This window comes from Vanellus vanellus (genome assembly GCF_965231255.1).
Source record: "Vanellus vanellus genome assembly, chromosome: 1".
Lineage (NCBI taxonomy): Eukaryota > Metazoa > Chordata > Aves > Charadriiformes > Charadriidae > Vanellus > Vanellus vanellus.
The window spans coordinates 58,941,251-59,084,372 of NC_138905.1; the positions used below are offsets into that span (position 1 = coordinate 58,941,251).

The 143,122-nt window shown below is 44.6% G+C and overlaps 1 protein-coding gene across 1 annotated transcript; it reads left to right on the plus strand.

The window, feature by feature from the left end:
• The first annotated feature begins 21,339 nt into the window (after positions 1-21,339).
• Positions 21,340-93,249, plus strand: MYH9 (myosin heavy chain 9). The gene is made up of 41 exons (XM_082480931.1): positions 21,340-21,437; positions 37,180-37,532; positions 43,112-43,268; positions 53,613-53,640; positions 54,438-54,531; positions 59,618-59,710; positions 60,404-60,467; positions 61,069-61,167; positions 62,031-62,174; positions 64,398-64,493; positions 65,570-65,688; positions 66,736-66,888; positions 68,719-68,892; positions 69,680-69,853; positions 70,432-70,546; positions 72,962-73,155; positions 73,490-73,611; positions 73,994-74,063; positions 75,012-75,172; positions 75,932-76,040; positions 77,007-77,138; positions 77,796-78,002; positions 78,506-78,643; positions 79,142-79,265; positions 80,097-80,268; positions 80,851-81,063; positions 81,524-81,668; positions 82,201-82,407; positions 83,368-83,472; positions 84,686-84,838; positions 85,200-85,448; positions 85,945-86,157; positions 86,839-87,051; positions 87,407-87,568; positions 88,256-88,384; positions 88,729-88,817; positions 89,020-89,143; positions 90,290-90,498; positions 90,928-91,036; positions 91,358-91,530; positions 91,716-93,249. The coding sequence occupies exons 2-41, from the start codon at positions 37,200-37,202 to the stop codon at positions 91,831-91,833; spliced, it is 5,883 nt and encodes a 1,960-aa protein (XP_082337057.1). The 5' UTR covers positions 21,340-21,437; positions 37,180-37,199; the 3' UTR covers positions 91,834-93,249.
• Positions 93,250-143,122: the final 49,873 nt, after the last annotated feature.

Here is a 143,122-nt window from a genome sequence, read left to right on the forward strand (position 1 = left end):
ACTGTGACTTTGCATTGTGTAATTAAGGGGCAGTATAAATTAGCTATTTTATCACTTCCTTCTAAGGAAAAGTGGAGCTAAGGTGCCATTCAGCTATTAAAGCGCCAGCACGCTTTAGGGTGCATTATGTGAAAGCCACAACTGTTCCTTTGAGATAAATGCTGAAGACCCACATACATGGTGCCCTGTGGAAAGCCTTCAGAAACAGCGTAATGAGTGGAGAGAAGGAGGGGTCTGGGGGCTCCTTGAGACTCCCCAAGCACTTTGCACAGTTTTCACCACAGGACACGGCTCAAAGCACAAGGATATTTTCTGTGGCAGGATCTTAATTCAGCTCCCTGCTTGCCGACTGCTGGGAGAGGCTTCAGGGATTCCCACAGCTGCTGTTAATAACAGAGGAGGTGCAAGCGGGAGGCACTACCAGCAGTGTATTTATGTAGTGGTTAAAAGAGGGGTTGCACAGTATTTTTCATGCCACCTGAATGTGATGTTGGTCTTTCCCGAGCGACGACAGCTGAAGCAGTAGGTAATTCCTCAGCAGTAGCTGCTTTTTCCATGTCAGCTGGGAAAATGTTTCCTCTCTGCTCACTTTGGTAAGGATGCAGTTGGTCTTCCCTTTCGGAGTTAATCACACCGAATGCGCCTCTGATCTGTTAAGCATTTGCTCTCTCCCACCCAAACCTGCCCACATTACAGCAACTTCCTCAGCTTCTAATGTTCCTGGTTGCTCTTTTAAGAGGACACATCAGTCAGTGCCTTCCCAAGAGGAGCTAAACCCACTTCTCCCTCCCTAGGTACATTCGGAACCCAACACCAAGGTCCCCCCCAAAAGTTAGGTGCGGTGCTCTGTCCTCATGTTTTGTCCAAGGCACCCTGATCTGAAGCAAGTGGAGCTTTTTCCATTTGTTTCTGTTGGCTTTACACTTGCATCGAGCCCTGCTCCTTTTCCCGAGATGTTTGTGTCTGCTCACTAAACTCCATCTTAACTTCCACTTGCTCCGGGCTATGGCAAATGCCTGCAAGGAGGGAGAGTTGCGCTACCTTCTCTGCTGGGGGTGCAGCTTCAAGTGCTGGTAGAGGATGGAAATTCAGGTTGCCTGGTTTGCGGCACACAGCAGGGGTTGTGTATATGTGGTCTCCTATACAGCTCTGAAGGGGACAGTTTTGGCCACGTTTGGCTGCAATCAGGTCTGGCCTCAGCAGCCCTGCCACCCAGCACTGACAGTAAATTATTTGTTTTATCAACATACTATATGATTCCTCCTGTCCAAAGAACAAAACAAAGACTAGCTCCATGTCAACAGGGAAATGGACGCCACTAATGCTGCCCTAGGCAGGGCCCTTTGCCCTAACAGTTTGTTCATCACTTTGAGCTTCCTCCCTACACCCCCCAGTTTTTTTCAACTAAGTAATTATAGGATTCAGACAGAATCGGCAATTAAATTCTCCAACCCTGCAAGGCTGTTAGCAGCAATGTTAAGCTCAGCGTTGTTCAAAAGCGTCGCTGAATTGTGTTAAGTGCTCGCTGGGAGTTTCTGCTTCCTGCAAGTTAAAGAACAGCTTGCACAGCTGCGATATCCTAAGCAATAAAAAGATAAGATAAAAGTACGATAGGCTTCACTTCCAGAGCAAAACAAAACTAGATCACCTGTTACACAGTCCTGTCCTCGTTACCTGCCCCTGCAACCCACCCAGGCTCAAGTCCATCACCACACACAGGTGCCTTCCTGCCGCTCTTCTCAAGGACACGGGGTTCACTTGTGAGCTGTGTGGTTTCTCTGCCTCTGCAGCTTTGTGACTTCAGCAACACTTTCCCTCTTAAAACCTTTCTCAGGCAAAAAGCAGAGGCTGCAACTCACGGCAAGAGTGGTAGCCACAGGCCAGACTGCTGTGCTGAGCTGGGCCTGGTTGCTTTATTCCTCAACGTGCATTCTACCATCCAGGGAAGGATGGAGGCAGGAGCAGCAGGGGAAACCCCAGATTTCTTACACCCAGAGAAGCCAAATGGCTGAAAACTGGAAACCTCCAAGGAGAGCTTGAAAATGTGGCACCCTGCATCCCAGTGGAGATAGAGCGAGGAGAAACCCTATGGCTGCCTTCCTTGTGGCAAGATGTCCCCACTGGGCAGTGAGATGGGGAGATTGGTCCTGCAAGGAGAGGCCAGAAGGGTACGCTAGAGCCCCTTGTGCCCTGTGGGCACAAGGAGAGCTGGCAGCTGCAGGCAACAGGGCAGCACCCAACCTCCCACCTGCCCACGTCAACTTCCTAGGCCCTCAGAGTCCAAATAGTCGCAATAAAAATGCATTAAAATTGACTGGGTTTTTTCCATGGTCTGCAGCTTCTGTGAAATAATGTCCCTGCACATATATATATGTGTTTACTCACTCGTGTACTCTTGTTTTCTGTTGTGGAGAGTGCCAGGAGCTTCTGGGGCTCACAGATGTCCCCAGCAGCTGTAGCTGCTGACGGAAGAGGACAGGAGCCAGCCCGCTTGCTCTCCCACTCAGGGGAAGGCTGAGCTCCCTGTACCCTTCTCGGCACACTCTGCTCATCCCTCTGCTGCTGAAGGCACCCTGGCTCCATCACACCTAGGAACGGAGGAGTGGTTGAGCAATACTGAAAAACAGGAAATTTTTGCAGCAAGCGTCCTCAGAAACATCCACTTCAAGTTGACCAGAGGGTTCAAAATACACCAGAGATTTTGGTGCTTTCCAAAGATGATGGTGACCTCCACGGCCACCCACGTGACTGCATCTCCTCCATGCCAGTCCCACACAGCTGGCAGCGAGAGGGTGTTTGTCCCGGCCAGTTCTGCACGCTCAGCTTCGCTGCCTCAGGGATGGAGCGGAGCTGCATCCCCTGAGGTTGCTTTCTTGCTCCACCATGAGGCAATAAAGCTTCCCCGTGGGGCCAATAGCCGTGGGTGCAGGGACTGCCCGGCTTCTGTCCTTGCAGGTGGCTTTAACCACAGCACCGTGCCACACTGCAGCCAGCAGGTAGCGAACGCCCTGGGTCTGGCTAGCACAGCGGCTGTGATGGAGATGGAGCACCGCACCGCGTACAAGCTCCAGCACGCCCGCCAGTATTTATATAACATCATTTTGCTTTAATCTGGCTTTCTAAGTAAATTGTCAAAGCCCTTTCTGTTCACTAGGAACCTTTTTCTTTTTTCTTTTTTTTTTTTTTTTTGACTGCAAGTTTCGTGTTTCAAAGCTTGGCTAGTTTTGAGTGATGCTGAAAAACCCCATTTGCAATGGCTTTTTGTTCTGTGCCGGTATTGTTCAGGCAAAAGTGGTTGTTTTCTTTTCGTCCTGGCATAGCTCAGGAGTGACTGCATAGCCTGAGCTCAAACTTTCTAAAAATACTCACCCGTGAGGAGAGATCCAGCATGGCAGTGTTCAGACCCAGAGATTAACGCCTTGGACAGGCACGGTGGTGGTCTGAAAAAGAAGCCACTGGCAGCGTTGTGCCAGCTCTTTGGGCACTGTAAGCCTTGGAGCTGCAACGTGTGGCAGGCAGAGAGGACCTGCAGAGCTCTGCGGGTCTCTCTGGTTCCCCTGGACCCAGGTATGGAGGGAGTCCACGCAGCACCTGCAGAACCAGCCTAGGGGAACTACTGTTTGTGGGGAGGCTGTTGGGTGACTCAGAAGTCATAAAGAAAAGAACTTCATGCTGCTTGGAGAAGCAAGGCTGAGCGATGAGCCTGCTCTTCACCAGAGGTTGGTCTTCGTACCGCATCCTCTTGGAGCGTGAGACAGGCGGCTCTGGGGGAAGGGAGGATGGCAGGGACTGAGCAGAGATCAGGCATATGACAAATTGCAGGAAGGCATGTGGCAGCTCCTTTTTGTCCTTCCACTGGCTGATTGCAGGAAGCTCCCCAGGTGACGGCTTTAGCAGCTGCTGGGACAGGAGACCTTATTGTTCTATGCTCGTGTTTACAGCTGTGCCAGTTTTTGGCAGGAAGCTACAAGACAAAACCCTTGCTTTCTTCTTTCTTGCTCTCCGGGTTTGCTCTCAAGGGGCTGATATTTCAGCTTAGCTTTCAGCTTAGCTGGCCACCTGAGGAGGTCCAGCTTCCCCTTCCTAGCCAGGCCAGGTCAGGTCCCATAGGCTTTGCCCTAAGATCCTGGCAGGAGCATGGAGACTTTTCATGGAGTTTGGACAATATTAAGGGTTGCTGCTAAACTATGCGGCTGCCCAGCACATCAACCCCCTTGTACCTGTCTGGGTCCTGTTTAGTTCCCGTTCCCCTTTCCCTGGCCTTGGGCTCAAGTTCTGTTCTCCGTTTGGGTTTTCTTGGTGACACTCAGAGGAAGCATGTTTGGGGTTTTCTTAATCTGTCTGGCATTGCACAGGAAGGCAGAAGCTGGCAGCACCCTTGAGATGAAAGGATGTGGGAGCATGAGGGACCCGTCGCTGCTGGTCTCACTGGAGCCTGCAGCACAGAAACTGGCAGCATGTGGCCATGTCCACAAGCAATCTCCTTAGGTTGCTGTCATCTCCCTGTTCTGCTGCTCCCTGCTATGCCATGCCACCCCGTGACACTGTGCCCAGCCCATGGCAGCTGGCGGCATGTAGCCAAGCCAAGGGGATGGTTTCCAGCCTCGTCCTCTTCAGCCTGCAGCCAGGGACACGGCGCCCGGGCTCTACCAGTGTTAAAACCTGAGCCTTGGTTCCCCTGTCTCCTTTTCCTTCACTCCGTGCATGGGGTTTTATACCAAGGTCAGGAATGAAGGTCACGTCCCCTCCGAGGAATCAACAGGCTGCGGCATTTCCGGCAAGGGCGGCCGCACGTCGGAGGCTGCCGGCGGCAAAATCCCCCCTGCCACAGGGCTGACGGGGCAGGCAGGCAGGCTGGTGTGTCACCGGCTCTGCTCAGGGGTGTCAGCCAGGGTTTTGCATGGATCAGATGTGCCTGGTGTTGTAATCTCACCTGGAGAGCGCCTGGCCACGGTTCAGCCCCTGCCACGCTTGGCTGCGCCCGTGATCTCATGGGGTTTTGCAAGCGCTGGCGGGGCACAGCCAGCCCACGGCGCGGGAGCTGCAGGGAAGGCACAGAGTCCAGGGTGATTCAGCCAGGGAGCCTCTCTCCCAGCTGAGTCAGGCTTTATTCCAGCGTCTCCATGCCCTACTGGGGGGGTGGGGGGTGGGAATATATCTACAAACTGCCAGAGTCCCCACAAACCGAGTCCCCCCAGCACTGATGTCCCTTTGCCCCCCCCCACCCCCACCCCAGCCCAGCCCAGCGTCCCAGCCAAAGCCGGCTCCTGCCCATGGCTGCTTCCTCTTTGCGGTGCTGCTGCGCGCAAACAGCTGTGTCGTGTCAGCCCGGCGGGCTGTGCCGCCCTGATAAATGACCCGATTTCCGAGAGCGGGGACGGAGCTGCCGATGTACGGCTCCCCAGGCTGAGGGGAGGGCAGTGGATGGCCCAGCCCCGCCGGGGGGGACCCCACTGCGCATCTCGTCTGTGTCTGCCACCAACATCACGTCTCCTGGTGTCTTCTCGTGCCGCACATACACAGTACGGGTAGTGCCCAGGGTCTTTAAATACATAACCTTTGTGTTGCAGAAAGGGTGACCGGGTTCTCCGCGGGCAATAGGCTCTAGGGGTGACTGGCACTACTGTTGACAATTTGGAAAGCCGTGGCCAAATGCTTGGAAAAAGGGGCCACAGAGGTTGGGTGCCTGCAAACGGTGCCCATGTGGAGATGAAGGAGGGGCAGCCTCCATCTGTCACCCATGTCAGCCTCTTAGCAGCCCCTCGAGCTTGGTCTGGGGGTACTAGGAAACAAAATGCCACCTAACTGGGGCTCAGCTGGCTCTGCCCTCACCCACGCCAGGACAGGGGGATGGGACAGGAAGGCCCTCGTTATTCAGGGCTCACTAATTAGACGGGAATGTTATCACCAGCCCAGATGTCAGCTCTGACCTCCCTCTAACCTTCTTCTGGAAATCAAAACAGGCGCAGCTCTGTTTGTTTTAAAATAATAAAAATAAGCATTTGGGGTGAAGCAGGAAAACCTGGCCTTTGGGGTATGGCTGGGGAGGGAGGAGGGCACGCGACCAGATAAGCCTGGTGAGATACACCAGGCTGCAGAGCTGGGAGGGACAGGCCACGCGGGACAGAGAACAAAGTCCCATGGCTGATGGTGTCTGTGCACTTATTTTAGGCCCTCTAACCTATATCTAGCAGCGGTGGTGGTGCAGACATGGCTTCCCATCACACTCCAGCTGGGTACCATTGGTCCAGAGATGGAACTGATGGGGAAGATGAGCTGAGTGTGTATTTACCTCCCTGCTTTGCTTTGGGATTCACCAAAGGGTCTCAAAAGAAGATATTGATCCCTGGAACGAGCTCTGTGTTTCAAACTTGACCTGACCGGCTTTTGCTCACGCCACCTAAGGCAGTCCCCAAATTGTTTCAGACTAAAGGGAGCTGGGTGACATGAACAGCTGGCGACTCCTGTCCTTGGTTTGTAGTAATAACATGTTTTATTGCATTTCTGTAATAATTTTCTATAGCTGGGGAGCAAACTTTGCCCAGCTCTGAACTAGGCCAGGCCTTTGAGCGCCTCACCTTACGTTAACCCAGGTTCACATCTCTGTTCCCTGTAACAGACTGCAAACTTTGCTTCCTCTTCTTTGTAGCCCACAGCTCTGGCCTGGAGCTGAACACCAAAAAGGTCTTCACCCGGCACCCCTTGTCCTGTGTCAGACATCCAGGCACCCTGCGTTGCGGCACCAGAGATCCTTATGACAGACGTTCGATGGCAGTTCTTGCTGCAAAATGAGGAGTGGATGTGACCAGCTGAGAACCGGCACTCTCGGGCTTTCTCATTCTGCTGCAGCCCCTGTAGCTTGGGGCCACCACTGGTCTGGCCTTGGCCCTACCTTGTCCAGTCCACCTACACCGCAGGAACCGGAGTGTGACCTGCACTAAACTGCCCCAAGCCCTCTCTCCAGGGACTCCTCCTGATGGGGCTTTCAGCTGTGTAAGGTGGACCCAGGGGAGCTGAGCTGCACGCTCAGCCGGCAGTGCGGAGATGCCCTGTCCCTCCCTTCTGCCTCCCTCCCTGCCTGCACATCATGTCCATGACCTATTTGTCAGCCTCATACCTGACATCTCATATCCTTGTGGTGCATTTCTCCCATCCACAGCCTGGAGCTCATCTAAGCATTCCCCTTTTCCCATCTTTTATGAAGACTTAAGAGGGATCACTCATCACGCCGCAATCCTGATGTTGCAAAAGGCATCGCTGATTTGCAGTTACACGTCATTTTGCTTACCATTATCCCCAAGACAGCAAGCAGGTAAAAGTTTTGAGGTCTTCCTTCTTGCTTGCCTCCTTTTATATCACCTGCTGGCCCACTGAGTAATGGGTGTTCTTTTTTACACTCTGAAGGTTGTGCCTCACAGTTATGACATCATGGCAGCGATGCACTGCCCTCGGGCAACATCACCAGAGCAGAACATGATTTCTGTTGTCTTCCAGTCTTAACTACCGCCTGGTACACCCTGTCTCCTCGAGCTTCAGGGTTACTGAAGCAGAGTAATAACTGAGAAATGAGTAATCGAGAAGCTACCTGACCAGATTTATACTTGACTGTCAACATTGATAACAAGGGGAAGGAGGATCTGTGCCTGCTAAGGTGCAGAGCCACTGAAGGAGAAGGACAGTGCACAGACATCTCTGGGTACACATACGGACAGCACTCACACGGTGTACCTGCAGTACAGCTCCGCTCACACAAACCAGCACAGCTCCCCAGACCTTCGTGAATTTGCACCCATTTTTATGACCTAAACTTCTGAGCCAATATTTACACGCTAGGCAGATACACCAACTCCCTGTGTGACACTGTACATGCACTAACGCAGGCTGGCGATGCACATGCACACCCCAACAAACACACTCACAAAGACTTGTCCTTTTACAAATAAATAGGCAGAGACACTCGCTCTCCTCCAGGAGATAAAATGGACATTTCTCAGGCTGCTTCGCAATGGTCCTTTGCATTTGCAAAAGGGACATTAATGAAGTGGAGCGACTCCAGTGCATCTGACATCTGATCAGGGTCTGAGGGAACTGGGTTGGTTTGCAAGGACAGGAGATGGCTTGTGAGGGGTGTTAACTAACCACTGTCTTCTACTTCCCAAATGGAGGTTATGCAGAAGGTAGAGTCAGATAGTCAGAGGTGCTCAGTGAAAGGACAAGAGGCAAGACCAGAGACTGTGGATTTGCCATCCTCAGAGGTTTTCGAAACCCAGCTAGATATGGCCCTGAGCACCTTGATCTAACCTTAAGGCTGGTCCTGCTCCGAGCAGGTGGTTGGACTGGAGACCTCCAAAGTTACCTCCTACACTACACGATGCTGAGATTTTGGTAATCCTACATATTTGGCAATAGGTGTTCCTTAATTCAGATACTGATTGCAACCACTTGCATGTGGGATGCTATAACAACCCCTGTGACCAGCCATGCAGCTGGAGTAAATTCCTTCATGATGTCACTGGGAAGGAGGCTTTCTGGCCTCTCCTGTGCTGCAATTCCCTCACAGTTTCTGATCAGCTTATGTATGGCTGCCCATGACCGTGCATTTCCAGCACTCTCTAGCACCCAGGTAGTCAAATGGACCAAGAATATGATCAAGCTGGAAACACCTCTCTTTCTTTTGGTTCAAGTTTATTTCCAGCTGGATCAGCTGGCTGTGTCACCTGGAACTGGCAGTGCGAGTGTGAAGATCACAGGAGGGAGGGGAACAGGACTTCTTCCTTCAGGGGGCTGCTCAGACTTGGGTTGCCTTTGCACAGTCATCAAGCCCCAACCCTGACCCTTCTGAGGCTGATGTTCCACCCTTGTAGGTTAACCTAACCTATGTCACTCATCCCAGCAGAAAGGGTGCACAACTTCTCTTTCTTGAGCCACAGCCAGCCTGCAAGCAGTTAAAGGGTGGCTGTTGTGGTAAGCTCAGGAGAGGGGGGATCACCTGAAATCACTCCCACCTGTGAACCACTCCCACAGCTCCTGCTTTCCTTGGCTCTTAAAATATGTGGCCTGAGAACTATAAAAACTCAGTATGTGGTAGGGAAGGTCATTATATCTGGATGCTCTGTGCAAACCTGGGTGTCTGAGAACCGGTAAGCTTCTGTGGTAGCATCTAGCCTATTCAACCCTGCATTTCTGCGACTTGAACACAGCCATGACTACAAGAAGTGTATTATAGAGGAAGCTCTCAGCGCCTGTTTCCTCTCTTATAAACCAGAGATAACTGCCTCCTCGAGTGCTAAATGTAACTGTTTTTGGAAAAGATTGCTGAGAGCTGGCGGTCAGCGCGTGCCTTGTCCTCTGGAAGGCCAGCCTTTCGCAGCTCACAAATGGCATGGCTAATCCCTGCCTGCTGCTCCTTCCCGAAACACACCAGTGCTAGCAGGAGGAGGTGGGTGCTGTGATATCTTTTTTTTTTCTTTTTTTTTCTTTTCTTCTCCCTCCCATTGGGAGAAATTGAGTCACACTGGGGTGATGTCCTATGGGCTGGCACCAGGCCCAAAACCAGGGTTACAGCCTGAATCCCTGCTCACTGTACCCCCCCCTCCCCATCCCAGCCACTGTATGCATGTGGCTTAACTTTTCGTGTCCTTGGTTTAATGAACTCGTGTCAGGAATTTTATGTGCATAGCAACCTTATCTGATGACAGTGACATTTTTAGCATGTTTATGTTCAGTTTTATTTGTAACCAGTTTCCAGCGTAGTTCAGCTGGGTGGATTGGATAGGGTTGAAATGTGTAAGAACCCAATGTACACACTGGTAGCTGAGCCAGAGATATTGGGGGGGGGGGCTTTGAAGCACATCCAGAGGCAAAAGGATCTGCAATGGAGTTTGTACACCAGATTTGCCAGCTGCAGCCTTTCACACAGTCGATAGTGTCCAACAAGCAACACTGGGGGGGGGGGGAGTTGTTTGTTTTTTCCTTTCTTTTTTTTTTCTTCTGGTTCTCAGTACTATCGCAACCAGATGGGAATAGGTTTCCCACGTTAGATGCCGGGGGACTCTCCAACCCACTGCTCCCAGATACCCACAACATTACAAATTCAGATGTTTCTTGCTTCACCACAGCTCCAGCTAGTAGGAGGTATGGGGGAGAAGGGGAGGGGAGCTGGGTCATTTTCTAGTTTGAAATTTAAACAGCTGGATTCAGCGAGGGTTCCCAGGGTTTTTCCCAGGAAGGAGGTCAGTGGCTTGTGCAGGCAGATAGCCTGGGAGCAAGCATCAGGAGTGCCCCTTGAGGCTCCACCTCCGCAGCTCTGCCTCGAGTGGAGCGCTCTTGCCCATATAAGGCTGCGGTTGTCGCAACGAAAAAGAGCCATAAATAGTTGTATGATCATTACCTGCCTCACTCTGTGCAAGATTGGGCACCTTCCCAAGTAAGACTCTTCCTGCCTGCAGCTTCCAAGGCTCCCCTCCCCACTCCAGCTCCAGGAAGGCAGTGTTTCCCATGTCTCTGCTCACGGATGTGCAAGCCCAGGCTACAAGGTCCAGTTTCTCCAGGTGCTCTGTCCTGAACAACTTCTTGCCTTGGACTGTTCAAAGTGTAGAAAGTCTCCTGCCTGAGACTATTCACTTGCTTTACAAAGTGCTGTGGGAGGGAGGCTGCGGCTCACATGTCTATGTGCCTTTCTTCAGCAGCTCGGGAGCCAAAAGTTTCCTTAGTCTGAAGCGTAGCGCTTTCATTCCTCAATTGAAAGTGTATGTACAGGGGAAGGTGTAGGAGGAGAAAGAAAAACAGTACAGCGGGGCAAAACAAGGCACTAGCTGAGACAGTAAGCAGCCTGATGCAAGATGTTTCTGCTTGCTGCTTTTCCAGGGTGTTGGACCCCACAAGAAAGGATGCACCCAGGCAGGGGACTACATCACAGGGAAGGAGCTGTGCTGACCAGTGTATAGGCAGGGATCGCACCACCCTGCCGAGCTTGGTTCTAATCCCATAGCATGGCTGTGGCACTTCTGTTGCAGGGTCCCCTGCACTCTACACAGCCCCTGGGGGACTTGGGGCACAGGGGGGCACACAGTGGGGGACACTTAGCTGTGCCGTGCAGAACCTGGTGGTGGTGTTGAGGGAGGATGCTATCCTCAGGGTCTTATGCTTAGCATGTGAGCCTCCAAATGGCCACCTTCCTGCATCTTTTCTCCCTAGGAATATGATCTTCTGAGGGCGTATTTCCCTCTCTGAGATGCAGCGTGTCCCCATGGGGAATACCTAAATGCAGAGGAGGCCTTGGTGTCTCCTGGAAAGAGAAGCTTATGATGAGGAAGACACTGCAGGCTGAGCAACAGCAAAGTCCTAGACCAGCAGTCAGGAGACCTGGTGTATCCATCAGACAATTATTTGCCTGTTTCCTGGTGTGGCTGAGTTTTACTCTTTCCCCCTTCTCAATTTTTCTCTAAGTAATGAAGCAATTCATTGTCAGTGCGTACGTTAAACACTGACTCTCTTGGTTCCTGTCTTAGACCCAGCACACACTTCCCAAAAGTTTCCTGTGGGCCCCAACTACAGCAGTTTAAACATTTTCCATCATATGTGAAGCTGCTCTGTGCTGCCACGGGGTCCTTGGTTCCCTGACTTGCCTGGTCAGTCGGGGTAGTATCCTGCACTGAGCTTCTGCATGAGTCCTCCTGCAGGCATTGGGGCCAGTCTCAGCCTTTCTTCACTTCCGATTGCGCTCTCACACTGAGTTTGTCTGGTCTGTCTGAGCTTGAAAGCTCTTTAGGCAAAGCAACGGGAGCTGATCTTGGCTTGAGACTCAGTCTGTGCTACTGCAATGCAGGAGGACTGTGATTTGATGTGAAGCATTAAAGAGGGGAATGCCTATCTTCACTAGACTATCCTCACTCTCTTCCAGAGAGGAGAGGCAAGGTTGTTCCCAATGAGAACAGCTGTGCTTGGGAAGCTGCCATTGAGAATTATGAGTTTTCCCCTAGACAGTCTTTTTCAGGTCTGCTGGCAGGCCAGGAGACACAGACCCTTTTTGGTCCTTGGATGCAAAGGCAACCTTCAGGGAACACAGATGTAGCCCCTCATCTGTGCTTGAACATCTGGGTGCCTTCTACATCGTAAAGGTCTTGGGCAAACACTATCATGGGCAACGAGAAGCGTGACACTGATGGGAGACTGAATCATAATGTGCTTCTCCTGATACTGTGGGTTAAAGTGCTTTGCTCCACCTTTCTCCAGAAATTCAACAGAGAACAAGATTAGAGAGCAGCAGTGTGAAAGATTTCATGCCAATGCAGGGCGGCAAACCTTTAGCATTAAGATAGCAGTTGTCCTTATAGTTCAGTTTTCCATCATTGGGATTGCCTTTTAGAGGCAGAAGGAGTGCCCCAAGCCTCTGGGTTTCTTTCTTCCCTTGCCGGGAGGAGGAGGGGTACCAGTGCCAGGGTGGCTGGCGCTCTGCTGCGGGACAGCTCGGTGCCAAGAGGTGAGGTCATTGCCATCAGGATGAAGCGCAGCCTTGGCAGGGAGGAGGGCAGAGGCCTCTCCCTTTCCAGCTGTTGTGTGTCTCTGGGTCTGAGTGCACGCTGAGTGGCCAGCCAGGACTCCGGCAGACAAAGAGATGTCCTGAGGGCCAAGCAGGGCCCTCATTTTTTTAAAGCAAACTCTGCTTTCCAAATGGAATTAATGGAAAGGGTCTGGAGGAATTACAGCTCCCAGCCCCTCTCACTTTCCTCTGTTTCCTCCTCCTGCGGGGGTTAGGGTAGCGCTCATTCCAGGGCACACAAACCCAGATCAGATTCTTTACCATTCCCAGGCATTTACAGCCAGAGTCACTTCCAGGAGACCATAATCTAGATTTTCAGTTTCAAAGAAGACTTTACAGTGATCTGAAAAGACCTCGCGCTCCTGTATCCAGAAGAGGCACAAAAAAGGCATCTTTAAGTGCTTCTAATTATATCTTTTTTTTTTTTCTCTCCTGCTTTACATATTTTCCTGCTTGGAGGTTTTTTTTCTTTTCTTTTCTTTGCTAATTAGAAGACTAATTTTAGAAATTAGTCTTGTCCACTATGGAAAACCAATAGAAAATTAGTAAAATCATGGTAGCATGAAAATGAAAGTAAGCCTGGGGAAAGGTAATTGTTTATAACTGAGGGGTTTTGTTAACTCCTGTGCCTAATTAACACACTACAAAGGGGAGCCTTTGTTGAAACTTCCACACCCTGCTTTCTCAATTAAGGTATAAGAGAGATCATAATAAAACGAGCTTGGAGACAGCTGGTATGTCCCCTAGCAAAGCCAAAACTGATTTAGCATTCCTTAAATAATAAAAAAAATCCTAACACACACATACCTTCTTTTCCTGCATATAATTCTTTTTTCTCCATGTAATGCAAAGCTCTTTCTCATGGATTCCTAGTGGGAACAAAAAAACTTAAATTATGATCCTCATTGCTGATGTGTTTTTAGCCCACAGGAAAAAGGGGCTGGGATGATTATTTTCAGGGTTATGATGGCTGCTAGAAGAAACGTTGCAGGAAAGCTGAATCATTGGGTGAGCATCTTGTTTTCATCTTTTTGTGTTTTGCTATCCCACATCTAAGGGACGGCTTACAAAAATTCAAAAGGTTTTTATACATGTACATTCCTCTATAAAGAGTCAAAGAATTATAGGCCTCTGTGCTGTCTTGCAATTAGCCGCCAATTTATGTACAGGTGTGTGTTTCAAGTTCAGTGTCAGATGCAGCTGTAATCAAGAGAATGGTAGAGTAGCAAGAGGTTTAAGGATGCTGTTACTCCATGTGTAAACAGCCAAGACAAGGAAAGAGTGGACAGGATTTACCATGGGTTGAATTCCTTGACCCACTTGGTAGAAGAAAGCAGAGCTGTCTTCTTATTTTGTGCTTTAGATCTGTATCACACTTGGGTTTGTAACTCAAAGTCCAAATATTCTCTTCCATAAAAAGCCTTGTAGCCTCTTCTTTTTTCTTTTTTTTTTCTTTTTTCTACACCAGTGCAGAAGGCAGCAGTTCTTTCAGGACTCCTTCCATCCCAGCCTAACACAAGCTGCTACCTCACTTAGAGGAATTTCACAAGAAGCCCCTGAGCACCTCTGTCCTGTGGGTTTGATTCCTGTAACACTTCTCTCTCGGTAGCTGAGAAATATTGCAGAGCAAGTGCTAGTCTGCAGCTGGGCAGCTCAATAGCCTGCTACTCCTCAGTGAGGTATTGATTTTTGTCATGAATTTTGCATTATGCAAACATGCAGGACGCCAAGTGAGTTGCTTTCTTTATTCCAGAATAATCCTGGAAAACGATGCTCTGATAAATGGGAAAGAAGGTGACTGTGTTAAATGGAGCTTGTCTGCACCTCGGCTAAAAGGTGGTTTCCCACAGTGATGGCACCTCGTGTGTATCTGTTGGTATTTCCTCACATCCTACAAAGCTAACACCTCAGTAAGTCCCAGCTAACTTTCTGCCTTCTGTGCCAGCGCTCTCAGTTCAGTCTTTTAGTCCATCCACCTGATCCAAACAGGGGGCTGAGAACAAGGGCATCGTGTGGATCTTCTTTGTGCTCAGCTTCCTGCACCGGCCCATGTTTTTCTGAAGGCAAAGCAGACTGGCAAAGCTGTACAGAACAGCCCAGGCTGACAGTGGGAGGCCGGAGGGGCTGGGAGAATTGAGGAGGCTCTCAAGGGAGCAGGAAAAAAGTCCCAAATGTGGGAGGGAATCTTGGCAGAAATGAAAGGGGGGTTGTTGAGCAAAGCATGCACTGGCTCCAGACACACAGAGCTTGCAATATGTTACGCTGAGAATCTGTGGGTGTGTTTATAAGACCTGCCGCTGACTTGCAAGCACAAAGGATGTAGCCTCCTCTTATCAGAAAAATGTCTTGCAGAAGAGGGAGAACAAATGCTTGTGTAACTTCACATCGAGTCTCCTTTCTGGTTGTAGCCCAAAAGAATGGTTCCAAAGTTTGGCTTTGACCGGACTGGCTTTGGTTTCTGGCAGACAAAAGCGGTGTCTTTAATTGTGGCAGGCTATAAACGAGTTAGTTCCCCTGCAGTTCCCACAACAAAGCTACAATGAGACTCTGGATGACTTTCTACAGCACTGGAAAAATCCCTTGTTCCTATCATCTCTTGGGCATACTAGAATATTTCAAGCTAGTTTCATTTTGTCCTCAGCCAGCTCCCTGGAATGAGAACCACAGAGCCACTTCATTTGAACAAATATTTGGCCTTGATTACTATTGCAGGCTGAGCCCAAAACCAAACAGCAAACATGAGGTAAGCGGAGAGGCACCGTTAGCGGAGCAAAAGCTCACACAGTAACCTCTGGAAAGGCAGCAAGCTGAAAGTAGGAGGGCTGTCATGTTTTTCTAGGGAGGGAAAAAAAAATAAAGGGAGACTAAATTCCTGCTATAGGAAGATGCTTGGGGAGAAGAGGGAAGTGAACACCCAGTTAGATGCCTTTTGTTTAGAGGTCCATTAAAGGTACCTGATGCTGAAAAGCAATTAAAACAATGGGGGGGGGGGGGGGGGGGGGAGAGTGAACTAGCTAAACACTATCACCTTTATGTATTCTCTGATCTTAGTCCTTTTTTCCAAATAGCATAGTCACCCTGCTACTGAATTCTTGGTTCTGTGAAAACATGGCCCAACCTGAGACCTAGGGAAGGGAAAGAGAAGCAAAGGTGGCATAAAGTTCTCCACAGCCCTACCTCATCAGGATGAATTAAACAGCATTTAGATGGATTTGTCAATCTCTTTAAAGTATTTTTTCCTTATCAATATTTGACCCAAGCCTAGCAAGTATGTTTGCTACCTGAGAGTCACAAGCATGCCAGCTGCAGGGTGACAGAGGGGCTAGGGAGGGATGTTGTTCTCCTTTCAGCTCATCCTCTGCTGAGTAAGAAGAATGCCCCCAAGCCCTTCTAAACTCAGGAATTTGAAGTATTTCTTACCCCCTCTGAGAAAGTGAGAAGGAAAAAGAGGTATTTGATATGTTAATAAAGGATCCTTAGCGACTGTTGAACCAGGGAGCTGTGAGGCCAGGACAGACAAGCCTATAATTACATACATCGTACTGGCTGAATTATCACTGAAGGAGCTAAGCTGTAACAGATTGTGTGAAAATGTTTGTTTTCTTTGTCAGAGTTGCTGTGCTTATTTAAGGCAGGTAACAAGATGTGTTCTGCTGGAATTTTGGACAAGTCTGGGTAGGCCCAAGGCAGAAAACTCAGATTCTAAATCTCAGTTTTGGGGCAAAAATAGTTTTGCTGGATGACTTGTATTCCTGCTGGCCCTTTTGTAATGGTGTTGGATGCCGGCTTTCTCTAAATTTAAAACTGAATAGAAAATAGCAAAAGAAGAGAGCTAGAGAAGACAAGGTTAGGAAGGGGATATACTGAACTAAAAAACGCCTGTTGCTTAGCATTGTGCTTGCATTTACATGGTAGAGGTGATTATATCAGAATTCTTTGCAAGTAAAGAGCTCTGGGCCATTATTCTTGGTATTGCCAGATCAGGAATGTGGCATCTCTAACCATGCATAATACAGTTGTAATCCCATCTCAGGGTTTGGAGGAACTCACAAGCTCCAAGAAGAGTTTTCCTCTGCCTAAGACAGAAGTTTTCATTTAGGTGTGTTTCTGAGGATACTTCTATGACTTCAGTCAATGCACAGCTGTTTGATAACCTGCTTCCCCAATAAAGGCCTTTTCTACAAAATGGCGTCACTCCTGTTTTATTGAAAGGAGGGACTCTGGCACAAGATAAATATACTTACTGTGCTACATAACCAATGGGTAGAGATTTATGCCTGTGAATGGTATCCCAGATGAGCAAAGATGTTGTAAATGCTTTGTTTTCCAGCTGCAGATCTTGTCATTGATGTGTTAAGAAAGTAAAACCATGTTCCTCTTTTAGTAAAGCTGAAGCAAGAACCACAATGAGGGAGCAGGAGTTCAGCAGGTTGTTCACGTGGGACTGCGTGGGTGGAGGGTTGGGGAGAGGTGAAAAGTAGAATAACTGTTTTAACTGCTACAGTATGGCAGGTACAGCTTCTCCCCAGTCTTGGGGTGCAGGTAGAGTTCCCTCTTAAATTTTCTCCATCAGCAAAGTGAATTTGAAAGACTCCTGTCACAGTGCCTCAGTTTAATCCCTTCAGTTGTGTTGATGCATCTCTCTGTGGGCCTATAAACTAGATCAGTGAACTGATCTTTTTTCTTAACCTTCTTTTTTAACTCTACTTCAGTGATCCAGTTTACAGTAAGGCTTTTGAAACATCTGCATCAGCACCACTGGAGCAGCGGTAAGCTATGGCACAGCACTAGGAATGAATGGCTAGTTGGGGAACAAACAATATCTTAAACCACCTTCGCTGATGAAGAGGGTATCACACCCCAACTTATGAAAATGGGCCAGTTAAGCTGCACCATTTCCACGGACATGCCAGAAGTTGGGTAGTCATGCTAAGGGTAACATAATTCTATTAGAAAAGGGCTACTCTCCTCCTAACATCTGCGATGGGCTGCTTTTGAGACAGGTTACCGAGCCACATTTCCCTTACTGTGGTCCAGCGCAGCTCATTTATGTCAGCTGCTCCTGGTAGAATTTGGATGAAGAGAGCTAGAACTAGGACTTAAAAGGTTAGTCACTAAATTTGTAAGCTCTGACTCCCCAGTGGAAATATTGCTTGCTTTCACTCCTTCCGCATCTTAAGTTCATGGTTTTCTACTTTCTGTACTCTCCCAGTTTGGATTTGGCATTTGTTATGGGAGCAGAACAATAAAGAATTGCTATAAGGGGAAAAGGAAGTTATGTGCTAAGAGATGGTGCCTAAACTGCAGGCAAATTTCAGGTTGTTCAGGGGACATAGGCATGCAGTCCACAGCTGTGTGGTTTTCTTCTACAGACCCACCTCCAAAGAGCCATTTACTTCTGTTACAGTACATGAAAACCCTTGAAGTTCTCATCTGCATTTATAGCTGCTGCTTTGCATGGGTGTACATATTAAAGCTACTGCAGAGTTGCTTTTTTTGAGAAACTCTAATTATGAATCTGCACTGAAACTACCAATGTTTCAGGCTTTTGCAAAAGCAGAGCTCAGGCTTCTTAGCAATACCAGATTGTGACATTCTGCAGATCTGTACACGTGCGGTTCCTGTCTAAAGCCACTGTGGTTAGCATTTAGCAATGTGACTTCTCCAATGAAGTAAACACCTTTGGTCTCTGTCACTCTTCTTGTTTCACTCTCTCAAGCTTGTCAATAAGAAACTAGAGAGATTTCTTCTGCCTTGCAAAGCATTGGAAGTTATTCACCAAAATGAATTTAGCCACTTTACCTTTTTGTCAGATATAGAAATCAAACATCCCTGCGTTTATTGTTGATCACAGAAGTGCAGGCTTCTCCCAGGGACTGCTGTTTGCCAACAAACTTAAGCCCAATTGTCTTGGATTAGACCAGTGCATTTCAACATAGTGGGCATTTGTTTGGTCTGCTGTTGAGGCTGGCAAATTGAAGAGGCATCTCTGGGTGCTCACTGTGTAGTAGATTTTTTTTTCCTTCTAGAAATATTACAGTACCATTAATTTACTCCCACCAACCTGGTAAATCTGTCTGCTGTTGAATTGGTGTTTTCAGAATTGAATGACCATTATGGGTTTGTTCTTCCAAAGGATGCTGGCTTGCAAACATTGATGGAAGACGTGAGTGAAGTTGATCAGAAGGATCCAAATAAACATCCTGTAAATTTGTAGAAAGTAACAGATGTATAAAATTAATATGATAGCTTTTTTTAGTCATACTCGTTTCTCTCTGAGGCGTGTCTCCTTTCCTGGGCAACTTCCTGCCACCAACACAACAACCATTTGCACTTATTTTCAAAGTAATCAAGCTATGGAAAATACACATTTCAAATCTGACTTACCTCAACTACCACACATCTACAAATCTGACCATGAGGGAAATACATAGAGTTTTCAAAAGAAGTGGGATACACTTTTTGTTAAGGGAAAGGACAGTGTATTCTTGCAGCAATCTTTGCTCTGAACTCAGTTTTGATGCTTTACTGCTGAAGTTGTCAAGAAAGTTTTGCTATTGATTAAACAGATGTGGGGGCCAAGTTCTCAAATGAAAAAAAAAAAAAAAAAAAAAGCCAAACCTTAAAAAGACAGTTCAGCCTGACCCTAGACTTAAATCTTAGCATCAGGAAGAGTGGGGTACATATGAAAGTATGAGTCAGAAAAGAATCGAAGAATTTAAAATGCCCAGTATCATATGGTCTTCAAAAATGACTTTGTGGCAGCCTTTTTATGCCTGCATTTCATGCTTGCAGTCAGTATCTTTTATCTCCCACATTACTACTGCTGTCAGTTCATTCTGACTTTTGTATTTGCTTTCCCAGCTAAGATCTGTTATTTTTCTCCTTTAAAAGCTTTATTTAGACTTGATACTGACTGCTTTCCTTCGCTTTCCTTTCTCAGCCACTTGGCTGAAGAGACAGCCTCTTCTGTTCTTAAAAAACTTTTGATATATGTAGTTACCTCCACTATTTTCATTCTGCTTCATTTTTGTGGGAGAACTTCAAACCCTGTTGTTCAACAATACCCTTTCCATATGTTGGTCACATTTTTTCATGGATCAAAATGAGTCACTGGATACTCCAGATTGTTGCACCGTCTAAGAGTTCTGGTTATGTAGGTACCTTTGGTTGTCGCAATTCCAGTTTCCTTTCATTTTCTGCCTTGATGTACTACTGAAGACCTGTCCTCTATGTTCCCTTCTCACTGCCAAATTATATTCTCATTTTTATTTTGTACCTGTACTTACATTTCTCATCTCTGCTTTTAACAATGACACCTCTGTATCCCAGATACTCAACTGTATAAACCTTTCAGTAATTTCTCCCACTGCCTTTTGTGTCTTGAGACACAAAGGTCTAGCATTGTTTCTAGACTGCTGTAGTGAATCTTTCTAAGCCTGAAGTGTTTCACTTGGACAAGAGATGCTTACTCGAGACACTTCTTTGCTAACTTCTCTCTTTATTCAAGCCTCTTTAACTTCATTTGCCTCTTCCACTTTTGAGATTGCCATTGGTAAACTTCACCTTGCATTTTCTGTCACTGGCACCTACATCTGCAAATCTGCCCTCCTTGCAGAAAGTGGAAAGCCCCGAAGGGAGGGTGCCTTGTATTTCTGCATGCTTGTAAAGTGTGCAATAAGCCTCATCTGCATAGCTGGATCTGACATATGGCCTTCATATATGTTGTACTCTTTGTCTTGCATCTTGGCTACTACTTCCTCCTTTTACTCGTCCTGAAGTTCGTCCTTGAAGAATGCTGTAGTAAATGCGAAGAGGCAGAATTACATCACCTCTGCCTTTTCGCACCTCTACTGTTTTGGCATGCTTATTTTAATCCATTTTGAGCCTCCTTTAACATATGGACTGACTGTTCAAGCACTGCAACAGCATCAGGCGCTGCTTACGCGGATGCTTCTGCTTGGCTCAGTTCTGTTCCTTTATCAGATAAAACGAAATTCTGACTTGTATCTTCTTATAGCCGTTATTTTGCACTGTAAGACCACAGGGTTGGGTGGGGACTCCTTGACCCGGTGGGGTTGTGTTCCCCCCCCCGCCCCCCCATTTCCGAGGACTTCTTATACAGCCTCTGGGAGACAGGGCCGCAGCCCATCACCCTACTACTGGAGGCTGACCCCAAGTTCCCTTCTCCCGGCCCCGGCGACACGCTGGGACCGGGCGTTTAACGCCGGCAAACCCGAGGCCCTCCCAAGTGCCAGCGAGGCCGCCGGTGCCCGCCCGGCGCGGGGCATTGTGGGGTGGGGCTGGCCTGGCACGGCCTGGCGCGGTGGGTTGTGGGAGCGGCTTGGCACGGCTCGAACCGGGTGGAAGGCAACGGCGAGGGGGGAGCTCGGCCCGGCCCCGCGGCCGGGCGGGGAGGCCGGGGCGCGCCGCCCGCCCCTCCCGAGCCCCTCGGCGGCCGCTGCCGGCCTGCCCTGCGCCCCACCCGAGCGGCCGTGGGGCTGGGTTGGGCTGAGCCCGGCCCGTCGAGGGGCTGAGCTCCGCGCGCGCCCGGGCGTTACTAAAGGCACCGCCCCCTTCCTCAACGGCTCAGCCGCTTCCTCAAACGGCTCGCCTCCGCCCTGCGGCCGGCTCCTATTGGCGGCTGCGACTGTCAGCTCTCCGGAGCCGGCGTCGCCAATTGGCTGGCGGTGCGGCGAGGGGGCGGTGGGGGCGGGCCGGTGGCGTTGCTGGGCCGCGGAGGCTCCTCCCGGCCGGGCTCCTCGCAGTGCCGGTGAGCGAGAGGCGGTCGCGGTGCCTGCGGGAGGAGCCGGCAGCCTGAGGACGCCACTCTCTCGCCGCGAGGAGCGCAGCCGCCGCCGCGGCGTTTCCCTCCCTCCGCCGTAGCTGGGCTCAGGTGAAGCTGGTCGGGTGGGGCGGTGGGTGCGGGTGACCCCGGTTTGTGTTCCGTCCCGTCCCCCCCCTTGGCGCCGCGCTTCTCCCTTTCGCGGGTTTCGCGCCTCTTTGTCCGGCCGGGCGAGAGGGTGCCGTTCTCCCGCCGCCCTCCTCCGCCTTCCTCGTGGAGCTGGGCGGGAGGCAGCCCGGCTGGGCACCGACCTGCCGTGCCCGGAGTGTTCCCCGTCCGTCCGTCCCTGTCCCCGTCGTCCCGTTCCCCTCCCCCCCCCCCGTCTTTCGGGGGTGTGTGTGCCGCTGTGCCGTACGGTTGCATTATGCCCAGGGAGTTGCCTCTCTTCTCCCTTCACGCCCTGCTAACTGGCCGCCTCGGAGGTGGGGTGGCGTTATTCGCGCTCTTTTTCAGCGGACCGTCCTCTCTCCCCTTCCTCCCGTGCGGCTCCCTCCTTTCCATCCCCCCTCGCGTTCAAGTGTCCGTCCTTTGGAAGTAACGGGTAGGGGAAAATAGGACCGTTTGGCAGCTGTCAGGGCTGTAGCCTGAGTCACAGGCTGACAGTCCTCCTGCAGACATTGCAATGGGCTTGGCTTCCGCCCTCAGATCTCAACTTCCTCGTTCGGTTTGGTCTGTACAGTGAAGCCAGGAGAGAGGGAGGAGGGAGTGACAGGGCAAGATGAAGCTTGCAGTGAAAACTCTTGCAGATAGCTTGTGCTTTCGGGCATCACCTCCAACCGAGTAGGAAAAGTTCTCCGGCTTTTAGTGATAGCGTTACCAGTCTGTCTCCAGTAGGTGTGGAAAGTAAGTTTCATAGCCCCCGAGGGTGGTGTGTACCCAGTGGGTTTAATAAGGATTGCTCCTAATTTGCCTAAACACAGGGTGAAAGGAGTTTTAAAGCAATATCATGCTTCTGGTAATAAAGTGGGAATTTTTAGAAGTAAACTGCATTGGTTGGGAAGTACTTAGTGCAGTGGCTGTTAAATTCCTTTTTTTCTCCTCTTTATGGTTTCTTTCCTTCTATTTTCTCTTGGCACACCATTTGTGCTCTTCATCTTTCTTCTTCCATAGGTTTTTCTTCTGTATCCTATGTCATGATGTCCTGAGCTGCACTCCATCAGAGTGGACTAAGAACCTAAGCATTTTTCTAAGTGAGCCTGTCCTAAACAGGCTAATCTTTTGAGTACTGCATAAGAAATTTGTGCTTCAAACTTGAAGAGAGTCTGCAGGACTTTGGCCTGCAGACTATGATTTCTGTGCCTCTGCCCTATGCTATAAAGAAATATAAGATAATTTGCATGGAGGCTGTTGAACCATGGCTTGAAAGATTAAATTACATGTTCTTAACTCATATACATCTCCTGTCCATAAGCCTAGATACGGTAAAGTTTTAACTCCAAAGTAACAGCGGTCTAATCAGTTACTGCTTGTGTAAAGATGCTTTTGAAATTAGTCACTAGGTAACAATGTGACTAAGTTCACTTATCCGCGGCGTTCCAGTAAAAATGGCAAATCAGGGTGCAGATATGTATTGACTCACAGATGCACTGTCTGCAACTGTAGTGCTTTCTCCCAAAGTTTAAATGAGATAAGCAAATATTTTTGTTAACTAGAAAGTTGTGATGAGGGGGAAGCAATTGATAAATGTAAGTGGAGCTGCCTTTAGCACAAAAGAGTTTTGAAGTTGTTAATCACAATTGTCAAAACTGTATAAACACAAGATTGTGCTGCTAATCTGACCTTGTAAAAATAACTAGAGTGAAATCACGCAACAGTTCTGTGAAGCTGTATGTCAGGTGGAACTGTTTAAATTGACGTGTTCTCATTCTTGATAGCTTTATTTGTTGCACTTATTCATAGTGCGTGCACTGTCTTTCTAGAGGTGGACAGGCAAAATTTTCAGTAACTAAGTAGTAGTGGATAGAAATGGGGGTCTGAACTTCTCATATTTACTGTCCTGGAACCTCAAAGTGAGTATTACCAGCACCAAGCTGGTGAGTTATGTAGTTCTCTTTGTAATATGATGTTATCTATTGGATGCTTGACTTGTATAGCCAAGATCTGATTTTTGAAGTTCTCCGGAGAAGACACTTCCACCTCAAAGTTTGCTCTGCTGGGTAGCGTGTGGCTGTTTCTCTATATACAGGAAGACTAAATAGTCAGGTCCTGTCTGAACTGGAAGAATGGATGTAGAAACTGGAGGCCTTTTATTGGTCTTTGTTTGCATAGATTGTTAGGATATTCCTACCATGGTTCTGGGATTTTTTTTTTTCTTTCAAGTTATTCTTGTAAGAAAAGAACTACCAGGATGATATTTTCATCTGAAGATAAAAAGACAGAATAAACTTTTTTTCATTATTTCCTCTAGGTGGAATTTGATATGCTTTAGAACATTTTAAGAAGACAAATAGGCTGAGAGCGCTACACCATAATCTTTTAAGTGAATCAATAGCGAATGAGTAATAATAATAAAAAATAAAATTAATTGTCCCATAAAGTTGTAGAAAAGAGATTCGAAGAATTTCTCACTTAGGAAGCTGAAATAATCTGTGTTGTCCAGCACATCATTTTGCTATTATGAAAAATGTTGGAGAGTGTTCAAACTGTGTAGTGGATGGTAGCTCTAATACTCGTATTTGAGTTGAAAACTGTCTGGTGGAGTCAGATGCCACAGGTGCTTAAATCCTTTTGTAACACTTCTTGGCACTGCAGATATTTCTACTACAAATGCTGAGGCTTAAATTTACCACTGCAAAAAAACATCTTGAAAACTTGAACCATTATTGTCTTGGCAGGTCTTTAAAAATAATGTACTAAGTGTTTATAATAACTAATAATTCACAGGTTAGTCCTCTGTCAGGCTATTCATGTGCGGGTACAAGGGAGCGTGTGTATATTGGTATGGCTACTAAATACATGAAAATATACTTCAGTTGTACTGGGAGATTAGTCTGTCTGCACCCAAAAATTCAGGTTTAGTTCTGTTAATCTCCAGGATACTGAACAGATGGGACAGGACACGTCATAGGTATTGTGATTTCTGAGCTGAATCTTCTGCTTCTACCTTCATCCCTAGGCCTAGGTCTTGCCCAGATTTATGTCACTTATGACTTGGTTTGACTATAATAGGGTGAGATTATATGTGGGCCCAATGGAGGTGCAACAACCCGTCTGGTTAATGCAAGGTTTACTGAAAGAGGAAGTCAAAGTTAAGGGTGTCTTATCCCCCGCCCCTGTGTACTACATCTGCTTTCTTGTGTGGTAACTTCAGATTACTGGGTAATGTGCTGAAGTTAACTGATGACTAAAGTGTATTTTAGAGGCCACGAGTTAGTGTGCACATCTACTAAAAGGTGTCCAAAACTTTAATCCTGAGTGTATGATTTAATATGGTTTTGTTTGTTTGATTTAGTAATGCACTCTGTGCCCTCTAACATCCATTTTTATCTTTGATTTCTCATATAAATATCTTATTAGTCTTTGTTTCCTTAGTTTATAATTGAGGCACAGCTGTTTGCATGTTAAGTAGAGAAACTGTGTGTCTGACATTAAGTCTTCTGTGGGTTGGAACAAAACTATAATAGCATAGGATTGCCTACAGCGGCATTGTTTTTGCTGGCAATTGCTCTAGCTTAATGGTGGCTTGGTGACCTTGTACCTTAAATTTCTTTTCAGTTTAAGCACACCATGGTTCTAATTGAGTTTCCTAGTGTAGAAAGAGATGGAAACTAGCAACCTGATTTAAATAGAGTATGATGAGACAAAAACACAAATGCAACTTCTGCCCTGGAAGCTAATGCAAATGGGTGTTGTCCAACTAAATAAAATGCATCCATTTACAAGTTTGTCTTAATTATCTTTTATCCGCTTCACTTTTTTCTTTAGTGGCTGTGAGAACTTGTTCTGAGTGCTTGAAGTAATAATCTCAACACCAATTCTTGCAATCCTAGGCTACTTCAGTGGCTTAAAATCTTCTGACCTCACTCTAACCCAGTCATGTTCAGCGTAATGGACTAGACCCTGTTTTCAGTTAATGGCCCTTCGGCCTGTTACTGTTTGGTACAATATGTTGCCTTTCTGAGCATCCGAAAAAGCCTAAAGAAATAGTAGTGTCTACACTTTTCCAGTGATGGAACTGGGATTGATTTCATTCTACGGTACTTGAGGAGTTAGTACTGCTAAGTCTTGTCCTTTTTAAACATGGCAAAGTGGAAACTGTAAAATTGATCTAGCATACTTGTCTGCTGCAAATTATTTCTTATATAAGTATTACAAATGTATTGCTGTTGGATGCAGAGAGGTATAATGAAATATAACTCTACATACTGTGGTTTGACTCCATGACCTCTTAATGAAATTTATGCCTCTAGAGTTTTTGTACATAGGGTTTGGATTCTGCTTGTCTTCATGACTAGAAATTTAAATTTCTTCTAATGCGTGTATGCTGACTCTACTGAGAGTAGTAAATAAAACCACATGGATGAGTGATTTCAGTAAACTCAAGCTAATAATTAATATATGTTGAGGGAAACTTAACTTGGAAATCTGTATCATAAAGTCTCCTTAACTGATGAATACTTCTATTCATCAAGAACTACCATGTTAATGAGTCTCAGCAGGAAATCCATTGTGATATATGCCTCAACACAGAACTGGAGTTCTGATTTGAATGAAAGCAAAGTAGGCATTCAAACTTGCAAGAAGAGAAGTTTAGAGAAATATTACAGCTCAACTTTGACAGTCCTGTGTAGTCAGATATATATTTTTTTTTTCTGTTGGGCAGCTTCCTGTTTAAAATGTAGGATTTCAAGCATACTCTTGTAATAGTTTACTTCCCTTTTTATTGTTTGTAGTGATGAGAGTACATTAGTCTGTGTTTTTCTTTTAAGGTCAAGACTTCACTAGTTCACTTGAATTTAGGCTCTTTTATCTACCTTGGAGGTGCAGATTTGACTTTGGTTAAAGTCACTTGTGGCCAACACTCAATCCAGTTAGTTTTACTGACGTACTTAGAGTTGATTTAAATATCCAAGAAAAAAAAATGGAAACACTGAATAGAACCTACAGCAAAATTTCAATAAAAAAAAATTATTTCAGTTCCTTCTGTCTTTTTCTCCAAATTTGACTTAAAAAACCTGTTGTATCAGTTTGTAGGTAAATTTTTAGTGAGTAGGCTCTTTTTGTAAGGGACTGCTTGCCATGTAGTGCAAGAGATTTCAGTCTTGCTGTGCTCCAAATCAATAAAATTAATTTGCACTCATGCTTTTTTCAAAATAATTTATTTTCATTGAGAGTGTTTCTTTTTCTTAAATTGATAGTCTGTCTTTGGACTTAGGCATATTCAAACAAGTACAAGATGCTTAAATGTAAGAAGTTGGCACCAAATACTGAATGTCGATCTGTAGTCAAATCAATGAACTGGATGAGAAAGTTCCTGGCTAAGCACTTGGAACTAGTTGATGAGGTAAATTGAGTTTTGACAGCTTTTTTTTTTTATGTAGATGAAGAAAAATACTCTTTGACTTCTGTTTTGGCCATGTCATTCATAGTTTGAAATGTAGAGAAATTTAGTGATATTTTTCTTTGGCCCTTTTTCTTCTGTTTTTTGAGAGGGTGGGTGGCTGTGTTTTTCGCTGTGTTCAATTAGTGGAATGGATCAGAAGGGGTGGATTTCAGATGAAGGTATCCAGAAACAGGCAATTTAATTCATAAATTGATTATTGCAGATAACTACCTAGAAAACAATTTTAGTTACGTTTTGCTTGTAAATGCATCTCAAGTAGTCCAAGAAAAACTTTTTTTTTGTATTATGGAATTTTATTTTTTAGCAGAATACCACTTAATACATTCTGTTGTTCATAGATGTTGTTCAGATGTCTTTATTTCTGTTGTTCAGAGATAGAGATGTTTTTCTCTGACATTAAGTAAAAATGTATTCAGACTTCACAGAATTGTTTAAATAAATGGATGTGGGAGTGTAGATACAGGTATATGGTAGACTACAATAATTAAGTAATTGAATACTTGAAACTGTCATGTTTCAAATGGACGTGTCTGCTTACTGACAAAGGGAATTTTCTTTTGTAGAGGAGCATAAGTACAAAATAATATTTCTCCACAGGCAAAAAAAACTCTTTAAAATGTGACTTAGGTTTTGTGACTTAAACCAGTTCACTTAGCTTTTATAGTCTGGGTTATATTGCGGTATGAATGTTTATAGCAGATACTAAAGTCTTTGACCTTTCATTATGCAGTAAATTATTCTGAATTGTTTTAATGGCCTTTCACAAGTCAAAGTTTCGTGTGGATGAACTTGAGCTTGCAGTTTAATGCAATATATGATGGGAAATATTCTCATTTTTGAGAACACACAAATGTGATGAGGAAGATGTATTAGTCATAATTTTTCTTTAAAAAAGGGATTGCCAATTTATTAGACAAACTGGTGTAACTTCTAAAAATTAAGTATCTACATATTGTCTGCATAGCACTGGCATATATGTGTGCAGTCAGTTTATCTTCTTCCTCCACAAAGCAGGAGTTAGAATTTGCCATGTAAAAAGATTGTTTTTCCCTATAGGGCAGAACTATTAGATTTTAGTAGGTTTTAGTTCTTTAGTGCTCTGAAAACGTGATGTAGATTTAACTGATAAATATAACCACACTGTATTATACCAATTCTGTCAGGAAAAAGTACAACTGGTTCAGCTCTTGCTTGTGTAGATAAGGAGAAGAATATCATAGAATGGCTTGGGTTGGAAGGGACCTTAAAGATCATCTAGTTCCACCCCCCCTGCCGTGGGCAGGGACATCTCCCACTAGACCAGGTTTCTCAAAGCCCCACCCAGCCTGGGCTTGAACACCTCCAGGGATGGGGCACCCACAACTTCTCTGGGCACCCTGTTCCAGTGTCTCACTGCCACAGCACCATAGTGTGTATAGTTGTGGAGAATGTTGTTAGTTATGGAGGAAATACATGAAGCAGTTCTGTTACTCTATGGTCAGTGCTTCCTCCTGTTGTTTTTTATGCTGTTATGCCATGAAACAAAACTTTGTTGGAAAATTACAAATTTTGCCACCTCTTATTGGGACCTTGGAATGTCATAGTATGTCGCTATCCTGTCAGAAGGGGATAATTTTCTTTTTTCCAAAAAAGTTCTTTCCTGTAATGACAGAATAGAGAACATTTATATGCCATATAGCCGTTACTGTAGGAGTTCAGACAAGGTTCCTACTTCAAGTGCCCTTGGTTTTACTCATTTGAAATTGAAAGGCAAGTCCTTTTTTCTCCTTTAATGCAAAAATCAGTGCTTCAGGAGATCCAGACAAGAGGGCAAGGTTGGCTGAATTCTAAAATAAGAGATGCCTAATGCTGTTCCTTTTTAGGGATTGATATATTTGACATTTAGGGAAGAAAGCACAGGTCAGAAAGGTACAAGCCAACCAGAAAATGAGCCTGAGGCTGAGCTATACAGACCAGGCAAGTGTTCCTTGTGCGCTCTGCTGCACCAGGGGCTTTCTTCAGACCGTTGGTTATAAGAGATAGCTGTGTAAGGAGCCATGAAGCTGTGAAAGACCTTGAACGCAATAGGGAAATGTTACGATTGGAATGTTTCAAAGTTTTTTAGACCATCTTGAACTTGATATTTATGCTCTGTGAGGCTGTTTTCAACCTCTTCATACATCCTGGAGCTTAAGACTGTGTAGCTTTTCCTTCAGTGTAGAAATTGCTGTTGGTCTCATGTCCAGAAAGAGTCAATCTCTCCCTGCCTCCCACCTCCAAGATCACTTTCATAAACAGAGGTGGGTCCACTTGATGAATCCCTATGTATAGTTAGAATAGCTGAGAATCAAACTTGGACCCTGTAAAGGTGGTAGATTTCTCTGCCAGGGTTTTTGCCTGGCATCCTGTAGCTGGTGTTAATGGTGGAGCAGAACTATTTGAAACAAGAATAAAAATAGGAGATAGAGCAGAAGGCTGTTTGTACACAGTCATAGTTTAGGCACAGTAGGTTGATCTGTAAGTGTCTAGAGAAACATGGTTCCCTGCTGCAATGTAAAAATAACCTTTTTAAAAAATGGTTTGCCAGATGTATTTGCACTGTTTCTTGGTTCTTTCCAATATGAGCTGGAAGAAAATGAGTATTATTGATGCTAAGATCAAAGCAAGTTTTCAGTTAATGTAAGCAAGAATAATTGCTCCTGTAAGATGACTTTGTTGGCCACATACATGTCTCTAAAAGACCAAACCAGAACCTTATTTTTATTCTCTGTATTTGGGTATAATTGTTTTATTCCTTGTTCCCTCTTGCAATGAAACGAAACCTGGAGTTGGCAAAGATGATAGGGAGTGCTAATTGATATAGAACTATGCATTGGAAGAGCTGTCTTACACTTCAGTGCCCCAGAGTTCTTGGCAGATACCTTTTTAGCCTTAAATCAGAATATTGGGAAAGGGATGAAAAGTGACCCTGAGATAACAAGGACAGGCTGAAATTTTCCAAGGTCATCTTCCCCCTCTCATGCAATGTCCCTAGGGAATTCTGCATGCCTGATCGGAACTTTTGCAGTCCATTATGCCTCCTGAAAACAAGTCTTCCAGCAAAACAGCTTGAACAGCAGGGATGGGCTGCAGTTTTCTGAGCTACAGCTGTCTCCTTAAGTGGGATTACTTTGCTGAGTGGTCACGAAGAATGTGTTCTCCCCCTGGAATGTTTTCCTTGTGGGCACACTGTCTCTGGAAGAGGAATTCTCTCCTCTGCTGAGAAGGCATGTACTGTACGCTCACTAATGAGAAACAACAGTTGCAGAAAGTATATTATGCAGGATTGTAAACTTTGAATATTTATTCAAAGTGAATGGGGTTGGGTGGCAGCCAGCCTAGCTTTGTCATGCTAAAGACTGGACTTGAAATCAACAGAAGGCTACCCTCCCCCTCCCTAAACCGATGTTTGGTGTGTTTAAACAATGTGCACAGGCTTCATAGAACTGATTAACTTTATTGGTGCCATGTACATGGTAATGGGTCTTTGTGTCTCACTGAACTGAAAAGGTGCAATTAAAAGAGGGGCAAGCATACCCTCCCTAGCATTAACTTAGGGAAGCTATGCCTGGCCGTATTTGCCCATAACCGACAGTGATTAATTTCTTTATGGTATGCAGTGTGGTTGCCCAAGATCGTTTCTGTGCTTGCATAGTCTGTGGTGAAGCCTGTGCTATCCCATTTTCACTACTCGTACCCAAAACTAGCCTCTTCAGTTGGTCATTAATTTGTTATATCTACACATACTGTGCTTGTAGCTTCTGTTCTCCTGATCTCACCATTCGTTTGAATCCAGTGGAGAGAAAAGGTGCCCAAGTGGCATGTAAGGACAATGTTTTACTTGTATATGGCTTTGTGGCCTTTGCAATTTGTAGTGGAAAGTCCTAGCTTCACAGAGCAAACCTCCTGTGTCAGCTGTTACAGGAGAATATGCAAGTGCTGCTTCACACATACCAGAAAGCGGTGCTTGACAGCTGATGAAGAGAGCTGGATATGCAGAGACTGAGAAACATTTATTCCGTGTTCGTTGTTCTAAGGATGCATGCCAGGTACCTTTAGGCCACCTGGAAGATACAGAATTCCATTCAACTTCTTTCTTCTGTCTTACATGTAGTCTGGTCAGAAGATCACTTTGTATAAATGATACCTGTATTACACCATTAGATAAGTAGATTTCTGCTTGATTCTTGGAGCCCTGTGCATACAGGGAAGGCACTTTAGTGCTCTACCTTGAGTTTATCTTACAGTAATAAACATGGTAGCTGGCAAGTCTGGGCAGCACTACAGTCAAACTGAATATGCAACAATAATTGCCAGCAATCTGCATTCCAGTTGTGAAATAAATCTTTCAACAATGTATTGTGTGCGTCAGACTGTGACTAGAGAGGAAAGCAGTGAACTACAATAAGCCTAATAGCAATCATTATGAATCCCAAATAAAGCCGAACTAGAAGAAATAAGTTTGCGTGGCAGTGCAAAATTCTGAACAAAAAGGGTAAGCGTAGTCGAATGCCTTCATCTCAGGGAGCTATCAGTGAGGGAGTATTAATTGCAAACTTGTGTACTTGCCTGATGTATTCTCTGAAATTTGTCATTCTTGAGTTTAGTCTGAAGCATCAGGTACTGGTATGTCACAATATACTGAACTTGAGAAACAAGCAGATATAACCAGTCCATCAGTTCAGCTTCCTGCCAGCTTTTTCCCTTCCCTTCCTTCCCCCTCCCCCTCTCCCCCCCGATTCATTTCTCAGCGTTAGTGATTCAAACTTCAGTTTTTGTGTAGGTGTTACTTACAAATTGGAGCAGTTTGTGCTAACAAGCTTCACGGTTTTCTTTCCGATAAACATCCTGGAACGTGGAGCTGTGAAGTGTCAGCCTAGTATGTCCTAAGTAGATGAGATCTGAACAGCTTCTTAGTGAATACGAGGGAATTATAGGGAATTTTTTTGGTGGGTTAGGTTTTGGTTTTTTAATGTTGTCAGTTCATGGTCGCTCTAGGCAGTCTGGCCACTAAAGTCTACTTACTGTGCTTTCTAGCTGCACTTAATGCAACTGTTTCTGTTGATTTGATGAACTGTATTCAGCTGGCTGGGGAAAATGAAATAGTTGAGTTTGCAAAAATAATGCAAGTATTAGCTGTTCAGATTGTATGCTTAACAAGGATTCCCATCATATGAATGCTACTGACCAAATTTAGTTTGAATCATTAGCTGCTTCTCAAAGTTGGATTATTTTTAAAATGCTGTGTATTAACAAAGAATCAAGTTTCTTCACTGAGGACAATTTAGTTGTAACTGAAATGGAACTGTATGTGACCAGTAGTGCTGTAATGTTCTAGTGTAAAAGTCTTGTCTTGCTGGTAGAAATGGTGTATGTTCCTTTTGCTCTGTGAAAGGGCCTTTTGTCTTACGTGCCATTCTCTCACAACCTGCTAAAGGTAAGCTGGTTTGGAACATGGCATGAGAATTGTGTTTCTGAAATACTTTAAAAATATGAACTGTATAAACAAAGGGAAATTAACTTGATATAGTTTAAATGCATTTGCTATTTCTGTTCATTCTTTTTGTCACCCTGATCTTTAGGGTAGTTCCTCTTGCACTGCTGGTGTAAAGGCCACTAGATAAACCGTACAGAGGGATTATTTAATGTGAAATCACAAAAAGTTTTTCACAGTGCCTTACTGGTGGATATGAAACAGAAGAAAACTTCTAGTAATTACCCAGATATGTCCCTTTTCATGCAGGCTCAGTCTTATAGGAAAGTTCTGAAATGGTGATCTGAATCAGCAAGTATACAGTACATGTATCTGGCTATTTTATGTTCTCTGTAGCCCAGTATCTCACAAACTTGTTTTAGTTCATTAAAGTAGGGAAATGGTTTGTGAAGAAAGCAGTCTGTTCCAATGTAGGAATACATCTTTGCTAATAACGAGACTGAAGCCTAAAAAGAGCAGTGTAGGGATCCCTACTTTAACAGAGGTTCGGATAACTCAAACTAGAAGTGCTTTCCTTGCCTAGCTAGTGCTCTAAGACTTGTTGGTAAGTGTTATGCTTTAACCGTTGCCATTAATGCTCTTCTGAATATATTAATTCTATTTCTACTTCAGCTGTTCCCTCGATAGTTTAGCATAACCCAAGCTCATCTTATTGAGCAGTGGCTCAGTCCCAGAAACAATTCTGTGGCTGCTGACAGAGTAAACATTGGGGGGGAATAATACAAATAGTTCTGGAAAATTAAATTGCAAACAGATAATGTTCTATGCTCTTAGTTGCAAAACACTGTAATTGAAAGGAAGGGACCTTATAGCAGAGGCAGCTTTTAGACCTTTCCAAGCCAGACAAGGTGCTTGTTTTTGGGAAGCACTTGATGCTTGAAGTAGGGAGAGGAGTGTGTGAAGTGTCTCATAATTCAAGCCTTAAGGCTATGAAATTGTAGGAGGATAAGGCAAAATTCTGTCCATATGATTATATTCAAATGAGGAGTTTGGATGAGGAGTTTGGGTAATTCTGCCTAGTTCAATGGGAATGCATGGCATCTTAAATTAAACACTGGCTTTAAGTTATTAATCTCAAAATAATCTGCAGGGAAATATATAAGGGGTTCTTGAATTTTTTTTTTTTTTTAAGGTTGGACTACATATTAATGTGTTGGTCCTGTCCTATTCATGACTGTAGAGATTGCTTTGCCTTTGTCTGTAACTATATGGTATCTTTGTGGCAGCTATGTAGTTAAGTGACAAAAGAATGTCTTTTGGCATCTGAAATAATTGAAAACAAGCAAAGTTTGACCAGCCTGTTCCTCAAACTGCTATGAACCACAATAAGAGAGCATACTGGGTTAACAGGGAAGTGACTGTAGTATTTCATTTTTAGAAACAATACTAGGAAGGAGGCATTTAAACTCAAAACAAGGATGGTCTGTCTTCATTCTGTATTTTTTGGTCGTCTTACATATAGACTGGTGTTGCATCAAAAAGAATATTGTTAATGGTATTCTCATCTGACAGTTGCACAATAGCCATGTAAAGATAAATGTCTTTGCCCCACATAATTATCTGCACCCAAAATGCAAAATACTAGGCAAACAAATTGCTTCCTAATTTGTTCCTAAAACGGTAATGACTTGCATTCGTTGTGAGTTGCTGTAAGGCTACCGGAGCTTACTGCACTTACTTCCTTGACTGCTTAAGGGTTTTTTAGAAATGCCCAGTAAAATACAGCAAAAGCTAGGAAGATAAGTTCCATCTCGCAGGCTCCAAAACTTGCTGAATCTGATTCCCCTGGTACTGTTCTTGTGGAGAAGGCAAATTAATGGTTGGTTTGTGGTATTGCTAGTTTAGAGGCCCTGTGGGTTAGAAGTCAGCCTTGAGAATAGCACTAATACTGTGTTATCTTAGCATGATCCTCCAGTTTTTTAGTTCTAGTACCTGACGGTTCTGTTCCAGAGCATACAAAAACTAGTTTGAGATGGTGATAAGAAGACTGTTTGCTGCTACCATGCAGTAAGGTAATTTTCAATTCTGTTTAAAGTTTGAGGTGCAGACCATCTTTGAATCTCCTCACTATTTGGTAGTACTAGCATAAAAAAGTTAGTGTTTGGTGAGATTTTAGAATAGCTGTGTTAGACTATTTATCTTCTTACTGTGAAAGTTGTTTTCAGTCCTGTGAATAAAAAGGGATAGATGCTATAGAATGATTCCTTACTGGCTGAAGAACGCAGTCTTGCTGTATGTGAGATAATTCGGGGCTCTCCTTCTGTAAGGAATTTGATTAACCTCTCTGTAGCTATCTTCTTTCCTTAGTTCTCTTCAGATCTAGAACTGGCTGGAGATACCCCTTAAAAGATTTCTTGTGGTCTTATGTGCTTCTTGTCCAGAAAGAATTACTCTTTATCCCAGAATAAATCTCCTAGGTATTGAATGCATGTACTCTAACAGGGAGTGAGGAATATATTTCAGTGTAATGTAGGACGACACTTCAGATGGCTGGTTACTTAGGATTCCTCAGGAAATGATGAAACTCAATTTAGCTGAAGTGTACTGCCTCTGTGTCCTGCCTGATTATAGCCAAAAAAGGCAAGTGGTTAGATTCTGGGAGTTGCATAGGCAGGAAACTGTGTAATGGAGGGTAGAGCACAGCTGTTGCTTTGCCAGACCTGATACAATGCTGAACACAATTGAATATTTATTTTTTTTTCTTTTCCCCTCCTTCCCTCCACTCCCTTTTTTAACCCTTTGACCACAACCTGCAGATGATACTCTGCAGTGTCACGGAATCTCAGTATCTTTTGTTGAATTGTTTGTCGTCTTTATTTTCTACATACTCTGTCAAGCTAGCTGTTGTAGGGTGGTCTTGGAGCTCTCTTGACAGCTGATATTTTTGATGGCAGCCTTCTTATCAATACATTTTATTTCTGCAAGAAATCTCTTCATTGTGTACCCATTAAAATCTGATTTTTCAATAAAAATATGAAAAGCCAGGGAGGAGGAGTTACTCTGAGAATCGCCATTGGTGACTAAAGCAGAAGTGTCAGTGACCCTGTGGGGAAGGAAAGATGAAGTAAAGTGTGGGATAACTGCTTGGCTTATCATGTAAGGCTTAAGACAAAGATTTTAAACTCAAGCTAAAGGAGACGATTATTTATAGAGTAATTTTCTCTTTGCTAAAGAATTTTTGACCGTGAATATACAGCTATCCATACAGTCTCTGGCACAAAGTTGCATACCACCTACAGTGATACATTTGTTGAAAGGAATTTCCCTACATGCTTACAAATGACTGGTTGTGGGCATTTGTGCCCATCGTTATTATAGCTGATGTTTTTCTGGCTTCATTCACTGCTTGCTAATGCTGGGACTCAACATCTATTGTTGCTGTCATGCATATTTTGGGAGTTGAACGGCTTCTGTACTGCTCTCAATACCTTTTTCTCTGCGGTATCTATAGTCAGACTTCACCTATTTGATTTGCAGGCTGGTTCGTAAATATGGGTACATTCTGTAGAAAAGTTATCCCTGTAGATCCTGACAGCCTTCTATGACATGAATATTGATTATTTTCACTTCCTGTTCTTTTGGTGGTAAAGACCTCTAGCTTCTATCCAAGTTATGAAAAACATATATTGAAGACACTGGTATCTTTGTGAGGAAGGATCCAAGAAGTAATGTTTATGGGATCTTGTAAAGAGCCGGCTGTTACATGGTTAATGAGCCTTGACGCATGCAGTTCGTTCTTCTGATTGAAAAGATTTCTGAATGGCACCAATAAAATTGCTGCCTTATAAACTAGAAAATCCCTGGCAGTAGTGTTCTGGTTTTGATGAAACACTAAATCTAGGATGCCATTTTCTGAGCATGCTGCTTAAATCTCCCTCTTGTAGGAGTGGTACTCTCTCCTCTACGTGACCACAGCTTCATAGAAGGAACCCAAAAGAGAATTTTTGGCTGTAAGATTTCTTACCACGGGTTTATTATTTTACTGTCTTGGAGATATTTTGCCACTGAACATTATATAGAAAAAAGATATGAACTGGTGGGCTGGGTGTTGCTGCTAAGCTGGTGATGAAAAGTATCTAATGTCGGTCTTAACTGGTGTCCTCAAATTATCAATGACATCTTTAAGAAGCAAGGTGTGTCTTATACATTGTCTAGACTGGTATATGGCATTTCTAAGAAGTTGTGGTATTTGATTCATAGCTTATCATAAGAACAAGGAAATATGAAGTAAAAGTGTTGAATAAACATTTATGATTATATTTCTGAGCTAATATCTCTGTCAAGTAGAGTAGTGAAGGGGTAATCTTGACCTGAACATTACTGACATAGTATCTGATGTTAAGAGTGTTGGCACATCTTACAAATTGTTTGATGCTTGCCACTTTAATGTGCTTTCTCTTTTCTTCTAAATAATGGCTTCCAAGTGCTTAACGGTCAGTGTTTTGTTGTAGGTTTGTTTTTTTTTTTTAACTGCTTGCTAGTTTGTTAATTTTCATTCTCTTGGCAAGCAAAACCTTGACCTTATTGGAAGTTTGACAACTTACCAGTGCTTGCTAACATGAAACTAAAGGAGGGGGAGGCATGCTCTGATGACCAGGGACTGAGAGTTACTTAGCATGTGCCTGTTTGCCTCTCAGAATTTGCAAGGCAACTTGAGACTTTAAAAATATCTTCTCTCTTCCTCCTCTCCCCCCCCCCCCCCCCCCCCGTTTTTACAGGTCCCTAATTCTAAAACACAATGTCGCAAAGAGATGCAGATAAGTACCTTTATGTGGACAAAAACATCATTAATAACCCCCTGACTCAGGCTGACTGGGCAGCTAAGAAGCTGGTATGGGTTCCCTCGGAGAAGAATGGGTTTGAGGCAGCTAGCCTGAAGGAAGAAGTAGGAGATGAGGCCATCGTGGAACTGGCAGAGAATGGGAAGAAAGTGAAAGTAAATAAGGATGACATCCAGAAGATGAACCCCCCCAAATTCTCTAAAGTGGAAGATATGGCAGAGCTGACATGCCTAAATGAGGCTTCTGTGCTTCACAACTTGAAGGAGAGATACTACTCGGGACTGATCTATGTAAGTAATCTTTTCTATTGGGGTAAGAGCTCTTTATTACATAGCATGTGAACTTACTGTAATCACTTTGCTTCTCAAATGCGTATGTTAACCTTTCATTGCCCCTATATGCAACTCGCATGTGACTTAGCTTCTTCCCTCTACTTAAAATTTTTTCACTAAACTATGCCAATCCTGCTCCAGTTCATGTTGAAGCTTTCAAGGAATGCTGTGGTAAATCTGTCTTTACATTTTAATGTCTTCATTTGCAGGATGTTTTGAATGCCATTTAACTTTCTTTTACCAAGAAATGAGAGCAGTTGGAAAGTGGTAAACAGGGAGTGTGATCTGAACTGAACCAAATAATAATAAAAACACAGTCCTAATATACCCAACATCTGAATTGCATTTTCCCACGTCTGGAGCTTCAGTGGGAAAGAATGCTAATGCCAAGCTTTTTGTGTTACAAAAATTGAGGTTCTTGGAGTGTCTTACTGAGAAGGCACATATGGGCCTGCTTACAGATAGGAAATACTTCCTTTTCTTTCTACCCCAAAACAGTCAAGAGCAGATATTGCTGTTTCTTATTGCTGTGGAAATGACAAAGATACCATTTATGGGACCAATGGTCATACCCAATGAAGTATGCAGCAGCTACTTCACTGAATAGCAAAAGCAATAAATAGGGAAGGTGGGGAAGGAGAACTTGGAACCTTGACCTGGTTCTTCAGTTCGCTTCTGATTTTCCTCTTTATGTGGCCTCTGTTTAGTCAGCAGATGTTGGTCTTGATAGCCTCTACATTAATAATAATGTAAAATCTGGGTGCAGTGACTGGTTAAAACAGGAATTAGTGTTTGACAGTTTGTTTATTCTCAGACTAGCCTCTGCTTACAGAACTAAAATGGGACTGCCTGAGATGGAATCCCGAGGGATGTAGAAATGCTGGATGTTCGGTATTTTTAGGCACTATGAAATCTTCTTCACAGTAGATTAGAATATTATCTTTCTATTAAAAGAAAATGTATTAAAGAATAAATTTCATATCTAAACATGTATATTAATACAGTCCTTGAAGAAAGTCTATCTGAATTTCCCCTCTTCCCCTTTTTTGTTCTGCCAAAACTCAAAAGCTGCCTCTCTTGTCATATGGAGAAGACAACGCAAGTAAAAACTCTCTGCAATATCTGTCTGTATGTTTTGGGTTTTTTTTTTTGAATGCTTGCTGTTTCTTCTTGCCCGAAGGGATATAGTCTTTTATGTAGTCATCTTATGTGGCAAGCTATAGATGATCTATTCTGCCCTAACAGGGACTGGTGGTATCTAAGACACCACATAGCAGGAATTCACCCTGGCTACCCATCTTGGGTAGAAACCTTTGTGAACTGTTGCCTTCTAAGTTAAGGAGTGTGAACACAAGCTAGAAACTCTGGCTAGTGCTGTGAGCACTGCTCTTCTGGAGTAGCACAAAGGCATATAAACAACTGTTGCAGAAATTATCAGAGAACATCTGAAGGATGCAAAGCTGATACAAATTTAGTGTGACTCCCACCATCTGATGTCAAAATTTTGAGACCTAATGTGGGTGGAGGTTGATGCAGTTAATTATTCTGTGTAGTCAATAACTGCTTTGACTACTGATCAAAATCTATTCTCAGAGGGAAGAATCTTGGTATTGAGATGAAATAGGATGTGTAAGATTATGTGTAAGGTTTTTAGAACAGGAAACATTGCTAGGTTATGTAGTAAGTTGTTGAAAATAATTCAACAGTATCTCAAAGGCTATTGCACACTATGCAATGGGTTGTTTCACATCTCTTGCAAGAAAGATATCCTCTGAAATTTCAGACATAATCTGTGACTGTAATAAATTGAGTTCTTCTAATTGGATTGTAAGAAGTATAAAAAAAAAATCCACACACCTTTCACCCAAGTAAACGTAGCATAGTAATGCTCTATTACAGAATCTTAGTCTTGCCAAAACCATGTTTCTGTGCACTTGTGAAATGGACTGATCTCACCTGTCAGCAGTTCTTAGCAAGTCAAAAGATTAATGCGAAGGCTTAAAATACTTTCATTGGAGTGGCTGTTAGTTGATCATTAATCCTCTTGAAGAAAGAGAATGCATGCAATGTATCTCAAGCACAAATGTCTCTGGAAAGATCATAACCATAATTTAGTTCTGCTGTTGTCCTTTCTTCTTTGCCAGCAGGGCTGCGTGTTTTTGTGGCTTTTTTCTTTTCCTTTTTTTTTTTTAACTTTATTTTTCTCTCTACGCATCCTATAAAAGGAAGGGGGAAGTCTTATGGCTGATGCAGACAAATTTTGAGCAGCGAGTGTCAAACATTTCAAGAACTAAGAGCTTGAGTCTGACACCAATTTGCTGTTTCCATGTGCTGATTGGTTCTACACTGAGGTGACTTGCTAATAGACTGGCTTTCATATTAACCTTTTCCATGTCAAATGGTTTATTAGAAGACCATTTCAGCTTCGATGTTCATTACCTGAACTGCCTTGTTTGTATTCAGTGTGAAACTCAAAACTCAACCTTACACATTCCAGTTATTTCATTGAAGTTAATTTGCTGATGCTGTCAGCTTTGTGCCATGCTGCAGACAGTCCTTTCAGCTCTTCAGAGCTAGTTTAGCAGTTAGAAAAATAAAACTAGTTCCAGTTTGGCCTATGTGTCAGTTAGTGAAAGGTAATGCCAGAATTCTATTTTGAGATAGTAATGTCTGAAACAAAGTACAGATTTCCAAGCCAGCTATGCTTATAATAGATTAGCCTTTCAATTGGAGCCTTGGGTTCAATTCAGGGATTTATGCATATATGTCTTTACTTGTACTTTAATAAGATGAAGATGACTGTTGTCGTCTTCTGCTCAATATAATTCAACTTGCTTCCTATGTACAACTCTGTGTGCTTGACCAGCAGTCGTGACATGGTGGTCTTGCTCAGTTGCCTATCCCAGCCATGATTAGTTGCCTGTCTTTATTAGACAAAAAATTCACCTCGCACATCTGTCTGAGATCATTATACTGCAAGGAAACTTTTCTTAAGTATTTCTCCTGGCAACCAGAATGCTGGAAGAAGGTGATGGCTTCTTCCTGCATACCTGCTTCATGGCTTCATCACTCTAATTGAAATTAATGTCTTCCGTTTTCTAGACTGCTGCTCTCATCTGTAAGACTAGTTCAGTCCAGCTTTCAGACCTTTACACTATTCTTACTTGAAAAGCAACAGTTCTAATTTGTCAGCAAATGTGGCCATAAAAAGTCACACAAATACAGATAAGAAAACTACATTCCTAGTGGAATATTACCACAGCACTCGCTGCCACTTTTCTTTTGCTCTCACTTCTAATCCCCAAAAGCAGCAAACAGGGATTTAGCTTTATTATCATCTTCAAAGGGGAGTTAGGTTTGGTCTGTGGCATGAGTTACAGTTTTGTTGCAGGAAGGAACAGGAGCTATAGAGGGCATCTTCTTTTGATTACTATGTGCATGTTGCTGCTGCCATGGGATTTGAGGCAAGATGGTTGCTAATGCAGACAGCTGGAACTGGCAGCCTAAAGGTTTTTTTTGTTTGTTTTCCAGAACTCTGATAAAATTACAGCTTTTCTTCTAACAGTTCAATTGACTCCAGTGTCAATTATTTCCATGCCAGAATAAGGAAAAGGTGTATTGCGTGTACCGTGAACGTGCTACTTTTGAGTCGACTCCTTTCTACCTTGATCTTTCTCTATCTTCCACTAGTGTTGTCAAAGGTCAGGAAGGCATGACCCAGTCTTTCAGCTGCTATTTTATGTTGTACAAGTACTGTCTGACATGATGGAGAGTTAAGGCTGAGGCAAAAGTAGCTAAAGGAACTAGCATTGCCAAGCTGGTTTCTGAAACTGCTTAAACTGTTTCTTTCAAGCACTACTTCAAGCCTAACCTGACTAGAATGTCACACTGAAGCTGAGCTTCCTGGAACTTTAGAAGTCCTACACTTAAAAGGCTTTTAGCCAACTTTCATAGTTTCCCACTTTGGAAAGAGTATTTTCTGTAAGCTATTCAAATATTCCTCAAATATTAAAAAAAAAAAAAAAGGTAGGAGGTCTGGAAACATTTGCTGATAGTTTATACTGGGTTATGGAAAAGGAACCTTAAATACCTATAAAAATTTTGCTTTCTGTGGGACATAGGGTGAAAGCTGTATCAGAATCTGCTGCATATAAGAGTGGGCTAATTACTTAATGTCAAGCCAGCATGTAGAAAATTTGGATATAAGACTGTAAACTGTGTAGCAGATGCTATTTTCACCCTTCTGATCACTGTAGGCTAATCCTTACCTTTATCTAGCTAAAGAGGCTAAATCTGATTAAGTACTCTCTGCGCTTATTGTGGAGAACTCTTTACCGCTCCAAAGCACTCTTCATTGAGCAAACAATAGAAGAGATAGTAGCAATAGAAATAAAGTGCCAAATGTAGTCTCTTCTGGTAGCACTGTAAGTTGCTGTGGAAAGCTGCTCCTCTCCAGATGTTTCAAACAGCTGCCTCTAAAATTGACAAGGAACTAGGGTAGCTCTAAACCCCAGGAGCAAGGCTTGGAATGCTATTCTTAGAATATCTAGGAAATATCTAAGTAGCTACTCCAATTCCCTTTGCAAATAAAATGTTTGTTATGGGTTTTCTTTAGGTATTCAGATCTTAAAGATTTTTTTTTTTCTCCTTTCAGAAGCTTGGTCTTTTCACTAGAAGTATTTTGACAGTTGTCTTCCATTAGAACTGTAGAATTAGAGCCAGTGGAAACCAAGTGAGAAATTTAGGTTTGTTGTCACAGATCAATGAATTAACTGTTTGAGATTAATTCCAAGTAAACTTTGGCAAATGTTGCTGACTCTTTGAGCATGGAATACTTTAGAATTGTTTTCTTTATTGACTAGTTCAGAACTATACTACACTAATGACCTTACAGTTTTGAATCTAGTTCTACTCATTATATTATAAATCATAGAATTGTCTAGTTTGAAAGGGATCAGGCTGGAAGGGTCTTTAGGAGGCCAGAGCAGGGTCAGCACGGAATTCAGCCGAGTCCAGTGATCTTGAAAACCTCTAAGGAGTACACTGGTCTTATTTTTCTTTCAGTAACTATTTTGGCTTGAAACTTACTATGTTGTAGTTGATCAATTACTGGATAAATCCATAGCAAACATAAGGCAGAATATAATAAAATGCACGTTTCTAGTAGCTGAGCACCTACCTTATATAATGAAATGGACACTTGATGAATATAGGAACTTTGAAACAAAGAAAAGCCAGTCTTAGTGGACTATTAATTAGCTAGGGAGCAGGCCAGTTTGCTATCAGTGTGACTAATGTGTCAGTGTGCTATTTGCGTACTTGGAAAAGTTGAGTACTAGTCAAATTGATATGGTTTTAGCTGTTGCTCAGATTCTAATACTGCTTAGTGGGAAGCATCCCACATGGCGTCACTGGAAGAAGCACTTAAAAAAGGACTGGTTTGTTTGTTTCTTTTCACAGGAAATATATTGTTAAAAGGTGCGAGCAGACAAAATTTTTAATTCCTGTCTTTATTTGCTGGGGCGTTTTCTTTCCAGACCTACTCAGGCCTCTTCTGTGTGGTAATCAATCCTTACAAGAACCTGCCTATATACTCAGAAGAAATAGTGGAGATGTACAAAGGCAAAAAGAGACATGAGATGCCCCCTCATATCTATGCCATCACAGACACAGCCTACAGGAGTATGATGCAAGGTGAGTGCTGACTGAGATAATGACTCTTGTTGAAATCACAAATCAAGGTTGCAGTCAAAACACTGTAGGAGAACAACTCACTGCTTTCAAAAGGCATTGTTGCCCTCCTTGTCCTTGCTTATAGACATCTGACACCTACTTGGTAAGAGTTTTTGTGTTCAGGTGAATAGCTTTCTCCTGCTCTAGTGGGTTGAAGAACCTTACAAATAGTTTGGCAAGAGCTAAACTTGACATAAAGAAAAGACTGATGTGAATGCACAAGATTCAGAGAAGCAGGCAAGGAGAACTGAAGTAGTGAACTTTCCCTGTCAGTGATGAGCCTATGGAACGATAGCTGTAGGTGGGCAAGTATCTGTATTGGTTGATGGAGGTTTTTAACAAGAGTATTTTAAATCCAGTCATACACTCTGGTTGGGTGAAACAAGCTTAATATAACCTGCATTTTGAAGTGTGATGGTCAGTGGTAGTTTTACTGATTGCAAGTTGTTTGGTTACATTCTTATTCTGTTAAGGATAAAACTTACTGTCAGGCAATATTAAATACAGCTGTTGCTTTTCATAGAATAAAAGAAAGCAAGCAGATTGACCTATTTTTTCCCTCCTGTGTATTCAAATGAGAAGTAAAGAACCACATATATTATCTGCTACTCGTTTGTCACTTGAGGATGTTTAAATATGGAGCTCTGAATATCCTGTGCGTATCCCCTCTTCTGAGAGGAGATTTTTCACAGAGTCAGTGTTTGTGTTTGGAATGCTTGGAGGATGTTCAGGTATGGAGGTATTTTGTGCTTTTCTTCCTGTTTGTAGCTGGGTTATATGAAGAGGCGTGCTTTGTAAGGTTTAAAGGCTATAATGGACAGTTTGATTTGGCATGGCTTGTATGAATTTGATTACTCCTTTATTTTTCTGATGACTAGCAATGATTAAGGTGTTTGTCTCTCCTAGGTGTTGTCATTAGCTGTGCTTTTTTGAACAAAAGCCAGGTATAATAAAACCATGCTTTAAAACATTCTAATTGGAATTGGTTTTAAAGAGTTCTGCTTTTCTCCTGCCCTTGCTACCACGTGCACCTCCAAGCACAGGAGGACTATAGCAATATGGTTGCCAAGAGTGGAGGGGAGCAAGAAAAACTCCTTCTGCTTATCTGCATTAGTGGCTTTAAACAAATTTTACACATGGAGAATGCTGAGAAAGGTTGCTGAAATGTGGTACCATGCAGAGCATGTGGGAGAGCTAACATGATGGATTGATTCAGCTGTATTTGTAAAAGCCTTGGGTGGGGAGGGGTGAGCCATGCAGAGGTGCTGCAGCGGACTGGTGGCAGGGTACTGCTAGCAATTTGTTGAAGATGTGGCAGCTCTTGAAGAAATAGCTATACTCTGTGTTACTCTGAAAGGAATGCTGTATCCAGAGGAAAAAAAATCTGTGAACCTGGACCACCATAGGACCTCAATTCCCTCAAAGACTGGATCTGCCATGAAGAACAAGGACAGATGCACTGTCTATACTGTACATGGCAGCATGGTTGTCCATAAACCTCTTATCACTGTTTCACTTCCTTTATTACTTCCTTCTCTCCCTTGCCCACTCCTTGTCAGATCAAGTACCAACATATATTTTTCTTGAACAGCTTATTGACTTAACCCTACTGGAGTTACTGTTCCCTAAAAAGAAACCTTTTCTACGTAGAATCAGGAACAGTTTCTTTGACACTGTTGTAAGGAGACTGAAGAAGTTCTTTTACCTCTACAGACAACACTTAAACCATTTGGAACTGCATGCGCATGCATCTTGTCCTTCATCCCTGCCAGAGGTATCAGTATGTGGCAGTGGATATCCAGACAGCTGCAATTCAGCAACAAGGTGCAGGTGACCTTCCCTAATCTGATGATTGTTCAGAAGTAGTGATTAAAAGGATATTTTCTTTCCTTTTGAAATAGAAGGTGTCTCTATGAGACCACTACTTGAGTGATGTCTAAAAGTCAGAAATCCCAAACTTGAATTGCTTTGCCATTGCTAAAGAATGGCAGCCCTACCTCTGTTTTCCTAGCACATGGAAGTTGCTATGAGCTCTGCTGGAGTGTTTATCTTTCCCAGAACAATTCTAGCTATGTAGTATTCTCAGCAGTATTGACAGTCTACAGGTTTACCCCAGCTCTTCTTTGCCTGGGTTGGGATACCTTATCGCTGACTTTTTCGAACACGTGCTGGATGTGAATATCATTCCCAGTTAGCTTTTGAACTAGCCTGCTTTGACCTGTTTAATTAGGAATGGAAAGATTTGTGTGTGTGTCTCCCTTCACATGTGCATGTGTGTGCTAGCAAGAACCCTAGAAATAATTTTCGGGTTATCTGCTTCCCTATTTCCTTATTGCAAAGGGTAACAGTAGCATTCTGATGTCTGCTACTGGGAGTGAAGGTGAGTAGGTTGCTGCAGTGTCTCTGGTCCTGACTAGCCTCTAGGGAAATGGAAAGCAACATTCCTATTCCACTTTCTCAGTTTTGCTTAGTGGTGGGGGAGGCTTGGTACAGCAGCCAGTGGTATGGCAGGAATCTGCACAGAGAATAGAAGATGAAAGGGTCCAGTGCTCCACATGAGCCAGAGGCATTTAGGATTAAGCTGCTTTCCCTAGGTTACTTTCAGAGCCCTGAAGACCGGGAATCCTTCTTGGTCTAGAGAAGGATAGCAAGCTGTCGACTCTGACTTCTGTCAGCACAGGGTGTAGTTATCTCTTAAGCTGACAGAGTGGAAAAGCCTTGCATGTTAATTGATTTGGACCCTGAATTTTTTCTGGTTTTCAGTCAATTTATGGTATTCTAATAAGCAGGCCATTCAAAGGAATGTTCATCAGGAGAGGAATTGGGGAGGGAGAGGAAGATGAGAGCTTTATTCCAACTTCTGCTAATCCAGAAACTATTTAACCCTTTTTGGGCCTCAGTGCTCATTCATTATGGGTGAGCTTGGTCCTCTTTTTGTGTCTACCCTGGTTACTCCATTCACAAAAGTGTCATGTGGCATTTATATATTTCAAGAGGTTAAATTGCTTTTTGTTAAATTTCACCAGAAGTAATTCCTTGAAGCAATAACACAATGGAGAACATGTTCAGTGTTTTGGGTTTTTTTGTTTTTTGTTTTTTGTTTTTTTTTTTTCTTTCTGCTTTCTCCAACCCAAGACATTAAGACTCAGAAATGAGATGAAAACATTATTTTGCTGTATGGTACTTGGAGAGACATCCTGTGCTTCAAGAGCAGAACTATGGAAAAATTATAACACTTTTGTTTTCCAAGAAAACAACCATTTGTCTTAATGTTTCTGTTTCCTGGGTAACCTGGATGCCAGAAGCCTCAGGTCTGACTGCTTTCAGAAGAATTAGTCTTCTGGTGCTGAAGATTGAAGCACAGTGCCTGCAAGTGGAGTGGTGTCTTGAGCAAACAAATCATTATTCTAATGCAGCAGATGTACACTGAGGGGGTACATTCTTTACCTCAATTCATAGTCTCCAGGGGATCTATTTAGAAAAACATATTTTAAAGCTTTTAAACAGCACCTGGTTTTCTATTTGGAACACATATAGGGAATTTTCTATGTCAAATACTGATAGAAGCTAGATTTCATTGGTGTCTGGAGCATGATGGCTGTTTTACTGCCAGTGTCTGAAACTTCTGTAATAGGCGAGATCAATATGGTTATTCTGATTTGCAAAGCTGAACCTGCTCAACTAAGAGGTAAGTAGGAGAGGTAATAGACAGCACATTGCTAATGAATGTACTCCATCTTCTTTCTCATCCTGTTTCTCCACATACTAGTGTAGGGCTCCTAACAGTTCACTGAGCAAAACTTTTAAAAATCGTTGTGCAGTGATTAAACCCTCCTTGACCTCGATGGATTAGTCTGCAAAGGAGCCTGTGCAGGCAGCACCTTGCTATTATTCAATTGGGAGTTGGGTATTCTCTGGGTTTGGTGTTTAAAAGAAAAAATTCTGAAGCACAGTGACTCGGTGATTTTTATTGGCCTTGTTACATTAAGGGAGGAAACAATATTAGCTATTGTAAGACATATCACTTGCTCTTGTAGATCTTCATCTGCCTCTCAGGCCCAGTTGTCATTTTCACAAGACACAATCCTCAATATCTGCTTCTATAGAACATGACCTTGAAGTATTTTATTTGTAATTCTTAGATGTTTACATATTTAAGTTTCCTAGCTAGTAGAACACTTCTGTTTCAACTTTCTTGGTGTCAAGTCATCTTTCTCGGCTTGCTTCTTAGCATTGGTCTGCTATGCTGCACTGTATATTGTGCTGTCCCAAAGTGCATCTTTATTTTCTATACAATATTCTGTGTGTGTTTACCCATTCAGGGGTACTTGATTGACAGGGCTGTTCAGATTATGCAGAGGCACACATGTCTCTTTCAAGTTGCATGTAAAGGTCAAGTTCTGTTTCCACTAAACCCAAAAGAATAGAGCTTGTGGTTTCACTAGTTTGTTTCCAAGATTTGTCCAAATTTCTGATGCAAAGGGCAATGTTAAGTTTGGATACTAATTGTGGAGGATGTTTGTTTTGATAGTGTTTGTATACAAATGGCAAGAAAAGATGTACATAGTTTCTGATTTTCTTAAGAAATGTTTTACATGCTCTGAATTGCTTGAGATTTCTAAATGCAGCTCTCAAAATCTGTGTCTTGAAATGTGGTTTTCAAGAGAACAAGGAGCTAAAAAAGACTCTCTTGCCCGCTTGTTTTTTAGTAGTTACCACACCCTTTTTGCTTCATTCCTGTAAACCAGAGCAGGAGCTCTCTGGCAGTCACTTCTGTAGTGGTTCAGCCCTTGCTGTCCGTCTCCCTGCAGTTCATTGGTTTACTATCATGAGCAGCCTGAGCTTTTGCAGGCTGTATACCAGTTTTTCTTTCCTGTCAGAACTTCATAAACATTTGTGTAACCTAAAATTACATCCTAACTTGTTTTTTCTGTTTTTGCTATCTCCAGATTCAGTTAAGGAATGCTAGAGAAAGAGGTATGGGCTGTAGTCCAAAAATGGCTTGGGGAAATAAATACTTTGCATTTGACCCAGCAGGATATATTTCATTTTTTTAAAATGAAACTTACTTTTCTCCTCATGATTGTCCTCAAACTTCAGATAATGCAAAGTTGAATCTTGGCACTGCAGTGTTCCTGCCAACTCAAGTGATTTTTCTCCTTTTTTACATCTTGAAGTTCTGTTGTTGAGAGCTGTCTTGGATATGATATGTTTGTCCTTCATTTAATTTCTTTTTTTTTTTTTTGTACTTGATGCGAGGTTATTAGCATTTTGAAACTTCTCTATAATGCATTCCTTAAATGATAATGCAAAAACAGGCTCTCGGGCTCTGTTCTGGTGTTCCCCTGGAGTGTTTTTGATCCTACTGAAACCAGCGTGTAGGTTAAAGCACCACAGTGAACATATTTGATCAGGTTTTTATGCCAGTGAGGTTGTTCCGAGTAGCAGAGTATGTCAGGTGCCTGGGGCTCCTGTTGTGTTAGAGCCCTGAGGGAAGGAAATCAGTTGTAAGACTACGTTGAGGTCAGAAGAGAAGTTTGAGGAGGGACTGAGGAACTGAAAATACTGCATGATCGAAGCATTTAAGACTAATTCTTGCTTTAGGTCGACTCTCTAGCTTGGTCAGCCAGCCAGTTGCCCGAGTTGGGCTACTGGCATTCGCGTCGATGCTAGGGGAGCAGTATAGTAACGGAAACCTAGAGGGCCAGACTGCTTGGTTCTGCCAGACGCTTGGTGGTTAGGAGGTGGGTGGTACCATCTAGCTATGGTTAGGCTTTTAGCCTTAATGAGTCAGCTATAGGCAGGGGACTGCAAGCCAAGCCTTTGCCTTTCAGCTACGCTTCCTCTTAGCTGGAGAGATGATGTCACCATTGTGTGAATGCTATATTACTTCTCCTTTTATGGAGATGAACAGGCTTGAAACTGGAGTCACTCATGCAGAGGAAGTGAATGATAAGGGCCTGCTAGGGTGTTCTCTAACTGAGATGCGGAGCTTAAATTGCACGTTCTCTTCTAGCCTCCCAACCTTTTTCTTCTCCTATCCCTAGACACCTAAAAACAAAATTCAAGAGTTTGGAGCTCTATTAACTTATCAATTATGCCAATATATTCAACCACAGCAGTTCAGCATTCATTCAGATTTGTTGTTTTGCAGTAGAATATTTGTAAAAGATGTCTCTCTTATGAAAACAAATTTTGGTTTAAGTAAGTTTTTAATGTATGCTGAAGGTCCTGGAAGCAGTCTAAAATGCAGTCTTTTCTTTTTGGACTGAAGAAAGTCAAGAATGAATTAGATATTATGGGGTTTTTTTATATAGTAAAACTAATCTACTGATCTTATTATACCATACTGCTATATAGCTTAAATTTAAAGGATGTTTTGTGTCCTGAATTTCTGGATGCTTGAGGCTGCTGCTTCTTATGATCACTTGATTACTATGGTGATGAGAGCTAAAGAAGAGCCTAGATAAAAAGCATTCCTTTCCAGCTGGTCTGAAATACAGAACTGTTGCTATAATTAACTAATGAGTTGTTATTCTGGATTGTTTTTAATAAGTGACTCTGTTTAGGATTGAAAAGCAGATGCAGATTTCTTTTAATCAGGCGTTTCTTGATTGTGTTATTATAAGCGACTGAGTTTATGGTACCCAGCACATTCTCTTTTGCTGAATAGGTTGCTTGCACAACTGACAATGGAGTAAAGGCAAGCACTGACTGAAGTTGTGCAGTACGCCCATGTTGAATGATCCTTTAAAAAAAAAAAAAAAGAGAGGGGTGGAGGTGGCCTCTTGTCTGGGCAACTGAATTCTGATTCGTGATGGCACAAGTCAGTATTGTATGGAGAATGAATATTGGCATTTAAAGCATTTCTTAATTGGAAGTGTATCTAAGAGTTGCACTTTTGTATGTGTTAGCTCTTTGGCCCTTTGGTCGGCTCCAGTTTCCTGTTGCTCAACACATTATTTGAGTTGTCTGTCTGTACACAATTAGAAGAATTCCAGCTATCCCAATGACTGCTGCTTTGCAGTCCTGGGAAAGAATTTCCCCCGGATTGCAAACAGGAATGTTGCCTTTTATGGCAGTGTCTGCACGCTGCCGGTGACTTGCCTGCACTCGCAGGTACGTTCCTGCTGGCTTAAAGCAGAGGTGACTAATGCAGCTGCAGCGGGCCACCAGGAAATTATGTTGGGGGAGGAAAACATAGTGCTGAGAGGATTTTGAACACTGTCTGTGACTTTTCCTGCCTGAGTAGCTTTCAACACCTTGCTCTGTGTTCAGGCATGGAAAAATCCCATGCTTGCCCCTTTGAGCCTTCCTTAGGTCACTCTGGGGTGCTTTTACTACCTTGCCTCATGTGAAGGAGGCTCAAAAAGAGCTTCTCAATTAAGTGCAGCAAAACTTGTCATGGTCAAGAAGTGTTCGGTGCCAGAGAGCTTCTGAGTATTACCTGATGTTGATCATCTTTTTCTGTTGGGCAGTTGGTTTATCTGTCTGTTTACCAACTTTTTTATTTTATGCTAGATTAAGGATCTTCTCCTCGAGGAGGGGGAAGGGGAAGGCATGCACTTTTCAAGTGCTTAGGGCTCCATTGTCTATGTGAGGAGCCCCAGCTCATAGTTCCAACACTGGAGTTGACTACTAGGAGTAAGGACTGCCTTCCTTAAGGTTATCTACCCCCCACCCTCCCCCATACCCCAATTTGTCGTCTTAGAAGAGCCTCTGTAGTACCTGAATGTGAGTATGACCTTTTCTCGGACAAGCGGCCTGCTTGTTTCTAGTCAAGCCAAAAGTCAGATGTTATTCAGAAGCATAGTCTTTTCCTTTCATATAGCTGCTTTGTGATAGAGACTTGCACCCAGGTGTCTACTGAAGAATACGTTTCCTTGGGCAATCCATAAATGAGTCATTAGTTATTCCCCTGATCCACCCTCAAAGTGCCCAGTCAAGCAGAGGGATGGCGTGTGCCTGCTGAGCCCTTGACCCACAGGGAACCTTGAACGGGTGGGGCCTTTGGAGCTGGCTAACATCTACTCTTTGCCTGTCCCTCAGCAAAAAGGGGTGCATATCTTCAAGGCAATGAATAAAATTCAACACTCGGAAAAACGAATATGCAATGCTAGTAAAGCTGCAGTATATAGTTTTGAATGCATAAGAATTTGCTGGGCCAAAACCATTTGAGTGTTGATTTTGTTCTCCTTGCTTTCTTCCTGTCTTAGGGCTGATCAGCTCTTTCTGAGAACAGTATTAACAGGGATAAACCGAATTATTTTACTCTAAATTTTTGTGCTCATCTGCATACAATCAGTTTCCAGTAAAGAAGCATAGGAGCAGGAGTTACCTATCTGTAGTGTGTGAGCCTAATATTTCCATTACTGGTTTCAGAATAATTTAGGAAAAGACAGAATCTCAAATTTGGTAGGTTTACCTGCTTTCATTATACCATAAAAATGAGTTCAAAGGCTAGATATACTTCTGTCTTTATAAACAGAGTTTATAGGAGTTTTTTTCTTGATGAATATGGCATTGATGACATTAGGACTGAAATGCTAAATTCACTTGCAGTAGCAGTTTTTAAGGGTATGGAATGCGGTTTCAGATACTTGGACTCTCTCTGACTATAAAGCCTTCCCTAATTACAGCTCAATCTCTTTAGTTTGCACAAAATTACTTGAATGGTGACTCAATTATATTGTCAAAGTACTCTCTGCTGGGGAGAATACTGAGTGCTCTTGGGTTCTTTAAGCTACTGGAAAAAGGAATAGAAAGAAACAATAGCTAAAATATGGAGACAGTCCCGTCCATAAACGTACTGATGAAGGTTACCAATTGCTGAAGTAATTTAAGAGCAATCCAATGAATTTTATACTCTTACGGATGTTTGAGGCTTGCTTTCTCTCTCTTTGGAGATTAAACTTCAGTCCAACACGAAATTGGGGCTAAGTGTGGAAAAAGGAAAGAATGACAGCAACTGGATAAAATCTAGCTGCTGTGTTACTGAGGCTCAGACTTGGATGGTCTGATAGTACTCTGGTCTTGACCTGAAGAGGAAAAAAAAACCAAACCAACCAAACCCAAAAATCAAACAAAACCAAAAAAGAACCCACACCCAAATGGAGAACTTCCAAACTAATGGGGATTTTGAGTTTGGTAGCACAGTCTGTTCGTGAATGCCCCAATAGCTATTGTGGACTGCCTGTGAAGGACTTGCAGCACCCAAGTCTGTTCCATGTCTGAACAGGTCTCGCTGCCCCTATGATGACTACAAGCTACTAAGGCTGTTGTGGTGTAGGTACAGGTACTCTCCAGTTTGCCCAGTGGTCCCAGGTGGTTCCTGGTGGCATGGGGGAGGAATGGGATGCAGACTGGAGGTGGGGGGGCACAGGGTGGAGGGATGGATGAAAGGTGAAACCAAGGCAGAAGCAGGGGAGTGTGTTCGCACAGAAGTGGTGGGGGAGCAGTGGGATGAAGGCCTGGTGGAAGGACTAGTCAGGATTGCGAATGAGGAAGTGGAATCATTGGTGAAAGCTGAAAGGAGGTTAAAGATGTGGGAGAAGATAGTGGTGGATATGCTGGGTGAAGTAAGTTCTGTAACTGGAAAGATGTTATCCACAGCTGTGAATTGAATACAGGAATTAGTATGTCTACTGGTATGTCAACATGAAAAAAAAAAAAGGTTTCTACTGTTACCAGCTGCTCCATTAATACAATAGGGGATGGTGCTACAAATAAATTAGCTGTATAGGACTTAGGCATCTGCTCAGCATTGTAGTTTTCAAATCCACTCTGTACAAAATAAGTAATAATTTCTCACTGGCCTTCCAGTATTTCTTTTGGGAGTGAAAGCTTCTGTTTGATGTGAGGTTTTGGCACTTTGGGATTTGTATTGGTTCCCGTTACACTTCTCCCTCCCCCGTTCCATTTCTACTGCTCTGCTAACTTTTATAAGTCAGTATGGGCCCAATATAATGGGGGGGAGAGGGCTGAAGAACAACAGATGTACATCAAACTATCACTGTGATAAAGAAACATTCAGTGAGAGTTCTGTCTTGTTTCTAGAAAAAATCATAATGCAAACAATATTCTTTCTGGATGAAGACAACTAAATTGCGATGGTGCCATTATATTTTGGCAGACAGTGGGAGGTTGGCATCTATTGCCAGAAAAGGGGTTACCTGGCCATATTTCTGAAGATACTTGGCACAGTTTACTCGTTCCTGTTTTTCTCTTTGGTGTTGATTTTGTACTGTCACAGAAATTGAATTTTAGAGTCACAGTCTAACTACTTTTTTTTAAATTTTATTCTAGATCGAGAGGATCAGTCCATCCTTTGCACGTGAGTGTTACAGTTGTCAGCTTGGCTGGATGTCGAAGTCTTAAAAATCTTGGTTGAAGGACTGTCTTAATTGTAAATGCTGGGGGTGGGCTCAGTAAATCAGGTACTAGTGGAGAGTCAAGGAAGGTCTCGCTACATTTCCTCCAATATATATCTAATCCTTTCTGGAGAATAATTTTTATAAGAATTGGAGGAAGAAGAGATGTTTTGAAACAGCCCCTGTGCTCAAACTCCTAAAGAAATACAGCTTTGCCAATGGAAAAGGCTTGGAGAAGTCCTTCAGGTTTGATGCAGCTGTTGTGTTTAGGTACATTCATACTGATGAGGCTGATACAGTAACAGATACTCTTGAAACAGCAGTTTCTTTTCTAGACACAGCAAAATTTGTTGGTCCTCAGTTCTGATTAACAAATTGGTATGTTTCTTGCAGTCAGGAGGCTTACTTTTGAAAGACTCACTTCATTACCTTTCACCCCTAGCTCTACAGCAGCCTCCGGATTATTCCTCAGCCACTTGGCAATCTTTGTATCCAAATGACTAGAAAGCATAATTCTTTATTGCTTTCCCTCCTCTGTACACGCATACAGAACCTGCACCCAGTGGCAAACTGGCTGAGGGCTAGCCTGTAGTCCAGCTACACTGCTACCGCTTGCCAGTACAACTTGTTTTTTTCTTGGTTTTGAAGGAGGTGCCATAATGGCCAGAATGCAGCTAAGGAGCTCTGTAGCTCTTTTGGGGTTAGAAATATATGTCCCCCTCTGTCTTGTTTGTGAATGAATTGCAGATTTTCTTTACAGAGGTGAATCGGGAGCTGGTAAGACTGAGAACACCAAGAAGGTCATTCAGTATCTGGCTCATGTTGCTTCCTCACACAAGTCTAAAAAAGACCAGGTAAGACCTGTGTTTAATGGTGCTTTATTTCTGTTCTGACTTTGGACAAAAAATATACATTGGCTGATTTCGGACAAAGCTGTGTTGCTTAATAAAAGCCTAGATACTAACATTAATCAGAGGACTGAGTAGGACAGTGAACTATGAAACAATAAAACTTTGTCAAAAATTGCAAGCCAGGGAACATTGTTCTAAGTCATAACCCCTTTGAATTCAGGGGAGCTACAGTGGGGATAAACTCATCCACAACCTCTTGGATTCGTGGGCAAGTGCATGGGCAAGAGACTAGAAATGAAGCATCACCCGTACTGATCTTTTTACACAGATGTATTGCTTATAACCAGTCCAGGCAGTGTAAAACCTGTATAGATTAGGTCTGGCTATAATATATACTGTTTCGAAACTGGAGAATACAGTGATAGGCTAATGGACATCAGCTGAAAACTTTAAAATTGTAGGAAAACATTAAAAGGGTGGAAAACAGCCAAGTGTTAGCAGCACATGAAAGGAGGGTGGTGGTGATGGTGGGAGGACTTTAAAGATGTCTCACTTATATTTTTTTCCCCCTCCCTCTCCCCCGATGGACTATTGCCGAATTCGTCAGTTGTATCCTCGTAGGTGAGCTGCACGTTTACTGCACGTTCTGCACCAGGAATGCGTTTTCTGTCCCATTGTGTGATTTTTTTGAGCAGCTTTTCACTCCACACCAATATCACTTTCTGCAGCTAAAACAAATCCATAGACAATTCACAATTTTATTTTTTTTTTGTGTGGTGCACAGTAATCTTTTTGTGAGGATGTTCAATTGGAGACTAAAGTAATATCAAGAATACTTGTGTTCTGTGCTCAATGCTAGTTTGCATTTAAAGTTTTTCTTGCAGGTTTTTCCCAGATATACCAATTGACAAGTATTCCCCCAAGGCAATAGAACTGGACCAGGCTTTCCTAGAACCATAAGTGTCTAGTGTGTGTAGTGTTCCTAGTAAGATAAATGTAGTTAGGTATTTAGCTTTCTATTCCCAGCACTGAGATGTGGCTGCAGGTTGCCAAGAAATGTCAGGGGGAACGCTGGCCTGCCGGTGTTCCAGGACTGTGAGCTTGTTAGCCAGAGCTGAACGTGTTGGAAGTGTTCACTGGTGAGCTGTGTAATGAAAGCTAGGTGCCAAGTGTGTCCACTGTATATCTACATAAAAGTTTTCCCATAGTAGCTTAATGTATAGGCATGTCTTATGTGTTGAGTATATGAACAAGAAGGCATCTCTGCGTGCAGGCATACTATGTGTTTGCACACACATAGTAATAAGTAACTTCTGGAATCCAACCAAAAAAACACTTTCTGTGTGCCAAACTTTCAGACATATGAAGGCTTTTTCCATGGTCTGTCAGTAGCTGTATTTAGAAACATTCTCCTTTTTTCTTTTTCTTTTTTTAAGTCTGGAAAATAGAATCATGGGGTTGAGTTAAGTATTCCTCCACTGCTTATCCTCGAGCAAAATTTCAACCACCAAAGCAGGACAGGCAATCTGCTTAGGAGAATAAAACAGTCCTAAGTTGGACTGGTTGGTGATTTGCCCAAGTTTGATGGTTTGGGCCCAAGTTTTGATTCTTCCAGAAAGTTCTGCAGCTCACGTTTTGCTCCACTTTTGTGACTATACAGTAGCACTGGCCTTACCAGAGACAATTTAGAACTGGAGTCTTTGAATGTTAATTGGAAATGAGTGCTCTATGCAACAATTTTTTACAAACCTTAAACTTGGAACTAGATTGTAAGGGTTTATGAAAATAAATACATTAAATTTTTTGAGGATCTCAGGTAGACTGGTCACAGCATATTTATTCTTTAGCGTCGAATACGATAGCGTTGAATCTTTATGCTGCAGGACTCGGCACAGAACTTAACCAATGATAATATAGAAAGTAGCAGTGCTTTATCTATCAGAAAAGTTTCTTGACTGTCTCCTATTAGAAGTTCTGGATGTAAACCTCAGTTTTTCCAAGTATCGGAGCAAAATCGGATTTATAAAGCATATTCTTCAACTCTAGCTCTCTTGTTTTGGATGTAGTGGCAGCTTCCACCGATCCCAGTGCATTAGTATATTCAGCTAAATAGCTTCTAGCTGCACGGTGCGACTACTAAGCACATTAAGGCTGCTTTGGGGGACTACTGAATCTAATTATAGAAGCACTTTTTTCAGTTGATGAAACTTTATTTATGGAAGTTGAGGTTGGTGTTTTCTCATGTTTATTCTCTGCTTCTGTACTGACTTTTTAAATCATGTAATAGTTTTTTCAAGATGAGAATCTTCGCAGCTAATCAGAAATTCACAGGTAATAGTTGCTAATATTTAAATATTTGTAATAAAGACTAGGTTATTGATCCTTCTCCCTTCCCCATCCAATCCACTGTTGCTGGGACTCAATTATTTAAGAATCTCTCACATAAATGTGGAGATAAATACAAAAGCAAATCCCTATCGTGTAAAAACCAAAACAACAAAAAATCCCAAACGCCTTCCCCTGTCTTTTAGTTTTTTAAATTGCACGCTGTTAAAGCTAGCTGTGATTTCCAGACGCCTTTCTCCATACCTCCTGAAGAATAAATGGCTGGCAAAACTTCCACCTTGCATAGAAATCGTTCCAAAAACTGTATGAGATGCAAAAAAATTCAGAGTAGAAGATAGATGTTGAGGATTTTAGTTGCTTTAAATTGGTGGTGTAACTTCAGAGCAGTAGGAGAGTGTATTGAAGAGTGTGAGCTGCCCAGCCACGGGCTAACAGATCCAGTGGCTGTTATTGCTTCTGTTTTCATGAGGAATATTGTACATACGTCAAATGCATGCCAAGTATTAAATTTGTTTCAGGTCAAGGAATGGTAGTTACAGGTGTCAGAAAATTGGCAGCGTCTTTGTGATAGGAACCTTAGAATTTCTAGAAAGCTTGTGATGGACAGGTCTGTGTTGCAGTTTTTGCTTTGCAAAATTACCCATTGTATAATAATAATAATGAAGTGTCTTACTTCAGTGAAAGGTGACTGTCAAAATTTAAGGTAAAAAAGCCCAATGACCCACACCCAAAATCTTCTTTAAAATTTTAGAGATAAAAGGATTTTCTTTTTAAACAAAGACAGTGTATAGTGCGTGCCAGTGAGGAATGGATACATGGCAGTAATCGCAGCCACTTAATTTTATGTGCCATTGCCATGGTGGGCTGAGAACTTGCACTTTCCGCTGTATCATGGTATTAAGGCAGGTCATGGGAGCTAACTGACTTGACCAACTAACTCTTTAGCATTTTCCTTTCCCCTGAGCTCTATATCACTGTGTTGCTGAGCTGGCGTTCTCTATGCGTATTGCTACCTTGGTGGTTTGAAAGCTAATTGCCTCTAAACTGCAGTTTACCAACACCTACTTGACAGTAATGACACTTTATTCCTGAGGTACAAGGTAACAGGAGGGTCTGTAGTACTTTTGATCTTTGTGTAGCTAGACATGACCTTAGTTTTATTTTTAGCCAAATAATTAAAATGGGTATGATGTCAAAGCCTGACTTCTGTTTAGAGGAAAAAAATGGGCTTTTTTAATCTCTTCCCTCCTTGTTCTGTAGTTGGGTTGAAATGCTATGTTGCTGGCATTTCTCACTTGCGTAGTAAGAGATTGCAGTGACAAACAAAGGCCTAGGACTCCACTGCAGGATGGGAGGAGGAATGGGGTGATGGAAGAGTGTTCCAACTTCAGTACATGTACCAGAATAGGAGGGGAAATGTGACTGCCACACACTTTCAAGGACTAAACCCTACTTTCAAGGTTTTCTCCTTACAAAGCTGCACACTGGCTCTTCTGTGAGAGAGCAGATGTCCCAACTCAGGTACCCATCCCGGGCCTAACCCCTGTGTTATGTATACTTGATAGTGAATGAAAGTGTTCGCAGCAGCTGCCCCTTCTGTATATGTGCAGTTCTGCAGGGACTGAGGGTCTTGTTTAGCCTTGCACTTTGCAAGCATGAAGTGAGGTAATTGTGGAAGTAAGAAATAAAGATTTGTAGTGCTTTGTACAGTTTCTCATGTATCTTCCTCTTCCTTTTTTATTGCATGTATTTTTAGACAGACTGTGTAAGGACTAATCTGTTTTATAATGCACTTCGACAATGAATGGGAACAGTTTTCCTTTAGAAATACCCTTAAATAATTTGCCCATAAATTCCAGTTCTCCTTGAAACAAACTTCATTTCCATCCGTTATGCACAGGAAGTCTTGAGTACTTACTGATAACTACTAAAAAGAGAAACATTAATCTAAACTGTCATTTTCTGTCTCCAGAAGCTTTTTAGGCAATCTTGAAATCCATGCTTTTAGCACAGAGGACAAGTAATTTTTAAAAACAGCCAGGGATTTATCTGGAGCCTGCAGGGAAAGGTGTATGTGCTCCAATGGTCTAGTACTTGGCAGGAATAAAAGTTCTGAAATTTCTTTTTCTACAGCTCCAGCATTTTGTATTCCTTGAGGGAAGGAGTGTGCGAATATGGCAGCAGAATGCAAGCGATCATGCAGTTTGTGGGATACCACTAATTCTCTTTTTTTGTGTGCTTCCTTACAAAGGAGGTTTTTGCTTGTTTGTATTTTGGAAGATGTAGACTCTTAGTGCAAGCTTTTGTTTTGTTTTTGGTTGGTTGTTTTTTTTTAAGCATTAGACCTTTTCAGACTAGCTTCTTAACCTACTACTAACAGAATTCCAGCCTAGATGACAAACCACTTCTGGGATGAGGGCCTGATCTTGGATGGTACGGTGTTTCACTTTGATCCTGGGAAGTCTGGGATGTTATGGCCAAGTGGCTTTCTTGTTAAAAGAAGGACAGCACTGGGATGCCCTTGTGCTGAGGAAGGGAATAAGGCGTATTTGTGAATGTTTCTGTTTTACCCAGGTAACTAATGAGTCTCCTTTGAAGGTTTAAGGGATCATCTCCTAAGGTTTAATATGGCTTCTCTACAACAGATGACAAGCTAGTGTGAATTGAAGCTTCAGCGCTGGTTTGACCCGAAGTTAATGCTGTAAACCACTACGTACTTTATTAATTTCTGATTTCTCTCTAGGGAGAACTGGAGAGACAGTTGCTCCAGGCTAATCCCATCCTGGAGGCCTTTGGAAATGCCAAGACAGTAAAGAATGACAACTCCTCAAGATTTGTGAGTATTACTATGGCATGGGTGCCAGTATTCTACACTTTCCAGAGAGAAGACTTGGTCTGCTTTAGGGTAAATTGCTGTCAGGGGTAGGACAACTGTCTGTGAGTGACTTCCCTCAAGTTAATCTGGGATGTGAATTTAATTCAGTGAATTATCTAGAATAGACCTGATAGGTCTCTGGAATGAAGGAACCTGACCCTGTGCCAGGATCATCTATGCTGATTTTTATTGTAAGTTTATTACAGTCAGTTTTATCTTGGAGAGTAAATACTGATCCTTATTTCGCTTGCTCTGGAGAGCAATTGGACAGTGTCTGAGAGGCAGATGGGGGAGCTAGAGCTGGAACTAAATGAAAATGGTTGAAGCTAACATTGAGGAAGGCAGAACTGTCCAGATCATATAGCACGTGAAACTGAAGGGACCGTGGTTGTGGGAAATCTAAGCTGAAACATAATGGATTTGAATTGTAGGCTGTCTGAACGTCAGAAATGTCTGAAAGTGTTCAGTGTCTTGTTAAATCGCTGTTGTGATCAGGAGGCATTGCCTATTGGCTGACCTTCTGTTTTGCCTAAAACCTGCCTGACCTGTTCTGAATTTCCTTTCCTGGATTAAAAAGAGGTTTACCTTTGCTGTGTTTACTGCTTTTACCAGATAGAATGAATACTAATTTTAACGCTATTACCTTCCTCTTAGGGCAAGTTCATCAGAATCAACTTTGATGTCAACGGCTACATTGTTGGAGCCAATATCGAGACCTGTATCCTTTCTTTAACCACTTAAAAGAAGTTAAAGGCTATGGAGGTGGCAATAGTGGTACCTAGCAATCTCATCACAACCTACTTTGTTTGCCACGTTGAGAAAGTGCTAGGAAACACTTACATTTATGCTAGCAAGATTACTGTTGTAGTCTCCTGTTTCTTCATACAGTATTTTGTGATCTTTGTGATCATGGTGGAAATCTTTTCTGAATGAATGAATCTAATCTAATCTTAGGAGGCTGAAATGGAAGCATAAACTGCGATAAGATTAATAGCTTTGGAATTTCATAAGCCATTCTCACTTCCGTCCAAAGCAAGTAGGGATGGATGTCCACTGTTTAGTTTGGTCTTTTTTTTTTTTTTTTTTTTTTTTTTTTTTTTTTTTTTTTTTAATCAATTAAGTCTCTCTTACCATAGCCATCATTCAGAGGCTGGCAGAACTGAGACCAGAAGCTCAGTGGGTTGTTGACTGATGATAATTGCTAAATCAATACCCCTGTTAATTGGCCTGAGGGGAACATCAGGTAGTACAAGTTTTGTCTCCTGCCCCAAAATAGGAAGTGATTTTTATGTCCTGCCATATGCCTTGACTCTCTGAAGATCTGCTGGAGAAGTCACGTGCAATTCGTCAAGCCAAAGAGGAGAGAACTTTCCACATCTTTTACTATCTGCTATCTGGGGCAGGCGAGCATTTGAAGAGTAAGTATGATTTTGTTGTAGTTATGGATTCCTTCATCACAATGACAGAAGGTCCAAAACACTTGTAGGCTAGGACTGTTCCTTCATAGTTTCTAGGCTCTGCCTTTTAGGTATGGTCACCCCTCCTCCACTTCTTCCCTACATTTATACATCCCTCTGCCCTCCCCCTGCACTTCTCAGTTCCTGAAAACTTGCTTCTCTGGTTCCTTCCTGCACTTGTCTCCTTGCCAGCAATGACTCTACGCCCTTCCTTATCTAAATCACTGTCCCATGTTTAGTCTCATCTTGGATGATGTAAACCCTTCTAGTGCAGGAATGGTCCTACTGTGATGTGTTTGGCATTTAACTGGATGGAGCAAGGCTACTGGCACCTAAGCAGCTCTGTGTCTCAGATCCTAGTGCACCTAGCTCAGCTTGCTAATCAAGGTTCATGTTGTGTGAGAGCTGCAAATTGATCTGGAGGAAAGACAGAAGGAGAGAACTTTTCTCATAGTTGCTACTGTTTCAAGAGCTATATATTAACTTTCACCTGACTTGAAACAAATGAGGTGTCTGAAATTAAAGGCAAATTTACTTTCAAGTTAATCCCTGCTTCTTATAGACTTAGTGCATAATGATGATTGACGCTGCTTTGGTGGAGTAGTCCAGAGGAGGGAATAGAAAGAAATAAGGCAGAAAAACTCCAGTTTTATCTAAAATATATTAAATGTTCAGCCCCCAGTAAAATTTGGCTTAATCTCAGATCTATCCATGACCTGCTGGCACATGCAAGTCAGAAATTTGATCTCAGCGGTAGCTTGTTATCTATTTGGAGGAAAAAAAAAAAGGCACCATAGTAACTTCTTTCTCAATTCTTTCCTAAGCTGATCTGCTGCTGGAGCCTTACAACAAATATCGCTTCCTCTCCAATGGGCATGTTACGATCCCAGGTCAGCAAGACAAAGATATGTTTCAGGAGACCATGGAGGCAATGAAGATCATGGGCATCCCAGATGAGGAGCAGATAGGTATGAATCCTCTGAAGGGCTTGAAAATGCAAGGAAATGAAAGAGGGAACAGATCATATCTCTATGGATCTTTGTTCTGGGGTTCTTTGGTTGGTTCATTTTTTTTGTTGGTTTTGTTTTGTCTGGTGTGCACCTCACCCACCCCCTCATCCCCCCTCAAGTGAACAGTGTGCAAGTAAAAAACTTTTAGTGGCTTTGGAGTGATGCACCTCAGGATCTACCAGCACAGTTTCATTTTATACAGTTAAGGTTAGAAGTCAAGCAGCTAATGAAAACATGCTTCTGCTTGCTGTTTTTGTTACCAATTTGAGGGCTGTATATCCAGTTTGTGAATAACATCCAAGATACAAGAATACCCTCATTCTCTTGTGCAATGCATGGCTTGTGTGCTCCCCCTATCCCTAAGCAGTGGCTTTAAACTATCTAATCCAACCACTGCTGGATTAGTACTTTGAGAATAGCCTGGTCGTAGTGCTTTTCTTTCCAGCTTAACACTGAACTGCTGATCAGAAATTAATATTGTCTGATTGTGGGAGCGCAGTACCATGACAGTGAAGCTAGAATTGCATGCAGCCAACACAAAGTGCAGTGATATGTATTCGCCAGAGCTCTGTACTGTCTCATTCATGATCTGCCTCACTGGTTGGGAACCAGTGTTTTGCAAAATCTTAGTGTCTAAATGTATAAGGTGTTCTGACTGTTTTTTCTCTACACTGAAGCAAGCATCTGTGGTGGTTTGAGGTCACCACCTCCTCTGCTGGAGACTGCAGCTCTTGTGGCTGTAGGGAGTATGTGCCTGTGCCTTAACTATTGTTCTTCACGGTCCAGCCTGCTGTAAATCCCCTCACTGTTGTTATCCACAGTTTAATACGCTTCTTGATATCCTGAATCATCTGAGACTGAAAACACTGTATGGAGGTGAAGAGAAATTTGCCTAAACTGAATAGTTCTCTAACTGGCAGCCTAATTTATTGTCAGGATGTCCTGCTATGCCCAGTTTTTTTGAGTTGGGGTTTTTAATGTATGAACTAGGGCATGTCTTTGCTGTCACATAGATGAGCTATTGGTTACAGCCACTACAGCAAAGATAGCTTTAGTGTTTTGCACTTGCTGTTCAAAGTGTGAAGTGCATTAATGTTCCTTATAAGCTTAGAAGAGTAATATGTACAGTATCTGGCTGGATGGTAGGCTTACTTAGTTTTGATGTAAAATCTAAACACAAACTATCCTCATTTATGAGACAACATCAAAATAAGCTGTCTGTCCAAGTGCCAGGACTCCAGATTCAGCTGTAAAACCACTGGATTTCATAACATGCCCCTAGGAACATCTATGTTTCTTTTCTTAGTCCTGATGTAGCATATATGGAGCTTTTGTTCACTCTGCTATCAAAAGGATATTGTTTTAAAACAAATGTTTCTGTAACAGATAGAAATTAGGGGACGGAAGAATCTTTGGTACACGATCCCCTTTGCAAGTGACCGGCAGTTTACTTTGCTCAAGGCAACTAGAAGCTGTTATGCAACGAGCTTTGATTGATAGACGGTGAAAACTGAATTGATGCTATGGTATTGAAAAATGTCTTTCCTGTTCTAGCATCTGATACTTCTTTTGTGATGTGCACCATTTGAAGAGTATGAATATATCATTAGCAATGGGTGGGGTGCTTCAGCATGCAATTAGTAATGGTTATGGTAAAGGCACTTTCACCCACATCCTGGTGCCCTTCATACATTCGAATGTATGTTTGTATGGACTACAGATATTGGTCAGGGAGCTGAAAGTGATGAGTGGTTAAAGGAACAAAATCTACCTTCTCTTAATTGGTTTGTACTCTTAACTGTCTCTTTCCTGTGTTTAACAGTAGTCGAGGAAAATAGTGAATTTTGGCCTTCTAACAGAGAACAAAAGTTTTATCAAAAAAGTATAGATGTCGCAGGATGACACATTACCCTCAATCCTGTCTCTTTACTCACTGTACTACAGTGATGTTGAGAATGGGTGAATTTCCAGACTGCGTAGTCTTGCATAGAAGGAACAGGGAAAGTCCTGTGTCCTGAATGGAAGTCACGTAGAGGAATTACCTGTGGTGTTTTTTCCCAAATTCCAGAAAGATCTTTAGGATGTTGAGAAGGGCCTCTTAACCATGTTAGAAAAGGTAGCTGGGTCATATCAGGGCTTTTGGTGGTGTCTGACACTAAGCTATTACTATTACTTTAAAAGGTCTGCTGAAGGTTATCTCAGGTGTTCTTCAACTTGGCAACATAGTCTTCAAGAAGGAGCGTAACACAGACCAAGCCTCCATGCCAGACAATACAGGTAACCAATCTCCTTTTCCCACCTCAAAGAAAAATGAAAAAAAAAAAGCCCACAGGAAGTTCTTGCAAGTAGAAGAATGTATTACAGTATGTAGAGAATGCTGGAGCCTTGTTTTTCTGTAAGGTGAATTATTTGTCAAAGGGGCCGACACACTCCTTTGTACAAACACGCACTGTTTTGCCAGGCGTGGGTTTGCAGCCACCCATGGGCAGGAATGTGGCACTGTTCTTGTGACAGGGCTAGGCAGGAAGAACACGTGATGACCAGATGAAAAGGATTACTCTACTGGAATACGTAGCATGTGTGTGTTTTAACCAAGCTAGGAATGATTGCTCCTACAAACCTAATTATCAGGCTTTAAGGAATGTTTTTTGCTGACTTTGTAGGTAGACTTCTAACTGTAAGAGTAGGATGTATAGTTTTGTGGTGGGTATAAAGTATGTGTACATATTTTAACTGCACTGTCCATTGTTGCACGTGTAAATCGTACCATGTTTCACATGACAGAAGGCTATCTGTTGGAAGGCTTAGCTCTTAGACCTTTATTATAGATGTACTGCAGAAATACAATAGGTTGCTAATTTATCTTTAAGTGTTTATATTTTTGGCTGTTATTATTACAGAAAATATGCTCTAAATGGCATTTTGGGGAGGAGAGTAAACCATTTGGCTTTTGGATCTTGAATCTGGAATACAGAGTTACCTCAAAGATGAATCAGTAGATGAAGACAGAACAATTAGCTTAAGAAGTCCGTTACTTGACGTATCTTTAAATTGATTACAGACTATGAACTTTCTAAAGCTTGCGTGTTATGACTTAGTGGTATGAGAGTATTGCTTCCAATTTACTCTTGTGGCTTCAATAACCTGTAGTATGGGTTGCTAGAGTTTTGGGGGGATTTTTTGGTTTTGAAGATAACCTTTCTTTGTCTTATTAACTGGTTCTTTAACGTTTTTTAGAAGCTCTTTCATAATTGTCTCGGGAAGGCAGTTGCAGGAATGTTTTTCTTTTTCTCTTACTTTCTGTGAGAAAAACAAAAGAATGTTAATCTCTTGTTTCTTCTTACCATCTTTAGCTGCTCAGAAAGTGTCTCACCTTTTGGGTATCAATGTGACTGATTTCACTAGAGGTATCCTGACTCCTCGCATCAAAGTTGGACGAGATTATGTCCAGAAAGCTCAGACCAAAGAGCAGGTATGCTAAAAATGAATGAGTACTTTAGTCTTTAATCTTGCTGCCACAAAGCTAACAAATACGGTAGAGGTTTCTGTAGCATTTAGTAGCCATCTGTATGCCTGCAATGTATACTCATTGTATGCCTGCAATGCCATACTCAAATAATGTGGCATACATATTGTTTCTAGTATTTGCTCACTTATAGTATAGGAATCACCCTGCCCCTGCAGCACTTTTCTCCTCTCATTTTGGTGACTGGCTGTCCCAAGGGAGTAAGTTCCTTCAGTGCTATATGAAAGGATGACATTTTCAAGTTGCTGTAATTTAGAATGCATTGGTTTTGAGTAGGTCAGCTACTAGGGTGGAAGAATTTGCTGCACATCCTTGAAATTGATTGTAAATTTTGTGACACTATTGAATCAGGTTGTGCTCCAAAACCTGACCTAGGAGCTAGTGGCCTCCTGAATGGAGCAAAGCTCCTGTGCTTACTCACTGCACACCTTCTTTATGAACACATCCTTATTCTCAGTCTAAAGATGCCCCCATAACATGGAAGGGATTGGGAAGAAAACGAAGTCTAGAAACAGTCACAGGCTGCCTTTCCATTTTGATATTTAATTTCTTACTGTACACAGTATTTCTGTGTCAGTCACAGGTAGGATAGTGGCATGGGGGGAGGGGATTGGGCTTCACAAATCCTAAATTACAGAATTTAAATGCTTTTCTTTGGACCTATGAAACATGCTGTGTTTCTGTAGTCTTTGGAGGTGACTAGGCATCACTTTTCTTTCTTGAATACTAGGCATTGGTTTCTCCAACAGGCAGGATCCTGAAATTTGGCTTTGACAGACTAATTTAGTAAGAAAAATTCTTCACTCTTTGGAGTATCACTGTGCCATCTACTTTTCATTGGGAACATAGTCTGAAATGAGCCTTGTTCTGTGAGTTTGATGGTGGAGAGAAAAATCGCAGACTACAGTTGGCCATTAGATGCCAAAACAATGTAATCTTTGCCTTCCTTTGGATTATAATGTAACTTGTGATCTTTGTCTTTTTTCTATTTAGGCTGACTTTGCCATTGAAGCGCTGGCTAAAGCCACTTATGAACGTATGTTCCGGTGGCTGGTTATGCGTATCAACAAGGCATTGGATAAGACCAAGCGACAGGGTGCATCCTTCATTGGAATCCTTGACATTGCTGGCTTTGAGATTTTTGAGGTAAGAAGTCAGGCCCTTGCACTCAGCACAGTTTACCATAGAGCAAAGACTGCTAAAGGAAATCACTTTAAAGCTGGAAAAGAATGGTATAGTTTTGGAAAGGATGTGTATTCCACATTTGTTATTCAAGACCCCTGCTGATGTGAACTGTCAGATATGTTATTTAATAACGCAGGTGGTTCATTCTTTAGTATTTTTATGTATCTGCAAATGTTTTCTCATTGCTATATATTCTGGTGCTTGAATCCTTTTTGGCACATGCGTCAGAATTATTTTAATTTCACAGTTCCAGGTTTTCTTGTTTCTTTATAGCTCACAGCTTAAGAGTTTGCTAACCCACAAAAAAGTCTTTAAAAATGTCATGTAGAGTTATGGATCACCACTGGACTTAAAATTTTATGTCCCATTAATCTGTCCCAAAACATTTAAAGGATCGTCCACTGAAACCTGTTGGCATCATTAAAAATTGTCAGAAATTGTTTCTTCTTCCTCCTGATGAGTTTTGGAAAAAGACAAAGACAGGGTAGACCAAATCAGCACCAACATATATTCTGACCTACATATGCTCCTTTCTGCAAGAAGCAGGAAAATCAGGGATCAGAAGTGTGGTTTCACATATGGCTAAACTGATTTAACAGCTCCTTTATGCAGAAAAGGGGTGAACTTGCTCCTTTTCCCCTTTGCTGTTCCTGGCTGCAGCTGCTTGTACTGTTCACCTCTAGCCCTGCAGAGAATATTTTTTTAGGGTGTTTTATAACTGGATCAGTTTGCAAAGGGGAATCTGAGCACAAAAACTGATGCAAGATAAATGTAGGAGAGAAAGAGCTGGAAGAAAGTTGAGGGAGAGATAGAAAAGAGGGGAAGTGGTAGCTCCTGCTATAGGTGGCAGTGAACTGTTAGGCCAAACCATTATGTCTATGAAACAACAATTTTAGAATGTGGTTTTGCATTATATTTAGTAACCACAGGCTGCCATCAGAAAAGAACTATCCTACCATCCCATTATCCCAGCCAGGCAGCTCTTATCAACCTGTGTTATGCTGGATCTAGCTCATGTGCAGCTGCAGGGTGATTTGGACCAATTTATTCATGAAATGGAAAACTAAGCCACGGAAAAGTTGATTTTTATTTTTATCCCTCACTTTCCCCCTTCCCTGTCCCGATCAAGTCTACCTTTGGTTTCACGGTGGCTTGATCTCATGTAAATGAGGGGAGTGGAAATACATGGTTAGGAATTACTGAAACATGGAGGAAGTAGAACAGGACCATTCTCTTCAGCAGCTGCATTATATTTAGTGTGGTCTAACATGAAAATGCACCCTTGGTTATTAACCTTGTCCTTACAGTTTGAAGAAATCTGGAAATGTTGAAGAAATTTCCCTCATTTTCCTTGCTCTGATTTTATATATGAGGATTAAAAAGGGACTTTCCAGTACACATGCTTTTAGGAATTCGTCTTCAGGATTCTGTTGTTTCCTCTTCCTATGAAGAGGACCTGCCAGCTCTGAGTTTGTGAGAAAAACGGAGTCTTTTCTGTTCCTGGGTTAAGTAGCTGCAGTAATTCTTCTGCTGTTTACACTAAACATTCTTTCGCAAAGTCTGAGGAACAGTGCGTATGAACTTCCCTAGGGATTGCAGCAGTGATGCAGTGGCACATGACAGGAAATGCAGTTCATAAGCAAATGGGGTTATTGACAAAGGGCTGTCCACCCCACACAGAACACTAGCTTAAGTTCCTGAACTATGGATGTGATCTTTTGTGCTAAGAGAATAGTAGGTGTGTCTTCAAAAACAACTGTTTAAATGTATTTCTACCTTTTTCTTCATTAGCTGAACTCCTTTGAGCAGTTGTGCATTAACTACACCAATGAAAAGCTGCAGCAGCTCTTTAACCACACCATGTTCATTTTGGAGCAAGAGGAGTACCAGAGGGAGGGCATAGAGTGGAATTTCATTGACTTTGGCCTGGATCTGCAGCCCTGCATTGATCTCATAGAGAAGCCGGTAAGCTTGTTCTTCTACTGTTGAGCAGCAAGAAATGGCTGCACTAATTTTGTCACTGAGCGCATATCCCCTACCTTTAGACTGGAAACTAGCTTTCTAGCTTTTGTAATCCCCTACTGACACTGTGGTATGCTTAGAAGCAGAAGTGAACAGTTTTCTCTTTGTCTGAAAGTATGTCACCAATAAACTTGTTAGTGTCAGTTCTGTAGGAAATATTGTGTGAAAGTAGATCTAGTCAGCCACTCTTTCCTCTCACAAAATTGTCTTCATTTGTGTAGATCTGCATGGCGCTAGATGTATGCGTGGCTTACCATAAGTAGTGTGAAGTTCCTTACTTAACTATAAGTGCGATGAGAAGCTGTGAATCTCTGTTGCTTCTATTCTGGTCTAATGAAACTTGGAAAATTTTAAATTTCATAGTAGATGTTCCAATAATAAGGACTGGTTTGTAAAATGTTCTCCTACGGTCTTCTGCATTTAGACACCTGGATATCTGGAGAACAGTGTGATAGTGTTCCCTGTATTATAAAGATATTTTTTCTCCATGTACAACAACCTAGACAAATGTCATGGAAGAGACCTTCTCATAAATATGTTCAGAATTTAGTTGAGGATTTTGAAGAATTATCAACAATTTCTATTAGTGTGGAAGTAGTTGATACCACACACTAGGTGAATGTGATGAGGATCAGGCTTAGGTACCCTTTTTTTTTTTTATAGCCATCTAAAGGTGTTAATTATTGGTGTAGTCATGCATTTAATGATGTTTTGATGTTCCTTCTTTAAGGCTGGGCCTCCTGGTATACTGGCCCTGCTGGATGAAGAGTGCTGGTTCCCAAAAGCAACAGACAAAAGCTTTGTGGAAAAAGTTGTACAAGAGCAAGGCACCCACCCAAAATTTCAGAAGCCAAAACAACTGAAAGACAAAGCTGACTTCTGTATCATACATTATGCTGGCAAGGTAAAGAATTAGTAGCTAAAATGTGAACACCGGCATGTCTGCTGTATTTTCTAATGTGTAACCACTGCTTCTTAGAAATGGCTACTTACCAAAATGGCTGCCTATGGGAAATCAGTGAAAGATTTCATGAAGTTGTTCCATTGCTGTGGACTTTACAGGGCTTAAGGGGATTTGCTGGCAATTTATATACGTCTAGTTGAAGACGTGTCAAACTGACACCAACTTAAATTTTTTTGATGTGACTTGGTGAGATTTGAGGTGCTTTTCAGAAACCTTGCATCAAGACTTTGTCACCAAAAATGATGATGCAGTTGTTTTTTGTGTCACACACTGGGTGGTGCAAACTAGCATTGCAAATCCGTTCCCTTTACTGACAGAACAGAACATGCAGCTGTTTGTTAGGGTTTGAAATTTATAGGTATGCTTGCTTAGATGGCAAATCCAAGAATGATTAAGTAATCTGTTGTTGATTGTGCAAACCTCAGTGCTACTTTTATAGACTTTGCAGGATCTTGTTGAATCTTGTGCTGCAAAAAAAAATCCCCCCCCAAGTTTCTTGATGTGTTTATCTTCTCTAGGTGGATTATAAAGCAGATGAATGGCTGATGAAGAACATGGATCCGTTGAATGATAATATTGCTACTCTTCTCCACCAGTCATCGGATAAATTTGTGTCTGAGCTGTGGAAAGATGGTATGTAATTAAACTTAATCTCATTTATTTTCTCTTGGTTTATGTGGAAGAGTTTGTTTGATCATCAAAAGTCTGTGATGAGCTGTGTTTGCTTTTTTTCCCTGAAGACTAAGCCACCAAAACGAGCACTAGCTGGAACATCCTTTGCTTAGATCATAGTATTGCATTAAAAGTTCACTGTAGCTCAAGAGAAAGGTTCACTTGCATCAATTTATGTTAAGCTTACTGCATATATAGCAATTATTTCTCAAAACCAAGAATGCCAGGATAAAATATGAATGCACTATTATGTCCCAGCAGCTTGCATAGCTGCAACACTCAAACGCAAGATCTGAGGTTGAATTTATGTTTTCAGTCCTGCAACTACTGTGTTCTTTCTGCAGTGTTGTTCAGTATTTTACTCTATCTTCTCTGGGTTTATCTGCTTTTGAGTCTTGCTGTTGCTGTCACTTTCTGTGGTGGGTTTTCTTTGACGTCTCTGTCTGTTGCAGAGATGCAGAACGTTCAGAGAGCCTATTTCTATCAACACTTTCCTATTCTTCATCTAGAACCAGGTGACTGAGAAACCCAGCTGTCGTGTCATGTGTGTAATGCATCCTAGAGCCATGCAAGAAATGCTTCCGTTAACTTCTCTTTGTCCCTTTGTCATACCTGCTTGTCTTTCTTGTTCATTTCCTCTGCTTTGTGCTAGTAGCTCCTCACGGACTTTAAAACAAAAGCAAAACTCTCACCTTGCAAGTGGGTACAAGAAAAATATGGACATATTCAGGTGCTAAAGGTTGCTCTTGTAAGACTTTCATAGGAACAGCTAAAAGCAAATCCCTGTCTACTGTTTGAACATAGAGTTAGCAAGGCTGTATTTGTTGCAAGATTTGGAAGGAAGATTTCTGAGACTGCATTTAAACTGAAATCCAGTTTAGCGTTGATTCTAGTATTGGGATTTGACTTCAGCTGCTGATCATTTAAAAGAAGATTAGTTTGGCAAAGGAACGTGTACTGCGTGAAATATGGCCGTCAGCAACTTGTGCCTAACAAGGCCTTTGCTGTGTTAGACTCCTTTTGGACTTGAAATGTCAGCTGAACCACAGCTGAGCAGTTCTCACTTATTGTTCTTAGCTGGATTTTCTGTTGCAAGTGACTGTCCTTTTTGCCATCTTGATGTAGATTGCAGGGCTCAAGATTTTTAAGAGGATTGTTCCAGCCGCAATCTGGGACACTCTTCTGTGGATTTCCCTGTGATGTCATGTAGTAACATAACCTTCTTTTCTTTCTGATAAGACAACCTTGACCCTATTCTAACAGCCACTCTAGAAATGAGCAGTTCTAAACTAATATTACATGTAAATCAGAATATCCTTTCTCGTTTCTTCTCTTGTAGGGGTTTCTCTTAACAGTTGTTTGTTTGTTTGTTTGTTTTAATCAGAAGCCAGTTGAGCACAAATTGATGTATTTTCTGAAGTGAAGATTGGGAGCCTGAGCGTAGGCATCAGCCAACCACTAAAAATAAAATGAAGTAGTGGCTTGAAGCCCTTAATAAGAATGTACTGGGGGTGTGGAAATTTATAGTGATCCAGTTGTTTTTTGGTTGGGTGGGTGAATTTTTATCTCCATGTAGAAGAGCAATGGGAAAAAGTAATGCTTTAGTTTCTTCTTGCCCCTGCTACTCTTGGATCTAGCTGGCTCCTATCGGAAAAAAAGGATCTATGGAGTCCACCATCGAGCTGATAGCTTCATCAGTGCTTGGATGTCACTGTGGTGTAGTGGAAAAACTGTTGGGGCAGGGAGTTCTGACTTTCTCCTAGTGGTATTGTTCATGTCTCTGTCATAGAATACTTGTACTCCAAAAATAACTCAAACAGTGGTATCTTGAGGTTTGGTTTCTATCATGCCTCTGACCATGCCATTTACCATGTTTGCTCAGTTTACAAGTAGATATGGCTCTTCTGATCACCAGTCATGGCAGTTCTGCCTGTAATGCAAGAGTGAAGCTGAGCTTTTTCCTCTTAATTGTGGCGCCTTCTGGGTCAGAGTTAACTAATAGTTGACTCTGCTGGGCTAGCAGCTAGAACTCTTGGTTTGTTGTTTTTCATTGTAACCTAAGCAAGTAGAAGCATCTGAAACTCACTTTTAGATTGCTCTTCCAGAGCTGCCATCCAGAGCATCAGTAGAATATGTTTGGGAGTAAGTTTGACTCCATCACTCAAACTTCCTGTAGTGAGCTGTTGCTTTTTTTTTTCCTTCCTGCTCCTATCCCTGCACAAATTCTGTACAGGAGTCGACATCTGTGTAGAGATGAAGCAAGAAGGATCCTGCAGCTCCTCTCATTTATCCTGTTCTACCCAGATGTTCTTTGTACGTTCCAATGCTTCCTTGGTTGTGGCAGAATTTTAACACTCTTTCTTGTGCTCTCTCTAGTTGACCGTATTGTTGGGCTGGATCAGGTAGCTGGTATGTCAGATACAGCATTGCCAGGGGCCTTTAAAACCAGGAAGGGTATGTTCCGAACAGTAGGACAACTCTATAAAGAACAGCTGGCTAAACTGATGGCTACCTTGAGGAACACGAACCCCAACTTCGTCCGTTGTATTATCCCCAACCATGAGAAAAAGGTAAAGACAGTTATAACAGTACAGCCCATGCAGTCTTACATGGGCTTCTGGGGTCATGTGGCTGGGTTGCTATCCTTTGTCAGGTTTTGCAAGAGATAATAAAGAGGTGCTGTTTTCTCAGGATATCTTTTTAAGGTTATCCTAAATAACTGTATACTTACCACAAATTAGGAGACTGATCTTTGCAGTTCTTAAGGTGGCATAGAAGCCTTCAGTTGCTTCTAATGGGAAGAGGGAGAACTGGCTGCTTTACAAAACAGAGGGGGAGGCAAGAGGGTAAGCCCCTTTTGTAAAAGCTTTGTGGTATTTATAAAATATGTATTTTCCTCACTAGGCTGGAAAACTAGATCCTCACTTGGTCCTCGACCAGCTTCGCTGTAATGGAGTGCTAGAGGGAATCCGTATTTGTCGTCAGGGTTTCCCCAACAGAGTTGTGTTCCAGGAATTCAGACAAAGGTAAGGCCTAGAAAAGAATCTGAAGCAGTCTTTACCCCGGCGAAGTTAAGACATAAGTGCAAAAACTGAAGTATTTTATTGCAACTAGATTGCCACTGTTTTCAAAGGCAGCAACAGTCCCTTGGTATTCCCTGGCACAAAGCCTCCCAAAAGCATCTTTGACTTCTCTAGTAAGCGTGTAGTTAAGGTGAGGTGTAGAGGACCCCATCTAAGACTGCTGCTTCATACTCTGTTGTCTAGAGATGCAATTTTTTTCTTCTAACAAGACTGTAAGATGTCAAACTCATAATGCCATAGGAATGCATTACTGATTTTTGTTGTTGTTACTGTTATTGTTTTCAAATATTCTTGTGTAACTAGTCTACTGCTTTCTCCTTTTCAGATATGAAATCTTAACTCCAAATGCAATTCCCAAAGGATTTATGGATGGAAAGCAAGCTTGTGTGCTGATGGTAAGGCATGCTAGAAACTCTACTTGAATAGAATAAACTTTATGGGTGTGGTGTGGAAATCTGAGTTGTGCATGTTAAATATATCTTATACTCGCAGACCAAAATTCCGAAGTCAAATGTTTTGTCTGAGAGAAGGAGGATGCAGAACGCTGTCTCTTGGCTTCGCAGATGGAGGCTTCTGACTAGCATGAGGTTTAGCAATCCTATGCAAAGAGGATCATTCTGTTTCCACAGAAGCATACACTTTGAGATGCCAGCAGTATTCATGGAATCAAAATGCTTAGAAGCATTAATGTTATCTTTAGCACATGCTTAAAGTATGAGCTTCAACAAACTTTTTGTAATGGCCTGCTGATGACAAATGCTTTCAGTGAAGGCTCCAATTAATTTCTGCAGAATTGCCTGCTTCAAAGGGAAAGCTTTGGCTCTGTAGCTTGAAGACTAGGGGAGACTGAATTGAATTTGGCTGTAGGGGATTGCTTTTTTTCTGTCTTAAAGGAATATACCTTATTCCTCTTAACTAGTATAAGTGTTGACAGGAAATCCTTTAAAGGATGGCAAAATTGTTGGGGTGCCTTTTTCTGACAAAGATTGACTGGGGAAAAAAAATAGATGTGTTTCCTTTAGGAGAGGAAGACAGCTTTTGGGACTAGGGATATGGTCCTCACGGCATCCTTGTAGTGCTGGGTACTTGATGTGTTGTTGTATTAAACAATGCTTTCTATCATATTTTCTGTCTCTGGTTACCTCCATTTCATGCTGTGCTTGGCTGAGCTCCAACTCATCTAATTGGGACAGGACTTTATTGGGAGCCAGCAACTTTGGTTGGCCTGAGTGGCTTAATTGTAAGGAAGGGCTATCTTACAGCCATGAGACACAAATATGTTTTGTGATGTTTTGCATGAAGCAGTCTTTGCAGGAGATGAATTCTTCTCTCTCTCATTTCAGATCAAAGCATTGGAGCTGGATTCCAACCTTTATCGAATTGGGCAGAGTAAAGTGTTTTTCAGAGCTGGAGTCCTTGCTCATCTTGAAGAAGAGAGAGACCTGAAGATCACAGATGTCATTATTGGCTTCCAAGCATGCTGCAGAGGCTACCTGGCCAGAAAGTAAGGACCATATTTTGTAAAGTACATTATAAAGGTGTATTTCTCCCACTCAGGTACAAGTTTCTCTTAAAAAAAAAAAAAAAAAAAAAAAAAAAAAAAAAAAAAACCAACAACAACAAAAAAAAACAACTAGAATTATTTTTTGTCAGAAAGGCCATGATTTATTTGTTGTATGTAACAGTCGATGGTTGGTTTAGGGTTTTCTGATCTCTGTAACGCTGGATTTTGGCACCTGCAAGAAACTAAGTGTGCTGCTATCCCATATACTACCAGAGTGGTAAAGTCTCTACAGCAATACTATACAGCAAGCAAAGTTTTTGACAGAAGAGCTGCAAACGGCAAATGTGAAAATGAAAAGCTCTTAGTACAGTACAGATCTAGGAGGTGTAGGATTTCTCTTAAGCTATTTGGTAGGACTGCAAATGGTTCTAAAAACAAAAGTAGTATCTGTCAGATTGGCAGGAAAACACTCCTCTGCTTCAGATCTCCCTTTTCTGAAATGAAAATAGTGAGGCTTTTCAGATTAGAAGACATTATGGAAAATCTTTATTAAATAGGAAGTTGAATAAAGGAAAGGATAACCACTCTTACCTGAGCAAAAATAACTGTTAAAATATAGAGGAAGTTAACTGGAAATTTTGCTGGATTTTTAGGAGGGAACCTTTAAAGTAAAAATGTAGAGGTATCTAAGAAAGGGCTTGGTGGAGAGAACTGCATGCTGCTGTAGGTTCTTTTGTCTGACCTCCACTTACCTTGCAGAGCCTTTGCCAAGCGCCAGCAGCAATTGACAGCTATGAAGGTGCTTCAGAGGAACTGTGCTGCCTATTTGAAACTGCGGAACTGGCAATGGTGGAGGTTGTTCACCAAGGTAATGCTTTTCCCTTTGCAATTTTGACAGTTTGGTTGCAATTTCAGCTTCTCAGATTGAACCGGAACACAAAGTCCACTTCCTCTATAATTGGGCTGGATTGAAACTATACCTTGATTCATTTAGGCAGTGAATCTCATACCATACTTTATAGCTATGCAGTATGCTGGCATAAACCGAGTGCAAGGCTATATCCAAGTAACATTGCATAAAACCAGAAGTCATCTTTTAATTCTTTATGCCTAAGAAGATTAAGAGGATTGCTTGCTTTGGTGGTATGGCACTTCAAAGAGTCACGACATGGCTAGTCAATTTAGCTAGACAAAAAATGTTAATAAAGGGATAGTTTGCCATCTCTTTCTCCACGGCGGTAAAAGCAAAGGTAAAGCACTGAGTTCTGATCTTGTTGTTAGACCTGTAGATATTTTTACCTTTATAAAGACAATGAACACATGAAGAAATGGTCTCATTTCTAAATGTATGGGATTTCTTGCTTTGTAGCCATGAGACTTTGCAGCTAAATGAGAGTTGAGAGCAGAGTTTGAACTTTTCTTCTCTTTCCTATGAAATTACTTCTAAGGATTTTTGATGAGGGAGCACAGAGATGGGTGTTGTTTGTTTTTGTTCACACTGACCTACCTGTGAATTTCCCCACTGTATGGCAATTTTTTTATTCTCCTGCTATTACTACTTGGCCCTTGAGGGTTTGGAATTTACCCAACCCTCTTCTGATGCGTCCCATCCTGAAGGAAAAGTTAGGCAGGCAGAAAGTATTTTATTGGCAGAGTAGATGATACCTAGTCCTCTGTGTTTCTCCCAGTGTTCACTACAAAACAAATGGTCGGTCCTTCAAATGTGACACTTATCTAAAATGTTGTTTTATTCAATGCTTATCAAATAGAAGAGCATTTCTTCATGTTTTCCTTTATCCTTATACACATCTCATTCCCTTGGTTTCTCTTTCAGGTGAAGCCACTTCTACAAGTAAGCAGACAGGAAGAAGAGATGATGGCCAAGGAAGAAGAACTAATAAAGGTCAAGGAGAAGCAGCTAGCTGCAGAAAACAGACTGAGTGAGATGGAGACCTTCCAGGCCCAAGTGAGTTTGCAAATCTTATGTGCAAAAGTCATTTTCTCTCTACCTGGCCAACTGCTTGAGAGCTCCTCCTTTGGTTTATTGGTCTGATGGATAAGCTGCAGGATTCCAACTTGTTGAAATATGTGACTTGGCTGCCATCTTGTTCAATTTCCTTTGCCCCTTGTCCCAGCTCAGTTCCTCTAGCAGGTCATTTTGTACAGTTACCACCTATTGCCCTTCTATAGCCATTATGTGAAGAAAAATCTCCTTTGGCTGAGTGTTATAGCAAGCTGGTTGATTTCAACCTCATCATTAATGGAATCCTTTTTGTTTGGAACACTGAAGGTGGCAGCAGGATTGCTTTTCTGTAGGGCAGGTAACTGTTTGTGTTACTTTTGCAAGGGAAAACTAGACAATTTCCTTATTTCAAATGGATATAGTCTTGAGAAATTTGTTAAGACTAACATAATATGTGGTTGCAGTGCACAGTTTGTGAAGGAGAACAAACAGTTAAAAACTATGTTTCGATATTTAGGTTTTGATTAGCAGCAGGAGACTGCTGCAGTGATTAAGACTGTAACTGTGGAACACAGGAGCACATAACTTCACTTAACACAGGTTGCTAAGTGCTTTGGTAAATGGGAGCTTGTCTTATTTCTGGCTTTGTGTCCAATGTAGCTAATGGCAGAGAAGATGCAGCTGCAGGAACAGTTGCAAGCAGAAACTGAACTCTGTGCTGAAGCTGAGGAGATAAGAGCCCGCCTGACGGCCAAGAAACAAGAGCTGGAGGAGATATGTCATGACCTGGAAGCAAGGGTGGAGGAAGAGGAAGAACGGTGTCAACATCTGCAGGCTGAAAAGAAGAAAATGCAGCAGAACATCCAGGTAATGCCTTAGGAATGCTGTCTTTTGTCAGTAAAGAGGATAGTAAGGGATAGAGTCGTTCTTTTGTCTCAGGTTGTAGGGAAACAGGAGAGAGAGAACAAAAAAAAAGCATCACAGAAAAATCTATCTGTGGAAATAGCAATAGAACACAGCGATTCTGGTGCTGAGCCTGAGGCGTTCAGTCAGTCATCTGGAATGAGCTCTTCCATTCTTGGATATGAAGATGTCAAATAATTAGACAAGTCTTTGCTTAAGTCAGGTGTTTTAGGAACGGTAGCATTTTTCTCTGCAAAACAGCATTGTTTATTCTGTTAGAAAACTTGTTTGTTAGCATGCAGTATGTTGCGTTAAGTCATGGCAGAAATGTCGCTTCTGGAAAGCAGCGATAATACCTTGAAGGAAGGGTAAAGAAACCGTCCAAGTTCTAGTATTGCTACTGTGCTGTTACATTGGTTAGTGAGCATCACTGACAAATGCCTTGCTTTTCTGTGGGTGTTGTGAAGGAACTAGAGGAGCAGCTTGAAGAAGAGGAAAGTGCAAGGCAGAAGTTGCAGCTAGAAAAAGTGACCACAGAGGCCAAATTGAAGAAACTGGAAGAAGATGTGATAGTTCTGGAAGATCAGAATCTCAAATTGGCTAAGGTAAGACTCCTGCAACTTCTTATGCAGTCTAAAGATGTACACGTGTTTCTCATGGAGCCACCCACCAAAGGTTGACCTTTCCCATATTATGGGGAAACTAATTAATTCAATCTTGTCTTTGGCAACTCTGACCTGAATTTTTGAAATTAGCTGCCTGCCTGTATTCTTTACAAGTCAGTATTGCATGATATTAAATAGCCTTGGCTAAATAACGATACGTGAGCAAACATTTTCTCATACGTTGTTATGCCAACCAGTATCAAGTTATTTCATAAGCAGACTTCCCTTTCACCTTTGAAAGAGCTATCAAATATGAATCTTTAAGTAACCATTTATTTGAATACTATTTGTAATCCTGAAAGGATCTCTTTCATTCCAAGTTTCCTTGTAGCAGGAGTAGGCACTCATGATATTGACATCTTTAAGCACAGTCAAGTCTGGAAAAGTCTCCTGTAATTCTAGCAACTGCTTTGACACACTGCCTTCTCAATTCTGCAGGAAAAGAAGCTGTTGGAAGACAGAATGTCTGAATTTACAACCAACCTGACAGAGGAAGAGGAGAAATCTAAGAGTTTAGCCAAACTCAAGAATAAGCATGAAGCCATGATCACAGACCTCGAAGGTGGGTTTGGCTTTGTTGTTTTTGGTTTTGTTTTTTTAAAGGAAGATCCTGCAAAGGACTTGCCTGTTTAGTTGTAGGTGGTTTCTTGTTAAAATTTGTTGAGCTTCAGTTTCATTTCTAGAGTTTTAATCCTCTCCAGTTTCTGAGGGGTTAAAAATTAGTCTATAGTGTGTATGCTATTGATCGGTTAGAGCTGTTTAGTCGCTGGCTGAAGGTTATGTGCCTTGTCAGCTGAGCCCTTGATCTAAATAAAAATCCTCTCTAAAGCAGTAGGCCAATGGAGAAGAGAGGCTGGTTCTCTTTCTTCTCCTGCTGTGGAAGTGTCTCCACTTTTCTGCTTCCAGCAGCATCAATCTGTCAGGGTTAGTGCTGTTTCTGATATCCTGTTTGCACAACTTCTTCAGCGTTCAAGCTAGAGGCACTTCATCTGGAGACTGTCCAGGTTAACACAGCAGGAGCCAGCCTATTTAGCTTCAGTAAAGGGAGAGCAGACCTTGTGTTCAGCATCACTTAATGAATGCTTATGCCTGTGTGGTTTGGGTGTTGGGAGAGACTGGCATTGTGCTGACATTGTTTATTATAGTGAAAGGGGGGAAGGAGGTTTGGCTGTAAGATGAGGGAAAGGGAAATTGCCCAGATACACTTTGAGGGCAAATTATGGGGGTAGTTGCATGTATAGGTCCGGACAGAATAATGCACTCCAGCTACAGTTTGGACAGTTGTATTATTAGGAAAGAAACTATTGCTTAAATAGCTTTATTTTTTCTGCTTGTACAACGTTCTTTGAGTATGTCTTGTCTGTTTAACTTAATGTGTCCCCATCTCTATCAGAACGTCTGCGACGTGAAGAAAAGCAGAGGCAAGAATTGGAAAAGACTCGTCGAAAGCTTGAAGGGGACTCCAGTGATCTGCATGACCAGATTGCTGAGCTGCAGGCTCAGATTGCAGAACTCAAAATGCAGCTGGCCAAGAAGGAAGAGGAGCTGCAGGCAGCCTTAGCTAGGTGAGAACCTGACCTGCAGGTTTCAGGGACCAACAGGTTGGGAAGTATTTCTTGTCTTGTGTCACTTTGGAATAGGGACTAAATGGAATATATGGCTGTTGTATTTCAGCCTGTGGGCTGAAATATCCTCGGTGTCAGAGTTCTTTGGCTGCTGCTCACTGCCACGTTCTCTGTACAGAGCTAGACTATGAATGTAACATGCACTGCACACGTTTCACTGGAGCAGTACGATTTCAGAGGGGGTTAAAAAGTAGTGGCAACACACTGTCTCTCTTGTAGTTGCTGTATTCATCTATTCGGTAAAGTGTCCAATTTCCAGTGTAAAATGGTGCTTTCTCTTCTGCTTTCTTCTGTTGTCAGTCTCTCTCTGTCCCCTTCTTTAAGGTAAGTAACTGTGCACTCTCAAGTTATTGGGAAATAGAACTTAGAATTTGTAGATGATATATGGATCAAAGTTTGATGTAATATTGTAGAGCTGACCAATACCAGCTTTTTTTTCTTGATTATTCTTGGTAGGACAGGTGGTTTTAATTTACATATGGCTTAAATCTGGCTCTGACCAGAACCCTATGTTGAACACAGGGTGGAAGAAGAGGCAGCTCAGAAGAACATGGCCCTGAAAAAGATCAGGGAACTCGAATCCCAGATCACTGAGCTGCAGGAAGACCTGGAGTCAGAGAGAGCATTCAGGAATAAAGCTGAAAAACAGAAGCGGGATCTGGGAGAAGAGCTGGAAGCGCTGAAAACAGAGCTAGAAGACACGCTGGATTCTACAGCTGCTCAGCAAGAGCTCAGGTAACTCCAACATGTAGCTGTGTTGTCTAACTTGGTTTTGGTTTTGACTTTTTTAATAAATGCTGACACATCCAGTCTCTTACCAAAGCAAGTCTTTGCCTTTATCAGTGTGGGTTGGTTAGCAGCCTCGCTGACTACAGAAGGAGGTAGTGTGCAAGCTGTAGTCAAGACTGCATTACCTCACCTTATATAAGAAAGTTAATTTGCTCCCGAAACATAGCGTTAGTGATATCCCTGAAACATTCATACTTTCAGGCTCTTACTACTTAGGCTGAAAGTAATCCTGCCAGCTTGCTCTTCAGAAGGGTGCAATGTGAAGTTCTAACTTCAAAAAGTGTCTTTATAGTTTGTAGGGCTAAAGAGACCTTGGCATTTTTCTTCATTAGAGGTGCTATGGGTGGATATACACATCTGTTTGAATCTCTCCTTGGCATCTAAATAGAATTTGTGAATTTTGCAGGTCAAAGAGAGAACAAGAAGTAACAGTTTTGAAGAAGACCCTTGAAGATGAGGCAAAGACTCATGAGGCTCAAATCCAAGAGATGAGGCAAAAACATTCACAAGCTATTGAAGAGCTTGCAGAGCAGTTAGAGCAAACCAAACGGGTATGTGGAACAGAAAACTCAAGGCCAAAGCAGTCAACCTCTCTGAAATGATAGCTGCTCTATGACCATATCTTAAAGCTGCAGGAGAATGCAAAGTGTTCATGATACTAGGTTTCTGATACACGTGGTCATCTTCCCTTTGTAGATCACTTTTTTTCTATGAAGCCTATATGGAGTTGTTTTAAATAGTTGCATTCATTCTTTTTTCCCATCAGGCATGTCATATTACATAGCCAAGATGTTCTTTTCACTGCTAGTACTTGATGACTTGCACAACCTTTAATTTGGAAATCTGATGGTGCAAGACTATCTCCTGTATTGTTGTCTTCTCTGATTGTTAGATTGTCTCCTGCTTATCAGTGGCAGGCTGATCAAATTGTTTTTTCTGAGTAAGCAGTCTACAACTTAGCTGCTAAACATGTGACATTAGCTTGCTTGTTAGAGGGGAAAAAAAAAATGTACTCAGTGGAAGGAACCTGCCATATCTAAAGCCTGAGGGGTTTTGCTGTTGTGTTTTTTTTTCCCTCTTCAGGTGAAAGCAAATCTTGAAAAAGCAAAACAAGCTCTGGAAAGTGAGAGGGCTGAACTGTCCAATGAGGTGAAAGTTCTTCTGCAAGGCAAAGGAGATGCTGAACACAAGCGGAAAAAAGTAGATGCTCAGCTCCAAGAACTGCAGGTGAAATTTACAGAAGGTGAAAGAGTGAAGACCGAACTGGCTGAGAGGGTTACCAAATTGCAGGTGAGCACCGTGGGTTTTCCTTAGCTTCTCATTCAGCCCAGGGCTAGAGAGAAAAGGTTGTAGGATGGTACCTCCCCATAGGTAGTTCAAAAACCTTGTTCCTCCCAAAGATAAAGTTCCTATAAAAAGCAAATCCATAGTTTGCTTCCCAAGGACTATGCAGATTCCTTAACTCATTGCCAGGGCAGGGCATTTGGATTGATGTTGCTTATCTTGAGCAGCCCTGAGAAGGTGAAGTAACTAACCAGTTGCCATTTGAGTTTTGTAAGCCTTAAGGTATTAGGATGTCTGCTCCCCTTCAGCATGCAGCAGTTTGTACAGTACAGTTCTGTAAACATTCAGCTGCTTGTAAACCTAGAGTGGCACAAACAGACCGATGATTGTGTAACTAATTTGGAAGACATTGTCTTGAATTTTTGTGATGTGGTTGATGGTGATGAGGGGTGGCTCAAGGGTGATGTGGAAATCTCCTTCTTTCATCAAGAGAACAGCAAATCCCTGTGATTTACATGGAGCATTGTCTTCTGCTGCCTTCTTTATGGAGGGTTGTCATTAAAAGTTGAGCATTGCTGGTGTGTGTGCTATCTTTTCAGTGCAAAAATGTAATTTTGAGACTCTAGATGCAGTCCTGAAGCAGATACTATAAAATAGAAGAGAGTTAGTTTAACAGAAGCTTTTAAAATTCTTGTCAGGCTGTCTAAAACCTCATCTAGGCCTTAAAAAAACCCAAAACAACCAAAACCAGAAGGTTGTCACAACAGAAGTGATCCCAAGTAAAAATGTCTTTCTGACTCCTCATATTTCATCCCTGGGATTTTGGAAATGATGCATTCATTCCCCTGAGAGATTATACACATATATTACTTTTGAGAGTTGTCTCGGCTTTCGCTTTTGCTCACCTGCTCCTGGCTTTGTTTTTGCTGATGCGTTTAATAACTGATACTCTAATCTCTCCTTCAGGTCGAGTTGGACAATGTCACAGGTCTTTTGAACCAGTCTGACAGCAAATCGACCAAATTAGCAAAGGACTTCTCTGCTCTGGAATCACAGCTTCAGGATACACAGGTGAGAGCTTTGGAAGCCAAGGCATCTGTGTGTGGTGCAGCCAGTGTCTGTTACAAATTCTTAAAGTGAGAAATCACTCTGGACACCATTAAATACTGGAGTTACAACACTTCAGAGGGTTGGATCTGGCTGTTTTTTACTAAGGGGTTATATTGCATGGTTTTGAGAGCGTATCTACAGAAACAAGCTGTTTATCTCCCTTCTGCTTCTTCAGTATGTGGACCATATGTAACTTTCCCTCTTGTTTCGCCTTTCTGCTTGAGAGCTCTTTAGTGCTAGAACTGCACTGGAATTCTAGGTTCTTGTTTGACATCTTCATAGTCAGCATTTTTCAGGGTTTTTGCATGTGTGTGATTTCTGGTACATTTGTAAAGTTAAGCAGAAAATTTTATTTCCTAGTGGATGTTGGGGAAGTGATAGATTCAAATAATTTGGTATTTTTTCAGGAAAAAATCATGAATCATGCTTAGTCTTATACTTTGGGCTAAAACAACCATTTACAGTTAATAGAATATAACTCTCTTGGTAAAGCATGGACTACCAAGCAGAAGGTTGGAAGGGAAAGGAAAAACGCGCCAAACCTCAGATACTAAGTAACCGTGAACAGTCATTAATGTTCTGTCTACTTATTACTCTTAAAAAAAAAAAAAAACTGGCTCAAAGTTAATGCCCAATACAAAAAATTATGCACTAGTTTGAAGACTTGACTTATTAGTCTCTACAGATCCTTCAGCTGAAGCACTGGCAGCATAAGTGAAAAAAAGTTGGTAAATGACCAGTGTCTTACAATTCTGCAAAGCCCAATGTTGTTTTTAACCATGCTAAATCACTTTAGCCTGTTGTCCGTCTCTTTGATACTTGAATATGAGAAAGTCATGCAGCAGAATACAGTCACGCTGTTGTTGGGGAAGGTTTTAATGCTTTGTGTGTTACTCGGAAGACTGCAGAAAGGACTGTGGATGGCTTGTGTAGTGAAGATACTTTAATCATTAGAGTGTACAAGAGAATAGGACCCTTCTGAATATTTTGTTTCTATACCTGACTCACTGGAAGACAATTATTTAAATTCTCTCTTTCATTGTCTTATCTGTGAAATAAGTTGCATATTTAAACTCAACTTCAAAAGTACTCATTCTGGAGAGAGTGCGTGAGGATTGTAAGCCTTTAAAGCCAAGGAGCGGTGCTGAATTCCACTGGATTGTTTGCTTTACAGGAGCTGCTGCAGGAGGAGACTCGCTTAAAACTGAGCCTCAGCACTAAACTGAAGCAAATGGAGGATGAGAAGAACAGTTTCAAAGAGCAACTAGAAGAAGAGGAGGAGACAAAGAGAAACCTGGAGAAACAGATCTCTATTCTTCAGCAACAGGTACAGAGTCTGCATTCCACAAACCAGTGACTTTTGAGAGGAAGCATAAGTGCAGGTCTGTCTTGAAGGAAGTAAAATCTAAATGCAGAATTGACTTCTAGTAACAGAACCTTTCCTGGGAAAGGGTGATCCTGCTGACTTGGGCGAGAGAGGAAATGAAGAGGTCTGATGACAATCATATGAACTGCTTGTAGATTTCTATCCAGGAATTCCTTTGGGGATTCAATCATATAGTATTATTTGAGGGGAAAATAATACCTTCAGGAATGAGCAGACTTCTTTCCTCAACTTCCGGTGCCAGTCAACTACACGTAGTGTTATCTGTGGCGTGGCTTCATGTGTGATCTTTTCTGTCCTTCAGGCGATAGATGCAAAGAAGAAGATGGATGATGGTCTGGGCTGCCTTGAGTCAGCAGAGGAAGCCAGGAAGAAGCTGCAGAAGGACTTGGAGGGCTTGAGCCAGCGTTATGAAGAAAAGACAGCTGCATATGACAAGCTGGAAAAAACAAAGACCCGCCTGCAGCAAGAGCTGGATGACCTCGCTGTGGACCTGGATCATCAGCGGCAGATTGTTTCCAACCTAGAGAAGAAGCAGAAGAAGTTTGATCAGGTATGACTTCAGTCACTGGGCATTCAGTAGGTGCATCTTATTGACAGGTCTGCCTTAAGAATATCTAAGCAATGCTGCTTGGAGAATGTATATTTATTTCTGAACTAAGGCATAGCGTATAGAGCGGAGAAATAAGCTTTCATAGAAGTAAATTAATTCCGTTCCATGCATAAGAAATTTAGTGATGCTCCTTTTCCCAAAGGGATAACACTTATATCAAGACCAAGATCAGGTTCAAAGTGTTGTTTGCAGATCATCTTTGAGAGGAAGATGGAAATAATAGGTTGGAGGCCTAGGAAATCAGAAGTTTCTTCATTTGGGGTCAGCACAGTTATTAAAGGTGGGATGGCATGCTTCATTCTTTGAAGCTGCATTTTCTTGGTTCCTTGTGTCCACAGCAGAACAGTAGTAAGAAGGCACTAAAGAAGAAATGCATGTTTACCTTCTTAGAAAATTGTTGGTAATTTCTCAGAATACTGATGCTGTGCTCTTGTAGCTGTTGGCAGAAGAGAAGAACATCTCTGCCAAGTATGCAGAAGAGCGGGACCGCGCTGAGGCAGAAGCCCGTGAAAAGGAGACTAAGGCCCTCTCCCTGGCCAGAGCCCTGGAAGAGGCCATAGAGCAGAAAGCTGAGCTGGAACGAATCAATAAGCAGTTCCGTGTAGAGATGGAAGACTTGATGAGTTCGAAGGATGATGTTGGGAAAAGTGTAAGTATGAAGTTAAAATATGTGGGCAGGAAATGTCACGTAGGTGATACTGTTAGTTTAGTATTGCAGAAAGCTTATTCTAGTGTGAACACAGAGGAATGTAGAAGAGACCACTGGACACATTGTGAGTTTGTGAATGTTATGTTTGTATTACATTAGCAAGTGAGAAAGATGGGTTGGAAGAGCCTGGCAATGACCCAAATGAGGTAGTGGCAAACTGAAAATTAACAGGTGTCATTGTGGCAGAGATGAAGGTATGATGTAGGCCCGGTATGTAAAATACAGGGATTAGCCAGGCAATGGAAGACAGTAACCCAAATATTTCAAGACAAAAAATGTTATGATAAGCAGGAAGGAAAAGAAAAAGTTCAGAGGCTAAAAAGTATTTTCTTGAATTATGTCAGAACCAGAGGGCTCCAGCTCTTGATAAGTCTGCAGTAGGTCAGGACTGGGCTAACAAATGCTTTCTCTTTCTCCCCACCACGACACATACATGACCAGAACTAATAGTTAATTGTGATTCACACTGGCAGCTTGCAGGTGTGTGAGCAGCTGGCTTTGAGGGGCATCTCTGCCTTAATACAAGGGACAGATGCAGCGTTCTTAGACTTTTTTGCTCTTAGGATAGGTGAAATTGTCTGCACTCTTTGAGGAAACCTCACATGTTGTACTGTGCTGTAGGTCCATGAGTTGGAGAAAGCTAAGCGAGCCCTGGAGCAACAAGTGGAAGAGATGAAGACACAGCTGGAAGAGCTGGAGGATGAACTGCAGGCCACAGAGGATGCCAAACTGCGGCTAGAAGTGAACCAACAGGCCATGAAGGCACAGTTTGACCGGGACCTCCAGGGTCGGGATGAACAGAATGAAGAGAAGAAGAAACAGCTGATTAGACAAGTAAGAATTGCTCTGTAAATCCTGAAAGTGTTCCGTACACAAAGGCACTTGCGTCCAAAGATGGTTGGACTGACAGTGCCAATCCACAGATTCTTGTTAATGGTAACTCTCCAGGCAGCGCTGCAGAGCTGTGAGAGATTTTCCCCCTTGTGTGCATGCTTGTTCAAACAATCTTTGTCTATCAAAGGAACCCGTGTAGCTTTATTAGTGAGGAATGTTAGTCCCATCCCCCTACCAGGAAGAATGAAAACAAGTCACATGCTTGCACTTAGTTACAGTTTGAAAGGGGGCTGCAAAAAGTAGCTGTTGGGAAATCAAGGAGCTGAAACACTGATGCCTGTATTTCTCTGTACAGGTGCGGGAGATGGAGGTGGAATTGGAAGACGAACGAAAACAGCGCTCCATTGCAGTGGCTGCCAGGAAGAAGCTAGAAATGGACCTGAAGGATTTGGAAAGCCATATAGACACTGCTAACAAGAATCGTGAAGAAGCCATCAAGCAGCTCCGCAAACTGCAGGTGAGAAGCTGCAACTATTTTGGTTGTCAGTGCAGTGCATTTACCCAGGGAAATGGGATACAAGATTTCACCTCATGAGAACCATGCATCAGTGTCACAAGAGCTACAGAGCCTTGTAGCAATTTACCACAAAAGATTTATTGGCATTTCAGACATCCTTCTAACCCGAGTCTGCCTGTTTAACTCCCTGGGAGACAAGCTCTAGGGAAAGTCCACTCTAGTGCTTGCCTCATGTCAGTGTTTTTGGAAAGGATTAGAGGGAAAAGCAAAGCTTAGACGGACTTAAATATCATTTAGGCCTTCTATCCCAAGACAGTTCTGTTATGTTTTTGTAATTCCTACAGGCATTTGTCTGATCTATTCTTAGGAAAAACTCCAAATCCTTCCTAGACTATCCATTCCATTGCTTCACTAGAAAGCTTCCTGTACCCTCCTTTCCGTATACCTGACAAGATTTTTTTTTTTTTTTTTTCTGCAATTTAAGCAGTCCTGTTTGCTTCCATTACTACTTCTACTTGTGAAATGGCAAAAGGATGATTCCTTTTGTTTTTACAGCAACCTTTTTGGTAGCTGAAGATAAATGAATCCTTGTTTCTGTTTTCTCTCCATGTTCCCATAAGACAAAAACCCACCAATTTGTTAATGTGGATGCTCTGAAATTCATCCTTTTTTGTTCTCTCTTTTCAGGCACAGATGAAGGATTACATGCGGGAACTGGAGGACACACGTACTTCCAGAGAAGAGATCTTGGCACAGGCCAAAGAAAATGAGAAGAAGCTGAAGAGCATGGAGGCAGAGATGATCCAATTGCAGGAGGTAATGGAATATGCATGCAAGTCAAGGGTTTGTTCGTTTTCTTTGGCCAAGAACTAAGTGTAGTAGTCTAAGCTCAAGTGTTTATTTCCTTTCTTTTGTACTTTTTGCTCTGCTCAAATATGAGGTCCACTTCAAAATGCAGAATTTGGCCCTTTCTTGACAGCTGTGATAGGAGTGTTCAAAACAAAGGAAGCTGTGGGATGGGCAGGGAACAGACCATGTCTTATAATTAAGTCTGGATCTAGCTAGGGACCATACCACCCTTTACCAGTAACGACTTTTTCCTATCCTGCATTAATTGGTAGCTTCCCATTGGATTACTGACCGTCTCGTTTTCATTCCAGGAACTTGCAGCTGCTGAGCGTGCCAAGCGCCAGGCCCAGCAAGAAAGGGATGAGCTGGCTGATGAGATTGCCAACAACAGTGGTAAAGGGTGAGTAATGTTCCCTGTTTAAGGGTGGAGGATCTGGTTTGAGAAAATACTTTGCAGGCTGTTATTTTTATGTAGACTCCAGCAGGCACGGTATCCGCTCTGCTCTTGAAAGACTGAGCTTATTCTGTAAAATTGGAAGTGGGGGATTTTCCCCAAGGCATTAACGCCACCAACACTGCTTTAATGATTCTGTGTCCTATAGAGCACTGGCCATGGAGGAAAAGAGACGTCTGGAGGCCCGGATAGCTCAGCTGGAGGAGGAGTTAGAAGAAGAACAGGGCAACACAGAGATAATCAATGACCGGCTCAAGAAGGCAAATCTTCAGGTACCTGTTCAGGCTGCATGCGCCAGTAGGGATTCTCTAGTCTGTGTCAGTTGTCAAACTGCACTCTTGAGTAATGCCAGCTGCTGCTTTGTGTACAGTAGAGGCCCTCAGAAGTCCGTAGATGCAAGCAAGATGAAACACCTGAATACCACAATACAGAAAATAGGGTGGGCAGTCAGAGTTAATGTTAACTCGCTGGTTTTGATCATTTAGATCACTGGGTAGCTGGAACAATCTCCCAGGTTTATTAAAAAAAAAACAAAAACAAAACAACCAAACAACAAATAAACAAACAAACAAACAAAAAAACACACAAAAAAACCCCTCCCAGTCCCTTTTTTCTGTATTAAGGGATTATGAGACAGATGATCTGTAGCATGCTGCTCCAACTTGGCATGCTGAACAGTGCCACAATGTGTTTGGAAAATGACTTTTCTGCCAGTTCTATGCTTCTTCAGATGGACTAACCATATGGAATTTGTTAGGCTGCTATAGAAACTATTATCTTAATCTGCCTGTTCTCTGCCATATTTTATCTGCCCAACTTTGAGAGTCAAGCATGTTGTTTTCTTAGTGCTCCAAAGCCAAGGAGCTACGCTGATGGTTTTCCAAACGGCTTGTTAACTCTGGTGGATGAGAGCATAATTCTCTACTTGGTTGAGTGTTAGCCAGAGCCCTGGCTTGGAAGTGGATTGAGTTCTTGCCCTTTCATCAGTATTTCTTTTATCAGTATTTCTAAGCTGCTTCTTTGTAGTGGAAGTAGACAGACAGCAAATAAATGATAAATTAGTAAAGCACACGTATTGGATCCACTTGCTTCAGGATTTTTGTAGTTCACTAAGACTGATAATTACTATGTTAAGTGCCAAATCACAGCCTTCACCCCAGAGAGCATTGTATGTGGCAAATTTTAGCCCTAAGGGGAAGTTGATAAACCTGTTATTCAAGGAATTACTTTGAAAATCTGGGTAAACTAAGATATTTTGAGAAGTACCCTGCTTACAGACAGCTCCCTCTGTATCAGAGTTATTCCAGGTATTCAGCTCACTCTGAGGGTCCTTCTTTTTTGTGTGTCAGCGTGTGTCTGAGAAATAAATCAGCCTTTCAGGCTGGAGCGTTGGATATGCTGAGTACTTCTCTCTGCAGATTGATCAGATGAATGCCGACCTGAATGCTGAGCGTAGCAACGCACAGAAGAATGAGAACGCTCGCCAGCAGATGGAGCGCCAGAACAAGGAGCTTAAGCTTAAACTGCAGGAGATGGAGAGTGCAGTAAAGTCCAAGTACAAGGCTACCATCACGGCCTTGGAAGCAAAGATAGCGCAGCTGGAAGAACAGTTGGATATGGAAACAAAGTATGTCCTAGTAGAAACTCTCTCTGTTTTACAAGCCTCCGCCCACTCTGGCATTTTAAGTTCTTCTGAACAAATTCTCATTTGTGTGAGGACTTCATCCTAGGTATACTGGGTAGTACAGATGTAAGACCTTGGCAAACCTTCCTTGTTTTTCACTGTAGAGACTCCTAGCTTCTTCCAGACTTGACCACTCCTAAAACTGCAGCTCTGATGCACTTGCTGTCCCTCTGTAGCTTCAGGAAGGGTCATACCTGTGTGACATGAGTCCCTTTTGGTGAATTCTGGGAAACATTGCCTCCCATCCCCTTTTTTTCTAAGTTAGGAGGACTTTTGCTATCTTCTTTGTTTCTGACTTGGGCAAGTCAGGTCATCTTGTTGGGGACAATAGGAATTAAGTTCTTGTCTGAGCATCACTGTATTTCTGTGTAGGGAGCGCCAGGCTGCCAGCAAGCAGGTGCGCCGTGCCGAGAAGAAGCTGAAAGATATCTTGCTGCAAGTGGATGATGAGAGGCGTAATGCTGAGCAATTCAAAGATCAGGTGTGTATAGTTACCTGCAGCATTGGTGAGTCTTGTTGGTGAGAGGACTTCCTTTCTATAACCAAGGCATCATCTGCATGTAAGAGGGCTCTAGCATTAACCTTCCTATAGATTTCCCTCACTATGATAATTACAAGATGACACAGATGAAAATGTAGTGCTTTTAAGCAAAGCCTTGGAGCTGTCAAGTCTTAGGTAGCTCCCTTCAGAAAGGGAAGAGGGGGCTTTGGAAACTTTTTGCTGCACTAACTACTGTGCTGTAACTCTGGGGAAATATTGATCTCTTTTCTCTCCCGCCCCCCTCCTGCCCCATACACTCAGGCGGACAAAGCAAACTTGCGCTTGAAGCAGCTGAAACGCCAGCTTGAGGAAGCAGAAGAGGAGGCCCAGCGAGCCAATGCATCCCGTAGGAAGCTCCAGCGTGAGCTGGAGGATGCCACTGAAACAGCTGATGCCATGAATAGAGAAGTCAGCTCCCTGAAGAGCAAACTCAGGTAAGGCAGAGCATTTTGGCAGCCAGTCCAGTGTAGTCTTGCTGTAACTGCTCACAGTGTCAGCTGCCCACAGCAAACAGCGTGGCCAGGTACTTCCTTACCTCCAAAGAGGTACTGTCTGGTCACCCTGTCTGGTAAGTTCAGTGAAACCTTGTGTTACTGATGTACTGTCTGTCCTTCCCTAGGCGTGGGGACCTGCCGTTTGTCGTGACACGTCGCATTGTCAGGAAGGGTACAGGAGAGTGCTCCGATGAGGAAGTGGACGGCAAGGCAGATGCTGGTGATGCCAAAGCTACTGAATAAGTCCTCCCATTTGACCCAGGTTACACGTAATGGAGTGACCCATCCACCCTTCCCTCTTCCATTGGACTTTCATCAAACCCTCTCCTCCTAAATTGGCTGGGGATCTGCAGAGCAAGCCCAGCTCTGTGTACCTGGAGCCATCGGGCATCTGTGTTCCTAGTTTCCTCCTCTTTCCAGTTTCCTAATCCTCTTTGTATTTAATGCCAAAGAGTCGGGGCTCTGAAATATGACCAGCAGTTTGGCCACTACAAAGGCCTGTAGAACTGTCCGTGCCATGTCTGCTGGTAAATCCTTACACAGTTTGGAGGGAGTGGGGTTAGGGAAAGATTATTTTTGCTGTAAATCTCCTTTGTCTTTGATTCTAGCTGCAGGGAAGCTCCTTTCTGTATTCTTTCCCCTCCCTCTTTGTTTGCTTTTGGCAATCATGTTCAGTGACCTCAGACTTCTGCCTCTTTTAATCTGCCCACCCATGTGGTTTGGGAGCAGTTTCAGGAAAAACGGTGTGCTTTGGCCATGGCAATTTGCCCTTTCTTCTTTCATATGTTTCCAGGGAGGGGTGAAGAGGGAAGCTCCTCTTAGGACCAGTTACCTGGAGGACTTGCCAAAGTTGTCTCTTTTTTTTTTTTTTCTTTATTTTTTTTTCCTCTTCTTATTTTTACTGTCTGGACAGATCTCTGAAGTGCAATGATGTCCTGTTAGTGTCTCTGCCTCTGAGCGGTTTCATCTAAGGTAGCGTGGACCAGTAGTTAATGACAGGCTGGGGAAACAGAACAATGTCCTTGTGCTTGTCTGAGAATCTCTGGGGGACCAAATATATTTAATGGTAATAGACAGAATCTAGGGGAACTTAATAGGGTAGTGGGCAGAGGGTGGGGATAAGGGGAGGGAAAGCCTTCTTTTATTGACATGTCCAAGCCTCTTGCACCTGCTCTGTAACCAGGGGTTGGGATTAGTTATTGTGCACCATTGACTAAGAGTATATTAAAAACCGTTTAATCTGCACAGATATATGTAAGGCCTTTGTATCTCTCGTAATAAGTAATTAAGAAAAAAAAATAAAGGTCTTTATCACTGCCTTTCTATTGGGACCATGGTTATATATAGATAGTCTTTACTTTTCTACACCGTACACTGGTTGCTGGATTTACCTGTATTCTTAACCATATTGTATATGCTGCATTTAGACCTACTTATGAGCGAAGTAAAAATAATTAAATATGAAGCACCATACTGTATGCCTGAAGCGCTCTAAATGCAGGAGCCTTGTGTCCCAATTGCTGTCACAAAAAAAATTAATTTTTTTTTATATAATAAAAGTGCCTTAGCATGTGCCTCAGCTGTGTGTCACCACTACAGTCAGTAATGGTTTACTGGTGCTCCACTGATGTTACCAATAAAGATTATCTATGTGCTGCAGGCTCTGTGTGTGTGTGTGTGTGTGTTGCCGTTCCCCCCTTCCATAGGTGCAACAAAAACCATACGTGTCACGTCCAAAGGCAGCAGCAGTGGCGTCAGAGCATCAGCCTGTCCTGTCAGCAGCACTGCAGACCTCCCCTGATGCCGAGTGAGTGACTCTCTGTAGCTGAAATCAGGTGTTACAGTACCCTCAGTGTATCACCAGGGCAGCTGGCAGTGGCCAACACCGGGGATTTCAGAGGAAGGTAACGCACTTTGTGTGCGTTCAGAGAGTTGCCTGTTCAAAACACGAGGCTGTGAATTTGAGCCAAGCTAGTTCTGTCCTTGGCCTGAAGATGGTATTTCTGAATCTATAACTAACAACTGTGCAAATAAACTCTCTTCTTCATTTTTATTTCCTGTCTCTGGAGTCACTGGAAAGTGAGGTTAGTGGAGGAGGTGATGGATATCTAGAAGTCTCTTTCATTGATGGATTGTCAAAATTGCCTTTCACTTGTCTTCCAGCTCGTCCACAGAAAATCTACTTTTTGTTACGTTTTTGCTAGAAATTTAAAAATTTGTGGCTGTATTCATCTTCTGGTCCATGGCCCCAGGTGTTCATGTGTTCTGATGCTACAGCCATGGCATAAAAAGCTAGAGTGTGACACCAGCACCTGATAGTTGCACCCTTGTCCCTTTCATCCTGTGTTGGCAGAGTTTTAAACCTTGGTGAGAAAGTCTGAGTTAGAAGTTGCAGCTGGGGCTGGGTCAGACCCTGGGTGGAAGCGATGGGGAAGGAAGTGCTGGTGTTTACCACGAGGAGTACAGTGCTGCTGCCAAGGCCGGTGCTGGCAAACAAGGAGAAAAGAGGGTGCAGCTTACAGTAAACTCCTTCTCAGGGGAGCGTGTGTGTCTACTCAAAGGGTGGGATTTCTGCCTAAGCAAATGTTGAGAGGGGAAAAAAGTCTTCTCAGTAAGAAACTTAAGTGTAGGTAGAAGTTTAAAAAAAAAAAAAGGTGAAGGGGAGAAGTGTGGAAGGAGAAGGCATGAAGATTCACCATGTGCTGCTGTGTGTGTGGGTGTAGCCACAGTAAGGGATCAGTGTGAGCATGAACAACTTTTGACAGTAAGTTACACAGGCTGCAGCTTTGGAGAGCCCGAATAGGGATTAATGCATGAAGGGATAGAGGTGTGTTCATGGTGTGTGGAACACAAGCACTGCTGTGCTTATGTCTTTATATACACTTAAAAACAGGACTGGAGTTACTCTCATCTGGGAGTTTATTCATTCAGATACTTTGATGTTTTTTCCAGAGTGTTTTGCAGAAACACGCAGGGTATCCTCGTGAACAGCATGTCCTTTAAATTACATTAACTTTGCTTTCCCATCATAGGATCATCTTGAAATAACACCAGCTGGATAGGCTCTGCTGTGATACAGGGTGGAACTGCCCTAACACCTGTGTGCTGACAGCATGCCTACTCCTTTAAGGCCAGGCTGCTTTTTGTGCCCTTTGGTGTGTGTGAGCGGTGTACTGCTCGGATGCTGCTCTGTCCTGTGCAAGATGGAAACAGACTTGTGTCTTTTTTTCCACTGGCACAGTACTTTCCTGCAACTTTCCACCTCTTTGTGCATCTCCTTAGTTGAAGGGCTAAAATTAGTCTCCCACAACGTTTTCCACTTTGCAGAGTGCAACGTTGAGCTAGCAAGTTCTCGTGGCTCCAAGTTAGTTGCTCTTCCGTGGATCTCCAGAGTTGCTAAATGCCTCACGGGTTTTCCTGAGATTTTGGGGATGGTCCGAGTAGGTGAGTGGTTACAAATGCTGTAATAAGCAAGAGTGGAAAAGAGATTGAATTGGGACCTGTGAAGGAGTTGTTCCTGGAAGTCGGTGCTGGAGCTATGGTTGTTGCTTGTGTGATCCAACCTCAGCACTGATCCCAGTAGGCATTGGAAGGGTCTGAATGAGAGGGGGGCACGTGGACACAGTTTTAGCAGATGCAAGGGCTGGTGCTAAAGTTGATTTCAAACATTCCTGTCCCACATGGGACCATTGTGCTGGCACTGAGAATCTGTAAACCAGATCATTCAATGTAATAAACCTGGCTAAAAATATAATTGATGCAGATTACAGCATGACCCTCACAGGCTGTTGTAACCACAGAACTGAGGGGCAGAGCAATCAGCCCTGTCATAGTCTCGGGGAGATGGAGGTAAATCACTAGCAGGGAGAGCAGCTGAGTGCTGGGCCTCCTGCTCCAGCTTCCCCCAGGGCAGAGTGAAGGCAGTGGCCATTAGAGCAAGTTCCAGCTGGGTTCCCAGGCTGCAGCAGCAGTCACCTGCCAGGTTTAGGATTTAGCTCTCTTTCTATTTCCTCCCCAAACTGTCTCAAGTACCACTTTAATATAAACGGAGAATCACTTTGTCAAAGCCTGGGTTGCAGATTAAATGGCTGCGGGGCTGGGATGCCTCAGTGATAGGCACAGGAGGGAGGGAGCTGTGGTGGAAAACTGCATCCTTCCCTGCCTGGAGGGAGACGTGGGTGAGGGATGCCTCAGAGCAGTGGTTTGAGTGATCTGAAACTAAAATGCAGGCTGCTGCTCAGCTAGAGATCAGCAAGCAACAGGCCCCAGGGGCATTTAAAGCATTAATTGTTGCCCTGTGCTGTCCAGGAGTATCCATCTGTGTGGATGCGCGGCCTGGCTCACGGCACTTGGAGCGTGGAGGAGGCTCTGGAGCTGGTGTGGGTCCTGCAGCCTGGCTGGGTGCAGGGCTGGGCTCTCTGTCCTGGAAGCCCAGCCCAGTGCTGAGAGCTTCCCTGCCTATTCTGGAGGTGCTTTGTCCCAGCTCTGCTGGCAAGACCCCAGGTGCGTTGCCTTCCCTGAAGCGCCTGAATCCATGCTTTGCCAGGGGCATGTCCTTTTAAACTTTGTCTTCAAGCACAGTTGGGCACAGTATTCCCAGTTCCAGAACAGATAGATAATGCTAGTAGATAACTGGTGTCTCTGTCTGGAGCTATTTCTTTCCTTCCTCTGATGCCAGCAGTAGGAGCAAAAGCAGAAGGAAAAAGAGGAAAAAGAAAACAAACCAAAACCAAACCAAGACCCCTCCAGTCCTAAATTTGTGACTCTCCCATCCTTGCTACCATTTTGAGCCAGTGTGGCTGAGCAAAACAAACAGCTGAGCAGCAGCACAGCAAGAGGAAAAGAAAAACATGAAACATCTCGAGCGATGATGATCTGGCACGTGAAAGGAGACGTGCTGGAGTCCCTTCTCAAGTCAGCTCCCTGCGGTGGGGCAGCCTCTCTCACCGAGGTTGGGGAGGGCTGGCCTACGGTGCCTTCAATTTGGGTAAAATGTGCGGAGGAGGGGACTTAAAAGTCAATTAGGGATAAGTACGGTCACTCTCTGGACTGGGCCGTCACTTGGTTGTGCAGGAGGAGCATTTAAGGCAGGCTGCCTTCTCCGCTCACCTGTGGCGGCTGAGGACATGCGCAGCAGAAGTCTGTGAAACGTGGTGCTGCCTGGGCGCACGTGTGCCCTGCGGGAGAGGTCTGCCCTGGAGGTTTCGCTATTGCTCAGCTCCACAGCCCAAAGGAAGAACGAGGGAGGAAACGGAGAAATCATGATGATGGAGCGGCTGGCCTTGCAATGCTGTGTTGCTCATAAGGCAGTTGTGTGCTGCTAATTAATCTGGAATTATACTGTGAATGGCTTCATTCACTACAGCCTTAATTGGCTTTTGATGGAAATTGTGTGGAGCCTCATGGAAGAGGGTGTTAGCGGTAGGGTGTATCACTCAGGATCACTCCCTTAAGCTCCTTTTAGGGAGAGGAGCCATCATTCAAATCCCTGCCCTTGTGTAAGGCCAGGCTGAAGTGGGTCTTTGTGGCCAGAAAAAGTCTCACTGGGGACAAAGTACTAATGGAGGGGACTGGTGGTAGTTAACTGAGAGATTTGCATAAAGCAGCGAGATGCTGAACCCTATAGCCAAGAGTGGGCCTGACCAGCCGGCCCCTAAGGCAGCCTGCACCAGCTTTGTGGGTGAAGTGGTGGCTTGATGGGGGAAAAAAACAGGGGAAAAAAACCCAACCAAACACCCAATCCTTGGAGCTGTGATCAAAGAAACGTGCTTCCTGCTTTTCATTCTTGCTGTATCCAGGGAAACATCTCCCGGTGTTGCCTTATAAAGAAACGGCATCACACCAGAGCCGAGCCTACCTTTCACTTTTCCTCCCCCAAACTTCTGGCACTTAGCGTTCTTGGTGCAGCAGCAAGGGATGCATCCTTCCTCCTCACCCAGGCTCTTCCCTCCCAGACCACTTTCCCAATCCTGGGCTATCTCCAGGGCTTGAGAGGACCCTGACCAAACCTCCCAGCCCTGCAGGCTGCTGGAGCCTCCCCAGGCTGCCCCACGGCCAGCAGGCATGGGTCAAAATCTTGTTTCATTTCCTTCTCAGCACTTCCCCACTGAGGGCTAAGAGGGGCACAGGGGCTGCATGCACCATGCCTGTGCTGCCAAATTCATCTTGGGTTGGAGCCGACTCTTTCAGGCCCTGGTTCTGCCTCCCAAAACCTCCCCTGGCACGGGTGCGAGGAGCTCACCTCTGGAGGAGAGACCAGCTCCCGTCTCAGGCAAGGCACTTGGCTTGCATAAGAAATGCTTCTGTTGATGCTGGAAACTGCAGCAGGCTTTGAAGCAGAAATGTCGGCAGAACCGAAAAAGGTTTTAACGAGGTAACATGCAGCCCAATTTGTTGTGCGGGCTTTTGATCCTTTCTGCTGTGGATGTAATTGTGTGCCACGCAGCTCATCGCTCGCCGGCTCATTGTTTTCGGAAGCAGGAGGCACCCAGCTGTCTCGCCCTGATGTGTCCTTGTGGGTAAGGCACGGATAAAGCTCTTGATCAGCTTTTGCTTGAAGCCCGGCTCACCATTTCCCTCTCACCTGGGAAGTTTCTGGGAGGTGACTTCAAGGACACAGCTTCTGCTCCAGCAAGGATCCGCAGTTAAGAAATCTGTGGTGGGACTCCACATGAGGAAAGGTGCTGGGTTTGTGCCGTCCGTGTTTTCTCAGGCCATTGCTGCGAAGCTGAAGGGAGTTCACCTGTGTGACACCCTCTCCCCTTTGCTAAGGGCAGTGCTCTCCTCTGCTGCTGCCGGGGAGTCCAAGTCAGAGGAGAGACGGCCACCACAGCCACCAGGCCTGTCGCTCCCTTGGAGGGTAACGTACAGCATCTCTACAGCACAGGAGGAAGCCTACACCAAGAGTAAAACCTCACCGACCCCAGAGGTCGTTTGCCTGCGCCGCTTCCCCAGGCAAGTGGTGAGAAAACCAGAGCTGTTCAAACAGAGAAGCCGGTGGCATGGCTGGGGACCAGCGCATGGTGCAGGGCGTGTGTCCCTGCTGCCACCGATGGAGGGTATCAGGACAGAGATGGGACCAGAGCAGGCGCCCCAGTGCCTGAGGATGCGGCACGATGCGCAGTGTCACCTGCAGGGCTGGTCCTCCCCTTGCAGAGCATAGCACAGCCCTGGTGTAGCTCCGGGGGGACACTGAGGACAAGCAAAGTCTGGCACCACGTCCCCAAGAAGGGACCCGCCTTGTTTACTTTGGGCAGCGGATGAATGAGGGTTAGGGACAAAATCACAGAGGGAGACTGACCAGATTGCAGCTTCTCTGTGGCTCCTCTCATAACCCGGGAGCAAAAAGGTATGTGATGGAGAGAGGATGTGGGCACCCACTGCACGGCCATGGGGCACAGACACAGGCAGAGCTGCATCCAGGATTACTGTGCAGGATTGTCTCAAAACAGCCTCTCTCCAAAGCCAAATTTCAAGGTCTCGGTCCCCTGGGTGGACAGAGCAACTGTTCCCTGCTCTGCTGTCTGTGCTCTGATCAAGCAGTCCCCCAAAATCTCCCCTCAGCATCCCTCCGGCACCTCTGGAAGCTGTGCTACAGGAGTCCTGCTCTCCGTAGGGCTGCAGTACCTATGGCTCACCCAGCAGGAGGGGCTGCCTCATGACACCCCCATGAGCTATTAAAAGCAGCCAAACGATTAAAATAAACTGTCACGGGACATTCATACCAAATAAAAAGCGCGAGCTGGACTCCTTCATTTCCTAGTGAAGTTAATGAGCATTTGCAGGCCAGGGAGATGCCCTGGAGCCGGGAGGTTGGGCCATGCTGGCAGGATGCTCCCCAGCCCTACTTCTCCATCAGCCAGCCATGTGTGGGCAGGAACGCTGCTGGGGGCAGCTAGCTCCAGTTTCTCCCATCGAACGAAGCCTTTCCTGACTGCTGGGGCAAAGGGAAGAAAACACCTTGCAGCACACGCCGCAGTCGGAAGAGCCAGGGCTGGAAAGGCCGGTGCTCTCCTCCCGGCCATGGCAGAGCCGTGGCTGTGCTGCAGGAGGGTGAGAGGTGCCCAGGTGGGAACCCACGGGAGACACCTCTCGGCCGCAGTCCAGCTTGTGGAGGTGCAGGGTCAAGCCCTGCACTGGTGTCTCTGCGGTGAGTGTATTTCACAGGCAAGAAACTCTCCTGTCCAGCTCATGCAGGGTCAGGTGTACACACCGCAAAGTGTACGACACGACTTTGGCCACATGTCCCAGTGTTCCCTGCAGCAGGCGAAGCATGGCACTGAGGTCTGCTGTATGGACCATGGCTGGGTCCCCCTCCGGCACCTAGAGCTCCAGGGGCTGTGCTTGCACCCTTCTCAGGCACTTTCTCGGGGCTCAAGTTGAGCTTCAGACAGCCCTGTTCCCACCCACCAATGCAGAGAGCGCTCCCTGTGAGTTGTAGCGGGTTGGTAGGACTTTCACCCACCCCAGGGTCAACCACAAGAGCCCACAGCTCCCTCCTGCACTCAGTTCCCTCTAGCACAGGTTAGAAATACCCTGACATCCCTCCAGCTGGTCCCAGCAGCCCTCCTGCCTGCCCAACAGGGCCCCTGCCATTGCTAAACCCAAGGTAATTAGGCTCTTGTTTAGCCTGGGGGGTAAAGGCTTGATTGCAACCACCTGAGCACCCTCACTGGGATGATCACAGCCACCCCATTCCCAGGTCTACCAGCCCTGCATGGCTCCTCGCACGGCTGAAACTGGGGACCCATCTGCGCATGGAGCAGGGCGAACCCCTCGTGTTTAAGTCATCAGGTGAGAGCAAACCAAGCAGCAGCAATGGGCTGCACAAACAGGAAAATTTGGCTTTGACGTAATTTGTTCCCTTCGCCTGCTTAGCTTTCAGGTGTTGCCTTTTTTTCTCCATGGTTGCAACAGGCACAGCCCTTCTCGCTAACCCGGGCAGCGACTGCACTGGGATACTGACTGCTCTCATGGGGGTTTGATGCTACTGCTTTCAGGCTTTGCTGAGCAGTGAATAAATAAAATATTTACTGTCTTTTATCTTTTTTTCTTTGTTTTTTTCTTTGGTTTTTTTTTCCTTCCTTTTTTTTTCCCTCTCCTCTCCTCTCTGAACTACCCAGCAGATGCTTTGATACCAGAGCCAGTCATAGTACAACATTTCACAGCAAATAAGAAGTGCTCGTGGCAATTCCTGCTCTGCAATTTGAACTTCTGTCCTCTTAAGGAAAAAAAAAAAAAAGAGAGAGACAAACATCGATGGGAGAAAGACCGGTGGTGAATATATAAAACCTGCCTTTAGCGAATGCAGACCCACGTCTGCAGCTGGGCAGAAGCTGTTGGGTAAAATCTGGGGATGTGTGGCTCTGGATCTGGTAGGGTCCTACTGCTAAATTGCAGCCTTAGAGGATGACGTGGAAATTGTGGGTGGAGAACATAGGCTGTGACTGATGGACTGGGATGCATTTAAAAATTATCTCAGAAAACTAAGAAGAATGGTTTCAGCTGAAGAAAATTCTCATGGGCTGAAAAGTGGAGGAAAGGGGATGAATTATCAACGATACAGCAGGTGAAAAGGGGTCGCCTTATTTATTTCTGAAGCACAGCAAGAGACCATGTGTACTTACCTGTGTTGATTATGAACCCCGCTGAGCTTGATTATAATCTGCTTTCCCGGGCGGGCGTGCTGCGCTCGGCAGCACGGAGGAAGCACAAGAGGAATTTGTCTGTGCCGGGGTGAGATGTGATTACCGGTTGCACGCTGCAGCAGGAGCTTGTTTTTGGTGGTCGGGGGATCCCACGCCTCGCAGCTAGCCTGTGAGTGCTAAAACACACGGGGGAAGTTTATTGCAGCTGGTAATTTTTTTTTTTTTTTTTTTTGCCTGTTTCTGACTGGTTTGGTGCCATGACATGTTTCGTCACAGCGCAGAGCTGATAGCGTGAGGTGGTCTTCTTCAAAACCAAGCAACGGCTTCATAATAGCTTTATATTAAATGGAGAGAGTTGCTATGAACTAATTCTAAAGCAGCTGCCCCGCAGAAGTAGAGGAGCTGAAAAACACTTTAACAGTGGTTTTAGCTGGAGCTCGAGCAATTTACAAAAGGGATTACCTGGCGTGATGGCTGGAGCTCGAGCAATTTACAAAAGGGATTACCTGGCGTGATGTCGGTGCTAGCAGGCGTCTGGGCCTAAAGATTAAATCTGAGCATTTGCAAAGGAAAGATGCAGCAGTCGCGCCTTCTCCTTTTGACAACTGCCTTGGGCCATGCGAGAAGGCCCTGGAAAGGCTTGTTCCTGCCTGCAGAACCCAGAGGTTCCTCCAACACCTCAGCACCCCCCTCGGCTTACGTTTCGGGAGCCGTCTTGTTGTGGCTCGGTGTTTTTCCACGGGCGACAGTCAGAAAACCAGGGGTTGGGTTGGAGTGTGTATTTCTGAGCAGCCTGATCTCTGCTGCTGGGGATGGGGCGAGCCATGGGCAGCACGAGCAGGGATTTTGGGTACGCTGCAGAGACCTTGGTGGGTGCTGAGGAGGAAGAGGGCTGAGCAGAGGCAGGGCAGCGAGCCCCTGGCTTGTAGGCTTACGCTCCCTGTCGCTCTGGAGTCCTTGATGAGTTTTTGGCAGCAGAGGGGTGAGTTTGTGCCTGTTCACGATACGAACCTCTGGCTCTCATTTTTCCTCACCTCCCTTCTCCTGCTACTGGGTCCCAAGGGAAAGTTCTTCCCCTTTCCTGCAGCAGGAAAAGAAAAACCACAAAATCAGCGAGCAGAGGGACTCAGGGGGTGAAGCAATCTCCAAAAGGGGATGGCCTGCTGGAGCAGATGCAAGGATGTCAGCAAGGGGGTTGCAGTGAGGGTTGACATCACCCCCCCCCACCCTGCCATACGTCCAGGCTTGGGTTCCCATTGCTCCAGGCCAGCAGGGAGCTGCAGAGGAGGGTGCAAGTCGAGGATGTGTCCCCAAATCCCCAGCAACCTTCTAACAGCGGGAACCCAGGGGGTCCCCTCAGGACCCAGCATCTGGCGCTGTGTGTGGTGGTGGGGGGCAGAGCATCCCCCTCCAGGCGGGACGGGCAGCTGGGAGAGGAGACGGAGGCCCTGGGAGAGGCACCGGCGAGGGGGCAGCAGCATGTGTGCACGAAGCAGCCTCCTGCAAGGAGCAGAAAAGAGCAGCGCTGAGGCTTTCTTAAAGCCTGACGTGTACGTGTGCGCATGTGGCATTTGCGTGTGTGCATACACGTACATACGAGCTTATATACGGGTGCCCACAGACGCATGTGTGTAAGTTTGTATTAAGCAGAACGTGGATGTTATCCAGGGTAAAGTCCATTACCCAGATATTGTAATTAACCTCTAAATATGTACTGCAAACTGAGGAAACTCGGTGTTGAGGTCAAACGCAAAGTGTATTTGGTAAGTGTATGCAGGTAAGCGATGTACAGCTGAGGCACCGAAAGAGGCTGATGGCTGGAGAACGGGAATCAAGGGGAGAAAAAAATACTGTGTCTTTAAAAATAAGTGTAAGCGAGTCTGGGAGATAAAACTAAATTGACTCCTCCAGAACGACATGGTTTTAGCCTGGTACCGCAATTACATTTATTTAGGTGCCCTACCTGTGCATTCCCACTGCTGAAGAATACACTCAGATTGCTTCCAGCTTTCCCCTCTGCCCTAAATTGCCTGAATTTATAGCACGTACTTAGGAGACTACGGCAATTTCCCTGTTCCATATTTAACCCGTGTTACCCAAACCACCTTAACTCCATCTGAGTGCAACTGGTGTGAAGGTAAGTGGTATTAATGAAGTCTGAGGCGAGCCTCGGGAGGGAGTGGGGCCAGCATGGCGGTAGTAATTCTGAGTCATACAGCCAATTTCTGGGTCAGCTGGCCCCTATGGCGCAGGGCTGGTGTCCCCGGCCAGCTCCAGTGTCACTCAGGCAGGGATTCCACCAAGGTTTTACCATCAGCTCCGCAGGGCCGTGGATATCCCCTTCTGAATTTTGCATGGGCCAGGAACGTTTTTATTTTGGTTTGAATTTCTAGCCCTGCTCGCCTTCCAAATGGCTGTTCAGCAGGCAGGAATAGGAGAAGGGGCTGGAAAACATGACTAAATATGGCTGTGTTTCTGATTGCTACAGACTGGGATTAGCGGCCCCTTCTTGCCAGCAGCCACAGCTGAAGTTCCCAAGGATTGAGGAGCACCGAGAAGAACTGCAGTCCAGCCCTCTCCTCTTTTTTTTTTTTTTTTTCTTTCTTTCTTTCTTTTTTTTTTTTTTTTCCACAGAGAAATCTGCAACCCATTGTCTGGGCTAGCAAACTTGGCACCCTCCAGCCGCCTATAAAATTGCATTAGGCGTTTATATTTCCTGTAGTGGATTATGTGTTGTCTGGATTTCGGATGATTCGGGGAGAGAGGGTTAGCCTTTTTTTTTTTTCAAGCGGGGGCTACAAATTGCATTGTAAATAATTGCATTTTCTTGGAGATAAGAGAGCACTGGCAACTGGCAGAGCCGATGGACATGTTCCGAGGCAGATGCAGGCAGCTTCCCCTGCCTGCAACTCACACGGCCGCTCCAGCCGTGCACCCACGACACAGCCCTGATTCAGCCCCGCACCAGAGTACTCGCCTTGTCCAGAAGTGTGTCAATAACCTCATTGATTGCAATGATATTGCTCATGCTTAAAGTTAAGCAAGTGCTTAAATGTCACGCCGAATCACAAGAAAAGGATTTCTTCGCACTCTTGCAGAGTCCGTTCTCTTGACCTCGCTGGCTCTGTGCTTGTGCACACATCGGGTTTTGATGCGAACTCTCAGTATTTATGCAGATGTAGCACGTACGGGGGATTTTCTTTACAAACTGGGGTTTGCCTAACTCTGAAAATATCCTCTTGACTCGTGTGGAGAGTATTTATTGTGCTTTATCAGCATTTTCTAATTTGGATCCAAAGCCAAAGAGGCAGTAACTATTTCTAGAGAGGAGAAATTACATGAAAAAAAAAAAAAAAGGAGTAAGTTTTCAACTCTTATTTGAAATGTGTGCTGCATCAGCAACAACTAGCATTGTGGAAGGGTAAAATCAGATTGCGAGTTCTTATTGATATGGTGCTATCATAAATTCATGTAGCACTTTTCTGTGCAAAGCAAAACCGATAATCTTTTGCAGAAAACATACAAGCTAAGGGCACAGTTTTGTGATCGCATTTATACGAATAAGTAGCACGCGTCCCAGTCCTGCTGGTACGACTGCTGGACTGCTGAATAGCCAGCAGGTGGAGTCATCTATAATGTATGTGTTGTGATCTGGAAAGTTGAATAAGTACGGCTGGACACGTGGAAATTTCAGTTGAAAGTTGAGACCGAGGAAAATATGAGGAATGGAACTGGAAAACTCTCTGAGCACGGAGATAGAGCTAAAACTTCAGCAGCAGAAGAGGAGGGGCCTGCAAAATGTTTGGAATAGCGAAAAGCTGGAGCAATCCTGGAAACAGTCCTGTGGCTTGGATCCCGAGGCATAATTCATGCTGTTGTAATTCGCGCAGACGGCTGCTGTCTCGAGGGAAGGCTCGAACAGCTGGGAAACATCAGGGTGTGGGCCCGCTTCAACCGCACACCCTTTCTTTATCCCTGCATCAGTCACAGAAGTGAAAGGTGACACAGGGATCGCTGTAGAAAATATCTGCGAGCTGTTCTCTGCCCTGGGAGATGGCTCCTCTGGCTGCTTGAGTCGTGTTAAGGGCCAGCTTAGTTTGGCATTTTGTGCGCAACAGCGCACTTTCAGATGCTTTTCAATAAACCGATTAGGGAGAAAGAATCAGCCTCGACTCCAGAGATCAGCCATGTAGTAAATTGAGTTGTAGCTAAGGGGCTCTAATAAACAGGGTACTTCACTGAAGACGGAGTTACGTGCTAACACCCGTTCTGTTTGCACGATGCGCCCAGCCAGCGCAGCGGGTGTTTTGCTTTGTTCTTCCCTCCGTCTGCCTGTTACACCAGGAATGAGCGCTGCCTCCGGCTGAGCATTTGCCCTTCTCGAGCTGCGCAGCCTCCGGCCTATTTGGAAAAGAGCAGTTGCAAATAATGATTCGTACCGTCTGTTTGTCTGTGTGCCCATGTAGGCTGCATAATAATGTCACTGCCACTCGGCTGCTACAGACTCATGTCTGGGAGAGGAGAGGTGGCACAGCCCTGAGGTACTTCAGAGACGCAGTCGGGGACATATTTATGCAGGGACTGTGGCTCTAGTGAGGCTACCAGAGGACTGCAACAAGAGCCATCACTGCTGGTCCATTGACATAGACTCCAGCCTCTAAAAACCTCTGGTTCGCTCAGAACAGGCAGCTGAGGGGAATAAATGCCACGTATTTCCCCCCTTCTTGATGTCTGGCAGCCAGAGGGTGGGGGAGAGCCAATGTGGGGGTTTTATGGTCTATGTCCCCATGCACTTGCTGTGGTCCCTCTGTGGCTCACACTGTTGACCTCGAGCCGGTCAGCCCCGCTGTCTCAACAGGAAAGCAAATGACCGTTCGTTTCCCAGACATGCTCTTCACACAGTTTCCTATTATTACATGTTTTGGGGATAGGGTGGGAGGCCCCTTCATATTAGAAGTGCTAAAGGACCTACTTTATTCCTCATCCTTCCAGGCATAAGCAGTGCAGGCAGATGGCATTTTTATGCTAACTGCATATATGCAGATAACTGCATCTGCACTGCAGGTGTCACACTGCTTTAGCAGCATCGGTATACCCAAAACAGAACAACTTTTGTACATGATGATACCCCACAGAACCACAGGCCAAGGAGCAATTAGCAACAATAAATGTGCTGCAGCAATGTTTGAAGCCGGCAAGAAAATAAGTCAGGACAGTTTTGCTCTGAGCTGTCTGGTTGATTCCTAGCTGTTGACGTTGCAGCCTTGCTGGAGCGCCAAGGTGGTCACTGGTGCTTGCTGAAGCCAGATGTCCTCCTTGCAAGAGGTGGCACAGAGAAAAGACCGGGTGCATTGTGGCTGTTGACCCACTGACTGACAGCTGCCAGCACCCTTGCATCAGAGTGACATATTGATATTGGCCTCCTGCCACCGCATGGGGACTGGCACCCTTCCGGCGGACAGTTTAAGTCAGGTGACAAGGTCTTTGGATTTTGTTGACTTAGGTTATGTATTTTTGGCTGTGTGCTAATCGGTGACAAGAAAAGGGAGCTTCTGTTAATAAAATTTTGTAGCAAAGAGTTGGCCCGAGATAAGCAGGGAGAAACATTTACCCATGCTCATTGCTACGGAAAGCTCCATCACTGCTTCCTGCAAAACCAGGAGCAAAATGCAGGCTGAAACTTTACCTTGGCGGCACTTCATTACCTGTGGGAGTACTGCTGTCAGGAGGAAGTGCATTTGGCTCACGGAGCTTGGCTGGCAGGACAGAAACAGTGGAAACGAGCAGGGTAGGGCAAGCCATTAAACCTCCCCTGACGCGCTTAGCTCCCCTGACCGAATCCACTGGGAAGGAGAAGGGCAAAGCTGCAGGAGGCTGCGAGGGCAAGAGGGAGCCGGTTAGCAGGATGAGACATCATGTGTAGATGATGGAAGCAGCAAGAAACCATCCTGGCTTGTGGTGGTGGAGAAGAGAGATTTGCTTTGAACTGTCTCCTGATGATTTCTATGCCTTCAGGTCAAAGACCGGGTTTGTGCCTCACTTCATGCCTGTACTTAGAGCCTGCATGAGTCATTGCCTCTGCTCCATCCGAGCACGTGGTGGGACTCAGCTCTTTGTACTTCCACAGACCTTTCATACCCGGCGTCCTGATGCCACCTGATCTCCAGCCCAATGGGAGCACCAACACATGTTCCTTCAAGAAATCCCTTCAGAGGGTGTCTTTCTGTGGGGACAAAGCCCCCCCCAACTTTACTCTAATATTATATGAATATGTTTAGAAAGATACATTCTGCATACCAGCTTCTGAGAGCTCTCTGGAAGGATAATATTTCTTACAGTTGCCTCTCATTGATCTGTCAAAGACAAAGCACTGGTGAGCGCTCTGCAAGCTTGTCCATAAAATCACGGCACATAGGAGCTTTTGGCAAGAGCGCTGTGCAGCAGCGGCAGGGTTAACAGAGGAGTCAGCTATCTGTTCCGTGTGTCTCAGATGTCACATACAAATACCTAAAAGGCAGCTGGGTTGTGCGAAAAGAAATCAACAGATTAAGACTGTAGTCCCAGCTCAAAAGCTTTTTTGTGACTTCAGGAATGCCTCATATCCCATCTGTTTAATGGAGATAATACCTATCCCACAAGCATACTGTGAAGATTAATTCATTAATCTTTTTTAAGTGGAAATGGAAAAAGCTAGAGAAATAATAATATGCAATATCACAGCAGTAATGACAGAAAGCAAATGATAGCATAGAGCATGGTAGCGGCAACTGCCCAGTCAGTTTGGTAGAGAGGGCACAGTACCTGCCTCAGCTCTTTTCACCTCCACCATGACTGAGGGTGCTCTTTGCTCTGCGGTGGTCCCGGCTGCTCTGCTGGCCGGCTGCAGACCACAGCCAGCCAAAAACTTCTTGCCAAGGGACCTGCCTATGGAACCACCGGCTCTCCCTGGCAGCTCTCTGTGGCGCAGACCACGTGAACACAGGATGCGAGGGGGAACTGGCAGCAGCTTTGGCACCTGCATGGCAGGAGATGGTGGACATGGGGTTAGGGGAAGATGAAGAGAAAAACGGGAGGTTGTGCACTGTAAAGCAACTCCTTCTTCTGATATCCCTCAAGGAGAGTATCAGACCGACGCCTAGATCACAGCGAGAGGAGTGCCCCCAAGCACATGCACAGATTTGTCTCCAAACTGTTTAATCCTAACTTATCTTCAGGTTCTGCAGCGCCTCACAGGCAATATCTGAACCTGTACCCTTCACATAGAACCCCTCATTAAAATTAGGTGGAAGACAAATACAGAAGTGCTGCTTTTCTCTGAATCAGTAGCATCCCAGTCACAAGAATCGCAGCTTCTTTTCAAGCCAAGAGTGGACCGAACACGTTCCTTCAATGTTGTTTGACAGTCTGGCTCATTTTATCAAACACAGTCAAGATGGATGCGACATGTGTTTACCCTTGGTGGGTGAGCAGACAAAAGCTGCATGTAATTGTCCTCTGGGTGCCTGCCACTCCATGGGGATTTGTAATCATTTTGAAAAAAGAGATTTTCCCCGTCACTGGAGGAGACAAGCTGGCACCTCAGCACAAAACATACCACTTAAAATAGCTTTTAACGTGGCCTTGGAAACTATTTTTGGATCAGGAAAAATGTGGTGTAAGGGAAGGCTGGAGACATGTATTGTAACTGTCACTCAAAACCAAAGGCTCTATCATTTCATGAAGATCAGCAGATGTGTAAAGACACACTAAGATAACCTAACCAGCCCACAGGCTTTGGTACCCATGGTGATATTCGAGAAGTCAAGCAGGGCTTCCTTCTACGTACGTTGACTCACAATGACAACCTCCATTCCTAGTTTTCTCCTTTTCCTCCAAAGTGTTGGGAGGTGAAGGAAGACCACCATTCCTATCCTGTAATAAAGCCAACCACAGATTTGTATTATGAAGCTCGACATGAGCCAACAATGTGCGCTCACAGCCCAGAAAGCCAACCGCATCCTGAGCTGCATCAAAAGAAGCATGGCCAGCAGGTCGAGGGAGGGGAACCTACCTCTCTGCTTTCTTGAGAGCCCACCTGTAGTACTGCATCCAGCTTTGGAGTCCTCAGCACAAGAAGGACTGGACCTGTTAGAGCAGGTCCAGAGGAGGGCCACAAAGATGATCAGAGAGCTGGAGCACCTCTCCTATGAGGACAGGCTGAGAGTTGGGATTGTTCAGTTTGGGGAAGAGAAGACTTTGGGGAGACCTTATAGCAGCCTTCCAGTATCTGAAGGGTGACTAGAAGAAAGCTGGAGAGGGACTTTTTTTTGCAAGGGCTTGTAGTGATAGGACAAGGGGTAATGTCTTCAAACCAGGAGAGGGTAGATTTAGATGAGATACCAGGAAGAAATTTTTCACCATGAGGGTGGTGAGGCATTGGAACAGGTTGCCCAGAGATGTTGTGGATGCCCCATCCCTGGAGGCATTTAAGGCCAGGCTGGATGGGGCTTTGAGCAACCTGGTCTAGTGGGAGGTGTTGGAACTAGATTACCTTCCAACCTAAGCAAGTCTGTGATTCTATGATCTGCAGATTAGTTCTCCACCAAGTTGCCATGGCTTCCAGACTACTTTTAGGACAGTACAGGCTGCCTGTGCGTTCCTCATTTTAGAGCAGCCATTGTCCTTGGTGCTACCAGACAGCAACTACCTAATAAAATCAACTTCACGTTTCTGTTTAGGATGCCAAATTTGTTTCTCAAGATCCAAAATGTGGAGACATACAAATGGGCTGATGAACAGGATTCAGGTTTTTGAAGACTGGTGTCTCCACCTGGTTCAAAGTCACCTGCAGCAGAACCAACCAGGAGCTGTATATAAACATGCAGCAGGAACCCATGGAGGCTATTAGGAATGGGAAAGCAGAACAGCCTCTTTCTCAAGAAATCAGATGTGGGCTGGGGCTGAGAGATGGGACCTGGGAACAGCACGGAGAAAGCCTGGAGGTGGCCAGAAAAGACACAAGCCATGAGTGATGGGAGGAGGTTGTGCTGAGCGGGGGCAGCACACCCCCAGAAGCTGGATGTTCCTGAAGCAGGGGATCGGGTCAGTGCTCCTCACATCCCATTCTCCACACTTCAGCACCGCTCCGTACAGGCAGAGCTGCGGAAACCTCATCCGAAGAGGCAGCTCTGCACGGGCGAGGGGGGGGCAGGAACATGGCTGTGCCCAAGGCGGGGGCTCGCAGGGACATGGCTCCTCTTCCCTGCGGCCGGCGCGACCGCCTCAGCCCTGCCGGGGGGTGGGTGGCTGTCCTGCACCCACCGCGGCCCATTAAAACCACGCACCGGCCCAAAACACAAAGCCTTCGGCCCAGCCCCGTCGCGAAAAGACGCCCCCAGGGGCCGGCAGAGACTAGGCCGCCTTCGCGCCTCAACCCTGCCGCCATCTCCCCCCTTCACACTCCCCGCAGCCGCTCGCAGCGCTGCGCTCCCGGCTCAGCCCAGGCCGCGGGGGGTCGAGGCAGCCCGGGCGTGGGGCTGGGCGGACGCCACCTGAGGCGAGTTCCGAGTCCAGCGGCCGGGCCGGGCCGGCGGCCATTTCCCGCCGCTCCGTGCGGCTCCGTGGCGAAGGGCGGGCGCGAGCGGCCTGTGCCCCGCGGCGGCCCGGCCCCGCCCCGCCCCGCTCCCGGCCCCGCCCTCTCCCCCGCCCCGCCCCGCCCGCCGCCGCCGCCGAAGGTTGCCGAGCGGGGGTCGCGCGGCTCCGGCGGCCCGACCGGCGTTTCCGGAGATTGCCGAGGGGCTTCGGCCCCTCCCCAGGCCGCCGCCGAGCCCGTGACTGAGGCGCTCCGGTGGGTCGGAGCCCGTCCGCGCCCGCTGTTCTGGTCGCGGCGCGGGGTTCGCCCTCCTCCTCCTCCTCCTCCTCCGGTGTCGCGGTGACAGAGCGGGGCGATCGCGGCGGGGGGCGGCCGGGGCTCCGGCGGCGCGGATGGCGGAGGGCGGCCAGCCCCCGCAGCAGCAGCAGCAGCCACAGCCGCAGCTCCTGGCCGGCGGCGGCGGCAGCAGCGGCGGCGGCGGCGGGGGGGCCGCCCGCGGCGTGAAGCGGGAGCCGGAGCTGGAGCAACCCATGCCCGGTGGGGACGGCGCCGAGGGCGGCCACAGCAAGCGGCTGCGGACGGAGGCGGAGGCCGACGGCGGCGGCATGCAGGTAGCGGGGCACAGGCCGGGCCGGGAGGGCCTTCGCCGGCTTTCCCGCACCGGGGCTCGGCGGGAGGGGGGCGGCCGGGCCGCGTTTAAGTTCGGTTTGTGGCATTCGGCGCGTTGCTCACCGGCGGTGCGGCCCTTTTCCCTCCGCCGGGGCGGGAGGGGGGGGGATCGGGGGGGGGGAGCGGATCTTCTGCCCGGGGCTCCCCGGCCCGAAGCGGGCGGCTCCCGGGTCGCAGCCCAAACACGTGGGCTCCTCGGGGAGCCGCCGCTGGGTCCGCCGGTCCCGCCACCGCCGTTCTTCCCCTCGCTGGGAACCTCTGGGAGGCGGTCGGGTGGCGGGGATGGGTAGGGGACACTGGGAGGGCTTTGGGGACCGGCGATGGTTTGCCACGCCGCTTTGAGGCTCGTAAACCATTTGGAAAGTGCCCACCCGACACCCCACGACCCCTTTCCCCCCTTCCCAGGCAGCTACGCTGCTACCTTCCAGCTTGGCATGGGGGCTGCCAAGGGGCTCTCGCGTGCCTGTCGCCTTCCGTCAGCACGTTTTGATCGTCCCCCGACACACGGCCCCTTTCCAGGTGCGTTCGTTCGCCTTCGTGTTTGTGGGGTGATGCTGCCAAGGTGTTCCCGCTTTCCTTTGGGTGTTGTCCAGAGTTGTTTTATTATGGCCATTGCGCTGGCCTTTCTTGTGACGAGTATTTCGGAGCTTTTTGGGAGCACCGTGATTTATCCACCTGAACTCGTTGTTTCTCTTCTCACCTTTTCTTGGGTTGGTAGGTGCCTGCTGATAGTTTCCTGTCCTCTCCAATGTGCTTCTCATCTAGATGCCAAATGCTGGCCAAGGATCTTCCCTTTCCATTTCCCAGGCTGTACCCATTTTGCATGTTCAGTATTTCTTTTTTTTTTTTTTTTTCCCCAATAGCTTGCAGCAGGAGGGTTTTGTTTGTGGTTCTGTTTGATGTTCAGCCTTTCATGGTGGTCTCTCCACCTCACAACAGCACTTTTTCCCTCGTGTGATAGTGTGGGCTGAATGTAGGCTGGAGCTTCACAATGGAGTGCTGCTGCTTGTGCTCCCGCAAGGGCCAGCGAAAATTGTGCCATGCTCTTTTATTCCTTGAAGTAGTATCTTCACCCACACGTAGGTGTCAAGTATGACTCAGACAATGTGTATAATTGCAAGGAGAAAGATGCTCAGCAATGAAGGAGTGCTTATGTATTGTGTCTTGCTAGGAATTATGAATGAATGCCTGAACATGGTGACATGAAATTCTTCTGGCTCTTCGGGGTCGAACTGAGGCACAGGTCCTGCATAGCTACAGGAGGTGCACCAGTTTACCTGCAGTTAGTGGTTAAACTGGTTGGTGTTGATAAAAAACAGAGGTAAATCAACTGAAAATTGCCTAGGAAGGGACTTGAACTGGTTTAACAAAACTCTTTTTTAATTTTTATTGCCAACAATTACAATTTCTGTGTACATAAAAGGCTCCTGTCTCTGTTTACGTGGAGGAAAGTGTTTTGTTATCTGTTCAGTTAATAGTATAAGATATTAAGATTGCATCATTCAGCCATGGGGCTATGACAGTGCCCGTGCACACCAATGTGTAATATGGTAGTAAGGATTAATTGTGGATCTTAGAGCAAAGTTGGGGTTTTGTGTCTGTATCAAATGCTGGCAAATAGTGGAGAAATTAGGTGGAGAAGTGCAACCGGTAGAGTCCAGTTTTAAAGTTCAGTGTGTTTATAGTCAGTGTAATTATTCTTCAGACTGGGACCCTCATATTGTAGTTACTTGGTATTCTTAGCATAATTTTAACCTTTCCATAGGTGTGTGTATATATATATATGGAAAAGATTTTTCAATATAAAAGATGAAAACAAACATACATGTATGTATGTATGTATGTATGCACACACACATACCATTATGTCCAGAAGTTTCCCTTGTTTTTTTTCTACTGTTAAAAGAGCGTGGTTTGTTTGTTTGAAGAATCTTCTCGTGGTTGTAACCAAGAAATACCAAATTTGAAGCCAAACTTATAAATAGTATCAGAGCTAGGAAGAATGTGTTTTATAATGTTTGGGAAATTCGGTACCTTTTTACCTAAAAGTCAAACCACGAGATTGCCTTTCATGAGGATTTCTGTCCAGATAGCCTATTCTTTTGAAGTACCTTATTTTAGAATAGTGGGTTCTTTTTAGTAAATTCTCTATGTTTAACTGTACATAATGCTTACACGAGGAATAAAGAGCCTATTCTTTGATATTTTTTTTTTTTTCTTCCCCTCTCATATGTACTAGAGGCTTTCTAGAAGCTGGAAATAACACCAGCAACCTTGTTTTTCCTGCAGATCCTGTCAATTTTCTACTTCCTGTTCCAGAGCCACAGGCTGTTGCTGTGTAAACTTGGTGACCTCGTTCGTGTCTCTGGGCTGATAGTGAGGAATCCTGGGGTGCTACGCTCACCATGGTTTTTTCTGTGCGTAACCCCTACCTACCGAAGGTTCAGGATATGAACACGGCTTGTAATGCTGAAATAAATAAATTAACTATAGAAATTACTAATGCAACTGTAAAACTAATAGCTTTTTTTGTGTGTGTCTATTAACATGAAATATAGAAACTAGCCTATAGGGAGATAATAGCTAGTTATTAAGAACTTGGGGCAAAGTGTGCCTTAAGGCTTAAAGTAGCCCTTAAATTTGCTGGGCTGCCTGTTTTCTGCTGTCTCAGGCCAGCATGCTCAGACAGCTTATGCAGTTAGGGTTTCATTATCTAATCCATCTCTGATCAGGCCGGATAAATGGTGTTTGGCCAGTGCTGATCTTGTTAGGAGGGTGGTGTAAAGCTGCTTGAGTTGGGATTGGGACAAATCGGATCATGGCTGCTATCTGCTTCTGGGACATATTTCAGTTAATCGTGGCGTGGGAGGAGAAGGTCCAGCACAAACCACTGCTTTTTAGCTCCCTCTGGTCCATAAGTGGCAAAAATCAAACACCACTGGCCAGGAATGTCTCCTGGAAGTATTTGGATATGTTTGTAAGCTTTGGAAGTGAAGGGCCCCAAAGGTACTGCTGCTTTTTAACTGTATAAATACTAGTTAGGAACTAGCTTGCGCTCTGTTTGCTGGCTTGGATGAGTTGAATCATTTGGATCAGCTTGCTGATTTGGGTAAAAATAGTCCCTAACAGAGGGGAGGGGAAAAAAAATAAAGTTATATTGGCTTAAGTCACTTGTGAAACTGAAATGCAATTGTTGATGCAGCTGTATTTGCTGCTTGTCAGAAGAGGTTGACTGCTGCACAGATGGAAGAGAAAGTACCCTTGCAATAATCTCTCTCCTCCTCCGTTCCTCGCATGATGAAAGACAAGAAATGTTGTGGCTAGCTGGGAAGTGTCCCTTCTGTCTCTTTGGAGCTGCAGACAAGGGTGTAATTCCAAAGTGCTGTGTCTGTCTTCCCCACTGAGCTGCTAGAGGTGTATCAGCCAGCTTACACTGCTGAAGGAAGTTATTAAATTATCTTCTGGTTGCTTTGCATGGGGTTGAATGAGTTAATCAACTTCTCATTTGGTCCCCAAGCTGAATTTTGATTTAACTTTTTATGGTGTCTAGACTGGTTAGTGAATTAAAATTATACCTAGTGATAATATGTGGTTGGAATTAAATGCAAGGTGTGAACAGAGCTGATCCTTGTTCCTCTTTCACAAATTACTTGTGTGCTTAGTATCTCAGAGTATTTGGGGGGATTACTCTTCTGCAACCATGAGCATGGCTGACTGGTCAGGGAAGACAGTTGACGTAGCTGTGGTCTATTTCTTATCCAGTCCTCATAAACCTTTAGTGGCAGTGATGAGTGGTGACTTGGTGTTGTCATTTAGGCGTGTCTGCGTAGGGTTCATAAAGATGACTAGCGGTGTTGAGTTCAGTCCCCTGTGACTAAGCAATGACATAATAGACAATAAGTCTTCCCTCTGCAAGAAAGTCCATGGTTACTCTTCCTGCCACAAGCCAGAAGATGATCTTGTAGCACCCTGTACCAGCCTGACTCCTTCCAGCGCAAAGACTGGAAACATGGAATGGCAGCATGCCACAGAAGGGGGAGAGCTAGGACACTGCTGGTGCTTCATGACAACCAGTGTCCTCGTTCACAGTATGGCCCGTTTGTGGTGCTCCAGAGGAGAGCAAGAAATCAGTCTGCTGATAATTGCCAAAGACAGGTTTGGGTATTACAAGTAAGAGGGTGACTGGGACTGTAATCGAGAAGGGGCCAGTGAGTAACAGCTTTTGTGCTGTGGGGGACCCTATGGAAATCTGTATTTTTAAATCTTACAGAGGAGAACATCTAGTTCCAGTAAGTCGTGTAAAAGCTGTGTAATCAGGTTAGCTTTTTCCTCCATCTTATTATTCATGGCATGGCTGTCCTCATAAAGAGATGCAGAGCAATAAAGGGGATACAAAACATTTTAGAAAAGAAATGAAATTCCAATTTTTAGAAGCTGACCCCTGCCTTGGATCCAGGATGAGGTTTCCTGGGATGCTGTTTGGACAGACTGTTGCTGATGTGATGAGGCATAATGAATCACCTTTAAGTTTGTTGTTATTTCTCTGTTTGCTTTTGTCCTTTGCTTTTTTTTTAAATATTTGAGTGTTATGAGTTAGACCTGACAGAGTCTGGGAAGACAGAAAATCTCCAGTTCAAAGAAAACGTTTGGCAAACAGACTGAAAGTTGGAATTTTAGAGACCTTGAGAGCACTTTAATGTGCGTTCTTTTCTTGCCATATTCAGGAAAATGGAAAGCCCAAGTAAAGTATTCTGGATGCTTTAGTACCCCTCCAGGCTCTGTCGGCATTTCCCTTTGGATTTCAGAGGTTTGTCTTTAAAGGTGATGGCCGCGGTTGTGAGGTTGGAAGCCGAACAGAGGTCTGGCTCTACTGGAGATGGTTTCCTCCTGAGTATATATGTACCAGCTGTAGACATATGCTTTTTATTTTTCCTTTTCAGAAATCCCATTTAGAAACACAAGCGTGCTGGCATTTTGCAGAAAGCCTGGGCTCTCCCTTGCGTTTTGAAAAGGTTGCCCACCTGCCTGAGTTCAGAGCAGCGTGCCTCTCTCCCAGGCATGTCCTGTGAAATACTCTCTGTCGGCTTTTCCTCCCTGTGACCCTAGCAAGTGGGGCTCCCACCTTGCCTTTTTGCACTGGGGGTTCACACCTCTGTTTTCAAGACTGTCTCAAAGAAGTGCTGGTCACTGAAGGTTTAGCAGTCGTGTTGCTGTGCTAGCTTCGTGCTTTATCATGGCTGGACTGAGGCGTTTCAGCAGCTCTGCTGTGGCGAGGTGGTGGCAGCAGGAATACCAGAACACAGGAGATGCGAAGGAGGCAGCAGTAAAATAAAAGAAAATAAACTGCTTCATTTGCGCTAGTGGTAGGGAAGCCAAACTGAAGTTGAGACGAACCTGAACTGGATACTGTGTGTGGTCCGTGGCCCCTGGGAGACTGCTGCTGAAGGACATCCCCCTGTTAGCTTGGAAAAATAAAGCCTGTCTCTAGCAGCTTTTGGTTTGCTGCACAGTGTTAGGGGTCGTATCGGTTGAAGGTGTTTTAAAACCTACTGCTCTGCCCTGCTGACTTGTCTCGTGGCGTGGGGCAAACCTTAGTTTTCATATGAAGTGAAAGAGGAGGGCAGGTGTTTTGGCTGGCTGGAAACCTCTTATTTAATTTGCCCATCTCGGATGTTACTTGACCTTCTGTGTGCATGTGCACTTTTGAGATGCAGTGGCTGAGGGATCAGAGGAACATCCAGAAGTGAAGTGGGAGAAGCAATTAGAGGTAACGAGTTCCAGTTCACTGAAGCATTCTGTTGATCTACATTTTACAGTGGTATTGGGTGGACATTAGAGTGTAGCTGTCATGAGATAATCCCGATGTTTAGGGATTAGAGTTGCTTGACTGCATTTTGGGCCTTAACTCCCTTTGCTCTCGAGTAAATTTAATTTGGCCAGCAATCTTTTTGAAATTCAGGAAAATGCTAGTTTGAAAGATGTGTGTGTATTTTCCTCAGTGTGCTTCCCCCTCCCTCTGCTTTACTTTAGCTCTCCTTTTTTCCAAGTACCTCCTTTTTTCCAGGTTGAATTTGAGATGTTTGTAGGAGGCAAGTCCAGCCATGGCAGGGGCTATATGAAATGGTCCTCACCAGGCTTGGACCGTGCTGCCCTCCTGACCGGCAGCACTCCTTGTGAGGGCTCTGCTGGGCTGTCCCACCAAGCTGTGCCAGGGCACCTCTCCTGTAGGAGAGCTTCGCTGGCTACTGGGCTTTGCTGAGAAGGGCCTGTCGTAGGTTGAAATTTCTAACCTGCATTCTCAGTTCTGGGGGATTTCCAGGGTGTTTGGGAATAGGCTTGTGAACCGTTCTGGTGTCTCTCGCATTTGGCTTGTCACGGGTACATACAGCATCTATCGAAACCACCCCTAGCAGCTCTAGGAAGTGGGATGCTAACTCCTTAGCAATGATACCATGTATTTCAGTAGCCGCAAAGTAGGAAAGGTTGTATACAAAAGCTCCTTTGTTTAATGAGGAGCACCAGCTGAACCTGAACTGGATCCAGCATCTGTTTGGGCAGAGCAGGAAGCTTTGGCAGTTTCTGCTGGCTCAGTTGGTGTGATATTGGTGTTCAATCAGCTACACCATTGCTACCTCCTTACCTTTGGAGTGTGGGCAGAGTGTGCTTGTGATTCATCCTGATTAGAAAAGAGGTCATGAGATCTTTCACTTGCATCTCTTGGGTAGGACAGTGGGATTTGGTCTGGCATGTTTTTGAAGTGCCTGTGTGTTCCCGATGCTGTTGATCGTGTTTGCCTTTGTCTAGGAGAGTTCGTTGTGCGGGAAAATTGGATATGTGCTTCAAAGAGTGTGGGCTGGGAGCAATTGTTGCTTTTTCTGTATGACTTTCTTGGGTTTTATCTGCTCATAATTGCCTCAGCAAAAATGCAAGTTTTAGCATAGAGATGGGGAAGAACCTGCGCCATTTAAGGGGGTCGCACACCCCACCCCACCCCCCAACACGTCAGCACTTTTTACCCTCTGGCTGTATGTAGCTAAATTTCCTTTAATAGAGAGGCTAAAGAAGCAACCTTATGTGGCGTTTCTGTGTCTTGCAAATATCAAAATATTCTCCCCAGAGGCCTTTGAGGCTCTGGGATCTGGATCCAACTCAGGTTTCTTCAAGGGACCGGAGTGTGCTCTTTTAGCTGAGGCTTTCTGCACGGCTTTTCCCCTGCTATTTCTGTAGGAGATACTTGCAGACACTTCAGGTGGTTGTCACCGTTGGGGGCGATGCCCAGGAAGAAAATCCCACCAAGGCTTCACTTAAAAGCCTTGATTTAGTGCTGCGTGGGCAGAGGAGAGGCTGTAGCTGGCATCCTAGGCCTGTAATTTGCTGCTTGTGGTTGCCGTTCCCTTACCTGGAGAGGAGTAGGGAGGTTGCCTTTCCTCCAGCCCGCTAGTCACCCTCGGGTGGGGGGAAGGCTGGGCTCTGCCCTGCTGCAGGGCTGTGTGGCTTCTCCCTGGGGTCCTGGTTCTGCAGGCAGCGTAGCCAGGCGTGACTCGCAGAGTCTCTTACGCTGTGAGATGGTGCTTCTGAGCCCTCTGCCTGGCTTCTTATTTTCATTCTGTTCTATGGCTTTGCTTCCTTTTTGTGGGAAGATGAAATGAAGGGAAGTGTGCCTTCTCCACTTACCTTTTTTGGTTCTTCCACAAGGGAAGGGAGAAGGGCTTCTCCACTACCCTTTGTACTCTCCTGTCCTGGAGAGAAGGTCCATCAAAGAGGCCTCTTCTATATGCTTGTTTCATGTTAAAAACCCTGTGTAGCCTTGGAGAGTTGCTGGATTGGGATGGAGTATGTTTTGTAGGTGCTTCTCCTTGCCCGGGGGCACCAGTTCTTCTCAAAGCTCAGCTTCGAAGTGACATGGGGTGGTTCCTGGGATTAAGGACCACTTCCTCTAAGTGATGCTTCTTCTAGTCCCGTGAGTGGGATCAGCCACACAACCTGGGGAGATCCAAAAGGTTCATTCAGGGAAGGAAACCTAGGCTGTGGTGTTGCCACAGCAGATTGAACCATGGGGTGTACCGAAGGAGGTGGAAGCTGGAGGTGTGGTGTGGGCAGGTGTTCTGGGGCTGGAGGGATGTATGAGAGCAGGAAGCAGGAGTTCTGTGATGTCAGCCTCAGAAGTGCTCCAGATTGTGGAGGGAACTGAGGCAGTAAAGTGTATGCATAACTTCTGCTGGTTTGCTGACATCTGAATGTGTCCTGGGCAGCCTGCAGGAGAAATCAGTTGACTTCTGAAGCTGCTGCTCGCCCTGTTACTTCTTTTGTCCAGGAATGGAAATTGAAGTGTGTGAAAACGCAGAATGCCCTCAATGCTCCAGTTTAAGGAAGAGGTGTGTTACGCTACGGTGGTGCTGTGGGAGTTGATGTTTGTCCTGGGTGGTCTGAAGCTGCTGGGCACTGTCTCCTCAATGCAAAGGGGCAAAGAGACAGAGAACATGCCAGAGGGAGAACCAGTGCTGCAGCAGGCTGCAGCTGGGGAGATTTAATATATGGTGCATCCAGCATGGTAGGGGCCAGAGCTCGTACCCAGCAAGTGCCCAGCAGGAGGATGTGACAAAAAGGCACCATGTGAGGTCTTAATTATGTGGTTTTACATTTTATGTTTTTAGAGATGATTTCACCTCCGTAAGTGCATCAAATAGATAACACTCACTGAGGCGCTATTAAATCTAGCGGGAGTTTTGTTATCAGTTAAAATGGGTCTGAGGTCAGGCTTTGGACTGAGAGCTATTCAATATTTCATTTCTTCCTTTTCATCTTGAGTGTGACACAAAGCTGAATTTACTGCAGATAATCTAAACCTTGCACTGAATACAGAACTATTAATTTTTAATGCTCTCTTCTATGGTACTCACCACTGTAGTGTGTGTGCTTCACAGATACTAATGATCTTATTTTTCCCATTTTCCTGAGAGGTAGAAAAGGTATATTATCTCTTACTGTAGAAATGGGGAATTGAGGTACTGGTAACAAGACCAGTTTTGCAAAAATCCCATTGACGCTTGGAACCAGATTTATTTTTTATTTGTATTTGTTATTGTAGCTGGTGGGGATTTGGTAATATTTAAATCCTTGATCTACAGCTCTCTACAACTTCCACTGTATATATGAATACCTACCACTTCCACATGCTGATCCTTAAGTGTGTCATGTTGGGCGAATGTAAAGTGATGATGTTTTCATTTTAAAAAACAGCGGAAAAGCTTGAATTAAGTAACTCGGTCATCATCGTAGCAAACTTTGGGAGATGAAGTTTGAAATCTTTTTAAGTAGAAGGGATATTGCTTGTTTTTAGCTACAAAACCATGCACTTTTTGGTTTATGCAGCTGGTTTTCCTGCTCAGAACACAGCACTTCCTAGACTTGAATGAAGCAGGAGTCAGGAAAAAATAGCACATAAGCCTGATTTGTTGTAACATCCCTGCACAGGAGGAAACAGTGGAAGTTGCATGGGTAGCTGTAACTGGTGGTTTTTAATCGACAGCCCTTGACTTTTGCAATTGAAGTGCTGTTTTAGGAGAGAATGTAACTATGTTGCCTTTAGGGTTAAAAGCATGTTTTGGTCTGTTAGCAAGCAGAAAGCTGCTGTGTGGACAGGAAAGGCAGGAACCGGCTCCTGACCTGCTCCCTGTGCTGACTGCATGAGGGGACCGGCAACTCTTCCCCCTTCCTAGGGACAGAGGTCTCAGTGTGGGCACTTGTGGGGTTGGTGAGGAGGAGAGGGAGGCAAGCTAAGGCACGTTTTCCTGAGGAGACTTTGTGACACATTTGGGCTGCAAAACAGTCCTGCTACCTGGGATTCGGGTGTCTTGGGTAAAAACTACTTGGGTGATCATGGGCTTGGCATCTCCTTCCTTTTTAGCTTGTTGAATAACGTGTCCCTGATGCATCCCATCACTGCCTGCTTTTTATTGCTTCTGCATGGGTGTTTGATGCCGTTCTCTTCTCCTTAGCTGAGTACAGCATTGAGAAAAGGAGGAACCAGAAATGTGCTGTACAGCTGGGACTCTGTCATCTGCAGAGAGCCCTGGAGAAGAAGACCAGGATTTTTGACTGGATGCCCTATATTGTTGTCAGGATTGTCAGACCACAGCACTGGAAGTAGTATAAAGTTGTAGGGGAAGAAAAAATACCCCACCCCACTGCTTCTTCCCCAAAAGGAGATAAAAGACCAACCTGGCAATGCCTTCTTTGTGCCTCAGCGTGTGTTCTAGGAACTCTTGTTACCTTGAAGTGAGGGGAGGATGAGGCTGGAAGCCTCTCTGGTGCTCACACAGATCCAGTGGAGACCTGGCATCTGTTAATGTCACCAGCTGGATCTAACAGCTTTTTCTGTATATGATCTTTATACCTGAGCACTTCTTGGAAACTTCTGACTTCCTGGGCTAGTTAGGTTTCCCTAATGGTGGTAGTCTGCATGCGAAGTGCCTCATGTTGTGAGACCGGGGCTGAGTGGTCACAGTCACAAACAGAAAGGCCATCGCTTGCCAGGGTGGGATGGATTCAGCAGGAGGTGGTAGTGGCCTTTTGTGAACAGTGCTGTCTGTGTGATGGCTAAATGTCAAGCATGGGCCAGAGAAAGCTTCAGAGAAGAGGAGTAGGGGAAGAAAAAAGGAAATGGACCAACTGTGGATTTTGATTTTTCAAACAAAGAGGGTTACAGTGGAACTTAGGTCTTTGTAGTGTTTCCATCTGTCTATCCCTTCTGACCTGTGAGTTAGTCTTGTCCAAGAACTGGACTGTTGGGATGGACTTGGATGTGGTGACTGAGACTGGCATTTGAGTATATGTTGTCTGACCAATTATCTGATATATGTGTCTGTATATATGTCTGTGTGTGACTATGCCAGGAAATTGAAACGATGCTTGTAGTTATTCTGTGCACTGACTGCATCCTTCCTGAAAAGACTTGCTGCATTTCACCATTTTGCCCGATCTCTTCTGTCTCCTTTCAATAGGAGCATCGTGTGGTCAGTGCCAAATACCGCAGATTCAGAAAAATAACTTTGCTCTGTCAGTAAATCACAAATGAGCACTACTAAGAATTTGTGATGTTTCATGTTCTGTCCTGAAGCCTCTCTGTCTATGGGGTTGAGAACATATCTGAGCATATCTCTCCCAGCCAGACTGTGACCGATGTGCAGGTTCTTCTGCAGATGGGTGTTTCCCACTGGGAAGGTGTTGACTTGGCTAGATGTAGGTGCTGTGAGACTTTTTTCGTGTGTGTTCCTCCTATTATTCAGTGCTTAAAGGGGCAAGTAGGGATTCATCTTCTGCTGATCAATGAGTTGATGTTTTCATCTTGAGTGGTATCAGGTATTTGTCACTGCTTTGCATGCCAGGAGGAGCATGGGTTGGATTCATAGCTTGGACCAAGACTCCTTTAAGGACTGGGAACTTTTTGATGAGTGATTACACTGTATTCTGGGGTGTTAGTTGATGGATGTAGATGGAGCATGTCCATGTTGCTTGGGAAGGTTTCCTTAAATAGGCATGACCTTTCCAGTGAAAACAGGAAGATAGTTTTTGCATTGGGTGGTGTGTTTTTTTTTTTTGTTTTGTTTTTTTTTTGAGCTTGGCGCTTGTTTCATTTTTGGAACTCATGATTACTGCAGGCATTTACCATAGAAGTAGCTTACAGTCCTGGTGGCTTCATGGGGCAGGGTTTGGCAGCTCTGTTGGAGTTTGATAGGGAGATTGGCTTGCTTTGCAGTGCATCATTCAGTATAACATTTGTTCATCCTTTCTGTATTTATTCTACCCTTTCTGTACCAGCTGCTATTTTTCACCTTTGGTGATCTGGTTCTCCTACCTTATCATGCTGGCACCTGAAAATCTGAGGCATCTCTGCATATAAGGAAAAGACAAACCAGTCTACATATTTTAACATGTAGATGGGGAATGGATAGTGCTTCACTAGATCTGGTTCATCCTGTGATAAAAAACATTCCTGTTCTGTTGTGGGGTAGTATTTGTTGGTGTGGAAGTTGCAGACAAATTGGGGAAGGTGGTCCTGTCCCCTCAGAATGAGGAACCCTCTGGCTGTGATGTGAACGTGGTGACAGCCTGCTTGAAGTAGTGCCTATCCCTGTCCATCCTTGGGAGGTGTAGTGGGAGATGGGTATTTTTGACTCCTGTGTCCTGAAATTTTCCAAGATGCCTTGTCTCAGCTATTTTGTTACTGTTGCTGACAAGGTGTTGGCAAGCTCCTCTATGAACTCTGTAGTCTGTGTTCATCTCTAAATAAGCATAAAATCTCTATGCTTGGGCTCCCGTATCTGTTGTAAGGTATCATGTAGGGTTGCTTCTCTTGGATTTGGTGCTTGATAGAGGTGATGCAAATACCCTGGAAAAGGTGTAGTACAATGGACAAACTGACCAGCCTTGATGGCACAGTAGGATCAAGTGTTTTGTTTGGCTTGTGTTGTTTACTTGATCCTCAGGGTTAGTCCAAAATAAAATTTTTATATCCATTTTCTTGAGCAGTTTCTTGTTCTAGGTCACCAATTTCTTGATGCCGGAATTCATGGAAGTTCGAAGTTAAGATTCAGAGGTTTGTAGAACTGTCTGGTTGGTTCTGGGATTTGCAATTTTTGCTTTCATTTCCAGAACAGGATTTTAAAGACAGTCCCTAAATCGATGGGCCCTTTGGGCAGGAGTAAACATGTGGCATTGTTCCCCTGTGATGGGTGAATTCCTACCATTGTAAGCCTTTCTCTGCCTCTCACTTCCTGGGCAGGATTTTGATGATGAATACAGTCACACTAAGTAGTGGAGAATTTCTTAATAGGCCACTTCTCAACTTTAATTCCTAGGTAAGTATTTTTCTGTCTTGTATGGATTTTCCTGGGGTGCAGAGGCTGTTGGATGGTTAGCTTCACTCTTGGGATGATCTGCTTATCTACAGGTGGTTACTGCATAGTGCTTGTCATGGAGGCAACTGTCTCCACGAAGTTGCTAGAAAAAATTACAGTGACTTTTGTACAGGCTGCATTTGAACAGATGCACTGTGGAAACAGTAGTGCAGTGGGAAGGGAGGATGGGACATGGTACCACTCATCTCCCGAAGGCTGTTCTGTTCCAGTGAAGCAAGGGCAGGTGATGCAGCCTTCCCTAGTGACTCGAGGAAGACTTTCACCTCCGGCTACTGTTAAATTAGCCCTGGGTTGGAGTCGCTGGAAGTTTGTCTTGTCAAATGCTAATTCAGCATGTTATGTGTGAAACTAATTGGCAGGGTAGAAAAAACGATGTGCCTGTAGGAAACATTCCTCTTACCTGGAAGAGCTTAAACGGTAAAAATGTGAAATGTCCTGTAGGAAAATTTTCTCCTTCTTGCACGGTTAGCTGCAATAACCAAAAGCAAGTTATACAATGCTGTGTTCAGAGCCCTCTGATAGTATTGTCATGGCTGCTTCTTCTGTTTACAGATTTCCCATGTAGCTGAATTAAATTAACAAGACTGGTCAATTCATTGCTACTGTATTTAACCCCCTGGGCAGCAATGAATCTGGCACGGATGGAGCATCATTTTCACATGCTGCTTGGAAAGGGAGGATGTACAGCAAAATGAAGTAGTGTTATTGCTTGAGCGAGAGGTTCACAGTCACAGCTCAGATGTCAGACGAAGGGAATAGAGAAGGTTTCCAGAAGTCCTTTTCCTCCACCATTTCCAGTGTGGCTCAGTCACTTGAGTGAGTTACGTAGTGTGATGTTTTTTTGTCATATATGGGCTAGCCAGAGAGTCATGTATCCACAGAGTTTATTCAAGGCAGATAGCATTATGGGAATTGAAACAGATCTCTTGGTTCCTGTTCATAGATTTAATCCTTTGTTTTTAGCAGCTAAATATCCTCTGTGTTCTTTAGCCTAGCCTCCATTATCATGGATTTGAGCCCTTTTTAAGTCATAATGCATGTAATTGAATAGCATGCATGTTAAGAAGAGAAGCGTGGTGTGAGGTAATGCACAGAGGATTGAAACAGCTCCACCAGGTCACCTGTGGAGGAACAGAAATCTCGGAGCACTGGGTTCAGTGGGTCATGCTTCTTCTCTAGTTTGAACTATGTGGCCTCCTTGCTTAATTGCTGCCGACTCCGTCTAAGGATGGTGCTTAGAGGGTGTTGGGAATCATGATGAGCTGCACACTGCTACCATCTTGTACTGCATCAGCTTGCATTGTTAACAGAAGGTACTCTCTGCAGCACTGTAATGACAACATCTTCCCCTAGCACCAAAATTCACTTAAAATTACATAGATGGATCTGCATCATGTTGTTAGAGATGTTTCATATTTTCTTTACTCTTGTGCAAAATAAGTGGTATGCTTGAAAAGGTTGTACAGATTTCTCTTCTCTTTTTTAATGTCCTCTCCCATGAGTCTGCATAGCTTTTGAGACTGGGATGGTACCATGTGCTTATCCTTGCAACCAGTTTGGAGATCTGAGCTTTGCCATGCCACGCTTGCTTTTCTTGTCTGTTTGATTAAAGTTTATACGTGGATCTTACAGACACTGGTGCAGTTTGCACAGGAGAAAGTGTCCTTTTGTAGCAGCTGATGGGTGTATGACAAACAGCTGATTAAGCCAAACCTTCAAAAGTCTTTTGAGGGGAAAAAAAAAGTATTAAATTTATGTTTTGCAAATGTTGTATCAGTACTACTGGGTTAAGCAGTGTTAGGCCACCTGGTGTAGGTTGATCTGATTGATAACACCCCTTTGCTCTGGGCCACCATCTGTTTGTGGGGTATCTACAGTAGGCACAGCCCCTGTGTAGTGACTCCCTGTGTTGGGGTTCGTGGTTCGAGGCTAAGCTGATCTGATGGTAAACAGCTGCTGAACAAAGCAATCCTTTCCCTCTGCTCTCCATTTCACTCTGACTTTCTTTTTCATGATCTTGTAGAAAATGAGTAATGCCAAGGAGAAGGAGTTTATAATTAAGTCCAGCTGACTCCACTGTGGTGGATGTTGTGGCTGTCTGCCTGCTAGGTCATGTTTAAAAAGAGGGGATGGCTTGTGAACCCACTGTTTGTTTGGGGAACGGTGTGGGACCATGCTTTTTGGATCCTGCCAGGTGTTGGACCGATTTATCCGTAATGCTCAACTTTGCCCTCAGTGTGCAGCAACAGCATCTTCCACGGCCATTTAAACTGATCTGCAGATTAGCCTGGGGTACTGCAGGCCTGACCTCTGTGCCATGGTCCTAAGAGCGAGGGACATGGGGCACCAGCACCTGCCTGGGGAGTCAGGGTGTCCTGGGGCACTCAGGCGTGCTGGAAGGGTGCAGGTGCTGGGAAGGTCCTGTCTGTGGGAGCAGTTGGGATGAGGGGAGATGCTCGTAGCTGAGACCTGACATGCTAACCCCATGATGTTGAGGGGCTAAAGTAAAGCAGTAGGTCAGCAGGATTTTTCTCTGTGCGTGCACAGTAATGATGGCAAAAGTTGTCTCCTTAGTACTGATTTTTTTTTTTTTTTTTTTTTAAATCAGTAACTGCATGTTGACTTTCTGGAGCCGGAGACTCATGGAATGACCCGAGAGGAGACCCGGGTAGTGTTGTAGAAAGAAAAGCTGTTGAAGAAGCTGGGTTGCCTCTGCTGTCCCTTCAAGAGGGAAGATAGTGTCGAGTGGTTGCTGTGCCCGTCTCTCTGATGCAGAGAGCAGCAGTGCGTACGTTGACATGGTGTGCTGTACCCACAGTGCAGCTGCACATCGCTTCTGTCACCTGGGCAGCATCTGTAGCTCTCGCAAGGAGAGCCCTTTGCATGTTTAGTACTGCCACGCCACTGTCAACGTCTCTCACACCCATACCACTTTAAGAGTGAGCGGTTGTCCTCTCCTCCTGCAGTGGAGGGGGATAAACGTTTGATCATCTGTGGTTTCTCCGATTAACTGTATTTTCAACTCTGCCTTTGTAGCTGATGGCAGGCCCTCCTTCCCCTCGGCGCGCATCTACAACGTGCTCATGTGCCGGCACGCGTGTGCTGCCCTTGAAAAGAGACCAAACTTATTAAAATCATTGCTAGTTGCCATGGCAGCTGTTGTCGCTGTGGGCTAATAGGAAAGGCAATTACTGCTGCATGCTGGGGAGCGTACGGGGAGGGTGTGGGCAGGGGGGGACAGGCAACTGCATGCTGATGAGCTGTGTGACTGATAGATCGGCTGTCAGAGTGAGCAAGCAGCAGAGGAGAGAAAGGCCGGAGATGCCCTGTAATGAGGTTTGGCCGAATATGTCGTATTTCCACCTCCTGGGCAGGCTCATTGAGAGATTCCCACCCTTCCTTTGATTGTCAAGGGGAGTCTCGGGGTTGAGATTCACGTTTGCAGCCAGGCGCAGTGCAGTGCTGCTCAGTGATTCTCAGCTGGCCCAGAAACTGAATCAGGGAGCTGGAAAACTTTATACATGTTGAAGATACTCATCTGACCCGTTTCCAGCTGTTTCCTCTCTGAGTATTCCTCTTCGGCTCTTACTTTGCCATTTCCTGTAGGTTGAAGGTCATGATATAAAATAACTTCAGTTTTCTTGGAGTGAGGGGGATCGGTTATGAAAACTGAGCTCAGTTATGTTTCAGGATGCTTTGGTGGTTCGTGTGTGCTGCTGTGCTGGTAGAAGGCCAAAACGTGTTGATTATGGACTTGTGTGTAGACCTCTGAGTATCTGCAGGTGTTGTGTGGTCATATAGAATCATAGAATCATAGAATCAGTGAGGTTGGAAGGGACCTTTAAGATCATCAAGTCCAACCATTAACCTACCCTGATAAAAACACCACCACTTCTAAACCATGTCCCTAAGCACCTCATCTACCCTTTTCTTAAACACCTCCAGGGATGGTGAATCCACCACCTCTCTGGGCAGCTTATTCCAATGTTTAATAACCCTTTCAGTGAAAAAATGCTTCCTCATATCCAATCTAAACCTGCCCTGACATAACTTGAACCCGTTTCCTCTTGTCCTATCACTTGTCACCAGGGAGAAGAGGTCAGCTCCCATCTCTCTAAAACCTCCTTTCAGGTAGTTGTAGAGGGTGATAAGGTTTCCCCTCAGCCTCCTCTTCTCCAGGCTAAACAACCCCAGATCCCTCAGTCGTTCCTCATAAGGTTTGTCCTCCAGACCCTTCACCAGCTTTGTAGCCCTTCTCTGGACACGCTCCAACACCTCACTGTCCTTCTTGTAGTAAGGGGCCCAAAACTGAACACAGTACTCGAGGTGAGGCCTCACCAGTGCCGAGTACAGGGGGATGATTACTTCCCTAGTCCGGCTCACCACACTATTCCTGATGCAGGCCAGGATGGTGTTGGCCTTCTTGGCTGCCTGGGCACACTGCTGGCTCATGCTCAGCCAGCTGTCCACCAACACCCCCAGGTCCTTTTCTGCCAGGCAGCTTTCGAGCCACTCCGCCCCCAGTCTGTAGCACTGCATGGGGTTGTTGTGACCCAAGTGCAGGACCCGACACTTGGCCTTGTTGAACCTCATACCATTGGCCTCAGCCCATCTGTCCAGCCTGTCCAGATCCCTCTGCAGAGCCAATCTACCCTCAAGCAGATCAGATATGGTAGATGCTGTGTTTTAATGCTTTTTATAGTGAATTTAAAGTTAGAGGGAAATTGCATCCTTCTTTTTTTCACTGAATTTGGGCAGTGTGTGCCCAAGCAGTGCCAGCACTGTTTATGCCCAATGCAAACATGAGAAAAACAGGGAATGTTTTGCAGTGAAGGAGCTTGTAGGAAATCAATAAATTCCTTGAAAGATTTGAGTTGGGGAAGTAGGTGAGAGCTACAAGTCTGCAGCTTCTGTAAAAATTCAGGGATACCAAAACCTGCTTTGGTAGTGTTTGACAGAGCCTTGCACCCCCAAATCACAACTCTCTGTCCCCTCTGATCTGTGCTGCTTTCCTTTTCCCTTGTGCTAGGCAATGTCCTGAGAACTTGCTGCACAGGAGCTCTTCCGGGAGGCCCTCCCTGGCTAGCAAGAGGCATGTCACAGAAGTTTCTTCTGACTGCTGGAGTCCATCATGGTGTCAGTGAAGCCAAAACAATGGTTGTGGTCCTCTTTGATGGGGAGACAGTCCCAGGAGGTGTGGGGGAGGCTTGTGGTCCAGACAAAGTGAGAAGAATAAAACAATCCTTTTGGAGCAGGGAAAATTGTGACCTTGTTTGAATTTCTCTCCCTGTTTCGGTTGATGTCCCAGCAGCTGTTTCCAACTGCCCTCTGGATCGTGCCCGTTGGGATAGCAGAGGTGACTCACTCGGCTGGGATGGTTTCCTCAGTGTGCGAGAGCTCGGCTTCCCAGGGAGCTGTGGCACCAGGAAGGGGAAGGTTTCTGGTGCGTTTGATCCCTCAGTAAAGATTATGCTGCATCTGTTTAATTAGAGACTGTTGCTTTCTTTACTAGTGCACTAAATATAAATGGAGGAGCTGGTCTAATGTACTTGAAGTTGCAAATGTCAGGAGTCACTTTATTTTCCTCTCGCCAAATCTGATTTATTTTTAAGTACTGCCACTAAATCTAATGATGCAGTAATTCCTGTTTGAAAAGGAGTGAGAGACTTAAACTGAGAGGGACTTCGTATTCTTCTCCCTCTCTCTCGTCCGACCTCTGCTTACAAAGGAAGAGCTACTGGTTTGCAGATATTTGTACAGTATGATCTGAAGTGTCAAAAGGCTTGATCTAAATATGCCTTCTCTAAGTTTGTATACAGCTAAAATATAGTTGTTAAGGTTTTCTCTCTGTACAGTTTTGGGTGCAGATTTGTACATTCTGAACATTACCTTTGTGACAGTCAGCAGAGTGCCAAAAAAATTTTAAAAATATAAAACATGCAGTGAAGATAAAGAAGCTGCTGCCGGAGCCCAGGCTTGTGCGAATTTACTTGGGGCTTCATTTTTGATTTGGGACTATTTATCTGATGAACTACAGTCTAAGTCCTGGCAGGCCCCAGGGAGATCTGTAATGGGACAGACATCTGTGCTTAAGATGCCTTGCCCTGTCCGTCTGCCTGTGCAGGAAAAGGAGTAAGTAGCAAATGAGATTTTTTCTTTTTTTTTTTTTTTTTTCCCCCTTCCCCCCTGGGGCTCCTGCTGAGCACAGTGGACCCGATCTACCTCCATCTGCTTAGCCTTGTACAGGACCATCGCGCATGCTGTTTGCTTGAGCATGTCCATGTGCTGCCGTGTGCTGTATTGCAATGCCCGGGAAGTACAGCTCACTGGGACAGCGCTGGCACTGCTGCCGCATGAAGTGCTCGGCCCTGAATCAGTCAAATGGAAAGTCCTTGAGAGCAGAAATGATGGGGAGAACTCCTCATGGTGAAGACTGACTCAGTGCTGTTATCAGCCGCCCGGTGTGCGGTGAAGCTCTGTGTCTTGCCGTCGGCTGCTGTAACTGCTGTTTGTTCATGCCCTGGCCAATTTGGTGTGTTTTTTTTTGTTCCGGCCGGTGGGATAATGTGGGGTACCTGGTCTCGGGGCAAAGCTGGCTGCTGGGCTGGGGGAGGAGGGAGCATGCTCGTTATGTGCTGGAGGCATTTTTGTTGTGTTGCAGCATGTGCTGGGGGGAGGTATGCCTTAAAAATGGGAGCACCCAGAATGCTGGGTTGATCTGCCAGGTCTCTTCTGGCCTTGAGACTCGAGGTCTGGCAGAATAGTTTCAGGATTAGATGTGTTTTTGTGGAAAGGGGAGAAAAGAGATCCAGAGATACTTTTCTGCCCTTCTTGAGGTTTTCTCGTTCCTAGTGGTAGCAAGAAGAAATTGTGTTTCTGGAGTGTGTTGAGTTGTAATCAGTGTCTGCTCTCAATCTGGGTGGAGGAGACTGAGATTCTCCTTGGTATTTCTGTGTGCTCCTGGTCATCAGTAGACATTACTGACCAGCACAGAGGATTTTTTCCAAAAGCTGTTTCTTCAGCAGCATGATGCAATGTTGAGTCAGTAACCCTGTGCCTTTGAAGGTTAACATTTTTCATATCCCCAACACTTTCTAATTGTCTTTCCTTATCCCTCTTTTTTCCACCTAGCTTTTCCTATTTTTGATAAACTAACGCTAGCCTAGGGCAGAGCAGTGGCTGCGAGAGGAGATTACCCTCCATCCTCTTCTGCTTTCAGCTTTGGGAGCCGGGCTGATGGAGAGCACATGACCCTCCCGGTGGCTTTTCCTTCCCGGCGGGACACAGGGAGCTGTGTCCGAGGGGAACAAGCAGTGCTGTGTAGCGTGTCGGCACTCCGCTCCTGCTGGTGGCAAGGGCAGGCAGGGCTCGCCGGTTCCTGCCAGCGTAGCATGGTTCAGCAAGCCGCTGGCTTTCCCGGGCGGCACGGGGCTTGCCCACCCGCGTGGTACTTGCACTCACGGCTTTCCGTTTTGACCCCGAATGTAAGCGCGCGGGCCAGCTGAAGGCGATGCAAGCTGGCTTCATCCTTCCTCCACACAGTGTAAGCGAGCGGGGTGCCTGAATTATTCACTCTTCCTCGGCCCGCTGTTCCTATTGAATTCCCTGTGTCGGGGCACCCTGCCAGCACCCGGTGATGAATTCATTACTGCGCCTGCCCCGGGGGCACCCCGCGCCGTGTGTGTTTTTGCGGGGAGCAGGACCTAGGAGGGGTGGGTGGCAGCCTGTGCCAGGCTCGCCCTGGAGTTTTGTAGCAGGGAGTGGGTGAGACTGGGTTGCCCCAAGGTCTTTGTCCACGGCGTAGGTGGGTGCCATCCCTTTTGCTGCTCAAAGGGTTGTTGGCAGGTTTGCGTGTGTTTATATCTGTCTCTGCCTTGCAGCCGTGCTGAAGTCTGCCCGGGCTGCCGGGTCCTAATCTTTTTCTACCATCTCCATAGGCGGTATCTGATATCCTATCTGTATTTCGTCTTTGTGGCATGGATTTCTCTGCAAACCACCTCCTTATTTTTTACACACAATTTGAGGTTCTCCTCTTTTCCGCAGCCTGAGTTTTCAGGGGTGGTTGTACTAAAAAGCAATCACGTTTCACATATTCTGAGAGGAAACGTTTCCTTTATTGTCCTAATGGAAACCGTTTCCCATTTGCCTATGATGTTAGTCTTACTAATCTGAATAATTTTATTGTTAAATGGTTTAAAAGATCTCTACTGTTCACATTATCACAACTCATGAAAGCTACCTAAGGCACGTTTTATACTTGTGGAGGAGATTATCACTTCTCTTTGCAAGAATGTCTGGATGTATGTTTGGAACCATCTTCATTGTGTTGAACCCAGCTCTGCTTTGTTCCTCTACGTTTTCTTTTTTAAGCAATTAGAGCAGGTGGCTGGTCCCTGGGGAAGCTTCCTTTGACCAGGGTGCTCTCAGGTCCCTGTTGATGGGGTCGGATGGAGTTTCAGGTCCTCCTCCTGGCTGCACAGAGGGGTGTTTTTTCACCTCTAATTGGATCATGTAAATCAGCCCTTTCTTTGTCTCATCCTCTTTGTCCAGAATCCCCTTCTGGTGATTTTGATGAATAAATCAGCCTTGACATTGGATTGAATTTTTGTTTCGTCGTTATGTTGATATTTAAAAACTAGTGTATCTGACAAGCAAAATAGGGTAATAGTCAGAATTGTGACCAATAATTTCCTTCAAAAACTGATTTCTGTAATAGAGGGGGTATGTAAATGATTGAGTACAAAGTGGCAGGGTCTGGCTTTTGTTGTGGGGGGTTTGGTGGTGGTGTGTTGGGTTTTTTGTGTGGTTTGTTTTTGTGTTTTGGTTTTGATTTTTTTTTGTTTTGGTTTTTGTTTTTTTTCCTCTCATAAATCCTGTGCTGTTACAGCCCTCTAGGATTTTAGTGTTTGATAAAGTGCTTTGGGGTTCCTAGAGTCTGACAGACGCTGGAGAAAATGGAGCTTCCTTCCAGAGAGAAACCCAGTCCTTTCATCCCAGAGCAAATGCTGGATACTGGAGAGGTGCATCTTTCTGCTGGCCGGTGGGAAGCTTTTCCTGATGAACGTTGGCCCCTCAGCCAAAGGCAAAGTGTTTCAGAGTCGCTGCTTGTCTCCCCAGCCTCAGTCTGCTGTGTGTGACTGTGATGGGGAACCCAGGGGAAAGACTGTGCTGTCCTTCTTTTCTCTCCTGTGAGTCTTATGCCTGGAGTAGCGGAGTTTGCCATTACCTCTGACATGATGGCTGCAATATTGCTTGCTCTGGCTTCTCTGTAGCAAGCAGCAGAGGAGATTTGAGGTGATTCAATGGAGAGAGAAGAAAAAGAAACCCCAGGAAAGCTTAGATCATTGGCTGTGTCCATGAGCATTGACTGGTGATTGAATCAAAAAGGCTAGAAGGAAGGGAGCAGAGGATAATGTTGCCCATTTTGTCCTTCGTATGGTCGGGAATGGAGAGAGGTGTAGCATTCTCTGTCAGCAGAGGAGAGAGAAACATCTGAAACAAGCTTCCTCCTGTTGCTCTGAAAGTTGGATGAGTGGAAGGGAGACGACAATTTGCAAAGGCGTGAAGCCTGCAGTGGTGTTCATGCGGAAACTGGTAGAAGGTCTGGGGCTGCGCTTCCTCATTAGCACGCAAGGCTTGCAAGTGTGTTTTTGCAGTGGGGAAAAGCATTCAGCCCCTCCAGAAGTAAATACAAAAGTAGATGAACTGGGACTCATGTGCCTACATGTAGTCAGTTGAGAAGCTAAGCTTTATCGTAATACACGGATTCTCGGATGCAGGAGAGAGCTAGAATTGCCATCCCCAGAGTTTGGGGCTGTACGCTTTTGTATTATTTTTGTGTAGTAGAGATTTTAAGTTTTGGAGCTTCTCATTTATACCCATTTTGGCTTTAATAATAGCAGCAGGAGAAAGGGAAAACTTGTTTTTTCTTCCTTCCCTCTTTTTTTTTCTTCCCCCAAGAGAGTTGTGACTGTTTCCAGAAGAGAGCAGATTTCCGGCTCTTTCCCTCATCCTCCTGATCCAATTGAAGAGCAGTGGGGGAGAGAAGCAATCTCATTCAATCTGTGATTTGCATGTGTTCAACCCTTCTGTCCTGAATCTGTACAGTGCCTTTCTGTGTGGCTGATAACAGCTTTCCCAGGCAGCAGCAGCATCTGTGTGAAATTCCAGCATCTTTTAATTTTTTTTTTTTTTTCTGCTGCTGCTCTGAAGCTGCAAGTAATCTTCTAGGCACCAGCGCTATCTTTCAAATAGACTCTGACTGATGCAATGCTGTCTTCATATGGGATGGGATTTGGGAAGTTTGTTTTTTCACCTGGGAGGATTACAAGCTTCATTTTGACACAAACATTTATACACTGCAGGTGGTAGTGTTGGTGCCTTAAGACTTGATTTTTGGCTCTAGGAAGATGCACTGCCAATCCAGCAACTTTCCTAGGCCTTTCTTCCTTTCCGTGACAGTTTTAGCCCTGCAAAATCCTCGCTGGTATTGGTTGTTGCCTGGAGAGTTTAGAGGTCTGTTATATTTCAGTTTTGGTCAGGTTCATATGTAGGTGTGTAATATATGTGCACAAATGTAAATTTTATATACACACACAACACATTATTTTCTGTGGTCATAATTTGGGTGCTTTCTTGTAATGCATTAAGCAAGGTGACTAATATAACGAGATGATGTATGCTCTTTCCTGTCCTCTTTAGGAAAAGCAATATATGCTCCTTCAAGAGTAGTTTTTGAAGATTTCTGTTCACTTTTTTAGTGTAAAAGAAATGTTTCACTTGCTGCTTTTTTTTTGGGTTGAGAGAGAGCATTTGAAACAAGCATGTGCCTACCACTCCTGAAAAGTTATGAAGTTTGCAGTGCTCCTTGGCTTCAAGAGTAGCACGTTTTGCAGGATGACCTATGTAAATGTTCACCCTGAGATCTACTGAGCTATTCGTACAGAGAACTGCAGTGGTTCAAGGCATGAAATTGTCAGCTCCAGTTTCTGTGTGATTTGGAGTTTCTTAAAAGCTGAAGTCTCTGTCACTGTCACCATGCTGTAGTGCAGCTGAGAGGTAATGAAAGCATTACTCATTGAAGCCAAGTCATATTCCAAGATGAGATAGAGTCTCTCAGCTCCTGAATGTGTGTGGCTTTGATGTGTGCAGATCTTGTTATTGAAGGCTGTAGCATCAGGCTGAGAAGCAGGAACATTTCTAAAATATGGATAGCTCTGATGACAGAGGATGCATACTTTCAGCATGCTTAATAGTAAAGTCTTCTGCATGCCATCACCATCCTCCCCAGAATCAGTGTCAGCCAGTACTTCTGCAGTTGGTCTTGTCAAATCCTTGGCATCTCTTTGTGACAGTGGTGTATGGGCCTGTAGCAGAGAGAAGTGCTTTTCATCTTAAAGTCATGGAGGTCACAAATCTGGAGCACTGAAAACAGAAGGGATCTATATGTGTTTTTGCAGATTCCATGAGGAAAAAAATATTAGCATCTATTTTTATAGGTCCTCCCCAGTTACTGATCTGAAAACTAGTTAACAAGTGTGGGTACATTTAATTGATAAAAATGCCTTTTCCCTCCTGGATTCTCACAACTCTGTAAATAATTAACAGACCAAGCATGACAGCTTGGTTTTTGATACTCATGGCTACTATCTATACAGCACCCCTTTTCTCATGAAATCTCACTTAAGCAGCTCCAGTCTTTGGTAGAGCAGCAGCAGACTTGAGTTGCTCCCTGCTTCTTAGGGATGAAGAAAGGAGAAGAGTATGAGCAAACATCACCCGTATCTGGTTTGGCTATACAGTGTTGGAGACGTTTTGGCATGAGGAAGGGAAGCTGTGAAATGTGATCAGAAATAAGACTTTATTCTGCTGCCTCAGATGACTGCTTGATGTTTCTTATGATCAATTCTTCAAGGCAGTAAAAACTCTGAATCTTAAAGCAGTGTTAGAGATGCCTGTGTAGAAGGCTCTGAAATGCATGGAGGTCAAGGATTGGTAGTTTCTAAGAAGGAGGCTTGTCAGCAAAGCTCATGTTGTTGCAGTTTCATCATTGGCTTAAACTGAACTAAGACTATGCTTTCATTTAAAAAAGGAGCCCTGCCTTCTCTGTGACTCTAACCACGTGGTCCTACACCCTCCCATGTACAGGTGTTAGGGATTATGTGGCCTGTAGTGACCACCTTTGTTCGTGAAGCTAATCCATCTCCTTTTTGAGGGATTAGTTTCCAGGAGGATCAGCAAGCTGATCTGACTTTATGTGTTCTTATGTGATCCCTACTGCGTGTGCAGAAGATGAGGTAGGGGTGCACACTTGGGAGCAGGAGGGGGAAAATCAGGGTGATTCCCTTTGTTGGTAGTATGATTTTTGAGGTTGGCCTTATCTGACTGTAAAAACCATGCTCTTAGAAGGTGTTTTATATCACTGTGTAGCTCAAGAGAGTTGAGTTTTAATCTCTTTATACTTGTGCTGAGCAGTTGTTACCAAGTGTGCAGGAGGAAGGAGCAAGTAGAACTGAATTTATAGGGCTGCAGCTGTTTAGAGATTTGAATAAAAATGTTGGCTGTATTTGCAAAGAAACCATGAGAAATAAAACAAAAAGGCAAGTGGTGCTTTGGCATGGGTTTGAAGCTTTGCCTGGCCCTCTTGTCTGCTGTTTGCCATCATGCCTTTGGTCTGCTCCAGTTCAGAAGTTTGCTATACTGCCAGTTTCTCTGTACCTAATTTAAGATGTTTGTGTGTTCAGTGGGAGGGTGGCTCCCTTTTTTGTTTCCTTCATCTGAATGTGCCGCATAGGAAGACACACGATGCTGTAATTTCAGGAGTGGAGTGTTTTTAGATCTCTTCTGCATTTCATCTGTAGACTCAGGGAGAGAAATGTAACTTCTTAATGCAAAGAAATCTCCAGGGATTGCACACAGAAGAGGTTTTTAGACTAAATTGTGAAGGAAACAAGCTTTAGGTGAATGTGCTGTGACAATCCCTCCGCACACGTGCACACTTACAAACCAAGCGGTAATTTCCATTACATTTAAAAGTTGGTAGAATTGTAATGCTATCACCTTCCTAAAAGCTTCGTGAAAAATGGTGATGGGGTGGGGGGGGGGGGAAAGATGCAGAGGAGTGCCCACAGAGGGTAAGGTGGTCGGGACTCATGGATTACACGCTCCCTACTGAGCAGGCAGGCGGATCGGTCTGGCCACGGCGTGGCATGTGATCCCTTTTGCCCAGTGGGACTGTGGTGGGGGATATGGTGAGGGGGCCTGTGGTTATAGCTGCGGGAGGTTGGGATGGGAAGCAGCTGGAGGGCAGAGGGTACAAATCTGCGACAAACTAGTTTCGGTTAGTTCCACCGCTGGTGGAGCAGCTTGTTTATTACATTGTCTTGCAGGCGGAGAAGGGAGGGGGCTTTGATGCTTTTGTGTGGTGCTGGCAGGAATGTGCAATCTGGGGGTTTTGAGACCTCCTGGGGGTGGTGGTGGGGGTACGTGTGTGGATCTTTTTCCAGTGGCTTCAGACTGCCTGTAAAGACAATAGGGTGGAACTGAGGCTCCGTAAGGAGGTTGTTTGCTGTTTCTGAGGATTTCCTGGGGTTTAACTAAACCTAAAGCTGGTAAAAAGAGAGAAATGCATTGCAGGCTGGTGGGATGGGTTGCTGCAGGCAAGAGCTGTGTCTATCTCCTGCCTGTTCAGCAGACCCAGGTCTTGCAGCCTCCTACGTGCCTGGGGTGCGGCAGCCTGGTGCTTTAGTGCTGCAGTTGCTGCAAAGATCTCTGGCACCTGTCTTGACCTTTCGTGGGCCCAATTTGTTCCTATGACCTTGTGCTGTTTAATTGCAGTCTTATATTTGTGGTTGGCAGCTGTATTTAAATACAGGATGTACAATAGTATAAGAATATCCAACGTCTGAGACTGCTGGCAGTCTCTCACTTCATTTTTCCATTAATGCATAAAGTTCTTGGCCCTTCTGGGTAGAATACAGGCAGCAGCAGGTTTCCCCTTATAAGTAGGGCTAGCGCTCCCATCTGGGCCAAACTGAAGAATTCAGACCTTGCAGATACCTTGCTGGATAATTTTGCTCTCCACAGTAACAAGATCTTTCTTAGAAACGCCTTCTGAGTGGCTTGCCTTGCTTCTGTGTGCAACGAAATGGAAACAGTAACTTACTGTAAATGTCTGGTTTTGTCCCCATAGCCGGGTTGGGTGGTGTTTTGTTTTGAATCTTCCTCTCTTTGCACGGATCTTTCCTGGCTTTTTGGATGCAGCCTTCCAAATGAAGGGCAAGTCTTTCTTCCTTTCTCTTAAAATTTCGAAACAAAGCACGTACTGAAACTCCTCTCAAAACTGTTCCAGAGAGGAGGTGTTCCTCCTTTGGGAGGGAAAGAGATTCTTTGATTAGTGCTCCCTTCCTCCCTGTTTTAACCCCTTTCTAGCTATGACCGTTGCCTGCACGGGGATGCTTCATTCCTCCAGCAGGAGTTATTTGGTTAGGTTGGGGCATCAGCTACAGGCTGCCATACTGGCCAGTTTGTCAAGGGTGGGTATTTCTGGTAGCTTAGGCAGGATTTCTTTCTTTTCATATGCTCAGTAGAGAGGTGTGACCGCAGCTACCATGCTGGCATCTCGGGCCTATCGTGTTTAGCAATAAGTTAGCTTCGCAGACGCAGCGAAGAGGTTTGTATAACAGAAGTGGATTCCAAGGACCCCTTGGTTAATGGCAGAGAAAACCTGTCATTTTAAGACTTTTTTCTATTTTTATGAATTCCATTCCTGTTATAGAGGACCTTGGCATGTGGCCACATGCTATCCAGACTGTCCGTGGCCCATAAAGAGATGGCACTCAGTTACAGGGTGGATGTAGAAGAAAAGCAAAGGTGTGTTTTCTGTAGTGGAATGGCATTGTGTTACAGCAGGGCTCAGTCATGTTACTTTTCATATGTAATTGCTTAATTGGGATGTTGAAAGGTTAGCTTTGATTTTGTTTTGATATGTTTCTACATTTTTGTAGGCAAGTGTGTAGCACTTGGGTGTCTAATTAGAGGAAAAACCCTGAAAAATACTGATGTGTGTGGGAGAGGGAAATAAAGGTAAAGGCAAGGAGGGAAGGGTAAAAGCCCTGCAGGCTTTACTTCCTTGTGGAGATAGCAGCCCTTGCAAGGGGTGTACCTCTCTCATAAACTGTTACGTGGTGGTTTATTCTGGTAAAACTCAAGTCATGACCTCTCCTTTCCCCTTTTAAAATACTACCAAACAGTATTTTGGAGACAGATGCCCTCTTTGTCTCCAGAACACGTGCTGAGGCACTAATGGACTGTCCCAGTCCTTATTAGAAGGAGGCTTTTGGGGGTTGGAAATGGCTGCATCAGTCTCTGTCACCCTTCTGATTCCTGGTACCTCTGAGTCAGCAAGGGAGCATCACCATGATGATGCACTTCGCATTGTGGTCTTTCCGTCATCCTCTTAGGAATAGAATTAAATTTCTGGCGTGCATCTGGAATATTAGCCTCTGCTGGAATAGGTTCTCTCACATCCGTGCACTGATTTTTGGCACAGAAATGAGAGCTTCCAAGGGGCCAAAATTCAGTGAGCCCTCAATGTACACATGTCCCATTTGGAGGATATTCTAGCTGTCGTTGGACTTGCTGTCTGTGTTTTCCCTGTGTTGATCTTACTAGGTGCGAATAGTGCCCTGGACACTCTTTCATAGCAGCATGCTTCAGGAGTGGGAGGGTTCGGTCTTTCTCTGTCCCTTGTGATGCCACTTTGGGATGCCCCTCGTGAGCAGAGGGGGCTGCTGTGCCATGCAAGCTGCCCTCACAGCACTGGCGGGGGTTTGTTCCGTGTATAGATGCCTTTTTGTTCCTCGTGGTTGCAGGGAGAGGAGTTTTCCAGGAGGGGGACGAAGAGGCCAGCCTTAATGGTCTTAAGAGTGGATTTTTTCTTTTTTTTTTTTTTTCTTTTGGGAGGGAAGGCCTGGGACTTGTTTCTCTCTAACTGTTTCCAGATGGTGCTGCTGGAACACAAAGATTTCTAGTGTGTTTGGGATGGCGGTGGCCAAGACCCCCAGCCCCCACCCGGCGCTTCCTGTGCAGCTCCACAATCCTACGGGGCTTAATCAGAACCAGCCCTGGCCGCCGAGGCGCCCCTGAAGCCTGCATTTTCTTCACCCTGTGCCCCAAGCCCTGTGCTTTTTCCCTCTTCCTGGCTTTTTAACCCTTTGCCATTACAGCTTCATCCCTTCAGCCTGCCCACCTCGCTTCTCACCTTTCTCAGGCTGGCTCTGGGCACTTGTGGTGCCCTGGAGATGAAATGGCATTTGGCTAGACTGCCCGAAGAAATTATGTCTTCGGTGAAAAGGGAAGCTGGTTTGTAACGCAAACCTGGGGAAATAATTTCTGTAACTATCTGGGGCAGCTTATGCAATCAGGGCAGCATGTCCAGGGCACAGAAAATTTCTCTTGCACCTATTCGCCGGCAGCACTTGGTATACAGCATGATTTCGTCTGAATCATGTGCTGTTGTGCCTCTATCTCTTTTTCGTGCCAATTTCCCTAAAAGCAAGGCAGGTTTAATTTTATATCACAGCCTCTTCACACCCAACCAACAAATTAGTTTCAGCCTTCTCTTCTGCAGGTAATATGACAACTGCAATTTTGTTCTGGAAAGTAGGAGTACTCTTCTTTCCTTTTAGCCTTTGAGCAACAGCCTCTGAATATCTGCAAAATCAGCCAAGAAACTTGTGATCAACTGAATTCCCTTCTGGATCTGAAGTCTATCATCTCCCTCATCCTGTTCTCTCCCATATTCTCCATCCTGTTTTTTGAGAAAGCAGAAGCAATGAAGCCAGCTACTAAGGCAAAACTCTGTAGTCCTCTTCACCTTGCGAAAGCTTGTAGCTGTCATGTTTGAGCAAGCTGGTTTTTCATGCCCTGGGCATGTTGCCCTGTAATGAATGGCTTAGCATGAATTACGTGTGAAATGCTTCCTCAGCCCAATGTAACAACTATAGCATCCAAAGGTGCCCCCAGTACTGGATTTTAAAGCCTTGTTACTTGCTCTGTCCTGTTCCTGTTGAGTAAGAGTGGAAGTGAAGATGAACTGCCATTTTAAAATGCTTCTGCCTACTAAAAGAGGAGGGAAATCAATATTCCGTGCTATTGACTTCTGTGCATGCAGAGTGTCCTTGTATTTGCTGGATCATAGATGTCACACTGTGCACAGTATTCCCAGGGGCTTTAACTCACGCTAGATCTATTGTTGCCAGCGTAGGCCATGGATCAGCAGGGGCAGGCTGTATTTCCTTTATGCCTGGAGCAGTATGAGGATGCTGCCGTATGTAGTAAAAAAAACCCTGTATGTTTTGCACATTTAAATTACACAAAATTAATGAAATCTCATCTCTTTGAGAAGCTGAAAACACCCTTTGGCTGATCTGGAAAATGAAAAACCCAATTGGTGAAAAGCTGCTTCTGACCTCCAGAAAGCTACTGCCATTATTTAAAAAAAAAAAAAGTGTCAGGGGAGAATCTGCAGTTGTTACAAAGAATCCCTGTAAAGTACTTGTAAAATACTTCTGTTTTAGCTCTCCTGTTTTAGCTGTGGAAGCGTATTCTGCATATGAAAGTCCCCCTTCTCTCTGCAAAACTAGACATTTGTATTGTAACTTAATATGGATGCTGTCACCTTAAAACTTGAGCATGCGTTTGTAAACTTGCTGCATACTAAATTTTTTAACAGACCTGAAAGCTTTAATACCATCTTTCTGTGTGGTTTGGTCAGATATTTATTTGCATGCATGCAGTTCTGCAGCTTGTGCTATACCAACTAATTATTGTTCCTGTAGTATATAGAGGGTTTCTCAGAACTGAAGTGCCAGGAGGTTGGTTTTAAGAAAATAATGTGTTTCAAATACCAAAACCCACAGCAATGCTTTTGGGAAGTTTCACCGGGGCTCTGTTCGACAGGGCCGCTGCCTCCCCCAAAGTCACCCTGCTCTGTCTTGCTGGCCACCTCCCGGGCTTGCCTAGCTAATTGCTCCAAACTATTCAAACTCTTGTCGGGGCAGAAGGCTATTTTTATTAATCTGACATCACCTTCCTTTCTCGTCCTTACTGTGTCACTGGGCTTCCCGCCCGGGGAGCCTCTGGCGGGGCCTGCCCTCCCTCTGGCTGAGCCCCGCCACGGTCCTGCTGGTGAATGGCGGCCGAGCAGAGGGCCAGCAGTCCCCACGGTGGGTCACGGGCTGCCTGGGGCTGTGGGGTACCATGTCCCTGCTACAGAGGCGGGTGTCCAGCTTTGGAGAGCCATGGACTGGCAGAGCCTTGGGGTCAGTGCAGGCACCCAGGACGGGGACCCCCTTGTGCTGGGGTCTGGGGCAGGTGAGAGGCTGGAGGTGGGGGAATCCAGGGGTCCTGCACAGGAGCTCACCCATCCCACGCGTCCTACATCGTGCTGACTCCTGCTGAAAAGATGATGGTTTTAGGAGAAGGGGAAACCTGGGAGGAGGGAGGGCTGGGCCGGGCCAGAGGCAACCGTTGCTGCGAAAACGACAACCGGGCCAGAATTCCAGGAAGGAAGAGGGGCCGGATGGGCCTCCATCCCAGCCTCTGCCAGGCCCTGGAGTGGGGAGCCTGTGGGCACTTCCCTGCTCCTGTGGGGGCAGCCACTGGCATCAGGACCCCCGTGGCCAGAGCATCGTGCTGGTGGTGGCACCTCTGGGCTTTTGTCC

Bases quoted from the DNA above. Each gene is read 5' to 3' on its own strand.
- MYH9 (XM_082480931.1), top strand. From the start codon at position 37,200: ATGTCGCAAAGAGATGCAGATAAGTACCTTTATGTGGACAAAAACATC. The intron at 61,168-62,030 runs GTAAGTATGATT...TTCTTTCCTAAG, and splicing joins GGCAGGCGAGCATTTGAAGA to CTGATCTGCTGCTGGAGCCT. The intron at 85,449-85,944 runs GTATGACTTCAG...GTGCTCTTGTAG, and splicing joins AGCAGAAGAAGTTTGATCAG to CTGTTGGCAGAAGAGAAGAA.